Genomic DNA, 121896 nt, shown 5'->3' on the forward strand with positions numbered 1-121896 from the left:
TGATGACGTGTCTTTGTCAATTAGCAATTTTACCTCCTAAACTTTGACAACTATCAAATCGCACTCATTCAAAATAAAAATGAGAAAGATTCAATATTTTTTTTAGTAAATCTTAAAAAATTATTTTAAATGATTATTAAAATTTTAAAACTAATTACGTGATATAAAAAATTATTTATTTTTTTAAAAATTTAGATATTAAAAATTTAATTTGTAAAATATATTGAAAAATAAGTTTTACAGGAACAAACTTAAATATATTTTATTTTTATCAGAAAATGTAAATTTGTTTAAGAAAACATAACATTTTTTTTAGTTTAATTTATAACTTTTTTTCAAAATAAATTTATATTTTTGTTGAATTTTGTAATTATTTTTCTTTATTTGTTAAGGTATGAGTTTATAAATATAAATAAGTTTGATTTTTTTTCAAAAAATCTTAGTTCATTTAAATTGTTTATTAGATTCTCAATTTTGGTTTGATTTTTTAAGATACGTGTTGATAAATAAAATAAAGTTTGAAAATATTTTTTAAAGTAAAATTAATATGTTTTAGATTAATATAATTTTTATCCAATTTTTTTAAATATTTTTCAAATTAATAGAGCTATAACACTTGACGACGATGGTGACGAAGACCTGAGCAAAGAAATCTGACGACGAACTGAGTTTTTTCCACCGAGCCAAAAGAAAAAGAGGAAAAGCAAAAAGAAAGTCAGATATTGATATTCTTTCTTCCAAGTTTTTACTTCCATCAAAGCAAAAAGAAAAAAATGGAGAACTTTACGAGAATATGCGTCGACAACCTGTGCTACAGCCTATCAGACGGAGTAATCAAAGCCAGAGGGAAGAACACGGGACGACACGGTTGGGAGACCTAGGAGTGGGCGATTCGCTTCTGTTAGGGTTTTATCAATTTCAAAAATAGTGTGGCTGCTCTTCTAGGGTTTGGACAAAGGAGAAGAGGGGGGACTAAATGTTAATGGGTCTGATTGTCAAAACTTAATAATGTATATTAATTTTTTTTATATATCTCATTGGGCCGGCTCGGGTTGGGTTCAATGGGTTAGAAAACTTCCAGCCTGTGATCAACCCAATAATAATGGGTTGTAAGCTTTTCAACCGAGTAGAATTTTGGCCCACTAAAAGAGAGCATGCTATGTCAACAACTTAGGGCAAGCGGGTCCCGAACGAGTTGTCGCACACATTGGTCGGTTGGATCAATACCTATGTAAATATGAAATCTTTACTGGTCGTAGGAGAGATATAATTGGTCATCGCACATAATCGGTATATGCGCAACCAGTATTAACTTCTCTCGGTCCTACATATACTTTGACTATGCGTGGCATAGTATGCGACTAGACCTTGTCTCAGTCGCATCTTCTTGGAAGTTCGCATCATGCGAGGTGAACTGAACATCCCTTCCCAGGCCACACAAGTTGTTGTGTCCACACTTCTTATTTCTCTAGTTAACAACACATTCTGCTCTGCAGTTGACAACACTTTCTGCAATTAACAACACTGTCGGTAGTTAACAAAGCATCCTGTAGTTGACAACACTTTCTTCAGTTAAATCGTGCCTTTTGCAGTTAATTGCACAAGTGGAGATGAACGTACACTTGCGGTAAATCATTTTTTCCTGTGAAGGCTGGCTCCATATGGCAGCCTTATACAAGACTGGACTTGTACTTCTAGGCTAGAATTTGCACTATAACACCATACCTCCCTCACCACTAAGTTAGCCTTAGTGACTTCTAGTTTAATGTTAGTTGAAATTTATGTAATAAATTTAATATGTAATTTATGTTAAAACTATCCAATCTTTATAATTTGTTATATTTAAATATTTAAGAAAAAATATTAGCGGGTAAACTATCATTTTTTTTACAAGAAACACCTTTGAACCGCTTATCTTGAGCAAAACAACTCAAAGAAGGGGTCTAGGAAAAGATTCATGGAAACGAGGCATCAACTAAGATTATATTCTGAATACAAATGGGGTAACCCGACTACTAAACATTACTAACTAAATTTGATAAACCAAATTTAACTAAAGTGTGGGCGACAACATTAGCATTCCTATGAGAATATAAAAAACAAGCATTATAGAAACTATTACATTGAGAAATAATATATTGTAACACAAGACCCAAAGAAGAATCCAAAAGAATTTTCCCATTTTATTGGGCTACAAAAATGTGGCAAAAAGAAAGTTAATTTACATATTTATGTGTTGGGTTTTATGCCCTAAATAAAACTCATTTCAATATAATCAGATTTACTTATTAATATAGATCAGAAATAACATTTAATGTTACATGGTTCACATGATTTCTTTCATGATTATATGTACATAATGTATGAATTCATCTGAAACCCTTTTCACATACTTGATCCTGTTTATTGTGCCGTCAACACATTGGAAAGTAAACATGACTATGTGAATAAAGTTTCCTAGATTTATCAGACACAGGGTTTTACTGATATGATAATCTACAACAAGAGTTTACTTGTATTTGGAGAAATACTATGTTCTTTCCAGAACATTGGTTAAAGTAAAGCTCAGGTTGGATGCATGGAGTATGCATCGGAAGGGACCGATATTGAACTTTGACTTAGATTTATTAAACTTACCGTAATATCTATTCAAGTCAATATCGCCTAGTTAATCCTAGATCAAATGATCTTAATCCTGTTATGATTAGGCTCAATCTTGAAAGGCTATTCGTGTTCTTTGATTTGTTAGTTAAGCCTACTTTTAGGTCAGGGTGATACGTACTTTTTGGGAACACGGTAGTGCAATTGTGTGGGAGCGCTAGCATAAACATGAAATCTATAGCTTCTATCTGGCGAATAGTAAGCAAAGGATGATCTCCTTCGAGCTTGACCAAACGAAAATAAATGGTGGAGATCTCATTTCACATAAGCTGAAATATCATTTATACGGGGTCAAGTGTTTTAAGGATAAAATACATAGTAGGGTGTTACGGTAATTTAATCCCTTTACTGTGTAGATCATTCATATAGAGGATAATTGATCAAATTAGGATTATAACAATGGATAACTAATGATGTGTCTATATGGTGGAACATATAGAGCATTCTATATACTGAGAGTGCAATTCTAAGTTCTATGCGTGGATTCAACGAAGAATTAATAAGTTAGTGAATTTTAGTGCTAAATTCTTGATCTACTTATTGGAAGCTCAGTTATATAGACCCATGGTCCCCCCACTAGTTGAGATAATATTGCTTGTAAGACTCATGTAATTGGTTTTGATTAATCAATTATAATTCTCAAATTAGACTATGTCTATTTGTGAATTTTTCACTAAGTAAGGGCGAAATTGTAAAGAAAGAGTTTATAGGGGCATATTTGTTAATTATGATACTTTGTATGGTTCAATTAATAAATATGATAAATGACAATATTATTTAATAATTATTTATAGTTATTAAATAGTTAGAATTTGCATTTAAATGGTTGAATTAGGAAATTGGCATTTTTGAGAAAATCATATACAAAAGGTGTTAAAATTGCAAAATTGCAAAAAGCAAGGCCCAATCCATTAAAGGTATGGCCGGCCACCTTTGAGTGTATTTTAAGTTGATTTTTTCATTATTTTAATGCCATATAATTCAAATCTAACCCTAGTGGAATGCTATAAATAGATAGTGAAGGCTTCAGGAAAAACACTTCTTCTGATTCAGAAAAACTGAGCTTTCTCTCTCCCTATCTTTAGCTGCCACTTCTTCTTTCTTCTTCCTTTGAATTTCGAAATCCTTAGTGATTAGAGTAGTGCCCACACACATCAAGTGATACCTCAATCATAGTGAGGAAGATCGTGAAGAAAGATCATCAGCAAAGGAGTTTCAGCATCAAAGATTCAGAGAAAGAGATCCAGGTTCAGATATTGATAATGCTCTGCTACAGGCTGGAATCAAGGGCTAGATATCTGAACGGAATGAGTCATAATATTCCGCTGCACCCAATGTAAGGTTTCTTAAACTTTATATGTGTTTAATTTATCGTTTTAGAAAGTTCTTATTTAGGATGTTAATAAACATACTTGTGAGTAGATCTAAGATCCTGGTAAAATAATTTCCAACATTATGGACATAAACTTAATGCACAAAAATGATAATTTTAGGAAAAATAATAGGAATTTCAACAAAAAAACTATGAATAAACTTAATAATTTTTTAAAGAACAATGATTGTCGAAAAAGTAGTTAGAGTGACCAGTGGCACTGGAAAATTCGTTGAGTTATCATCGGTGCCAAAAAAGTCACCAGAGACATCGTCACTGGAAAAGTCACCAGAGATTGATGTTGGAGTTGTCACTAGATTTAGACGTTAAAATCTGATTCACAAAAACTAGTTTCATTTATCAGCTAGTTAAAAATCTAACACATAAAAATTAACATAGGAACCAAGTACTTTTTTCGCAAATTAAAAATTAGTTACTTAAAAAAACTACTTATGAAAAACAATAAAATAATAAGACATAACACAAAAGATTTTTTAACAAACATATTATAAAACTAAGTCACAAGAAACCACATATATCAAACCACTAATTAAAAATCTGACATAGAAAAATAAGTTACATAAAACAAGCAAATTAAAAAACCAATGTTTTGTTATTTTTTTAGGCTAATTAAGATTTTTTCTCCCTGAACTTTGACATGTACTAAATCATGCCCCCTGAACTTTTTTGGCCGTTAAAAATTCCCCTTGAACTATTCAGATTGTTAGATTTAAGGACTTTTGTCTAATTTTAGTAAAAAAAAATTCTAACATAAATGAAAGTTCAGGGGGCATGATTTAGTACATATCAAAGTTTGAGGGGCATGATTTGATAGATATCAAAGTCTGGGGAGAATGGTTTAGTACATAAACAATCACTGAAACAGTAAAATTGAATGAAATTAGACAAAAGTCCTTAAATTTAACAATCTGGATAGTTCAGGGGGAATTTTTAACGGACAAAAAAGTTCAGGGGACATGATTTGGTACATGTCAAAGTTCGCGGGAGAAAAATCTTAATTAACCTTTTTTTATTATTATTATTTTGTAGTTATATTTTTATTGATTTATAGTTGTTTTTATAGGTTTCGTTAAGTTGTTCTAGGGTTATTTTTTAGTTGTTTTGAGTTATTTTTTTATTTTACTAAAACACAATATTATTTGTAATTTTGAAACTTTAAACACAATACTTTTGTAAAATTGGTATAGTAAAAATATAAAAAAAATTCTGTGTCATAGTGTATTTGTAAATTTTTTTATATTTTATAATATTTTTGTAAGTTTCCCAAAATGCCAAAAAAAAAATTAATTCTATCTAAATCTCATGTAATGAATTTTTAAAAGAAAAAATAGACTCGCAACAAAATATTTGACAACTCAATTTTCAAAATTTTGATAAGCTACAATCAATTGAAGAGAACATAAATTTTAATTAATATATTATTGTCCCAAATTTAAATAATAATAATATAAATATTATTAAATTATTATAATATTTAATAAATTTTAGATGTATATACACAACAAGTTAACAATCGGTGACCAACTTTTCAATAATTGATGTTTGTATTATTTACCCTCATGTTTTGTTCATTGGATTTTATTCCCTAGAGATCGGATGGTTTGAAATCAATTGTGGGACGTTCCTCACTTTTAAACTGAAGGACTACATAATGACCCTTTATTTTTATAAAATTTAGCTTTTTCAAATGTTTGGTCTGCATAGTATTAGCTACAAAAATAATCTTATATATAATGATATTTGATTATATAATTACACTACTAAAAAAAATCATTTCCAACCCTTTTAAACAATGAGATAAATTTTTGAGTAGGAATTAATGCTTATGCCACCAACGCAAAATTGGATGGAATAACATGTAACGTCCTCGCTTCAAGTCTTTATTGGGTCTTTACACTCATGAAATAATGACTCTTATACACGAGTACGTCATTCTGGTTGCTTCCTGGATTGACGACTTGACCCTACAAACCAACACGAGTGTTTCTAGTATGTTTTGTCCTCACTCACACTCTTTCTGGGAAAACTTCCCAGTAGGTCACCCATCTTAAAATTACCCCAAGTCAAGCACACTTAACTGTGGAGTTCTTTTGTGATGGGCTACCGAAAAACAAGATGCAACTTGTTGATATAGGTAGTACCAATCAATCCATTTAAGCCCTCTTGAACTGTGTAGTCCCATACTGTTGGAAAATTTTTACCAGGATCTTAGATCTACTCACAAGTATGTTGTTTAAACACCCTAAATATGAACTTTCTAAAACGATAAATTAAACACATATAAAGTTAAGAAAACCTTACATTGATGCAGCAGAATTAATGTCTCCTTCCACTCAGATCTCTAACCCTTGAATCCTTTCTGTAGCAGAGTATAATCAAGATCTGAGCCCGAATGTCCTTCTTCTTCAAATTTGATCCTTCACAGTCTTCCAATCTATGATTGAGTTACTGCTTGCTGTGTGTGGGCACTTACTCTTTCACTAGGGTCACGAAATTAATGAAGGGAAAAGAGAGGGATGATTTCGGCCAGGTATAGAAAGTGGGGAAGGCTCAGTTTTTCTGAAGAGAGAAATTTCTGTCAGAGAGGATTATTGAAAACTTATGATTTGACTGAGCCATCACTTTCTATTTATACGCAACTACTAGGTTTAGGTTAGAAATTATTTGGCATTAAAATAATGAAAATATTAATTTGAAAAACCTATTTAAGTGGCCGGCCATGGTGTGTTAGTGGGCCTCACTTGATTTTGCAGTTTTATCAAACTTTATCTCTATTTTCTCAAAAACGCCAATTTTCCAATTCTAACCTTTTAAATGCCAAAACTAATTATTTAATAACTAAAATACATTATTAAATAATATTGTCATTTATTTTAATTATTAATTAGACATATAAAGTCTATTAATAAATAAACCTAGAAACTCTTTTCTTTACAATTTCACCCCTGCTTAGTGAAAATTCATAAAATTAGACATAGTCTAACTTTAGAATTATAATTGACCAATCACGAATCAATTAATGAGTCTTACAAGCAGAATGTTCTCAACTAGAATAGAGACCATGGATCTATATGCTGAGCTTCCAATAAGTGAACCAAATTTACCAAGTAAATTCCTACTTATTAATTCTTCGTTGAATCCACTCTTAGAACTTAGAATTGCACTCTCAGACTTATATAGAGCATATTGTATGTTCCACGATATCAATATACTATCTCATTTAACCATTGTTATAATCTTATTGTGATTTAAAGATCCTCTATATAGATGATCTACATCGAGATGGGATTTCTTTACCGTTCTCACCCCTCAATGTATTTTGCCCCTTAAAACACTTAGCTACCAGTAAATGGTGTTTAATGATCTAATAATTAGTCAGTTAAACAAGAGCTCATCCATTTACTTCTATTTGCTAAGCTCGAAGGGAATCATCACTTGACTTCTATACACCAGTAGAAGCTATAGATTCCATATTTATGTTCAACACTCCCATTCAATCATACTATCATGTTCCCAAAATATACGTATCACCCTGACCCAAAAGTAGGCTTAACTAATAAATCTAAGAACATGAATATCACTCCTGAGTTGAGCCTAAGCATATCAGGATTTAGATTCTTTTAATCTTAAGATCAACTACTGATATTGACTTGGAAAGATATGTATAACGGTAAGTTTGTAATATCTTAACTTAGTTACAATATCGGTCCAGTCCAATGTATACTCCATACATTCGAAACTAGTATACTTTACTAATGTCCTGGAAAGAACATAACACTTACTCCAAGTGTAAGTACACATCATCGCTGATTATCACATTAGTGTAAATCCAATAACACTGATGAAATAGGGACCAAAACTTTTGATTCATATGATCACAATCACATTCCACTGTGTTGACGATACTGTAATTGTGAATAAACATATGATCTGGATTTAACTGATTCTGTGTGTATGAATGTAATAAACATATCAAACATATTAAACCATTAGCATGTAGAATTCATGCAAACATCAATCACTTCAAATTTCTTATATTGATAACTAATCAGATTGTAAAGAGTTTTATTTAGGGCATAAAACCCAACACATACATACACAGTCTCAGAATCTTCCCACTTGACCTTCCCCAGGCGGTGTGAGATTGCACAGCTTACCCGGTATATCCCCTACCGATCACAGGATTACTGATTGTCATAATCACCTCCCCTTACAGGGTTCGACGTCCTCGTCGACCACACTTCTGGCTGGGTTAAGGCTCTGATACCATTTGTAACGTCCCCACTTTAAGCTTTCATTGGGCCTTTACGCCCACGAAATAATGGCTCTTATACACGAGCACGTCACTCTGGCTGCTTCTTGGATTGATGACTTAACCCTATAACCCAACACGAGTGTTTCCATCGTGCTTTGTCCTCACTCACATGCTTCCTGAAAAAACTTCCTACGAGGTCACCCATCTTGAAATTACCCAGGTCAAGCACACTTAACTGTGGAGTTCTTTCGTGATGGGCTACCGAAAAACAAGATGCATCTTTTTGATATAGGTAGTACCAATCAATCCATTTAAGCCTTTTTCAACTATGTAGTCCCATACATACATAGTCTTAAAATCATCCCACTTGACCTTCCCCAAGCGGTGTGAGATTGGACAGCTTACCTGGTATTTCCCCTTACGGATCACGGGATTACTGACTATCACAAGGCATTGGTTACAAACAGTTGGATATTAATGTTCTTGATTATTAAAAACCGATGACAATACATGGGATTACAATCAATTGTTTTATAAGGTCGGCTAACCCTTTGCCGTCAGTTATGAACTGTCAGATATAATTAGACGACCAACTTTAACCAACACCTATTTTATTGAATAGTATCGATTCCAGTTCAACAATATGCTGCAGGATATGGAAAATGCAATTTTTCTTCTATTTTTCCCTGTGTTAATTTTTGAAATTTTACAATTTTATATATACAGCTATAATAATATCCCAATAATTCTTTATATACAATTACAATAATTAATCTAGCAATGTGGTTAAGTTAATGCAAAAATATTCCTAATATTAAGAAATTAACTTAATAATCATGGTGTTTATCGAGATTTTCGAAAAGCGATTAAAACGAGAGTTGAGGGATTAACTAGATTAATAGAAAATTACATAATTCGGGTGTTAATGAATCTTAGTCCACAAGCCACTTGTACTTGACCGAATGGCCTTGATGTATTACAATGAGTATTTTACAAGCTCAAGAACCCTAGTTTTTTGCTATAATATTTTCACAATGATTTCATACACTCTCCAGATTTCTCTCCCTTACATGAGGGTATAGTGCAGTATTTATAGACTAGGAACCAGACCTGGGTTCACCCATGACCTATTAGGGTTTTTGTCTCAACTTGGCCCACTCAGCGCCGGCCCTAGGCATAGGCGGGCTTGGCCTGTGCCTAGGGCCCACTTTTTTTGGGGGCCCAAAATAAAAAATAAAAAAAATTAATTAGGCTTTTATTAAATAAAAATTAAGTGTATTATAAACAATAAATAGCTTAGCTGGTTGAGGTGTATGACATATTATATAATGTCATGTGTTTAAATCCCATAACACTTTGTTTCAATTTTTTTTATTTATATTTTTTAGGGCCTCAAAATTTAATTTTTCTTAGGCCCATATATTTTCAGGGTCGCTCCTGGGCCCACTAATTGGATAAATACATTAGATAAGTGACTATCGACCCACTGGTTGAGGTCCAGCTCGTGGGGCGGAGGAGATCCAAAAATAAAATATATTTGTGTTTTCGTGCTATGTTTTCGGGCTTGTCGTGCCGAGTCATGCTTAAGCTTATATTTTTCATATCATGTCATGTCAATTTTAACTATTGTATCATGGGTCGGCCCTGAGCATAGGCGGGCTAGGCCTGTGCCTAGGGCCCACCTAGCTCAGGGGCCCAAAAAATATTTATCCGCTTTTAAAATTACACATTTTTTTTATCAATTTTGAAAAATACCATATTTTTTTCTAAATGAGAGCCCAAAAATATTTTTTTCCCTATGGCCCACTAAATTTCAGGACCGGCCGTAATTGTATCGTATCGTGCCTAAATTTATATTTTCTTTTTGTGCCTAATTATGTTCGTACTAGTTTCTTATCATGTAAAAAGCTAAACACATATTTACATCAATATATAGAATATTGTTTTAATATTTTAATTGTTATTTTATAAAAAGAAGTTTTAAAATATATTGTCTAAAAAAAAAATAACTTATTATGAATTTACGGCGATCCCATCTTTTCCGGTCAATTAGCTGGAAAATACTTTGTTTTTGTCATTATAATTGACCCTACATATAATATGATTTAGATTTTAAATAAGTAACTTATTTTTTTTTAAAAAAACAGACAATTTAATAATTAAAACTACAAAATCTCAACGTGTCTAAAACGTAATGCTATGTCATATTTATACTCATAACACGATAGCACTGAATGTGTTGGGGTATACTAAATCCCAACAAATATAATAATTTTTATTAAATGAAAAAGTCCTTGAAAAAACAATATACTAATTTTAATTAGAATAAATTTGATTTTCTCTTAAAATTTATGAATTTTTTTTTTATTTTTACACTTTAAAATAAGTTTTTTTTCTTTATTTTTATATATATTTTTAAAATTCTACATAGAAAATCTCATGGTAACTAATAGAGTAACTTAAATCGCAAATAAAATCTACACAACAACTCACATAAAAACTACTGGAGAAACGACTAAAGCAATCCAAACCGTAAATTTTTTAAAAAAACTTAAAAAAATATATCAAATGATTTTCTTAAAATTTATTAAGTTTAAATGATATTTCTTGAACTTTTTCCCTTTGTAAAAGTTAGGATAGAGAGTATTAGTAAGTGCATGTGTAAGAGTTATGAGATCAAATTTCAGGTGTTTAACTAAAAATATGTATTTATAAATACACTTTCATAATTAAAAAAATATAAGCCAAATATTTTATTTTTTTATAACTTAAAATTAGTTTAAAATTCATATTTTTATTGAATTATATGTGCAGCACTGATGTGCAAGGTGTCAATTAATAGTGTCTTTGCTAGTTTACTTAGGGGACATCTAAGGGAAATTGCTAAAAAAAATACTAGTAGTGTCTAATATTTTTTAATAATGAGTTATATTATTATTGGTCTGATTAAATATGAGGTAGATAAATTGTTATTTTTTTTTTGTAAAAAACTAATTCTTTTACGTTCAAAATATTTTTTTATATATAATATATATTTTTACGGAATTCTATAAAGATAAAAGAAAAATAACAAAAAAATCACATAAAAATAAATAACAAATTAAGAGGAAAACATCATCAAAACAACATTAAAAAATAATATACAAATAACAAAAAATCAATAACAAAATAACAAGAGTACAATATAAAAATATATTAAAAAATTGTATTTTATGTAAATAAAATTTTAAAAATTGTAAAAATATTTAATATTCCGTACAACCGTATTTTTATAATTTTTTTTGTTATTTTTATGTTTTTTTTTAAAAAATAATTTCTTCTAAAAAATATCAGTAACCAATTACAATATGACACAATAATATTAATCATCATTGATATTTAATAACAATACTCAAAAAAACTAATATGAAATTTATATAATTTAAGAGAAATTTTCAACTAAGCAAAAAAATCAAAAGATCCTATTCTTTTAAGTAATAGTTTGAAAGACAAAGCTCCTACCATACACTCTAAAGAAAAGATGTATCCGTGCATCTTTTTATAATTTTGATATTTAGATAATTAGTCTTATATATATATATATATATATAAAAATGGGTGACTATTCAATGGTTACATTTTTATTGTAACCATATGGTTACATTTTTCATTAACCTGTAATAGCAGGTTACTAATAGGTAGACTTTCCTTTTTTAGATTTAATTAATTATAATTAACTATTTTTTTAAAATAATTAATTAAATAGACATTCCTTTTTTAGAATTATTTAATTATAATTAACTATTTTCTTAAAATAATTAATTAAATATTTAACAAGACCTTTTTAGTAATTAATATTTATATTTAAATCCTTACTTGAATTATTTTAATAATTAAGCCATTTAATTATAATATTAACAAAAAAATTTATTTTTTTTACAAAAATTAAACTTCTTTTGACACAAATTAAAATTCTCTTCTTATAATAAATTTTCAAATAATTAATTATTTTTAAATGATATTTAATTATTTTGTTACAATTATATGAACTAAGTATGAGGCCTCAAGCTAATCAATCGATAACAAGTACAGCAATTTTTTTTTAAAAAAAATCCTTCAACTTATTTCATTTTTTACTTTTTAAATATCTAAATAAAAAAATTAAATAATTATGCGTAATAATTTAAAATTAAGATTACAAGTATAATAAAATTTAAATTATGAAATTATATGTGTATAATTTTAAATTATAAAAAACTTTGCTATAAAATTTTAAATAATTTAAGTATAAAAAAATAAATTACTAAAAGATCCTTATATAGTAATAAATTGCAAAAAATTAATTAATAATTATAATTAATTTAATTTTAAAATATAATTAATCTTAATTAAAGTTTTATAAGGAAATAAATAATTAGGTTACTTTCAGGTTACAAGTTATTTTTTATTTATTTTTATTTAATTTCCAAATTAATCACAACCATTAAATAGTAATCTAATGGCTTAAAAAAATGTAACCATGATGGTTACAATAAAAATGTAACCATTGAAACCTCTTCCATATATATATATATATACTAGTAAAAAGTTACGTGCGAGGCACGTATACTAATTTTATATTATGTATTTTTTACTTTATCTAAAAGATATAATTAACAATTAAAGAAAAAATATTATTACTTAATAGGTGAGATTATTATTATGTATATCTAAATAATGTAATTTATAATTTTGACAATTAAAAGTAAATACTGGATGTAATATATTATAGTGTTTAAGAAATTAAACTTGATAATTTAAGTGTAATATGTTCTTAAGATAATCCAAAAATAAACTAAAAATTCATGTTCAAATACTAAAGAAACACAACTTAAATGTGTGTGAAATAAAAAAGAAAATTAAAAATCAATCTCTAAATTATTGATAATTAAAGATAACATTTATCTAAAAGTTGTAGATAAAAAATCTCTAGCTTTTTCACAAATTATAATGTGAAATGTTTTAGTTAAAATACTTTACATATATATATATATATATATATATATATAGAACACTTCTAAATGGGTAATACTCATTGATGTGCACTAAAAAAAATTAATAAGGTAACAATCTAACAACCTTTTATGGCAAGTTTCTAATATTATTTTTTTTAAAAAAATTATATCTATTTTTTATAAAATTGGAAATAATAATTATAACCAATACTTTGAAAAAATTATATATTATTTTTAAAAATTAATTCAAATTACTACTTTATAATTTTATGAAATTGTGAGTTTATTAATAATTTATTATTGTAAAACTAAGAATCATTTACATGTATATTAATGTGTTTTTTTTAATAGGAGAATAAGAGCTTGATTGTGGAATCCAATCGTCTTAATATTATTCACGCTCTTAAAAATAAAACGCTACAATACTTCTTAATTCTCATTTAGGGTATCATTGTTAGAGAAATATTATTATCATCTAATGATTTTTTTTTTTTTTTTGACATTATCATGCATCATTCTCTTAGAATAACTAATAATGAGGTGTTGTTCATTATTTATATTATTAGGATTGGAAGATGATAATCTTGTCTAGGGGTTAAGTATAATTTTTTGTGCTGAAATTCTTGTGTTGGCAATTGCCATTATTTAATAATGTTTATGACACTTTTTCTCTTCGTTCATTTTTTTTTGTTAAAATTTTCTTCATTGATTTTGTTTTTATAGATTTTCGTAAGCTCAATTATTTTTAAAATATAAAAATAGATAAATGATTAGCATCAAATATCAGTTTAAATATTAATGAGATTTGTTTATGATTAGCATCAAATATCTGTTCAAATATTAATGAGATTTATTTTATTTTTATTTTATTATTTTATTATATATAAATAATATTTTATTATTTTATTAAATATAAATAAAAAATCACCCATGAATTTCTCATAAATCAAGAATTCAGTTATATAGACACGCTTTATATAGAATAGATATAAATTTAAAAAGTTCTTAAATTTTGATAAATTCATATTTTTTTTTTGTGATACACAAAATAACGTTTAAACTGTATAAAATAAATGACACAAACTATTTAAACTTTAATTTCGGGCGTTAATTATTTGAAATTTTCACTAAAAATACAAAATACATATTTTATTATTAAAATACTACCACACGGTTAATCTTACATTTTTACTCTTCAACTTTATTTTATTACACTTTTACCACTTACACACACATTTCATGCATGCATCACTATATGTCAATAGACTATGACCTCTATCAATCAATCATCCATCATTTTCTTCTCTTTTTCTCTTCTTTTTCCTTTTATTTTCTATTTCTTTTTAGTTTTTTTTTTTTTTTAAAAAATATCAACTTCCATAGCTGAACTCTTTCTTCTCTATCATCCCAACTCCATTTTTCCTCTTCTTTTTGTTCTTCAAATTTTTTTTCAACTCCCATTAACCGAATCCCATAACCGTTTTCTATCCTTTTATTTTTCTCTTAATCCATGTATAAATATAGTTGTAACTCGTTCTTCATCAACTCCTTCCCATGTTCAAAAGAAAAGCTTTAAAATGGAATTGAAATCTTTAGCTAATAGAAGAATGGTAAACGACCTGTTGTTGAGAAGGATGACTCTGATTTTTCTATTTTTATTTTTCCAGATGTTTTATTGTTTTTCATTTCAATTTCTTCATTTGATTATTTCTCATTTTGTAATAGTTTTTTTATAGTTTTTTAATAGTGTAAATACCTTCTGTATGTATTTTTTTTAATATGTTTTTTGTCTAGTTATTTGTTGTCCATTTTTATATCATCAATGGGTAACAATTAGATTTACCATGGATGTTGATGTTCAAAGAATTTTTCCTGTATTTTAGTGCATGTTTGACATCATAACTAAAAAACTGTTTTTTGTTTTTAAAAACAGAAAATTGTTTTTAAAAACAATTTGACTTGTTTGGCCTTGTTTTTTAAAAACAGTTTTCAGAAAACAAAGTTACAAAAAACAAGAATTTTGAAAACAACAAAATGTTGTTTTCTGTTTTAAAAACCAATTCACCTTTGGTCAATATTGTTTTTAAAAATCACTAACCAAACATGACTTGTGTTTTAAAAACTTCAAAAACTATTTTTTGTCCTCATTTCTAAAAACAATTTTTTAAAATAAAAAACAGAAAACAATACCAAACATGCTCTTAGTTTGTATACAGTTGTTTTGTAGTTTTATTATAGTTTTGCTACTTGCATATGTTATTTCATTATAAAACTAATATGCAACTATTTTGCACAAAACTTACTATGTATAACTACTATTTCTTAGTCCCCGTCAAATTAAATTCCTGCATAATATAGAAACTAACATAAAACGATAATGCAACTATAAGACAACCAAAACAAAAAATAAACAGACTTATACGTAACTGGTTGTACCTTAATTCGAATTTACTCTTCTTATTGTGTTTCTAAATATATATATATATATATATTAGAAACCAGTAATCAATCAAAATGCAACTGTATATAACGTAGATGTATTATTCATGAGGTTTTTTTTTAAATTTTTCACATCATACATTGTTTTGGATTTGGTGGGAGCTCCAGATCTGTTTGTTACAGATCTACATTTCATGAATATAGATTTCGATATTAGGGGGAGTTATTTTGATCGAATAAAATAGAAAACAAATGTGTAATTTCAGTTTCTTCACAGTTTTTCTGATTTTTTTTTCGTCATTTTCTGTTTAGATCATTGCAGGTCTTCTTTTCCAGTTGATTTTGCCAGAATTAATAGTTGTACTTTTATCGTTTTGGTTTCATTTTGGTTGTTTTGCGGTTTTGAAACGATCGCGGTATTTTTACCTTCATGGTTCGCTCTGTACAGCTGAAGGCTTAGTGCATGTGGTATTTTTGTAAATATTTGTATGTAGACTGTATAAATGTTTAATGGGCTGGCCCAAAATATTTTTGTAATTTTTTTTCTTTTTTTGTATTTGTCTGTTTTTTTCCCTAATTATTTTATTTTTTTTTTTGAAAATTTATACATAACAACAATGTATACTTAAGAAATATACTTTATAATTATGAAAAGAAAATATTAAGCATTAAATAATTAAGATTTTTTTATTTTTATATTTCAAAACAGTTTTTTTTATATATATTTTTACGAAATTCTACATAAAAATTTATATTGTAACTACCAGAGCAACTTTAATCGTAATTATAAATCGTATAACAACCCACATAAAATCACTGAAGAAAACTCAAACCTTAAATTACAAAAAAATATAAAAAAAATTAAAAAAAAAAATAGTATATTCATATTTTGTGTATATATCTCGTGACTTCACTTTAGTCCAAATAGAACAACTAAAAGGCAACTAGGAAAAGAGAGGGCAAAACTGCCCGAGATCAGAAATGTTTAAATGCCTTGTTGTCTTCTCATGCCATGATTTTGTGAAAGTTACGTTTTTTTGATTCTCTATAAATCTCTTATATATAAAGATTCTCTTGCTAAAAGAATCATCTAGAGAGTAAAGACACAGACTTGGAGTCGTGAGCTTAGAATCAGGGGTGTTCATCAATGGTGAATGTGAAGGGAGGGACCAGACCGCCATGGGTTGGTTTAGGGGCTGCCGTTTGGGTTCAGATTGCTTCAGGGAACGCTTACACCTTTCCCTTGTACTCTCACTCACTCAAAACGGTTCTGGGTTTCAACCAGCGCCAGCTCACTATGCTTGGAGTTGCTAATGACATAGGTGAAAACGTTGGCCTCGTTCCGGGCATCGTTAGCAACAAGTTAGCTCCGTGGGTTGTTTTGTTGATTGGTGGTTTGGCTTGTTTCTTTGGCTATGGTGTTTTGTGGCTCGCTGTTAGCGAAACTGTTACATCCATTCCTTATTGGTTGGTAAGTTCTTTCATTGCTGTGATTTTTCTTTCTTTTTTTGCCTTTTCTGGTTTATTTTTTGTATACCCTTTTGCTGATTTGGTTGCTTGAGTACTTGATGTGAATTCTAGGTTCATTAAGTTGTGAAGTTTTTGGTTTTTCTAATGAATTTAGGCATGCCCTTTTGATGATTTGGTTGCTTGGATTCTTGACTTACGACTTCTAAGTTGATCGTATTGTCACGTTTCTGGGTTTCCTATGAAAATTAAGCGTACCCTTTTGCTCATTCTTTGATTGGAAACTTAAATTATGCTTATTTATATTCATTTACTATGTATGTAATTGGTTTGACAAGGTTAAGATGATCTATGCATCTGAATTGTTCTATTATTCAGCTCTATTTAAGATCATTGGTCACTCGGTTTAGCTGATTGAATTTCAGGTTTTAAAGAGCACCCTAAAATTATATCAAAATATCCAACTTTATTAAAAATTAAACGGCATTCTGCTGATGTATGTTGCTAAACTATTACCTCTTTGAAATATAGTTTGAAGGAGTTGATATATTTTTCCCAATGTTGATTAGCTTGTATCCCATTTGAACATATTTTGGAGTTAGAAGAACTATTTCCAGATCAAAGAGGATTTTTTTTTTCAACCTGTTAAGGACAGAGCAGACTACTGTACTCCCCTTCTTATTTATTTAACAAATCAGGAAACTAATGTCATAACTCCTTTAGATCTTGTCTTTCAAATTACTTGCTAGAAAAATAAATTCTGCTACATCACAGAAAATCAAGTTTTTCAAGCCATACAGAGCTTTCATTTGGACATAGCTTTCTGAAAATTGATTTGCTTGACAAGGAGCATATATTTCTATCCATAAAATTTACCTTAAAAATACTTAAATTTTGTGTAAGAACATGGCCCTAATGTTTTTCTTTATGGTATTGCAGCTATGGATAGCCCTTTGTATAGGCACCAATAGTTCTGCCTGGTTGACTACAGCTGTGCTTGTAACCAACATGAGAAACTTCCCTGTTAATAGAGGCACTGTCGCTGGTATTCTGAAAGGCTATGGAGGGCTCAGCGGAGCTGTGTTCACAGAAATTTATAGTGTGCTGCTTCGGAATTCTTCTTCTGAGCTTCTGTTGTTTCTGGCAATAGGGGTTCCTGTCCTTTGTTTCATTATGATGTATTTCATCAGGCCTTGCACTCCAGCTTCTGGTGATGACTCTGCTGAACATGGTCATTTTCTTTTTGCCCAAATTGCAAGTTTTGTGCTTGGCTTATATCTTCTGTCAACTACAATATTGGATGATATGCTTAATTTAAGCCCTCTTATTTCGAATACAATTGTTGCCATAATGGTCATACTTATTATGGCTCCGCTTGCAATCCCTATTAAAATGACGCTGTATCCTTCTCGACCCAGCAGATCAGAGACACTTGATAATAAAGCTGGTTCTTCAGAAAGCCTGATTCAGGGAGAAGGCAATGCAGAGAAAACAGAACCCTTGCTGACACCAGTTTCATCAGCAATCAACCAAGAAAGCTTTTATGATGACGATGGAAATGAGTCTGAGGTGGCTATGCTTCTTGCTGAGGGTGAAGGAGCAATAAAGAGGAAGAGAAGGCCTAGAAGAGGGGATGATTTTACATTTACTGAAGCTATAGTCAAGGCTGATTTCTGGCTTTTATTCTTTGTATACTTTGTAGGGGTTGGTTCTGGGGTTACCGTTCTTAATAATCTTGCTCAAATTGGGAGTGCACAAGGTCTGCCTGATACCACGATTCTGTTGTCTCTCTTCAGTTTTGGCAATTTTCTTGGTCGTCTTGGTGGGGGCGTTGTGTCTGAATACTTTGTCAGGTGAGTAATTTATTGTTCCAAATTTGCTAATTCATGAGATATCAGGAATGAACTTTGTATCTTTGTCCTGACTCTTGAATGGCGGGCATAATAGTCTAACTTACATTGTATTATTTGTAGGTTGAAAACACTTCCAAGGACAGTTTGGATGACTGTTACTCAAACGATCATGATCATCACCTACCTTTTATTCTCTTCTGCTATTAAGGGCACCCTGTATCCAGCTACTGCTTTACTTGGAATCTGCTATGGTGTTCAATTTTCAGTCATGATCCCAACAGTCTCTGAGCTTTTCGGACTGAGAAATTTTGGTTTGTTTTTCAATTTCATGTCCTTAGGCAACCCTTTAGGTGCTCTCCTCTTTTCTGGTCTGCTAGCAGGGTATATATATGACAATGAAGCAGCTAAGCAGCACAGTCTTCATCTATCTGATTCAACCGTCGCTTGCTTGGGTCCAAATTGCTTCAGACTCACCTTCTATGTTTTGGCCACCATCTGTGGCATTGGTGTTATGGTCAGCATTGTTCTAACCAGGAGGATAAAGCCTGTCTACCAAATGCTGTATGCTGGAGGTTCTTTCAGGTTGCCCCAAAGCACAAATCAGTAATTTTACTTCGCAGAGTGTAGAAATTCGAACATGCCCGACATGGCTACTTTCACTCTTGTGAGTTTTGCCCCCCTTAGACTCTTACCGGCACCATTCATTAAGAGTCATCTTAATAATAAACTAATCCATCAGTGTAGTTTTACTGTTGTTACTGTATTTAATAGAATATGTTTGTGCATCATGGTGCCAGACCTTGCTCCTAGCCCATCAGGGTAATTGAGCTGTAAAAGTTATATACTGAACCAAGAATTTATATGGTGTTGGAAATTAAGTATACAAATATTTATTCATTCATTCAACTTCTTGTTTGGTACAGTTGATAGATATGTTCATACTAGCTAGGGAATGATAATGTGAAATATTGTCGGTTTGTTTTGAGGGTTTATTTTTTTCTTTTTTAACTTCGAAATATTATTCATTTAATAATATAATAACCTTTGAGGAGGATAATATGTACTTCTTACAAAAGGGTGGGTTTGAATTATTACCTTTAATTATATTAATTTTAAGAATAATTAGCATTTTTATTCTCTAAACTTTCGACACTACTTGATCATGCCCCTTAAAATATACGGCTTGTTATAAATTATCCTTAAAATATAATAGTTACATAATTATGTTCATTCTATTAGGTTATGATTATCTTATCATTAAAAATTAGTATTTTTACTCTTGACTTTGACCAATACAAAATTTAGTTTGTTTTTATTAAAAAAAATAATTTTGAAAATTATAATGTTCTATTTATTATTTTAAAAAAATGTAACGCCATATTTCATAAGGACACAACGTGTGTGATTTTATAAACTAGTTTAATACTAATAGAATAATTAATTATAAAAAACTTACTAAAAAATATTAAAAACGAACATCATAACAGCAGTAAAAAAGTGTTCCAGGGATATTTGTTTAAAATATTTACCCAAAAGACTATATACAATAACAATTCAAAACACAATTGAAAATACAATAGATGCAACCAGTCCAAAATAATTCCTGACAACTCGACACACAGGCCGGTAGGGTCAATACGTACATTGCTGGAGAAGACTGTCATCTCATGGCTGTTCTAACTTTTCTTGCCCTCACCTGCATCACAGAGTACCCGTGAATCACATAGACTTAGCAAGAAAAGTAATCAAGAAGGATACATTAAATAGCTAATTATATATTTCATTATCATAAAATGATTATACCATAACATTCAACAATAGGTAATATAATCAGCCATATGCATAAAAATAAATAAGTTCATACATTTGCATTGCCTAATCAAGCAAGCCCGTGTCATAATGTAATATCATATTCATATATAATACCATTGCACCACCTAATTAAGTGAGCTCGTGCCACGACATGACACCAATATAACGCATCGCCTAATTAGACGAGCCCGTACCTATGCCTAGTACTCATATGTTACTGACGCCCGTACCTACACTTAATACGTCACCAGGAGGAAACCCTACAACGATTTCATTCTGTGTCATAACCTGGAAATTTTCATATTATTGTCGCATGTATCTAATAAGGTACGCCGCCAGTTGGAAACCTAACAACGGTTTCAATCTATGCCATAACCAGGCATTTTCATATTACTGTCGTCCGTATCTAATAAGGTACGCTGCTAGTTAGAAACTTAACAAAGCTTTTAGTTCATAGTCATGAATTTATAACGGTTGCCTCACAAGCACAACCTGAATATCAATATCCACATATCTCATTACCTACTCAAGCAAGATTATGCCATAACCTAACATTCATCATATATATATATGTATATTGCATTGCCTAATCAGGCAAGCTCATGTCATAATCTAACATTCGTATACTGCATTGCCTTATCAGGCAAGCTAAGCCTATACCATAACTCGATACCATATCACCTAATCAGGTGTACTTATATATCATATTGCCTAATCAGGCAAACCCATTTCACAATCTAAAATCCATATATCATATCGCTTTATCAGGTGAAAATCGTATGTCACATTCACATTTTTTTTATCAAGAAGGAAAGAACTTCATTAATCACAAGCAATTACAAAAAACCACAATAAGCAGCTCGAACACACACCAGCTAATTATAATAAATTCTCTCTATGCATCTGAACTTTTCAATTCCTTTTTTTTAGCTATTTTTAATCTATAAGACACTATATTTTGTTAACTCAAACTTTTCGATCTCCTTGTTTTGATGATTAACAAATATTTGATTATTATTTGTTACTAATGATTTATTGATTTTGTAGCAAATTTAAAAGAGAAAATAAATATTTTGGTATTTTTACCAAACTTTTGAAAGTAACACTAAATGGATTCAACAAGCATATCAAGAGCAAAAGATTCATCAAGGGATCAACAACTCAAGACCCTATTCAAAAGAGGTCTTCAAAAGCCCAAAGTCAAAAAGTCAACCCGAAAGTCAAAGTCAAAGTCAAAGTCAAGGTCAACTCTCGGGAAAAGTCAACTTGGGATCAAAAACATGCAAATCAAGCTAGGAGGTTCATCTACATCAAGACTACTCAAAATTAAATGGTATAAATCTACTTTAGTCTTGTTAAAGTGATTTGCATAGCACACTAAGTTTTTATAAATTTGAATTTTGGCTCATTCACTAACTTGTGCAACAAGTTTTCTCACACGATAGTTCAAAATTTTTTTTGATTGAATTTCTAAATCACATTTTGTTTAACTAAGAGAACAAAGTTTGAATTTCTGAAATCGGATAATCGAGTAGAGAGTTATGGCCGTTTTAGTGCGAAAAATCGAACTTTTTCCCACTGCCTGGATTTAGGTTAACCGGTTTCAAAGAGGTAAACCGGTTCTCCATGAACCGGTTACCCTATTGTAAACCGGTGAACCGATTTTCCCAGAGGGGGTCTCGTTTTTCGTGCCCAACGGCTATAAACGGCTATTTTTCACTCAAACACTATATAAACTCGATTTTCACTCAAAAAATTAAGTTGGTTGAGCATTTATTACATATATCTAACCTATCTAAGTGAGATTAAGGAGCTTCTAAGTTTGAAATCCAAACCAACACTTTTCACACACTTTGAGCCAAAATTTGATTTTATTCATCTTAAGTGTGCTTGCTTTTCACTCTAGGTTTCCATTGTATCATCATATTTCTAGAGTGATTTTAGTTTGTATATCAAACACATTTCCATATTGTGATTGAGGTGAGGTTGGCACCGGTTTTGTAAACAACCCGGTAATAGTGAGATTGGCACTTTAACAATCCGAGAAAGAGGTTAGTAGTCCTCAGGGGTGCGAAACTATTGTAAGAGGTTTGAAAATACCTTGGTGAAAATTTCCCGGTTGTAAGGGTTAGTCAAGCCCGTTAACTTGGCTCGATATTGGAACTCAAAGCTAGGTCCATAGCTTTGAAGACCAAGGACGTAGGTGGCATAGTTCTACTGAACCTTGTAAAAATCGAGAGTTTGCATTTTCTAATCCTTAAACTCTTTACTTTACAAGTTTAATTATTTGTCTTAATATATTGCTTGCCATACTACTTGCTTTTACTTGATTAATTGACTAATTGCATAATTTTGTGTTAAAAGTTTTAATTTTCCGAAATTAGTTTAAATTTCCAATTCACCCCCCCTCTTGGAAACATATCTTGGGCTAACATATTTTTGGTTTCTTGTACAATTTTTATTGCTGTACTCAAGAAATTGTTGAAGATGCATTTGTTCCTATTAGTCCATAAGTTGTATATCATGACTGCCATTATCGAAGTATGTATCTTGTGCTACTTATCCTTCTTATTCTGTAACAGCCAGTGTTTCTAGCTGTGAAAACCAGTTGGCCAAGTCCTAAGGCCCAACCAATTACACACCTGCTCAATGACCTGCTGAGAGAGACATCAGTCAAAAAACAAATGAGAGTTACTCTCTACTGCTGCATCACACACCGGACAGAGGATGCTGTCAAGGGTAACCTGAAACTGAGCAAACTTGTCCCGAGTTAAAAGCTGAGAATTGATTGCTTGCCAAAAAATGAATCTATGCTTCAGCATGTTTAAGGAGCTCCAAACACACTTGCAGAAATCAAACTGAATTTGGGGAAGATTGATGTTGTATAACATGTTAGCTTTGAAGTGCTTCACACCAGCCCCTGCCTTAACAATATCAACCCGAGTGAACTTGTCCCTTAAGTGACAAAGTTTCCTCTAATACCAACTAGTATCATTCGTATTATTACTATATAATCAAATAGTCAATGATTATAAAACTTGTCATGTCATGTGGTACATTATACTTTTCTTACCTCAAGTTCTGGTTCAGGTATGTTGGTCGGCCTGCTTGGAGAACGATCGATTATCACGGGCCCGATGTCATAATAATGGTAAACTAATAAGTGTTTATCCCAAAACACTACTTAACAGTTGCAAAGGACAACCTAGGGTTTTCTACCAAACTCCGTAGTTCAAATACACTAAAATGAAACTTATATTTTGGCTCTAAAACATACACCATATGGTAGAGCTCATCGCAAGCTTCAAAATAGTATATAGAACGTCTAAAACGGACACTCGAGTGAAAAGTTATGGTAAAAATGTAATTTTTGATCTCTTAGGAATTTCCAAAAACGGCGAAACATGAAAATCCCAAAATTTACACTCACCGAAACACTACCAAAACATATCCATATCACTCCAAACTTCACAGGACACATATATACCATAAATATTACTATCCTTACGTAACAGAAATTAAAATCGAGCCCTTAAATAAAAAATGCAATTAACGTTCAGACTAAGCTTTCAAAAGTTCCAAACTCAATTTCTAACTCAAAATCGCCTCAAATTCAACAAGTAAACATCGAAACTAGTCGCATAGCTACTAAAGAACAATCATATAAGGTCGGAACATTCATAACTATTCTAATTCTCAAACTCCTATACAAAACCAATCGTTTTTAGCTTAAAATGAAATTAAACCGTACCTTAAGTTTTCTCTCTTTAAGAATTTGCTATCGCACTACTACTGGAGCTTAGATCGCCAGGTTTTGGATTAAAAATCGAAAAAAATAAATAAAAGAAGAAAAAGTTTCGTCAAAGAGGAAGAAAGAAAACTTCCTTCTTCTTGTTATAAATTTATAATATATATATATATTAAACTTATTGTTTAATATATAATAAAAACTTTATTGTTTAATAAAAAGTTTTTTATATATAAAAAATAATATAATAATAATATTAATAGATATAATATTAATAAAAACTTTATTATTTATAATTATCTTATTATTTTTTAGCCACTAAAAAATTTATCCTTCTAAGTCAAATACCACATACTCCTAACTACCTCAATACTTATATTATTAATTTATTACAATATTCTCATCAATTCTATCAATTAAAGCCGTTATAACATTTCTGACCCCCGATCGAGTCTTTGCGAAACCTGAAAAATATTTTTATTCCACATATAGCTCATATTACATTCACACATGCTATATAAATCTCCATAATTTATAAATTATGCTTATTTACTCACTTATAGTGAATTTAGAATTTATATTGAACTAAATTGGTAGGATCATAATCTCACTTATTACCTGCTTAGCCCATAATATAATTATAAATCTTTATTACTCACCATTAGGCTTATTGTGATATTACAAAAAATTTAATGATAAAAATATGAAATTAATTTAAAAAATTTAATTATTCTTAAAAAAAATATTTTCAAAAAATATTTTATTTATAAATATGTATCTTAAAAAATTAAACTGAAGTTATTAAAAATTCAATAAATAATTTAAACAAACTAAAACGTTTTCAAGATAAAATTAAGCTTATTTATATTTTGAAACTCATATCTTAAAAAATAATTAAAAATTTAATAAAATATAAAATTATTTTTAAAAAATTAGAAATTAAAAAAAAAAACACAAACTTGTTCCCGTAATATTTAATTTTTAATATATATTTTTTATTAAATGGATTTTTTGAAAAATAAATAAATAACTTTTTAAATTGCTTAATTAGTTTTTTTTTTTTTTTTTTTTTTTTTAAAAAAAAAAAAAATTTCTTAATCATTCAAAATAATTTATTTTTAAGATCTAAATTAATGTTTTAAGATTTACTTAAGAAAATGTTGAATCTTTTTCATTTTTATTTAAGGGGGTACGATTTGATAGTTGCCAAAGCTTAATAGGCAAATTTACTAATTTACAAAGATACGTCAACATTTAAACAAAATAATAAGACAGAACCTTACAAGAAAGACCAATTTCTGTAAATATAAAAGTTTTAAAAAAAATTTAACAAACCATATATTTTAGAGGGAGAAACTATATTATCGAAAACTCAAGAAATAAATTGTTAATTATTCTAATTTTAATAATAATTTTAAATTAATAAATAAATTTAAGAGTAATTTGCGGCATAAATACCTAAGTTTTATGTCGAGGAGCAGATAAATACCTAAGTCGTATTTTTGGCGGTAAAAATACCTTCCGTCACTAGTGTAGAACTTCTGTAGGTGCCTGGTCGTTAAGTGCCAGGTCAGGATCCACGTGTCACTCGTTAATTGGTCTATGTCATTAATTTTTTTTATTTATTATTTAAATAATTATTTAAATGTTTAAAAATTATAAAAAATTAATAAAAACTAAACATAATTAATTTTTATTTTTTAACATTTATTTCTTTTCCATTTCTTTTTCTTTGAATTAAAAAATAAACTCAAATTGAGAAATTAAAACTCAGAAAAGAACAAAACCCAGAATCTGATATCCAACTTCAAACGCAGAAAACAAATTTACCCTATCTCTATCAACTCACTATTTTCCTTCTCTATTCATCGTCAATTTTCAAAAATTCAGAAAACAAATTTATATAAATAAATAAAATCTCAAATCCAAACAAATCCATAAATATGTAAAACCCAAAAATTACAAACAAGCCAATAAATTTCAGATTCAAACTTGTTGCATTCAAACCAATTCTTTATAACTACACAGACTATACTCAGATTTATACACAAATAAATAGCAACATTTCATCATATGTTCATCATTGTTCAATATTCTATTTACAGAAGAAAAAATGACTAAAAAAAAAAAATCAAGCAACCAATACCTCTATAATCTTCTCTTCTATTTAGCCAAACCCATATCCAGATTTGGCCTCCTATGTGATAGATCTCATCTTCTCGCAAGAGGAGCTTGGGGATGGTGATTCCGCTATTGAATTCGGCAAGGAGACAAGAGAGGGAGAAATTGAGCAGAGGGAACTTGAGCTGCGGGGTTAGGATTTTCATGCTCAAGCCTCTGATTCCCAGGTTGTCGAGAAGAGAGGAAAAGGAGGATGCACTGTGTTCGCAGGCCGACGCCGATGAGGGAGAAGAACAATGATCCCATGGTTCCTGGGCAGATCAGGGTGTGCGACTTGATGGGGTTGAAAAATCCAAACGAAGAAGAAGATAAGAACACGGGTATCGACGATATCGACAACGATGAGAGAGAGAGAGCAGTGAAGGCAAGGGCAAGAGGGAGAAGGCAAGGGGTTTCGATTTCGATGAGAGAGAGAGCAGTGAAGATAAAGAAGGAAGAAGACGAAAAAGATAGATATATATATATATAGAGAGAGTAAAAAGAAAAAAATATTTTTTATTTTTTATAATTTAAAATATTAAATGATTATTTAAAATAAAAAAATAAAAATAAATCTACTTGGACCAATCACAACGTAAGTACTTACCTGACATTTAAGGTCCAAGTACTTATATTTATTGCCAAAAATACGATTTAGGTATTTATCTGCAACTCGGCATAAAATTTAATTATTTATACCGCAAATTACTCTAAATTTAAATATAATAAATATTATTATTTGATATTCCCTATAGTTTGAACACGCCATACTAAACACCAAGACTGAAATGAGTACAAGATCCATATGAAATGTCGGGATGAAGGTGCGTGCTTTTATTGACTCATAGAGGACACTTTGAGATGAAGCCATGCATGTGTTCCCAACCCAAGAACACTCATATAAGAGTTTCAACTTTGTGTCTGAACTAAAGAATCATATATAAGAAATCTACCAAGTTGAAAATATCTTAGTGTCAAATGATGTCAGAAGGAGAAGCCAGCTAGAGTGGCTTGTGTGCTTGTGAAGGGAAATCATTTTGGGTGTGTCTTTTGATTATTATTATAATTTTGCTGATATAGGGCATGTGGATTCCATTTTTTATTTATTTGAGTTAAATCAGAATGGCTGCTAATCAAGAATTTAAGGGGACAGCCTGTTCTCTTAATTCATCTAACTTTTTCATTGTTTAATACTAATAATAATAATAAAAAGTAGTCGTTACTCTTTCCTTTTATTAGAATAAGAATATATACTCTGTCCTGACAGGAGTTTGTGGAATTCAGTATAAATACTATACTTTGTTTTTTTTTTTTTTTTTTTTTTTTTTTTTTTTGAAGGAAAATACTATACTTTGTTAATTCAAAAGCATATTAATGCTTCAAATTAGACTCATTGTTTTGTTATTCAGTCACTGAAAACAGACTTGACTAGAACAGTCATTACATTCAAATCTGAATATCAGCAAACAATCTGTTTCAAGTCAAGTGAACTTAAATCTGTCAATAAAGAAAAATCAAGTACATTTATTTTTGGCTATTTTTAACTCCTAAACTTTAACATGTACTAAATCACACTCCTAAATTTTTCTGGCCGTTAAAAATTCCTTTGAACTATTGAAATTATTAGATTTAAAGACTTTTATTTAATTTCATTTAATTTTACTATTTCAGTGATTATTTATTTACAAAACTATGCTCTCTCAGATTTTGATATCTACATCATGCTCCCTGAACTTTCATCTATATTAAATTTTTTTTACTAAAATTAGACAAAAGTCCTTAAATCTAATAATTGCAATAGTTCAGGGACATTTTGAACGAACTTAAAAGTTCAGACAGCATAATTTAATACATGTCGGGAATAAAAATCCTAATTAACCTTTATTTTTAAATATATAAATGCAAGAACATCCTCGAATTTTCTCTCCACTGTTCATTTTTTATGACATTCTTGTTCAAACCTTTACTTTTTCTCTTCCACCCAACATAGTAAATTAGGGATGTAAATTAGTGAATCATCAATGAATAATAATACCAAAGCTGATAACCCAATGAGTAGTTGAAACTTAAAACAAACATAATGTTTCAATCAAGCCTCACATGTCAGAACTTTCCTCTCACTCAATACCCAAATAAATGCCTCAATATTTAACAGTATTAATAGACAAAGCCCCAAGTTTGCAAAAAATACAAGGGAAATACATAAATGCATACACTATATGTATCAGGAAACTTCTAATGACACCCCCAAAATATTTATTTATGCATAAAAAAAAGGTCAAACACAAGTGGCACTGTAAATTATATTTATCTATGAAGTAAAAACAAGTCTGAAAGTTATACATAATTATATCTAATTCAATCTCAAACCTTTGAAAAGAGACCTGGAAAATCTTTCTAAGTAGGTTTCATGTCTTGGAACAGTGCAGGCCAAAGTGAATGTTCATCATACTCAACTTCCTCCTTTTCCTTCTCATATGGGCAACAGAACTTTGGGCTTGGAGGCCTGCCATCTACAGGCCCAGATAACTTTGGGGTTTTATTTGCAACCAGTAACCTATCTTGGCCCATTCCATCCAAAGGCCCAGACAATCGTGGGCTTCTAGTCGTCATGATCATCAACCTCTCCGTCCCAAGAATTTTGCCATCAGGCGGCCCAGTCATCAATCTTGGGCTTTTATTCGGGTACATCAACCTCTCATTAAGCTTACCATCTAAAGGCCCAGAAAGCTTCAAACTCTTAGTAGCATTATTATGGGCCATCAACCGATCATGGATCCTTAAATCAATGGGCCCTGAAAGAGCTAAAGCCTTCTTGAGTGCGGGCCTGTCATCTCTGACAATCTCACCACTGTTCTGTTTTCTCAAAAAAGCTCCTTTCAACTGCTCTTGGTACTGATAATGGTGGTGTTGGTGGTGGTACCTCACTCGCTCAGGCGAACCCTTAGACGGCATGTCATCATGAACAACCAAACGACTAAAATACTTGCTAAACGACTTCTTGGTCTTACTTATAGCTACAAAAAGCCTTGAAATGGATCTGGGGTTGGCCCCATTATTACTACTTTCCTTCTTGGCTAGCTTGAGAATCTCAAGCCTGTGTTTGGCCACGACTATGCCCATGCTTTGAAGACACTCATGGTTTAAGGATGCTATGTCTTCGAATTGAAGCTCGTTTTGGGTGAAACAGAGGCTGTATTTGTGGACTAGATGTGGTTCTAGGCTGGTTTTGGATAGCCATGAGGACCAATCCATGGCTATGTAGATTTGTTATTAGGCAAAATATGTTAGTATATATAAGGAGAAAGAAGAAGAAGAAGAAGAAGGGTTAGTAAAATATGTAAGGTTGTTATAAATTGATGTATTTATAAGAATTAGTTGATAAGAAAGTGTAGAAGTGGGACTCTATTAATGAGGCGGTAGTTAAGTATTTATGCTAATTTTTCCTTTTTGCTGTAAAATAAAAGAGCCTACCAATGTGAGAGTAGATACTAATGAATAACCATTTTTTCTTTTCATATTTATGATAAAATTAAAGGCTAATTAAAGTTTTTGACTCCGAATTTTGACATGTAACAAATCATGTTCTAAATTTTTTTCTTGAACTATTGAGATGGTTGAATTTAAGGAGTTTTGTCCAATTTTAGTAAGAAAAATTGGATGAAAGTTCAGAAGACATAATTTGACACATGTCAAAATACGAGTGACGTGATTTAGTAAATATTAAAGTCAGAGGAGAATGATTTAGTACATAAACAATTACTAAATTAGTAAAATTAAATAAAATTGTATAAAAGTCTTTAAATTCGATAATCTCAATAATTCAAGTGGAATTTTTAACGGCCAAAAAAATTCAGGGAGCATGATTTGATACATATCAAAGTTTAAAGGGTAAAAATTTTAATTAGACTAAATTAAAATATGAAAAATTCGATATTAATTTATTTAATTAGCAATATGGTAACTCTTAGATACCATTGTCCACTTTAGTATTAATCAAAATAAAAACGATGATTCTAATATAACTGTATTTTTTAGTTTTGGTGTTATTATATTTTTTTAGTTTCGCTACCTCTGACGACAACTATTATATTGGGAAGGTATTTTTCAATGTGACGGGGAGTTGTTTGAAGACGTTATAGTTTTATTGTCTAAATTTTCGGAGCCAGTTTTATCCCATGTTGCTCGCAATATGTATTTTGCAGCTCATGGTTTGACAAAATATGTCATTCGGTTAGACGATAAGCTCTCCTAGTTCGAGGAGATTCTACTGCCGATTGTAGTTTGCTGCATTGTTAATCATGTGTGACTCTGTTCACCGCGTCAAAAAAAATAAAAAATAAAAACAATGATTCATATTAGATAATAGATATTAATAGTGCCCACTATCAGTTATCCTTTTGAAAATAGTTTAATAATTATCAAATAGTTAATAATATTGATTCATAATTATTACTAATAGCAATACTATTTCCAGTATTTTTAAAACAACAAAGGGTCTCTTCAAATTTTGTTTTGTTGTTGAAGGAAATCTTTAATGGAGATTTTTGGATGGTAGTTAGGTTTGAGAGAGACAGATGCAAGCAAGAGGAAATAGAGGGTTAATATATGCATGAGAAGTCTAACGACCTCTTTTGTGGTCCTTAAGTGAGAATATGTGGTAAGAACTTTAATGCTCTTGGATATGTATGTAGTGGTACTAACTATAGTACTGCCAATACTAAGTTGTAGTGCATGTGAGTAACTTTATCTCAATATTCATTTAAAGGAGTGAGGCTAGGCCTATGCATCAGAGTACAATTGATATTATGAAAAAAGAAATAAAGAAAAAAAAATGGTACAATTGATATAAAGATACAAATACATACACACCCCAATTCACAAGTAATAATAATACAACATAGCAATTATACATGAACTTCCGCACGAGTTCTTTTGAAATTCTTGTGACATGAAATAGTATTAGTACTACTAGACACACTTACAGATTATACACAATGCTAGAGACATTTCAATCATTTAAAAAATTTGTGGGATTCCATTGTTTTATGTTATATGACTACTCACATTATTGGGTTTTTTTTAGGTACTCACGTTATTGTTTCTATAGAATGAATTTTTTATTAAAAGGCACAAAATTAAAACAAGTTACAAAGACTCAAAAGACATTCGGTAAGTCCGACCACCATACTTTTGTCATATCTAAGAATAAAATAAGTTTACAAAAAATTGTAAGCTAAATAATTCGCAAAAGGATCACAAAAGAGAAATTTAAAAATATTGACATGATTATAAATAGAATAAACATCTTTAAAATGTCTCTCACATTATTGTTTGTAACTCGTGAGCATCCTTGAAAATAGTATTTATCATACTTGTGTATTAAAATTATTTTATATAGGAAAATTTGTGGCAAATTTTATTCTTTATGTAATTCACTTTATTGCACTTAAATAATTATTTTAAAGTTTTTTGTGGCAAAAATTCTTATATGTAGTTCATTTTGTTTTGCACTTAAATTCACATGTAATTTTTTAGCGGCAAAGATTCTTATGTAGTCATTTTGTTCTAATATTAATTTCATTGTTGTTACTTATTTAAAGATTAATATTGCATCAAATGTGTAACAGTTGTAATCTTTGCTGCTAAATATGAATTATATAAAAGAATTTACCGCTAAATAATTTATATACAACAAGATGAACTATAGAAGAATTTGCCACCGAAAAAATTACATAAATATTTAAGTGTAAGAAAATAAACTACATATTTCAGCCGCAAATATCTTTTTATATATAGATAATGCATTAGAAATAGTTTGCACTCTCTCAAATGATAATAATGAATAACAAATATACCATATTTCAAATAATAAATCTATAATGATAATAATGCAGATGAATGTTATATGTCAAGTTATTGAAAAAATAGTCAATTCAACATCACTTAGTAGGGGTTTATAGTAATATTTGTATTATATATGCTCAGTCAAGAAAGTAGGAATAGAGTATAGGACATGTATTATTTTTTGATTTTATACGACCTATAAATATTGGTTTTATTGTAAAAGAAAAATAAAAATAAAAATATAATTAGTTCATATAAGTAAGGTACCCGGGAAGGTGAGTAACTTTGCTCTTTTCTGGTTAATCTTTAAGACTAAAGAATTTATAGTATACCAACACAAGTGGTAGTACCGTAGTGGCCAATAGATAATTAAAAATCATAATTAGCTAGTTAAGAAACAAAAGTTGAAATAAAACATATTTTGGCTGGACAAAATTACTTTTTTCTTTATTTGAAAGGAGACAAAATACTTTAAAAAAAGCATATATAGTAATAGTATTAGCATGTACAAGTGTTCCTAATTACGGGTACAAAGAGCAGGTAAACACTAAATGAAAGGCTTATAAAAGTTATTGAGCCCCAAAGAAAAGATTATGGTAGACAGAGTAGTTAAGCATATTAAATTGAATAACCTACTACCATATTGTGGCAAATCATATTTTTTGAAAACTCAAAATAAATAAACAAATAAATAATATCCCACTCCTTTTTTCTTTTTGGGACCCTATGACTTTTCTCCCCCTTGGTATTTTACCTGCCCATTTATTGATCATAATCTTTCTTTCATATCCAGGCTGACTTATAAAATAATATGATAGTATTATATGATTTATTGAAAGTGAAATATATACCACCTTGGAAATTCTCTTTGATACTAGAACTAGATCACTCTATTATGTATTAGATTTTCACATTTTTCCTTTAATTAGTTGATAAACATAAGTCAATGCCCATTTATTATTAAGAGAAATGTTAAAAAACATCAGTGGTCTTCTGTATCATCACTATTGGTACGATTAAGTATTAGGTCTCATACAACTTAAGGAAATAACTTTTAGGAAATATTGATAACTGTTATCTGTGGTTCTAGAAGATAGACACGTGGCATAATCTGAAGGTAATCACTACTTAAATTTGGGTCCAAACCTTCCCGCTCTCAGAAGGCCAGTCCATACTTGAAGAGGCCCATGCCCAACGAAGACCCATAATTTTACCTCGGGGATATGATGTTTTTCTAAGGCCCGAAAATTAAACCTCCCTAGCCGCTTGGGACACGAAAAGAATGAAGACCTCTTAATGAAGATAATGGTACACTTGGAGGCAGGCCACACGTGATGGTCCTGGATGCCTACCACATGATAACGCTCAAAAGCCTACCACAAACTAGGAGCCAGATGTCTACCATAGGGTGAGTACCGGATGTCTACCGCGAGACGAGAGGCGGATGTCTCCATTAAAATGATGTGTCCACCTCTTTGACACAGAATCAGATATTGTCCCCTATGTTAAATCATTGCGCGCACCACCACTGCATACACCCCTTTTGTCTGACGGCTCTCCAATCACCTTTGTCTGTCAGCTGTCATGGGCTCACCTTTTCACGCAGCGAAACACTTGTGCGGCACTTTGACTTATCTAAGTCAAGGTCAACCTTCCAATCATTTGAGTAACAATTGGCTCATTTTTCGTGCGACTGTGTGCCTCGTGCACACTTTCGTTTCTCGAATAACTCCCGATGAGTCATGCTCTTAAGCATTTATGAGTGCATCCATGCATCGAGGCTCTCTAACCAAGATACTCACATTGTCCATATAGGTTCCCACTATGATAAAGCAAATCCCAACACCGTTGGTCACATAGTCACTTGTGACTAAGGTAGCACGTTAAGTTAGTAATGGCAGAGGGGCTCCGCAGGAGATATGGCCTAGCTCCAAGCACCAAACCCATCTACACTCCTAAAAGGAGACTCGTCCAGAAGGGAGAGCTTATTCCAGCATAGACCTAGAATGTTTTGGACTCTGCCCTTATTTGAGAGTCGTTGGAGCATATTGTAGCCCCGAAACTTATTCTTGATTTGGTCAATTTCCAAAATGGGCGAGCTGTATACAATTCGAACATTTTTATTTTTATGCTTCCATTTTGGATCCGCTTCCAGAACTGCATCTTTCTCTAGCTCTTTGGCCAGAGTCTTTACCTCAAACTCCTCGAGATCTACGACTTTGAGGTGGAATTTGGCATTAAGACTTATCACTTGAAGAAAAGAAAAGATTCAAGCAGTTACATACCCCAAACCACAAAGACAACAAGGGTATCGGGGAAGGCCTACCTCGAAACTACTTGGAGAGGTCCCCTTCGGACCAGTTACCTGGAAGTACAGCCCTCGCGAAACCACGCCTCTGAGTAGCAGATCGAGAACTTAAAAAAAATTAGTAAAAAATCTAAAAAGATCCATCCAAATCCCTAATGGCTTCAAATGAGGAGACCCATGGCCCAATCTAGTTCAAAATCTACTTACACATACAGGGATTTTCGAGCTAACTTACCTAGAAAAAATAACATGCAATCACAGTTCAACAATCCTATAATTACCAGATAACCCAAGCACTACCTATTCAATTTTCCTAGTATTATATGCGTGCAAATGGTGGTTTCTTAAATTAATACTTGAATATAAATGTACAAAATTAAAAAGTTCCAAGATTTAGAAAAACTTACTCGTAATGCGACACGGGGACGGGGGAAGGTAAGGGTGGTTAACCTATAAATTGAAAGCCTAACGAAGAATCAGATCACAGCCTGCTTGAATGTTAATTATTTCAGACAACTAGGGTGGCTCACAACAGGATTCAAAGGTAGCGCTCCTGGAAATTTTGAATTTGTAGTAGGAGGTGGATAAGAACGTCAAAGAGATCATTCATTCACCAAAGGGTGCAACTCGTATTTTTTGGATTTTTTTTTAGAATCATTCTCTGATATAAATATTTTGTTCAAATTTGAAAGAATAAGCTAAAAATTTTGAAAATGTGAAAATGGTAAAAGTGGTTCCCTCACGCCTATATACAGGAAAAAATGGCGATCCACGTGCTTCGAAATCAAGGGCCATGATCTCCCTAGAAAAAGCACAAATTGCGATCCAACAGATAGGGAGTTGAGGGGACAACATTAAATGCCTTTGCTAGGATCGAGGCATTTTTCTTTCATCATTTATATTCTCCTTGGAGCCCACACTAACAATAAATGTCTGCCTTTCCATCGTTTCCCACAAAACACGCTTTCTCAAAGAGCGTGGTACTCACAAACCCAAGAAATGGAGACACGTATATGGAGCCAATTATTCTCCAAGCGAATTCTTGACTCGTCAACTGCCTAGTGCTAGAAAAAGAAAAATGCTTCCACTACTTTCAAAATTGTCTACGTGCTTGATGACTCCAAGGTCGTCCAAAAGGAAGGCTACAAGCTTCCTCCACTCTTAAGTCCCAAAAGCTTGGGGGTAAATATTATCCGTATTTCTGGAATATAGACAGGTGGCGTAATCTTAAGGTAATCATCACTTAAAGTTGGGCTCAAGCCTTCTCTCTCTCAAAATGCCACTCCAAACCTGGAACAGGCCAAGCCCCAACGAAGACCTAAAACTTTGTCTCGGGGACATAATGTTATTCTAAGGCCCGAAAATTAAACCTCCCTAGCCTCTCGGGACACGAATGGAATGAAGACCTCCTAATGACAATAAGGTCACATCTAGAGGCAGGCTACACGTGATGCTCCTAGATGTCTACCACAGGATAACGCTTAGAAGCCTACCATGAACCAAGAGCCAAATGTCTACCGCAGGTTGAGTACCGGATGTCTACCGCTAAATGAGAGATGGATGTCTGCCGTAAAATGACGTGTCCACCTCTTTGACACAAGATCAAATATTTTCCCATGTGTTAGAACATGATAGTGTGCGCACCACCACTGCATACACCTTTTGTTTGACGGCTCCCTTAACACCTTTGTCTTTTAGGCGTGACCTCCGTGCGACACGTGTAATGCACCAAACGATCTCCTCATCAATACAAAACTGTTACCCCATGAGCTGGATATCCTTAGTGACACTTATAGTCATGTATTTGTGTATTTTATCCCATTAGTGGACTCCCTTTAACAATAAAACCTAAATGGGTCACGGGTATGTCCAGACCCAAACTCTAGCCTATATAAATCATACTACCCCTTCATGCAAAGGGGACAAAACTTTAGTCGAAGCTCTTCTAGTTTTTATTCTAAGTTTTCTTCTTCTCTAAGAGAGACTTAGAGAAACCATCTTATAGAAAGGGTTAGGGTTCCTTATTGTAAAATTTATTTGTAGCATTTTAAAGTCTAAAAGGCCAATACACTAACTCGTGAACTAGGAATAACTAACGCCCGAACTACGTAAAAATTATCCATATCTTTTACTTAATCTTTATTTAAATTCTTGAATCTCTCACTTATTTAGTTTTCAAAAATTTTAGTAAATAATAACCAATTATATGACGCCACCTCTAAATAGTGTTAGGCACCACTAGTATCCAATAATAATACTTCAAAATTAATTAGGGACACCGTCTCACTCAAGCATAAATTTTGTACACTAGCCATTAGGACTTTCAACCATTGTAATTTATTATATAAAAATTTTATAAAAAATCTTACAAATTAGGTAATGTTTGATTTGGTGTAATAGAAATGTAATGGTAATGGTAATAGTAATGTAATGGAATAGGAATCGTAATAGTAATTAATTACAAATTATTGTGTTTGGTTTGGTGTGGGAATGTAATGAAATAAAATTTAAATGTATATTGACTAAAATATCCCATTACTTTTATTTTTTATAATTATAAAATATTTAAAATAAGGTAAAATAGACTTTTGAATTTTTTATTATATTTTAATTATATTATTATATTAATTTTGTAATGGATTGTAATTGTAATGAACATTACAATAGTTTTTTATTGTAAAGAGGATTAGCATATACAATGTAATAACCATTACAATGTAATGGATTACAAAATTTTTTTTAAAAAAAAAACAAACAAAATAATGAACATATTGATTACCATTACAATTCTCATTCGTATAAACCAAACATAATTAGTTGTATATATTATAGAACTAATAGTACCCAGAATAAAAGTAAATGTATTAGATGATTCCTTGTATTTTTAATATAATATAAAATAATACCCTAAAAAGCAGTAATCTTTATATTATTTTTAAAATAAAGACTAATTACTAATTTAAAAAAATTAAGGTTTCTTGCTCTTAAATTGAGGTTGTCTTTTTTCTCCGGTCAAGCCCACCGAAATTTCCTAGGCATAGGTGCGATTTGATTGGAGTTGTGTACTTGTTATTGCGATTCGATTTTTGCTACTGTGATTAATTTTGTCTTTATAACATGGTTTTAAGTATTTTAATCTTGTCTCTGTAACATGGTTTTGAGTATATAAGTCTTGTCTGGTGACATGATTTTATTTTATTTTATTTCATTGTTGGTTTTTTTTTTGTTTTTCGATGGCTTGTCATTAAATCGTTGTTAGTGGTTGGGAATAACAAGTTCTATGTGACTGAATGAATTTTTCGTAGTACAGTTACTTACCTTGCATAATAGTAAGTGCTCAAGCTACAAGGTTGAGTTAATGAACCTATTGCAATAGTTTTTACTGTTGTGTTTTTTGAGCGGTAGATGAAATTGAATATAAATATTCTTAAAATTAATGGTGATGTTGCAATCTTTTTAATTTGATTTTATTTTTAGTTTTTTTGTCAAACGATTTGAGAATTTAGCGGCTTTTTCATATTCTAATCTTAGTCGCGTCTTCAATGGAAAAGATGCCCCAATTAAATTGCAAACTATTATTTTAGTTTATTACTATTAATGAAATTACATGATTTATTTTTTTAAAATAAAATAAAAATAAATGTACAATGTTGATTTATTAGAAATTTTAATGCACAGTAAAGTAATTGGTTTGGTGATAAACTTTACACACCACATGAATATATAATTCGAACAGTATTCAATTATTTGTTACATTTGTGATTATATAATTGGATACTGACTTTTTTTTGGTCTAAAATTATAGTGCTATTCATCACCTACCAATTTCTATTCATTCATTTTACACTCCATTAACTCCATTCATATATAGCTTCAAAATCCCCCAGAAAAAATTACTACATGGGGTAGTTTCAGCTTAATTTGATACAATAAATGATTTTTTTTTTCTTTTTTAATGAATTTATGTATTGATTACGAATGCACAAACATTATGGAAATCAATAATAACTGAATAAACAGTACCAACTCATTAAAACCATTTATAGCAACAGACTCCAATCTTTAATGTTTTCTTTTAATTAAGTTTTGGAAACAATCAAGTTGTGTAAGTTGGTTGAACTTGGACATGGACAAGATACCAAAAATCAAATTATGTCTTACTTTATAAACATTATAATTTTTTGGTCAAATAAGAGAAATTGAAAAAGATACTCAATAGTACCACCCATCACATGTGAGCTGAATCTCCTCAAATCTAACTGCTTATATATATAAAATGTCAGTACTCAAAAAAATATATAATAAGTTTCTGAAATGTAGGAATTAGATAAGAGGTTATTGTCAACTTTTTGGGTGAAATCTTAGAAATTAAATACTTTTCATGATCAATCAATAGATCTTGTTGTGTATGCCGTATTTTATTAGTAGAAACTAAGAAAAATTGGTTAGCAATTAGTGCATGCATACTCAATAAGGCCAAACAATTTTTATTTTGCCCATATAAATTTATTGTGAGATATCATCACATGCTGAAATATATATATGTTGATATATCATATATGGTAGGTTTAGGAAGGTATAAAGGGCTTTTTTGCACACAATGTATATAGGTGTAGTGCTATAATAAAGAGTCGATATCTAATCAAGAACAATCTAGAACAACATCGCTTTTTCATTCTTTTTTTCAGTCCATATATGCTGAAAATATGTATTTCGGTTGAGGAAAAGCTTTCTTTACAACTTATCTCATTAGTAATAAGTTTCTTTTTATAATAGGCAATTTCTGTTATCGCCTCACTCACTTTTGTCTACATGTGTATGTCATAATGAGCCCCCCACTTTACAAACTCTCCCTCCGCGACAGTGTGGTGGAAATAAGGTAGAGTATGGTTTATTTCAAAATTAATTAGTAAGGAGAGGTATAGTTTATCAATTATATACTATTAAATTTTCACATATTATAAATAGGGGAATTATCTATATATATTTTTTATTTTTATTTTTTTCAAATTTACAGTTTGAGTTTCTAAAGTGATTGCAGCGCTAGTTGTAATAGGAGTTTCTATACGATTTTTTGTTGCAATTTAGGTTGTAGGGCTACTTGCAATAGATGTTTCTATGTAGAATTTCGTAAAAATTAAAAAAAAAAAAAACTGTTTTGAAGTGTAAAAAAAAAAAAAAAACTCATTATAAATATAAGGCTCCCTAAAAAAAGAATTTTTTATTTGTTTGATTATCAATTAATTTTTACTTCATTCTTTTGTTTTTGTTTGATTGTTTTATAAATTTCCATTTAATAAAATAATCTGGTGGAATTATTCTATCAAAATCTGAAAGGAAATGTTATTTTGATCCATGTATAGCCGAATCTCATTATTTGTAGGCTTTGCGCCAAAAATAGGACATTTTCACTGTCAAAATTCTTGGAAAAAAAATTACTTTTAATACGAACAGATAGTTTAACTTTAAATTTTTTTTGACAATTTAGTTGTCAAAATATTATTTAATTTATTATAAATATTTAATGTGAATTAAATATTATTTTCTTGTGTGTGATCTCGATTTTGTAGCTCTAAAATTTTCATAAAAGAGAAAAAATTCTTTTTATAGAAAGTTTGATTAAATGAGTTATTTTTGGAAAAATTAACTTACTTTTTGGCGAAGGGGAAGGTATTAAAGTCCAAATCGTGATATTGAATTTATTTGGAAAGTTTCTCGATTTTTCACTATAGATTGTAATTTTGTCGCTAAAAATCAAGACTTATTTTGAAAAGGTTTTGTACAGCTGTAAAAACTTGTTGTGACTGTCTCTAAGATTTCTATATATTATAAATAGGACCTAGAGAGTAACCAAATATTCTTTTATCTTCTAGTCTCATATTTTCATATCTTAGTTTTGTGAGAAGAGTGTTTTTTTTTTTTTTTTTTTTTGTAAAAACTTAGAGTGTTCAACTAGGTTTTGGTTTTCTTATAATTATCTCTTGTTGTTCATAAAATAGATTGAAGAGAAGCTTTCAACAAGTATGGCTCTTCGGGACAAGACTTTTTACTACAAGAATGTCAGGTGGCAAAATTCATGAATTTCGCCAGCATGAGTTTGTTGGGTTTTATGCCCTAAATAAAACTCATTTCAATATAATCAGATTTACTTATTAATATAGATCAGAAATAACATTTAATGTTGCATGGTTCACATGATTTATTTCATGATTATATGTACATAATGTATGAATTCATCTGAAACCATTTTCACATACTTGATCTGGTTTATTGTGTTGTCAACACATTGGAAAGTAAACATGACTATGTGAATAAGTTTCCTAGATTTATCAGACATAGGGTTTTACTGATATGATAATCTACAATAGAGTTTACTTACATTTGGAGAAGTGCTATGTTCTTTCCAAAGCATTGGTTAAAGTAAAGCTCAGGTTGGATGCATGGAGTATGCATCGGAAGGGACCGATATTGAACTTTGACTTAGATTTATTAAACTTACCGTAATATCTATTCAAGTCAATATCGCCTAGTTGATCCTAGATCAAATGTTCTTAATCCTGTTATGATTAGGCTCAATCTTGAAAGGCTATTCGTGTTCTTTGATTTGTTAGTTAAGCCTACTTTTAGGTCAGGGTGATACGTACATTTTGGGAACACGGTAGTGCAATTGAGTGGGAGCGCTAACATAAACATGGAATCTATAGCTTCTATATGACGAATAGTAAGCAAAGGATGATCTCCTTCGAGCTTGACCAAACGAACATAAATGGTGGAGTACTCATTTCACATAAGCTGAAATATCATTTATACGGGGTCAAGTGTTTTAAGGATAAAATACATAGTAGGGTATTACGGTAATCTAATCCCTTTACAGTGTAGATCATTCATATAGAGGATCATTGATCACATTAGGATTATAACAATGGATAACTAATGATGCATCTATATGGTGGAACATATAGAGCATTCTATATACTGAGAGTGCAATTCTAAGTTCTATGCGTGGATTCAACGAAGAATTAATAAGTTAGTGAATTTTAGTGCTAAATTCTTGATCTACTTATTGGAAGCTCGGTTATATAGACCCATGGTCCCCGCACTAGTTGAGATAATATTGCTTGTAAGACTCATATAATTGGTTTTGATTAATCAATTATAATTCTCAATTTAGACTATGTCTATTTGTGAATTTTTCACTAAGTAAGGGCGAAATTGTAAAGAAAGAGTTTTAGGGGCATATTTGTTAATTATGATACTTTGTATGGTTCAATTAATAAATATGATAAATGACAATATTATTTAATAATTATTTATAGTTATTGAATAGTTAGAATTAACATTTAAATGGTTGAATTAGAAAATTGGCGTTTTTGAGAAAATCAGATGCAGAAAAGATAGAACTGTAAAATTACAAAAAGTGAGGCCCCAATCCACTATGCATGGCCGGCCACTTTTGTAGGCAATTTAAACTGATATTTTCATTATTTTAATGCCAAATAATTCAAACCTAACCCTAGTGGAATGATATAAATAGATAGTGAAGGCTTCAGGAAAATTACACTTCTGATTCAGAAAAACCTGAGCCTTCTCTCTCCCTATCTGGCCAACCACTCCCTCTCTCTTTCTTCCCTCTCAAATTTCGAAATTCTTAGTGTATGAGTAGTGCCCACACACAGCAAGTGATACCTCAACCATAGTGAGGAAGATCGTGAAGAAAGACTTTCAGCAAGAAGGAGTTTCAGCATCAAAGATTCAGAGAAAGAGATCCGGTGTTCGGTATATTGATAATGCTCGCTACGTAAAGGAATCAAGGGCTAGATATCTGAACGGAAGGAGTCATTATATTCCGCTGCACCCAATGTAAGGTTTCCTAAACTTTATACGTGTTTATTTCATCGTTTTAGAAAGTTCATATTTAGGGTGTTAATCAACATACTTGTGAGTAGATCTAAGATCCTGGTAAAATAAATTCCAACAGAGTTAACATTTACCGGTAAAAAAAAGAAGTTAGCCAGTAATGGTAAGTCAATTTTTTCCCAACTTAAAAACATTTTCCGACGAAGTTACAAGCTCGAAAAAGGTTGTTAAGACAGCAAAACAACCCAAATTTACTGGCAAAAACTGAGGAATCAATCGCCAGAAGCGCCAATTTTTTATGGTTTTCTTACTTTTACCGGCGCAAATATGAGCCAGCAAAAGTCTCAAAATATTGGAGGCAAACTTCCCGCGTGGTCAAAATGCGCGCGAAAAGTAGGTGGGAAATTTCTTTTGTCGGCACAATTCAGTTCGCCGGCAAAAGTTTTGACATTAAATGAAATGATTCGTTTCACTTTAGGTTTTTTCTTAAAACCTTTGTTGACAAATAATTTCGTTGACAAAAGTGGACCCCTGATTTAAAGCCGAGAACCCATCTTTGTCTCCCATTTCTCCTCTTCTTTCTCTCTCTATCACCACCACCGCCGTTGCCGCCAATCCCACCACCACCATCTATTTCTCTCCTCCTCAACCATCTCTCTCTTTAACTTTATTTTTTCTTAAAAAAAAAAATTCCACCGAATCTCCCTCGCTGGAGCTGCCGCAGCCATCGTGCCCACAACCATTTTTAGGTAATTTTAATATTATATAATTATATTTGTAATTTTTTTATTAATTATATGGGTAATGGATGTATGTGTATCTATATATATATATGTATATATATATTATATATATGTATGTATGGATGTATGTATGTGTATTTATTTAATATGTGTATGTGCATTTGTATGTGTATGTATACATGTGTATGTGTGTATATATATTTATTTGTACTTATGTATATGTATGTGTGTGTATATAATATATATATATATGTATTTTTATGGTTGCGTGTGTATATATGTAATAATTTGATTTTTTTGGTAACTTTATATAAGTATTTGTATATATATGTGTATATTATTGTGTGTATATATATATATGTACTTTTGTGTATATATATGTATATATATGTATGTGTATGTATATATACATATGTATATTTATATATGCGTATATTAGTGTATACAATTATAGTTATTATTTTTTTTTCTAATATTTTTTTTGTATATAAGTTTTCGGTGTCACTTTACATGTTGTGCCGGTTGATTATCGCTCCTTATTGTATTTAAAGATTAGTATGATTTTATAATATGTTACTTTAGTTTTAAAAAATAAAAATGCATATTAGAAGAATTTGAGTATCTTATATATTCATGCGTAGTGAAGTAGGTTCTGTGAATAAATGTACTGCAGTCGGATGGGTGACAAATATTAATACTTATACTGCTCTGATATTGTGCTTAGAATTTTATTTGTAGATATTAAAAATTGAGAAATGATCAATTTTAAAGTATTATGCTGCCGAATTTTCACGAGCATAACATATTGAATTTGATTACCATTTTTTTAAAATATATATTATTAATTAATTCTTTTATAAAAAAATAATAAAAGTTAGAATATTACTAATAATATTTGTAAAATTTAACTAATATTTATTAGTAAAATAATATAGAAAATAAATAAGCTAAATAAAAAAAAAGTAAAATTAGTTTTTATTAATAATTAGTTAAAATTAGTTTGAAGAATAGTTAAATTTGATATAATTACTTAAAAATGCAAAATATTAAAATAATTTATTTCAATATTAATTAGTTTTAAAAAAATTGATTACAAAAGTAATAAATTATAGAAATTTATTAAATTAAATATAAATAATAATATAAATTAGGACAAAACGATAAATAAGAAAGTAATAATTAATAGGAAATATAATTTGATTTGTTATATTATTAACTTAGTATAGATCTTAATTAAAAAAAATTAAATTTGAAACTTTGAAATGAAAAAAAAAAAAATTATTAATTTGGAAACTTGAAAATGGAAAATAAATTTTTAATTATTACTTAAAATAAAAAATAATTTGATTTGTTATATTATTAACTTAGTATAGATCTTAAAATAATTGGTAACCTTAAAATAAAAAATAATTGTTAATTTTAATAAATTAGAAACTTTGAAATGAAAAAAAAAAATTATTAATTTGAAAACTTGAAAATGGAAAATAAATTTTTAATTTTAATAAATTAGTAAATTTAAAATGAAAAAAAAATATATAGTTAAGAAATAAGTAAATAATATATTTACTCAGCAATAATTAGTTTACAAATCTTAATAATTAGGGAAATAATAATTTAAAATATAATTATTAATTTTTAAATTTTAACTTTAATTTGTAGACTTTAAAGTATTGTAATATTTAAACCTATCATTAGTTATATAAAATACATGTTCCTTTTGCCAATAAATGGTAATATTACTACCGTTCTCATCCTCTCCCATAATATTCCTCAGCCTCGTGCCCAACACCAAGTTTTCTGATGGAGCGACCTCCACCTCCGTCCTAATTCTTTGTTGTTCCTTTGATAATCTACATGTATCTTTATCCTAACAAGAGCCGGTTCAAAGTCAAGACCTTGGCCCAAAGGCTCTAATTCTTCCGCCATCTCAATCGGTATTGGAGCTCTCGCTAATTCCTCTGCAACAACCTCATTGTTAGCAACCTCCTGCTCAAGGTTCAAAGCTTGAAACTGGCATTCAACATCTTCTTTATTCGGATTTTTTAAGCAATGTTTTATTTGAGTACCAAATCTCACCCATGGTCCATACATCAACATCGTTCTATTGAACTCGTCTGTGATGTGGTGTCTCCTTCATTTGCAACTCTGTTTAGAATGACCCACTAACCACATTTGAAAAAGATGCATGGAAGATTCTCATACTTGAAGTAGCACCAGAGGCTAACTCCTTCCTCCATCAGAAGGAAGAGACCCATCAGAAGAGGCCTTGATAAATGAATTTCCACCCAGACCCTGATGTAATCCACTGTCATGAATCCATTTCTCCACATACGATCAATACTAACCACGGTTCCTATCTTATTAGCAATACCAGTAGCATTTTTGTTAGTAAAAAAATGAGGAGGGACATCATAGAATCTTACCCAAAAAGGCATTATATCCATAGCCGCAGAGCTCCACCTTCTATTCGTTGACATTGGCTTGAGCATCAAATGTCTATTGCACACAGACCAAGGGCTCCGAGCCACACAAAATATGCTTCGCTCTTATTCAAAAAATACAGGGTATATATATTGTTAGCCTCTTCTTTAATACTCCACCCCTCAGATAATCTCCATTTTCCTACTAGAACCGATCGAAGAAGACCATTGAAGATACATCTCCTGGAAATGATTCTTCCCATCACCGATTGTTCCACAAACTCCTTCCCTACCTCTTTATCAAGAGATAGGATTAGAGTTTCCATAACAACAATCTCATGTTGCTCCAACTCTTTGTTTTCTTTTCTATCCATTGTTGACACATGTGCAGACTCCATGACTAAAGATGCACCGAAAGAGAAAACCACGAAACTAGTGTATCAGAACACACGGGTAAAAACCCTAGATCACTGCAAAAGGATCAACAAATATTCTTGGTGTTGAAAAGTAAAACCACGACATAAAAAAAACCTTGTACGGAAAGCATTTTTTCTCTGATGTTCCCATGACGTACGGTTTTATTTTCTTAGTTTTTAAATTAAAATATTGTTTATATATGGTGGCGTTTGGTAACACTTTTTTAATCAGTTTTCTGTTTTTAAAAGTAGAAAAGTGAAAATATTTTTCAAAAACATGTTCTATAAAACTGTTTTTACTTTTCAATTTTATAATTAGAAATCAAAATTTTAAAAACAACAAAAATCAATTTCAATATTTTTTTAAATAGTTTTTTTTTTCTTAATCAATCTTTTAAATTACGACCAGACCTGGACCCAAATTTCTTCCCCACGACCCTGGCGCTGAACCCGACTTTTGACTTGAACCCGAATCCGACCCCGGACCTAGACCCGACTTTAATAAAATCAAAAAATAAAAATAAAAATGAACTTTACAGAACACACTTTTATTTTCTGTTTTTAAAATTGAAAAATAAAAGTAGTTACAGAACGCATTTTTGTTTTTCAAAAATAAATTTTTTAAAAACAAAAATTTTACTTTCATTTCGTGATTAAAAAATTAAAAAACAAAAGTGTTACCAAACGGTACCATATGTAAATTGTCTTTTGCCACATAAAATTTTCATAATTTTTATATTTTTAATGTTCAATATATATTTATCAAAAAAAATATATATATATATTTTTTTTCGTTCTTCTTTTTTTTTTTATATATATTTTAATATTTAGAAACATATTACTTATGATGTATTTATATTAGTTTTGTAAAAATTATTTTAAAATTATGTCAATTTTTATGTATATTTTTTTTTTTTGAATAGTTGTATGATATATTATTATGGTTAAATGTTATTTATTTTTTATTTTGTTATTATAATGGTTGTATATATTTTTATTCACAAAAATGATAACATGTAATAATTTTAAATTTCTAAAAGAAATGATATTAAAAAAAAAAAGAAAAAAAAAACAGCAGCACATAATGTGCTTTGCCACTAGTTTAATAATATTTCTTAATGTGTTCGACTTAACTTCGTATCGTAGTAGCTGTTAGTAGTTTTAAAAGAGAAAAAGAAATGCCTTACTTCTCAATTCAAATTATTAGGCGAACAAAAAGAGACCACATGTGTTTTTTTTTTTTTAATAATAAAAGAATAACTCGTATAACCGCCCAATCGAAGAAAATAACTAATTTTTTAAAATACCGTTATGAAAATGGATTCAGTAAATAAAATCCCATAAGCAAGAACCACCATTTAATTAGCACAAAACTGAATTGGCATCCGTTAATTTCTCTCCACTATTGTATTTTTTTTCTTTTATCTTCCATTGTTAAACAAAACACATCAGAAATCTTGCTTAATGTTTTCTTGGGAATCAATCAGAAAATCTCTACCTTCCATCCACCGAGTTGTCATCACAACAACTCAGCGGCTCCATTCTCCGCCATTTTTCAACCAAACTCGATGCTTAATCTCATCTTCCTCTTCTTTGAGCTCCCATAATGATGGTAACAATAAGACTAAGTTGTTTTCTTCAGATCGATTTTTGAGATCAATCTCTTCTGGTGTTGTGATTCTTGGATTCACCTTTAGCCTTTTTTATTACTCTTCTCCTTCCCCGGATTCGAATCCCTTCAGTCCTTTTGATGATGACTCTAATGAGACTGGCGAGATCGAGGAGGAAGAGGCTCAGTTTCAAGAATCAAGACATGAAAAGAACTCTATTTTCCTCTTTAAAGGTATTGCATGTTTTTTTTTTCCCTTGGTTTTGTTTGGTTTTGGTTAAGGAAATTTGGCATTCTGCTCATAAGAGTTGATTTCAGAGGCATATAGGAAAAGGGTCTTCTTCAAGTATGAGAAACGGATAAGGATGCAAAGCCCTCCTGAAAAGGTAATCTTTAAATGTTCAGAAGAAGCATGACATATCATGATTTAATTGATAATGACAAGTTCATAAAGACTACAATTTTCTACATTAGTGAAATAAATGACAATCATTTTAGGTTTTTGAGTACTTTGCATCCGTTCGAACCCCTGCTGGGGAGATTTTTATGAAGCCTGCTGACTTGATGCGAGCAGTGGTGCCTGTCTTTCCTCCCTCGGAATCAGATCGGGTTAGAGAAGGATTTCTAAGAGGGGAAAGGGTATCAGGGGAGCTACATTGTGCTCCTTCAAATTTTTTCATGCTTTTTGACACCAACAATGATGGACTTATCTCTTTTGCAGAGTAAGTTTATGAGAAAGATAGGTTCTTTGAAAACAAAAACAAAATGCTGCAAACAATAATGAGAAACATTTCTTTTACAATCAATTTTCAGGTACATCCTTCTCGTTACATTGCTGAAAATCCCAGATTCCAGCTTCTCAGTAGCGTTCAAGATGTTTGACCTTGACAATAACGGGTTGGTGGTCACTCTTGTTTCCAAGCCTTGAATATTAAGCAAGATAGATTTTTTGTGCATAAAGTTCTATATAGATAAGATAAATGAATGTTTTTGCCTCATTGTTTTAAATCAACAGAGAAATAGATAGAGAGGAATTTAGCAAATTAATGGCTTTGATGCGAGCTCAAACCAGAGAAGGGGCTCAGTGCAAGGATGGACGTCGTCTTTGGCCAAAAGCAGTTTCAACTGAAAATGGAGGCCTTCTTGAGTATTTCTTTGGCAAGGATGGGAAGACTCCTCTTAGACATGAAAGATTTGATCAATTTCTTAGAGACTTACATAATGAAGTATATATAACTCTCTCTCTTTCTTCCTATCTTTATATAAAAAAAAATAAAAAATAAAAAAAAAAACTGCTAGGCAATATGGGGCAATTTGGTCCTTGGATGTTTATTTTTTACAAAATTCAGTTGGATACTCTATTGAAATAATCAGAAAACTTAATCTTAATGAACAGAGTCTCCTTAAAATTCTAAAGTCTTCTTCTAAACGCAAGTATTAATAAGAGCAGCACAGAGAGACTGCAAAATTAGAGAATGTTGTCATTCTTTTACATTTCTTTCTTTTTGGTATTAAGACAAAAATGTCTTTGGCTTTAATAGATTCTGTGGCTGGAGTTCTCCCATTACGACCACAAATCTCAGGGAACAATATCAGCTAAAGATTTCGCCTTGTCATTGGTTGCATCTGCTGATATCAACCACATAAACAAACTGCTTAATCGGGTTGACAAAATTGAAACCGAACCAAGACTCGCCGACATCCGTATTACATTTGAAGAATTCAAAGAATTTGCAAACCTCCGTAAGCAGTTGCAGTCTTTCTCATTGGCTATCTTCAGTTATGGAGAAGTCAAAAGTTCATTGACCAAAATGGATTTTCAGAGGGCTGCATCTCAGGTAATCACAGTAACTAGGCTGATAATATGTTTAGGCAAATTATACCTTCCATCTCACTTTTCACAATCAGAAACTATGAATTTTCACTACTGAAAGGGTGATTTGTTTATACAGGTATGCGGAGTCTCGGTTACAAACAATGTAGTTGACATAATATTCCATGTGTTCGATGCAAATTGTGACGGACGTTTAAGTGTAAATGAGTTTCTTACAGTTCTACAGAGAAGGGAAGGTGACAGCTCTGAAGGAGGCTACAGGGGATTGATATCTTGTTGGTTGAACTGTGCGACTTGCTCATCGGCTAAGCTTCCTTTCCTAACGAAATTAGCTAACACATGACTGTCAGTTTTAAGTCACAATAGTTACACATGATCTGATATGTTTGGGGGATTGGAAAACCACTACAGAGCAGGAATCTAACTCAGCCTAGTCTTTACTACTGATAACTATTTTGTGCCCTCACTAATTAAGTTGCAGGTGACTTTGTCAGCACAGTAATAAGATAGTGCATAGTCTTTGTATATGTATAAAGATAATGTTGTTGTTCATGCCTTGCTGCTTAATATGTAGATAGTTATTTTCTGTTAATATGAACAATAATCTTGTATTCTTTTACCAAGTAAATTCTGTAGGAATAAATGACCATGTTGATACAAAAATTCTAATAATAATAAATGGGATTTACTTTGTTGGCCTTAAATCCAACTTTTCAGCAGCTAGAGACACAAACATGTTATTTCTTTTTCCCTACCCTATTTTTCTCTTGTAAGGACATATCGTTGTACTAGAACTTTGAGCTTATGGTTTGACTGTTATAGTAACTATCATACTCAACAATAAATTGAATCATAGAAACATTTCTACATTCTACATATCTACACTTGATAATCATACATTATTTGAGGTCAAAGTGTGATCCATCCATTGAATTAAATAGAAAATCATAGTTAGCCAAAAGATAGTTCTCTATTTACATACATCGACTTAAATTCTACTTATTAATACATTATTTAATACATGCAGTATGCACATATCTTCCTAAGATTCCAACCAAAATTTTTAACAAGCAACCATGATAGTCTGCATCAAAAAAAACATTCATCTTTTCAAGCATACCCGGCTCAAGTTCATGGCAACTGCCTCTCTGATTTTCTGTCCACTTTCGTTCATTTCTCCATTAAAAGCAGGAAGCTTCTCCTCATTTTCTTCTTCTTCTTCTTCTTCTTCCCTTGAGTTATCAAAATCATTTTCTTCGTCTTCAACAGTAAGCTCACGAGTCTTGATTAGAAAATTGTGAAGCAAACAACATGTAACGATCACAAAAGGTAGAAACTCAAGGCACTCTTCTTTCCACTGCTTGGAAAGAAGCTGCCACTGGTTCCGAACTTTCCCGAAAGCTAGTCTGACCAATCGCATTGTCCTTTGGTGCGCTGAGTTGAAATTTTTCTCCATTGAAGTTAAACCATCTTCGCCTTCCTTATTTGATTTTGTGTAAGGGGTCAACAGCCATGGGAGCAGGGGAAAGCAAGAGTCACCCAATACGTACTGAGGAACCGAATCGCCATTGCTGAGCTCCAAACAAGGCCCGTTCAACAAGTCTCTCGATTCTTCAACGCCAATATAGAGCTTCGTTTGGTGCAAAATCACTTCAGGTTTCAACGTGCTCGGCCAACCAGCAGAGACGTCCAAGAACCTACCGGCGGAATCGACCAATGCCTGAACATAGAGCGACCCATTCTCCCCCAAGACCTTCCCGCTATCTACTCTGAACTTTCCGATACCCAAAACTCCACAGCAATTTGGCAGCGAAAGCCACCCAAATTCACCCAAAACCCTACTAACATCGGATTGAAGCTCGAAAAAATGTCCCAATTTCTCGTTGATAGCCTTGCAGACGGTAAAGAACGCGAGACAAGCCTTCTCCGAGGAGCCGAGCCCGAAACGTCTCGCCAAGGCCTTGTAACCGGCTCCGTGTGCCAGGCGGTAAAGCGCAGCGGCGAGGACGAAGTTGGGTGGAACTGAGGAATGGACCGCGGCGGCGTTGAGATCAGGGGTGAGAAGCCCGAGGAGGAGGGTGAAAGAGGGCTCGGACATGCGGAAGGCATGAGACCAGAGAACGCTGTGTTCACGGGTACCTGCAGAGGAGAGAAATCGGCGGAACCAGCATTGGTTTGGCTCCGGCAAATTATGAGGAGCAGAGTGCAGCGTTAGGGGTTCGAGACTCGGGCGACGGAGAGAGAGAAGGGAAGAGGAGATAAGCGATTCTAGGGCTAGAGTTTGAGAAGGAAGGAGGAGGATGTCGTTGTGAGAGAGGAAAGAATGAGCTGCGGCAGCGGCGTTGGATACGAGAATTAGGAGTTCTTGTTTGGTTAAAAGCTTGCCATTTTCGTTTTGTGATAAAGTCTTCATCTTCTTGGCTTTTCGACTGGTTGAGTTGCGACCATGGAGGTTGTTCAATTAAAGTTCATGCAAGCATCAAGCAAAACAACCAAGCAAGAATTTTGGTTTGTTAGTTAGGAAAATAAAAACACTTCGAGAACAATAATAATAAGGTACTAATCTAAATATGTAGTAAGAAAAAGAAAACTTACAAAACAATACTCAAATTTGGGGTTCACTTATACACAAAAAAAAAAAAATATATATATAAATATTATATGGAATTTTTTTAAAAAAAAATACTGTATTTTTATAAAACAATATTGGAACACAAAAGAGAACAATTAAAAAATAACAGTAAAAACATAACACAGTACACAATATTTTTGTAAAAGATTCTGCCCCAAAATATAAAAGTAAAAAAATTAAAAATGTCAGTATATAGTGTAATTATCCCTAAGTAAAAGGTAACTATGATGGTATATATTTGGGTGCATTTTAGCACTTCGGGCCCTCGACCCACACCTATAATTAGGCTTTGTGCTTAACCAATAGAGAGAATGGATGATTACATAAGGCACTATTTTTTGTAAAAAAAATTACATTTTTATATTTAAAGAATATTTTTTTTACATGTTTACGACAAATAATAGAAATAGCACGAAAATAACAAGAAAACTACGTAAAAGTAACATAAAAATAACATCTAAATAATATCAAAATAACAACAAAAAATAACGTACAGATAACAAAAACTCAACAACAAATTAACAAGAGCATAATATAAAAAGACCGTATTTTCTGTAAATAAAATCAAAAAAATCGTAAAAATATTTAAAGTTCCGTGAAATCGCATTTTTATAATTGTTTTGTTGTTTTTGTGTATTTATGAAATGATCCCTTTATTAAATGACAAAATGAACCCTGTATTTTTAAAATTGTACAAATAGGACCCTAAGCTCAATTTTCAACAATTTTATTTTTTAATATAACCAACTTTAAGACAATTTTCAATACAAATAGATACAGAAAATGTAACCAGTTTTGTCATAACTTGTCTAGATCAGATTATTATTAAGGTTTATTTTGACAAAAAATTAGTTCAGGGTCCTATTTATACAATTTTGAAAAATACAGAGTCCATTTTATCATTTAACAAAATAGAGGGTCAAATTGGTAACTTTTGCAAAATACAGGGTCTAAAATAGTATTTACCCAATTTAAAATTTTAATTAAACTTTAAACATTTATAAATACAACCGAACATAAAAGTTGAGATCTCGTCTTAATAGTTTACAACAATATTCAAAATATATTTTATAAACACGTCGCTCCGCAACTACAAAATAAAGGCCCAAATCGTCCTGAGACCGACCGAACTCGTCAGGTCTAATCATCCTGATATGTAGAATCATTCTCAAGCCTTAAACTCTCCACAGACTCTAATAAAAAATCACAAAACATATAACATAATACTAGCTTTTATCTAGGCGCTCATACACCTTTTCACAATACTTCAGGTGCATCAACAACATTCTTAATAAAACTACAACCTATGTACCACATGTACTAAGTACTCATCCCGTACTAGTATTGGTAAGGCTGAACCGCACCTCAAGTATCACTAAGTATTGTACCACATGCACTTTGCATTCGTCACATACTAATGTTGGTAACATTGTGTCATACCCTTTCAACATCATATACTATACCGATGCACTCTGTACCGCAACTGTACTAGTGTTGGTAGTATACAAATCACATAATATAGCATGCATATAACACATATACACATATACGTATATACATTTTATACTAATTTTATCTCGTTTCCTAATTCAAGTGTGTCAGTCAATCTTGTTATCCCATTTTTCGCACTATGGCGTGGCAGGACATACTGGTGACACGTGGCTCCTATTTCCTACATCTAGCTGAAGAGATATTCCGAACAAAGCTCAACATACATCTGCATGGATAGAGTTTTCCCGACTGAGCAAATTAAGGGTAGACGGTTCGAACTGTTGGAATTTATTTTACCATGATCTTAGATCTACTCTCAAGTATGTTTTTTAACATCCTAAATATGAACTTCTAAAACGATAATAAACACATAAAGTTTAGAGAACCTTACATTGGTTGCAGCGGAATAATATGTCTCCTTCCACTTAGATCTCTAACCCTTGTATCCTTTCTGTAGCAGAGTATCACCAAGATCTGAGTCTGAATGTCCTTCTCTTCAATTTGGATTCTTCACGATCTTCCAGACTATGATTGAGGTACCACTTGATGTGTGTGGGCACTACTCTATCACTCAAGTTATTCGAAATTAGAAGAAGAAAAGAGAGAGAGGGGGGGGGGGGGGTCGGCTATAGTAGGATAGTGAGTGGCTCAATTTTCTGAAGGCAATCTCTTGAATCACTTGGAAACTCTCTTTTTTTGGTGTGAGCCATCACTATCTATTTATAGGTAACCACTAGGTTTAGGTTAGTAATTATTTGGTATTAAAATAATGAAAATATTAATTGGAAAAAGTCTCTCCAAGTGGCCAGCCATGGTGTTAATGGGCCCCACTTGGAATTTTGTAATTTTAACAATTTTCATTTCAATTTTCTCAAAAACGCCAATTTTCCAATTCTAACAATTTAAATGCCAAAACTAATTATTTAATAACTAAAATAAATTATTAAATAATATTATCATTTAACATAATTATTAATTAGACATATAGAGTCTCTTAATTAATAAATGAAATCTCGAATCTCTTTTCTTCACAATTTTGTCCTTGCTTAGTGAAAATTCATAAACTAGACACAGTCTAATTCTAGAATTATAATTGATTAATCAAAACCAATTATCTCAGTCTTACAAGCAGTATGGTCTCAACTAGAATGGGGACCATGGACCTATATTATTGAGCTTCCAATAAGCCGAACCGAATTTACCAAGTAAATTTCCTAACTTATTAATTCCTTGTTGAATCCACTTTTAGAACTTGGAATTGCACTCTTAGTTATATAGAACGCACTATATGTTCCACCATATAGATACGCTATCACATTTAACCATCGTTATAATCTCAATTGATCAAAGATCCTCTATATAGATGATTTACACTGAGGGGATAAATTTACCGTTTCACCCCTCAATATATTTTGCTCCTTAAAACACTTAGCTACCTGGAAATGATGTTTTAGTGAACTAAAATATAATCACTGAAACAAGAGCTCTACCATTTACTTCTATTTAATTAAGCTCGAAGGAAATCATCACTTGACTTCTAAACACCTATAGAAGCTATAGATTCCATATTTATGTTTAGCGCTCCCACTCAATCATACTATCATGTTCTCAAAATGTACTTATCACCCTGACCCAAAAGTAGGTTTAACTAACAAATCAAAGAACATGAATAGCACTCCTGAGATTGAGCCTAAGCATATGAAGATTTAGATCTTTTGATCTAAGATCAACTAGTGATATTGACTTAGAAAGATACAACGGTAAGTATTATAATATCTTAACTAAGATCAATATCGGTCCAGTCCAATGTATACTCGATACATTCGAAACTAGTATACTTTACCAATGTTTTAGAAAGAACATAACACTTATGCAAAGTGTAAGTACACTTCATCGCTGATTATCACATCAGTGTAAATCCAAAACACTGATGAAACAGGGACTTAGTCTTTTGAATCATATAATCACAATCACATTCCACTGTGTTGACATCACTGTAATTGTGAATGAATATATGTTCTAGACTTAACAGATTTTGTGCATATATTAAACTATAAGCATGAAAACTACATGTTAACATAAATCACTTCTAATTCTCTTATTGATAACAAATCAAATTAGATTGTAATGGGTTTTATTTAGGGCATAAAATCCCAACACGAACAACGTATCAACACTTAGCAATTCCAAGACTTACATCGTGAAGCACAAAAGCAATCCCTATAATTCAGGAATCGTATCAAAGGAATATAGCAAGCTGTCCAAATCCCACAATCTATGTATTCTAAATATGTAATGAATGTTCTTACCAATTATAGATATTGTAAGCAAAAGGGAAACCTTCCCTCAAGCATTTAGCCCTATAAATAATGATCCATTCTCACTGGTATAGGGGTCGAAATAATTACTTCAGAGAGATCTAAGAGAATACACTCAGAGATTTCATTATGAGAGCTTCAAGAGAGGAAACTCTATATTCTTTGTTCTTGAGTTAATACAATTCAAGGGGAGTAGGCTATTACCAATCTAACGGGGCCGAACCTCTTTAAAATCTTTTGTTCTTTACTGCTCATTAGTTCTTACTTTATCTTAATTATATTTTCTATCACTTACTATTTGACTCATTGTCGTTGGCTAAAAGTGAGGTCAATATTTTGGTACTTTCATTGAGAGCAATTATCCAAGTTTGCTCTTTGCTTTAAGTTTAATCAAACACATAGAATGCTGGTTCAAACTCGCAGAGGCATGGCCGATCAGGTTGATCCACTAGTGACAGATCCTACACTGTAGACTCTTGGGAATGCAAAGGTCCCACCAGTCACCAATCCTGAGCAACCAAACACGCAACTGATCCAATTTAAAAAACTGTTAGCACTGATATCGACAACAAAGGGCCTCTGGTGGTGTGGCCTTGATGTGGCGTAGATGTTGGAATCTACAAATTGTTAGCACTGATATTAACAAAATCGTGATTCATGTGCAAGGTGAATTGAATTTAAAAATTGGGTGGGATGCTTTGTTTATGCTTCCCCTCAACATGATCTTTGTGATGATTTCTGGAATTAGCTTACTAGAAGGATGAAGTCTTGTTCCGATCCATGGATTGTTTAGGGGGATCTTAACTCGGTGCTAACTCAGGATGACAAGTACGGTGTTTAAAAGATGTTGGAAAAAACAATAAACTTCAAGCGCAGCGAAATATCAAAGAAACGAAACAAAGCAATTTACTCAGTTTGGTAAAACTACCAAACCGACAAAGAGAGAGATATATTTCACTTATCACTTCAAAATTACATATACTCTCTATCTCAATCTGATCTCTACCCAAACCCCAATACACCCTTTGCTTCTTCCTCACTCTCACCACATAATAAACTCACACACTTCTCTTTTCACAACTCACTATTTTTCTCTCTCCACACCCCCCCCCCCCTCTCTCTCTCACACACACAAAACACATATTTATAAAGTTACAAAACTTGGGCACCAAGACAACTTGGAGACCAAGACATTCCAAAGCTTCCTTAAGAAGACTTTTCAAAACTTAGCAACTAAGACTTCCCTTTTCCCATAACTATTTATTACCTAAAAAGAAATTGTAACTTTACAAATACAGATAAATAAAGAACGAAATAAATAATTTGAGTCAAACTCTAACAATCTCCACCTTGACTCAAATTCTCTAAACTCACAACTCAAACCATCAATAAGAGTATATATGCACCGAATTCATACTCTCATTGAACTTCACTTGAGCACTTGTCTTCACATTCTTCAATCTTTCACTGATGTCTTCTTTCTTCAAACAACTTTTAACTGAAATCGGAGTCTTCTCCACCTTGTCACATTCCTTCGCACTAACTAAATGTCTTTTGTGACGTGACTCCACCTTCACAACTCCACCTAAAATAGTCTTCCCGACTAATTTATACAAATTTCACTCTTTCTTACCCTTCACCACTACCAAGCCTCCTTTCTTGATAGTTATTTCACCATCTTTTGCAGAATAGACATAACCTCGAGTATCCAAAGCTCCCAAAGAGATTAAGCTCCTCCTTAATGTTGGAACATGTCTCACAGCAGTCAGTGTTCTCACAACACCATCAAACATCTTCACTTAACAGTTCCTATTCCAACAACTTTAGAGCTAGAATCATTACCCATCAAAACAGTACATCCATCATATTCCTTATAAGTGTCAAAGCACTCCTTATACGGGTACATGTGGAACGAACAACCAGAATCTAAAATCCAAGAGTCAGAAAAGTTTTCATCAGCTATGACAGAGAGAACATCAGAGTCACTTTCAAAGCCTTCACCAGCAATATTTTTGGAATCTAATGTGTCTTTACAATCTTGATTCCTCATTGCTTCAAGATGCTTAGTCAACTCTTCACAATTCTGCCTAACAGGTCCCTTTTTGTGACAATAGTAGCACTCCACTTCCCTTGAAAAGTGTGAATGAGTGCGATTGTCTCTTTTGTCATCATATCTTCCTCTCGATGTACTCTTACCACGACTTGATTCTGATCTTGTCACAAGAGCTTGATCAGTATGAGACACACCACTTGGTTGCTTGATACTATCTGTCTCCAAAAGAGCAGTTGACACCTCATCTACATTAAAGTAGTATTTCCAACCAAAAGTGTAGTCACTAATGTCTCGTATGATTTTGGTAATGATGCCAACAAAATAATAGCTTGATCCTCTTCATCAATTTTGATCTCTACACTTAAAAATTGAGTTATGCACTTATTAAATTTATTTATATGGTCCCTAACATCTTGTCCTTCAACCATTTTTAACTCATATAACTGTTTCTTTAGATATAATCTATTTGTTAGAGATTTTGACATATAAAGTTTTTCTAACTTTTTCCATAACTCAGAAGGACATTTTTCATTCAATACACTATACTTTAATTTATGAGCCAAACTTAAATGAATAGTGCTTACCGCTTTTGCCTGCAACTCTTCCCAATCTTCATCAGTCATACTCTCAGGTTTCTTTCCCTGCAGTGCCTTTAGGAGCCCTTGTTGTACCAACACATCTTTCACCGTACTCTGCCATAAACTAAAATTATTCTTCCCATCAAAAAGCTCGATCTCAAATTTTGTGGAAGACACCATCTTTGACATTTTCTGTGCTGATTTGAACTTGGCTCTGATACCACTTGTTGGGAAAAACAATAAAGTTCAAGCGCAGCAAAATAACAAAGAAACGAAGCAAATCAATTTACTCAGTTTGGTAAAACTACCAAATCCACAAAGAGAGATATATTTCACTTATCACTTCAAAATTACATATACTCTCTATCTCAATCTCTCTACCCAAACCCCAATACACCCTTTGCTTCTTCCTCACTCTCACCACATAACAAACTCACACACTTCTCTTTTCACAACTCACTATTTTTCTCTCTCCACACACACCCCTCTCTCTCTCACACAAAATACATATTTATAAAGTTACAAAATTTGGGCACCAAGACATTCCAAAGCTTCTTTAAGAAGACTTTTCAAAATTTAGCAACCAAGACTTTCCTTTTCCCATAATTAATAATTACCCCAAAAAAAATTACAACTTTACAAATGTAAATAAATAAAGAAATAAATAAATAATTTGAGTCAAACTCTAACAAAAAGAAAGTAGGGGATTATGTGATTTATTAATACTGGTGTGGTGGATATCGAAGGAGTAGGGGGTAGCTTTACTTGGTCGAATGGTTAAAATTGGAAAACTCTCATCAAAGAAAGACTTGATTGCACTTTGGGTTCTGGAGATTGGATGATCCAAATCAAGAAAGTTGGTACAAAATTGAACTAACATTGTTGGACGCTTAATTTTGAACATTAATCTTTATATATTCTGTAACTTTTTTTAATATATAAATTAGCCTTAGTGACACATTTTGACGATTTGACATTAAGAAATTTCTATGCTTACATTAAGGAATAATTTTTTCCCTAAACTTAAAATAGGGAATATTGGTAAAATGGGATAACATTTTCTTAATTCCCACAATACCCCCCATTTGAAACCATCAGCCCTCTCTCTTTCGCCTCTCTTTCTTTCTTTCTCTCTTTCTCTCGGTGCCGCACCCACACACCCACGGCAGACCACCCACGGCAGACCACCCACGCCGTCGACGCTCAAACCATTTCACCGCCCCTACCCCCAAATGCACCACCACGACTCACCTCCACCACCCACCCACTGTACCGCCCCCTCTCACTCTCTTCGTCTCTCTCTCGAACCGAACAAAAAAAAAAAAACATATGGTACGATGGTCGGACCACATGGTCCGATGGGGTCCGACCAATCGGACCCATCCGACCATGTGGTCCGACCATCGGACCATATTTTTTTTTTTTTTTAAGGAAAACGAAGAGAGAGATGGACATGGTCCGATGGTCGGACCACATGGTCCGATGGGTCCGATTGGTCGGACCCCATCGGACCATGTGATCCGACCATCGGACCATGTGATCCGACCATCGGACCATATGTTTTTTTTTTTTTTCGGTCCGAGAGAGAGAGACAAAGTAGATAGAGGGGGGTATTTTTGGAGTTTTGAAAAAAGAGTCATATTTTTCATAGTGTAAAATGTATTGGTTCAAAAAGGAAATTTTGAAAATTTTTAAGTATAGAAAATCAAATTTCCCTTTATTAATACTGGTGTGGTGGATATCGAAGAAGTAGGGGTAGCTTTACTTGGTCGAATGGTTAAAATTGGAAAACTCTCATCAAAGAAAGACTTGATTGCACTTTGGGTTCTGGAGATTGGATGATCCAAATCAAGAAAGTTGGTACAAAATTGAACTAACATTGTTGGACGCTTAATTTTGAACATTAATCTTTATATATTCTGTAACTTTTTTTTATATATAAATTAGCCTTAGTGACACATTTTGACGATTTGACATGATCACATGGCTCTTACACAATTTTTTTTGTTTCTTACTAAAATACTCATTTAATTAATATTATTTTTAATTATCTAATTTTATTTTAAAAAAACAATCTAACAAACCTGAAACGCGCTATTTGACACGTCCACCTTTCACCACCAACAAATAGGATTTACATACATTAGTCTTTCCCTTCAAAAAATCTCATACTGTATAAAAGTAAAAATAAAAAGTATAAAGATTTAAAAAAGAAATTATGTGTGTATTCCAATCAAAATGTAATATTTTAAGCATAATTTTTTCTAAAAGTATTATCTATTCTTATGTATGATACAGACAAATATCATAAAATATGAATAAAATATTTTTAAAGTAGGAATATTGGTTCTCATTTTCTGATATGCATAATATAATATACAATCATGAAGACTTTTTCTATTATTCTTTTTTTTGTTGCTAAACTTTCTATTATTCTCAAGAAAAGCTATTTTTTAGAGGTGCTATTACATGTATTTTGTACAGTGGAAAAGGTCTTTTGTTTATGGCTTATGTGGCACAATGTTCATCAATGGATCATCTCGTTTTGAGTAATCCAACATTCTGGAAAGATATCTTTGTCTTATCCTAGTTTGCATATGGCTTTTTTGCTCCTATGTGTTTAGTTTGCATTAATTCATTCATTCTTATGTCTTCTTTTCTCTACATTCTTGTATGTAATGTATTAGTCGTATCAGAATTATATACGAAAAATCAGATATATATATATATATATATATATCTCATTAGTATTAGTGCTTAAATGTTTATTGTGTATTGTGATATGTGATCCTAGTAGTGCCAACAATGTGATACTATATACTATACCTAAACTTGTAATAAAAACATGAGTTACCAATTGGAGCAGATATAAATTGATGTGTGCATTGACATTAGATTTTCAGAAAATCCTCGAAGCTTTTCAGTTCCCAAAGAAATTCATTTCATGTTGTTGGGAGACACTTCCTTGATTTGGTTCTGTCTGATCATCCGATTGTTTTGGTGAATGAGGGTGTAATCTCTTTGTTTTGATAGTGGAATATTTGACTAAGGCCATTGTTCCCTTCCCTTGGATATATGATATTATGATCAACTAAATTGGTTGAATCTCAAGCAAAGTAAACTGGTATTCTAGTAGTTTTTTGTTTTCTTTTCTGTATAAGTTCAAAAGTTTTTGTATTATCTTCTGCCTGTGTTTATTGCAGGGTTTAACTCCCAACAACATGCAATGAATTTCTTTGGGAATTGAAAAGCTTTGAGGATTTTCTGAAAATGCAATTTGCTATTGATTGATTGAATACTTAGAGAGTATAAATACTCCACAGAGCTCAAGTGAGCTTAACAACGATCATAACAATAATGTAACTCACTTCTAACTAGTAACAAAAGAAATACTTGTCTCAACATTCTTGGCATGCTTATAATGGCGTTTTGTATGAAGTTTAGACTTGATGGGAACAAGAATGTAAAATTTAAATTAAATTTGAATAATAAGGAATTTATGTTTCCAAGTAGGTTTACTTTTTAAATTAAAATAGTGATAATATTAATCCCACTCGAATTTTTATATTCTTTTCAAGTCTAGTCCCTTTAACTTTATTATTTTCAACTCAAACTCACATACCCTAGTTAATGTGGACCCTAAAAAAAATAATTTTTTTAGACTCTTTTCATAACAATACATGACATTTTTAAAAATTATTTAAAAAATATGTATATTTATTAAAAGTTTTTTTTTTATTTGAGCCCCTAACAAAAGTGGACGTTAAAAGCGGGCCTAACCTGCCTTAACCTAAGGCTAGCCTTGCACATAATGCATCCTATGGAGTTTATTGGAAAAAATAAAAACAAATAAAAATTACATTTTAATATTTTAAAATAAAATCAAACAAAAAAATAAAATAAAAATTATTTTCTTTCCATTATATTTTATTTCCTCAAACCAAACACCACATTACAATTTTAATAATAATCCTAACATGATAAAAATATATATACAATATCGTATTAAAGGGTGGAACAAGTTCAATTCCTTGTTGCTATGAGTATTATTGTACAATAATTTATACCCTATAAATTACTATTTTATGCCACACTTGTCATCTTTGGTGACCATAATTCCCACCAACTTACAAGGCTCAGCTTCCTCAAGCATTTGAACCACACTCCTCATCGTGGGCCTCAATTCAGGGACTCTAGCTGTGCTTAAAATTGCAATTTTCAACACCTTTATAGCCTCTTCTCTAAGGTCCTCTCGAATATCTGAGTCAACTAAACTAAATACACTTTCTCTGCTCTTTAGATTGTCGTATACCCAGCTCACTATGTCTCTGTTCTCTCCAAACTCTGGTTCTATTGGTCTTTTTCTAGTCACTAGCTCCATTAACACCACCCCAAAACTATATACATCACTTTTTTCATCCACTTTGTAACTATATCCGTACTCTGCAATTGTAAACAAAAAGAAAGTGAAGTAATCATTAATGAACAGAAAATAAAGAGAGTTAGAAAGCAGTAATTACCAGGAGCAATGTAGCCATGAGTTCCAGCAATGACATGAGTAGAACTTTGGCCTCCATTACTAGCCTGAAGAACACTCTTGGCAAGCCCAAAGTCAGCAATTCTAGGCTTTAGAAACTCATCCAACAAGATATTGCTGGACTTGATATCCCGATGAATTAATGGCCGGCCGCAGCCATGGTGGAGATACTCGAGGCCTCTAGCTGCCCCGAGAGCAATCTCATACCGCGAATTCCAGTCAAGTTTTGTCTTTCTGCAGCCATGGAGTCTGTCCCATAAGCTGCCATTAGGCATATACTCGTAAACAAGCAAGCTTGAGCGTTCACTTGTTATGCTGCAATACAATTTTACCACGTTCACATGCCTAATTGAGCTCAAGGTCTGAACCTCGGCTTCGAATTCCTTCCACTTGCAGCTCTTTTCATGGCCGAATTGGGAATCAAGGTTATTCCAAATGTGTTTCACGGCAAGCTTTTTTCCATTAGAGAGAACAACTCTGTAAACCTTTCCTGACCCTCCATTTCCAATTACATTCTCTTCCTTAATGGACTCAAGAATGTCTTCCTCTGTGAATGTTAAAACATGGAAAGACTTCAAATCCCAAGACTCTTCTTTTAGAGTTCTTTTTTGGTAATCATCTTTTTCACTCTTCCTTAAATAGATGTAACAACCCAAAGCCACGAGGATGATAGCTAACCCAACTGCAAAGAGAATTATGAGTGTACGGACATCTTTGGACATGCCTGAATTTGGAGGACATTGCCGAAATGATGAGTTGATTTCTGAACTGCAAAGACCAGGGTTGCCAGAGAAGCTTCCGGCGTAGGCGGCAGTCGTGAGTTGTGGGGGTACTGTACCGGTTAGCCGGTTGTACGATAAATCAAGAAAGCTCAATCTCGCTGAAGCTAAAGTCATTGGAATTTGACCGGAAAGCTGGTTGCGAGACAAATCTAGAGAATTCAGACTCTGAAAAGTCCCGAAAAAGGAAGGGATTTCGCCGGAGAGAGAGTTGTTTGCCATGTTCATATCGTTTAGAGACAAGCATGATCCTAATGACTCCGGTATTGATCCAGAAAACATATTATTCTGTAAATAAAGATTGGCTAGATTCTTCAATTCGCCTAAACTCACCGGAATATGACCTGAGAAACGATTGTTGTTTAGTCCAACTGAAACCAACGAGGTCGCTTCGGAAATCTCTTCTGGTAATTCACCGTGAAGCCGGTTATTCCTGGCTAATAGCTGAGTAAGATTCTTTGCAGTTTTTATATCAGATGTAATCCGACCTTCCAGTTGATTAAACTCGATATCGATTATGTTGAGCGCCGGCAATCCCCATATTCCGGCAGGAACTTTGCCGGTGAGCGAGTTTTTACCGACTCTGAAACGAAGTAAGCTCAGACAATTGGCGTAGCTTTCTGGGATTTCACCTGTGAAATTGTTCTGAAGCATGAGAATCTTCTTCGTCGTTCCTCGTTTACACATGTCCGGCGGTATCGGACCGGTGAAGAAATTCTCCGAAACGTCTATTAATTCGAAGTCTGCCCATGATCCCAGTTTCCGAGGGAGTGTCCCTGTCAGATTATTAGTATACAGAGACAAGTTCACAAGGCGTTTAAACTCTCCAAACTCGGCGGGAATTTCACCGGAGAGTCTGTTCTTATATAACTGCAGAGAAACTAGATTCGTCAACAATTTCAACTCCGACAAATCGCCTTCAAGATAGTTTCTTGAAGCGTCGAACCGCTCAAGGTTCGTGAGGTTTCTCATCCCAACTGGGAGTTTTCCAGTTAAACTATTGTTGTAAAGCTCAAGCTGCCATAGCTTGGTGAGTTTTCCAATTTCCACAGGAATATTTCCGGTGATATTATTATGCGAAAGCTCCAAGTTCTTAAGCTCTACCAAATTTCCAATCCCAGTTGGTATTTTCCCTTGAAGACTGCAATTCGAGAGGTAAAGAAGATTCAAATTAGTGAGGCTCAACAGCTCGTTGGGGAACTCATCAGTGGATTCGAATGAATTATCCCCAAGACTAAGGTTCACCAGACCAATCAATTTTCCAAGAGATTTCCACGGAAAGGTGCCTGAAAACCCACTCTTGTTCATATACAAGTACTGTAAATCGCTCAAGGAGCTTAAATCAGGGACTGGTCCAGTAAAATGGTTGTTACCCAAATCCAAATACTTCAATCTCGTGCAGTTTCTCAAGTCATCCCTTACTTCTCCGTACAAGGAATTGAACCCCAGAGAGAGCTTCTCCAGCGATTTGAGCTGGCATATTGAATCCAAGGGAAGAATCCCATGTAGCTTTTGATTCGATAATACAATTCCGGTCACTGAACCGTCGGAGTTGCAGGTAATTCCGGTGAAATTACATAAGGAGTTCTCGGATTCCCATGAGTTGAATAATTGGGAGTTGGAGTTTCGGAACACTGATTTGAATTCGAGGAGAATTGGGAGGTCCTCTGTTCTATTTCCGGACATAAGAGAAAGAACACAGAGCAGAGAAAGAGGTGCGTAGAGATTCCGGGCAAGGGTGGCGGCTGACATTGGTTAATGGATGGTAGTAAGGGAAGGAGAGATGAGATGGAGTTAGTAGAAGTCCACTGAATGTAGACAAAGACTTTCAACGATATTGCCATTTTAACCAAAAAAAGAAAAGCCAAGATATTGTTCAGCACAAAAACAAAAGCAAAAAAGCCAAAGTGTAACTGTATTGATGGATTTGCATAGCTTTTTCTCTGTTCTATCAATCAAAATTTGTAAATATCACTTTACTGGTCACTTTTGCAATGTGTGAAATTATATTTATTTTCATTTTTAAAATATTAAAATTCCTGAAAGCGTTTCACTCGTCCTATAGCTCTGGTTCAACGAATCTAATTTAATGATAGAGAAATTTAATATAAACTATATTTCAAAATAATAATAATAATGATATAAAATTAAATAAATTGAAATTGTGTACATCGGCTCATTATTTTGAGAATAGGCTAATTTAGTGCATATTTGAAATCATAACTAAAAACTATTTTTTATTTTTAAAAATAGAAAATTATTTTTTGAAAACAATTTGATTTGTTTGGCCTAGTTTTTTGAAAATATTTTTCAAAAAATAAAGTTACAAAAAAACAAGAATTTTGAAAACAACAAAATGTTATTTTTTGTTTTAAAAACCAATTCGCTTTTGGTCAATATTGTTTTTAAAAAACACTAACCAAACGTGACATGTGTTCTAAAAACTTCAAAAACTATTTTTTGTTCTAATTTCTAAAAATAATTTTTTGAAAACAAAAACAGAAAACAATACCAAACATGCTCTTAGATTTTTGGTCCTTAAATTTTAATATGTACTAAATTATGCTCTTAGAACTTTTATGGCCGTTAAAAATTCTCCCTAAACTATTGAGATTGTTAGATTTAAGAACTTTTGTCTAATTTCACTTAATTTTATTATTTCAGTGATTGTTTATGTACTAAACTATGCTCCCCAAACTTTGATATCTACCGATCATGTCCCTCAAACTTAGATAAGTACTAAATCATGCTCCCTGAACTTTCATCCATGTTAGACTTTTTTTATTAAAATTAGACGAAAGTCCTTAAATCCAACAATCTCAATAGTTTAGGGAGCATTTTTAACCACTTTAAAAGTTCAGAAGCATGATTTAGTACATGTTAAAATTTAGGGACAAAAATCCTAATTAGCCTTTAAAAATATTAGGGCAACTACAACCATAAATACTTGTATTTGTTTAAAAAAAAAATAAAGTAATTTTAATATGAAATTACTTTTCTATTCCAACCATCAATACTAAACTTTACACAAAAATAATTTTTTAATTAAATATAATAGTTTTTTATTATATTATTGCAACTGGTAAAGAATATATTTGAAAACTATTAATATATAAAATAATTAGCGTAAATATACGAATTATTAAAAAATTTCACAGTTACATAATTATGTTAGGTTTCATTTTTTTACCGTTAAAAATTAGTATTTTACCTCCTAAACTTTGACTAATACGAAATTTTGCCCCCATTTATTAAAACTAAATTAATTTTAAAAATTATAAAATTCTTTCTTATAAACCAATTATAATATTATATTAATTCTGAAAAAAAAATAAAAAAAAATTATTAAAAAATCTAATAAAAATATTAAATTAATTAAAAACTATTAGTTTTACTAAAAAAACTTAAACTATTCCTAAAAAAATATTTTCAAAATTTATTTTATTTATAAACACATATCTTAAAAAATTAAATTAAAATTATTGGGAATCTAATAAATAATTTAAATAAACTAAGATTTTTTGAAGAAAAAAATCAAACTTATTTATATTTATAAACTCATATCTTTAAAAAAAAAATTAAAAATTCAATAAAAATATAAAACTATTTTGAAAAAAAAGTTATAAATTAAACTAAAAAACAGTTATGTTTACTTAAATAAATCTACATTTTTTTGATAAAAAATATACTGAAGTCTGTTCCTGTAAAATTTAGTTTTCACAAAAATTGAATTTTTAATATATTTTTTTAATATCTATATGAATTTTTTAATAAAAAATAAATTATTTTTTAAATCGTTTAATTAGTTTTAACATTTTAATTTACTTTTTTATTTTCTTAATCATTCAAAATAATTTTTTCTTAAGATCTAAATTAATTTTTTAAGATTTCCTAAAAAATATTAAATTTTTCTTATTTTTATTTTGAGTGAGTACAATTTGATAGTGTCAAAGTTTAGAAGACAAAGTTACTAATTTACAAAGATATGTCATCATTTAAATAGAATAATGGGAGAGAATCTAACGGAATGACTAAATTTCTGTAAATGTAAAAGTTCAGGGGAATTCTTAATAAGTCGTATATTTTACAGGGCAAAATCAGTATTGTCAAAAGTTTATGAGGCAAAATTACTAATTATTCTGTTATATATAAAGAAAAAAAATAATGAATAAATGAAAAGTTAGTTTCAGTGTGATCTATAATGTCCCACCAAATTTCATAGGGTATTGTAAACAAATAGATCTTACAAAAATACCCATGTTTATTTACAATTTTTATATTTTTACTGTCATATTTTTTTTTTACATTTTTATTATACCAAGTTTTCAAAAATAATGTATTAAAACTTTAAAATTACAAAAATGTTATGTTTCAATAAAATAAAAAAAAAAAAAACAAATTTAGAAGAACTTTACAAACAACTATAAACAACAAAAAGACAACTACAAAACAACAGAAAAATATAAACATTGACCTAATTGTATTATACAAAACAACATCAACCCCTCACCATGTTTTTGTATTATAATATTTTTTTACTTAATATTGACAATTTGATTTATCTTTTTGTATTACTACATTATTTTTTTTTCTTCATGAAATTCGTTGTTACAACTTACTTTCAATATTTTTTATCTCTCTCTTCCTTTTCGAGTTAGTGACAATTAAAATGACAATTTATATTTTAAAAGTTTAATAAATAGTTACATTAATAATAGAAATAATAAAATCTTATGATTTTAAAATAGAGTATATAATATAATGAGTAATATATAATTAATATGTCAATATCTACTATTGTACATTGTATCAATTTTTTTTTTAAAAAAAATTATCATTGTATTTATAAAAAAAAAAAAATGTGTCAAAAAATAAACTAAATGTATGTATCTACGTCTAAAAAGTAACACACATACAACAAAAAAAATTATCAGGACTAAACTAAAAATATACACCATAAAAAATATTGTGAAAACTACTTAAAAGCAACTAAAAATGACATAAAAATAATAAAACAACACATACATACAATAAAAAAAAATTATTTGGAATTAACTAAAAATATATATACCATAAAAAATACACATAAACTAACAAACAACTGTACAAAAAAAAAAAAAACACATAAAAACATTAAAAAATAACTTTAGCACAATTATAGAACACCAAATAACAACATAAAAATAACTATAAAATGACAAAAATACAGCTATAAATCAACAAAAAAATAACAAGAAATCAACCTTCTTTAAATATGTAATCCTTCATAAATCAACTATGAATAAACTACAAAATATCTAAAAAAAAAATATTACTTTTTGTTATACCCATATTTTGAGTAGTAATATGGTGTTGACACGTGTAACATAGCTGGAATACGAACCAACTCAAATTATGCATCAATAAATGCATTCAGATGACTCGCCTCAAGAAGTATAGTTGATAGAAATACTCGAACTCACCATCTTGTAGATAATGGTGAGACACGAGTACTAACTTCTGATTGATGAAACCAGCGAGACGAATAAAGAAAGTCAATCTCAAGATAAACAGAATACATTACAGAATTATTTGGAATGGGTAGATATATAATGAGTTTGTAGCTCATTGACCCACATACACGTGAGTATGTTGAAAGAATAAAGACAACAACTTCAACATGATTCATCTCGCTTTTGTCACGCTGTAATAAATGTCTCACATATACCTTACTAAATATTAATAGAAGAACTCGAGGAATACTACAACATTGTAATGACCACTTAGCTTTAATATGAGAATTAGTAGATAATTAAGGTTTAATTTAGAATTAGACTTTTAATTATTAATTATGTAATTATGGAGATATATTTGAATTCTAGGTGTGCTAATTAGGTTCTATGTAAAATATTATGATTTTAATATTTTATGTCATGTAACAGAGGAATGTGACGTATGGCCTATATAGTCACTTTATTGTAGTTTAGTATTTTAAAAATATCAGGACGATTTAGTTAGACATTTAGAATGTCAAGAATGTTTGCAGTTTGTGTTCGGACCATATTGCCCCTAGATTCTAAGTTACTTCTTAAGGAAGTGAAAGGGCAATTTAGTTATTTTATTATTTATTTATCTTTAAGTGTTTTGAGGGAATTTGTAGTAAGTGAGGTATCATTAGTCTAGGGTTATGCTGAATGGAAATTAAGGTTGTTATTTACATTTTCCTCAAAAATTCAAAATCAAACAAAAAAAAAATAGAAACTCTTTCTCTTTCTCTCTCTTAGGTCGGCTACCACCTAGAGCCATTGAGGCTTGAGTATTTCAGCCAATTTCACAGTAATTCAGAGGGTTTCATCTAGGGAAATTCATAAGAATCGAAGCTCAAGGTAAGGTAGTTCTCTTCTCCTTCTTTGAGTTTTTTGATTTTAGGTTAGGTTAGAATGCAATTTTGTTAGTTTTAGTTGCTGTGTTGATTAATTTTGTTTGAATGTTGATTTTGCTGTTACTTTTGAGTTATTCAGGTTGATTATGGGCTATTTAAGTAGTTTTATTTAGCCTAGACAAAGTTTCAGCTTTTAAGCTCAAACTTTCTCCTTTAATGCCGAATTCTATTTCAGAGGTTATTATTTGGTTTTATTACTTAAATTATGTTTGTTGTGGCCTAATTAGGTGGTCTGAAAGGTTTGAATCCATTTGGGATAAAATTGAATTTTTGGTGAGGTTTTTTAGGATTCCTGCAGAGAACCGATTAACCAATTCGGGCTAGCCCTATAGAACCGATTAGTTGTTTCCCCAAGCAGAACCCTAAGAACCGATTTTCCATTTTGGGAGTTTGGTTTACCGGTTCTAGCAGTTTTAGAATCCTAGTTTTTTTATGTTTTAGCAATACTTAGGGTATTGTCATATTATCCATCGATAGTAAAACTTTTAGTTTTGACAGAAAAATGATTTAGCGTGTCACTTATCAGCTTTATGAATGTCGTGACTAAGGGGCCTCTAAACTGCCACAACATTCACTTATCAGCATGTCACTTATCAGGTTGACCGGCACACATGAATTAGGATCGAGGTAAGATTAGTATAATGATATGCATATGTGATTACGGGTGTGTTCGAAAGTAACTGTGTAATTACTAGGTAGGGTAATTACTAGGGTGGTAATTACAAAGTTTAATAATTACACTATATTTTAAAATACAAGGTGTGTTAGGATATGAGGTGGTAATTACATATGAATTCTTAATATCCTGTTTGGCAAAATAGTTAGTAATTACATAGAAAAATAATATTTTTTAGAAGCTAATGTTTAATATGGAAAGTTTTTAGTAATTACACAGTGTAATTACATTCAATTCTCATGGGGGGCCATGAGAATTGGAGAGTGTAATTGGAACCCCTCAATTACTTCCAATTAGACAGTTACAGTATAATTACATGGTCAGACAAACGTGCCAAATTGTGTAATTACCTCCAATTACACACAAATCCAATTACATTGTGGCTTTTCAAACGCACCCTGTTTAGCATGCATGTTTATAAATGCATGTTACATTACATTAAAATAGCGGTATCAGTATACATAGAGTTATATTCAATAGCGATGAATGTATGTTTAGCATAAGTACTGATTGACGCTATCACATCGGTACGACTAGAGTACCGACTATAGGTTGATATTATGGTCAATAGTACTGTCGTACGAACGTTGTAGACTCAGTACGCGTGGGACGCGGGATAGGGTTATGATTGGGTGTATGGGAACCTAGTTGTAATTTAGTTTAAGTTTATGTTATGATTATACTTTTCTTACTGCGTCTATCGACTCACAGTTATTGTTTACATGTGTAGGTAAGGGCAAAGCTAAGACCGAGCAGCTGTGAGATCGAGCAGATGAAGATTGTACATATAGGGGCAGTTAGACCTGGAGCGTATAATCTTTGGGAAAGTAGGCTGTATTTTGATTAGTCACTAGGCGACATCTTTTGTAACTGATATTTAGTATTATGGCTGTAACTTTTTAAACATCGGGATCCCAGTTTATGCAAAGTTTATTTATTTTAATTTAAAGTTTAATTATGTAGTGTTTTAATTAAACATATTTTCCAACAAACCCGTTGATTAGAAACAGATTGCACAGTTAGTATAAAATCATAACAACACACCGAAACTAGTAGGGTGTTACAAACATAAACTTAGACGCTGGCTCACGATGATTTGTTTTGATTGAATTGCGAGGAATATGAAGCATAGGCAGGATAACCATCTATAGATAAAGATGAAGAACAATTACAATGATTATTTATAATTATCTCATGTGATGTAAATATGAAACGTGGGGAATGTCCACGTTCATGTCCATGTTTCATGAACGTTTTACAAGTGATAAGATCCCAAGGGAATAACTATCATCCTAGACTCCTATAAATAGGACAGAACCCAAGGAACAAAGGATGGTCATTTTGGGGGAAAGAGAGAGTATTATATCTATTATTCATTCTGTAAAACAATTAATTGTATTCTATATACTATTTACCAACCCAGAATAAGTTGGATTCATGGACTATGAAGAGAACTTCAAAATCACGTAAAAAGCTTCTTGTCATTTATTGATATTATTATTAATTATTACTTAATTAATTCTAGAGATCCATTATTACAAAAAAAAAAAGGTTATTTATTAGTTAACAAAAATCTTTTTTAACAGTTTGATGCTTTCATTAAGAGCCTTGGAATAAAACTCAAAATAACACCCTCCTTGAAAACAAATTCAAATCGTCCATTCATGGTAGACGATATTTCTCGAAATGAAGAATATCATCCAAGAGAGACAACTCAACGTCCTAGAAAAGAGCATCAAACTTCTCACAGGAAAATTACAACTAAAACTCCACGTTTAGGAAGAAATGGTGGAGATTTAGAGCAAACTGGAAATGAAATCCCAAAAAGGCAAAGCGATGATGCTTACGATCCCACCAGATATGTTCCATTAGTGGAACTTGAAAATAAGCAATTTTAACAGTGATTGGCTAAATTAAAGAAATGTAGAGCTAAAGCACGAGGCAGCGATTGTAAGGGCTATGCAAGATGAAGCCCCTGCAAACCAACCTGATACATCTACTAAATGACCTCGGGAAAGACCTAGAGGCTTCAGAACCAGGAGACATAGGGATAACCCCAGGGGGAATAACCCTAGAAATCCCTCAAACACTCAAGAGGGTCAACCTGAGAACACCGAGGATATCCCAATGGATGAAAAGATCCCCAGAATTCGGGAAACACTAAAAGTCAAGAGACTTGATTCGGGAACTTCCTGTGGATATACAAACTGTGGGAATGTACAGCCTGAGAATCCAGAATCATCTCGCATGAATGAAAATGCCAGGAAAACACAATCTATAAATCAAGGATTTCTCAGCACAATGCGAGAGGTGCAGGGAATCAGGCTGGATTAGGTTGACCACCAAGACTCCTGCAAAGGTCAAATCATAACGACAAAGATAATGCATACACCTATCTAAGTAGGGGATGCATGTCAAATCTCTTTTGAAGATGAAGACCCGTACGAGAGGAACGACAAGAGACAGGGTCGAGTACAGATCCTAGTTGGTCAAGGTTAAGGACCCATGGGCAAAGTAGGTCGACTAGAACCTATTTAGTATTTTTCTTATATTTCTAGTAATATTTTTATAATTTATATATATGTTTGCATATTTATAGTATATTAGTATCTATTTTATGAATTTTAAGTTGTGTTTTGGATAGTTTATTGAATAATAATTACTGTGTAATGTTGCCATAGTTTTCTCCCAATATACGTGGCAATTCCATGGCGCGACATGTGACAGATAAAGCTTAAGGATCCAATGGTAGTCAAAGGAAAATCTTAAGTAGGAAGGATCCCCTTGGACAACCTAGCTGTTCCTCCTGGAGCTATGGCTAGTTCAGAGGGATCAATCTTTTGCTCACCTCCGAGAGTTGGGTAGCATCCAGCTCCTCCAAGCCTAGGATACTAGAGATGAACTATTAATTGGCATTAAATGAAACTTGGAGGAAATGTCTACAAACAAATATGAAAAGACATGCCAGACGCATTAAATCCATTCTTTAGCAATCACGCGCTAATCAAGGATGTAAGTGGCGGCTACATAGTGTATTATCACATCAATAAAGAAAAGATAAGGGCTTACTTAAGTCATTCTAGTATAACAGCAACCAAAGTCAGGAATCTAAATGATAGCATTCAGTTGAGAACTCTTCAGGCTAATATAATAACTAACTTGTCAACCACAGGAGGTGAAATGTGGGATGATTTGTAAGGTCACCCTATAAGAAACATTAATGAATTCAATGAAAGAGCGTAAATTTTCATGCAAAAGGAAGAGGCAAAAAATGAAATGAAGCTTCTCAAATCTGACTCGGGAGACAAACCCATCATAAGTACAGCTACAACAAGCACTATGAGAACCGAAGCTAGAAATTCAAACCCCAATGGCTCGAATGCTAAAAGAAAAGACGAGTCAAGAGATTCTTCAAAAGATAAGGAAAAAAAGAAGCACGAGAAATATATTCCTATATACTCAGTGTATATGGAATTAAATGAAACTCATGAAAATATCTATCTCACAAATGAAACTTGGGTCGCGTTTCGGAGACCCAAATGAGACATGAAAGAAATAAGCGTGATCCTAAGAAGTATTGATGTTTCCATCAAGATATTGGGCATACCATTGAGGAAAATCGTCAACTAAAAGGCGAGATAAAAAATATCATCTTGTGAGGATATATGAGAAAATATGTAAGGATTTAAGGAAATGAGTAGAATCTGCCCAACAACCAGAACAAACAAGGATTGCAACCTCCCCCAGTTGAGGGTGAGGACATCTTAGTTATTTCTGGAGGGCGACACCTCCCAGGAAATAGCAATAATGCTCAAAAACGATATATAGATGAAGTAAAAAATGAAAAGTAAACTTTTTCCCTAAAACCTTTAGAGAGAGCCAAGCCTGAAGAACCGCCTATCATCTTCACTGATGAAGATGCATTACACATGCGGTTTCCGCACACAGATCCCCTAGTGATAACAATTCAGCTCGCTAATAAGAGAATAAAAAGAGTTCTTGTTGATAATGAGAGTTTTGTTAATATTCTCTACAAAGAAACATTAAAGAAAATTGGCTTAGAAGAGGCAAGGTTGAAACCATGTATTGTCAGCAAGAGTTTTTAGTTGTTGACATCCCTTCAGTATACAACATACTCATGGGTTGGTCATCATTAATAGGTTTCGGGGCAATAAGCTCGATCAAACATTTACCCCTACAGTTCCCCACTCATTCAAGGGTAAGGACAGTGGGAGGCAACCAACTATTAGCTCGACAATAGTATAGCGTGGAGTTAAAAAAATAGAAAGGTGAACCATCAATTGATGGTGATTTTGACAAAAGAAAATGAAAAAGAGATGGAAGATCTGGATCCAAGAATTCATGACGAGTACAACCAACTCAAACTATTAATGAACTTGAAGAGGTGAATTTAGACCCAAACAATCCTACCAAGTGTGTCAACATTGGAAAGGGTTTGGGGGAGAACTAAAGTAACAATTAATCACTTTCTTGAAGGCAATAAAGATAAATTCACTTAGAGTCATTCAGATATGGTCAAGATTAACCCGAATGTGATATACCATCATGTCAATATTGATCCTTCCTATCTCTCAAAATGTCAAAGGTGATGACCTTTAGATCCCAAGAGACAAAATGCCCTAAAAGAAGAGGTTGACAAACTGTCAGCCAATAACTTCATAAGGGAAGAATTCTATCCCTCGTGGATATCTAATCCAGTTCTTGTCCCTAAACCAAATGGGACATGGAGAATTTGCATAGACTTCTCCAATTAAAACAAGGCTTGTTTGAAAGACTACTTTCCATTACCAAAGATTGATCAATTGGTACGTAGATGCAACATCAGGGCACGAAATGATGACCTTCATGGACGCATACTCTGGATATAACCAGATTAAAATGCATGTCCCATATCAAGAGAATACGAGCTTTGTCACTAATATAGGGCTTTACTGCTACAAGGTCATGCCATTCAGACTAAAGAACGATGGAGCAACATACTAACACCTTGTGAATGGTATGTTCAAAAACCAGATAGGGAAAATATGAAAGTCTATGTGGATGATATGCTGGTGAAGTTTGTTAAAAGCAAGAACCACACAGAGGACCTCGCAGAATGCTTCGCCGTATTGAAAAAATATGATATGAAATTAAAACCTAAGAAATGTTCATTTGGGGTGTCCTCAGGGAAATTCCTAAGCTTTATTGTAAATGTGAGAGGAATTGAAGCTAACCCAACAAAATAAAAGCACTGCTCAAGATGTCTTTGCCAACCAAACCAAATGAAGTACAGTCTTTAATTGGAAGGATGGCGGCACTAAACATATTCATTTCAAAATCAACTGACAAATGCCTCCATTTTTCAACATTGTACGAAGCAACAAGAAATTTGACGGGAATGAGGAGTGCAAGCAGGCTTTTCAAGAAATGAAAAAGCATCTCTCTACACCACCAGTATTGGCCAAACCTATCACTAGAGAGACATTATTCATTTATTTGGCCATCTCAGAAAATGATATAAGTGATGCACTGGTGCGAGAAGATGAAAGGAACTAGCAACCTGTTTATTACCCTCTGCTTAAAAAACTCGCACTTTGCCTTGTACATGCATCTAAAAAGTTGCGACTGTATTTTCAAGCTCACCCCATCAAAGTTCTCATAGATCATCTATTGCGACAAGTATTGTCCAATCTCGATGAATCAGGGAGATTAATAAAATAGTCGATTGAGTTGGGATAATTTAAAATAATCTACCATTCGAGGATCTCCATCAAAGGCCAGGCTTTAGCCAACTCCTAGTGGAAGGAATAGACTCTAGAGAAGACTCCAGAATAAGAAATGATGATAAAATATGGAAACAGTTCATTGATGGAGCTTCGAACGAGAATGGCTCGAGGGCAGGAGTAATATTGGTGTCGCCCTAAAAATTTTAAGTTTCATTATGCACTAAGATTCCATTTTGAAACTTTGAATATTGAGGCAGAGTACGAAGCTTTGCTAGCTGGACTACGGATCGTAGAAACTTTAAAAGTGAAGTTTGTCCAATGTTTTAGTGATTCACAACTAGTCGTAAATTAAGTTTTAGGAGAATACCAAGCAAAAGGTGCAAAAATAGACAAATATTTAGAGAAATTTTGGGAGAATTTGGAGAAGTTCAATTATTTCAAAATTGAACAAGTTTCAAGAGAACAAAACTCTAATGCAGATGCCTTGGCAAAACTGGCATCACATTTTGATTTGGATAAATTGAACTTAGTTCAAGTGGAGGTGTTAAGCGATCCAAGTATTTGTGAAACTAAAAAGCAAGAAATAGAGATGATTGATGCAAGCTCTACATGGATGACCCCTATTGTCAAATACTTTCTAGATGGAGAACTTCCAACGGACAAAATCAAGGCATGAAAACTCTTATACACAGTCCCGAGGTACACAGTAGTTGACAAAAAATTATACTGGAGAGGATATTCCATGCCTCTACTATGATGTGTGCTCTGTACTGAGGCTAATAAAATTATCAAAGAAATTCATGAAGGCTTCTGTGGAGACTATGCAGGATGGTAGAGTTTATCTAAGAAAATAACCCGTGAGGGTTATTGTCGGCCAACCATCAAAAAGGTCACACATGAATTCATTAAAAAGCGTGAAAAGTGCTAACGGTTCTTGCATATATCGAGGATACCTCCTACCAAACTAAGGGCTAGTTTGGCACAGCTGTGCTGTGAAAAAAAGCAGCTCTAACTGTGCTGTGAGAAAAAGCAACTATAGCAAAATTGTGGAAAAAAGCTGAACTGAGTGTTTGGTAAATTATGAATTTTAAAGTAATGTGAGTTGTTAAAATCTATTATAATGATAATGATAATGTTATAATCTAGTTTATTATAATATGTAAAAACTTATTTTATATAATATCTTATTTTTTTATATATTTTCAAATATAAATTTATATGCATTTGATAAAAATAATTCATAGTATTTTTTTTATTATGTTTTATCAAATGTAAAAAAAAAAAAAAATAGAAACTCAAGTATCTAACAAAAATTTTAGGTTGATGTTATTTGTTAATATTAAAATAAAATATCAATTATTTTTTTTTAAGAAAAATAAGAGATTTAATAATTATTTATTTTATTATAATTAGTTTATTTTAATTTTTTTTTTACTTTTTTTTATTATATAATAAATAAGTAAATATGGTTTTAGTACAAAAAATTTATTATAGTCTTTCAATTAAAATAGCTTTTCTTAAAAGTTGGGTTGGAGCAGCTTTATCTTTTAGCTGTAGCTTCTCTAAAAATTCTTAAAAAAACTATTTTTTGACTGATTATCAAACACATTTTTATCACAGCTTTTTCAAAAAGCAGCTTTTAACTTTTCTAAAAGCTGTGCCAAACGAACTCTAAGAATGATGACCTCACCATGCCTATCTTCAATATGGGGAATTGACCCGATTGGATCCTTACCAACAAGGAGAGGTGGTGCAAAATATGCTATAGTCGCAATCGACTTCTTTAAAAAGTGGACAAAAGTCAAACTTTTGGTGTCCATCACATGCAAAAAAATTCTTGATTTTGTAATTAAGAACATTATTTGCAGGTTCAGAATTTCCATTAAAATAGTGTTCGATAACGGTATTCAGTTTGATAGAGATTTATTCACTGAGTTCTATAAAAAGAATAAAATTATTAAAACTATCAAGATCACAGTCCAATGGACAAGTTGAGGTTGTTAATAAAACCTTGAAGGACATTGTAAAAAAGAAGTTAGACAAAACTAAAGGAAGATGGGTTGACGAGTACCACAGGTGCTCTGGGCCCACAGAACAACAAAAAAAATAGCAATGGTACATACTCCATTTTCACTGGTATTTGGCTTGGAAGCAATGTTGTTAGTGAAAGTGGACATCGTAACACACAAGCGTGAATTCTATGATAAAAAACAAAACCAAGAACTTCTCAATATGTCCTTAGATCTACTCGAAGAAAAGCACGCACTGAGTCACAAGTCACAAATGTTGCTTATCAACACTGCATCACAATATATTTTAACAAAATAGTTTGAAAAAGATTTAAAGTAGGAGATTTGGCGTTAAGATATGTGCTTGACAATACACGAGATCCAACAACATGAGTATTTAACCCGAATTGGGAAGGTCTGTATATCATTGAAGTTGTCGTTGGAACATGAGTTTATAAGTTAGCATGGCTCAATGGCTCGCTAATAAGAAACTATTGGAGTAGCGAACATCTAAGGCCATATTACCAATAGCATATTCTATTGTATTAAGTTTATCTTTGTAAAAAGTTCTTTATTTTAATAAAATTGCATATTTCAAGTAATCATAAAGTCTTAGTCTCTTTAAAATTACTTGAGGGGCATATAAATATACAAAAACTAGATTTTACCTAGAGGTATATGTTAATAAAACTAGGCTTAATTGTTAATACCTAGAAAAAAATAAAAAAAAAATTGCAAAAAGAAAGGTGTTCGATTATAAGCTGGTCCGGAACAACATAAAGTCGAATACTTTGGAACTTTTCTTAAAGTAAAAATGAAAGTAGCAGGTGTAAGCGAGACTTCTAAGTCTAAGTGTGATCTGAATAAATAACAACTTGCATAATATAGCATGTACTATAAATGAAAAAACTTGTTGTGAAAATTATATACGCAAGTATACGCAGTCAAACAAGTAATAAAGTGATAAGTAAGATCGTCTCCACAGGGATTGCAAACAAAGTTTGATGTAAAACAAACTAATTACAACTTAAAGTAAGAGGAAATAACATGCAAATGGTTGAGTAATGATCCAAATTTAAAAATGACATGAATTAAACTTGCTAAAATTAATACTACTGCTGCTAGAAAAATTGCTTGCAAGATAAAAAAAAAATGTAATATGGTAAAAATGGCTTGAATAGCTATTTCCTTCTAGTCAGGTTTTTTCCCAGGTGTTACAGCATCGGTTTAGCATTACTCCAGCATTCCGCACAGAGATAACAAAAATTCCCCTAGGCTTGTGAGAATTTTTCAACACTCACAAATTTTAGTTTACCACTTAGCTCAATTTATTCCTATATCAAACTAGCAAGCAGAACACTACTCAAACATCAATTTTTTTAAGTTATGCAAGGTAAATGAAATATTCATATTCCACATACAAAGAAAAATCCAAATCTAGGTTTTCACTTGCTCCAATCAAGTTGAACTACTAGATCTAGCCCTTCCAGTACAAGAACTAGCTTAGCAAATTGTTATTCATGGCCAAGGAACAACAATCTAATAAAAATAAAACTCACTTGAATGAACAAATGCAAAAATACTAAAGTAAGCTTAAAAATTAATCATACCCAACATAGAAGTTCATAGCCATTCAAGCCTCAAAAGTCTAGCTCATATTCAATTCAAAAAGTAAAATCCAAGCTAAAAAACTATCATCCATGGATGCTGCCCAGTTTTACAATCTCACAAAGTTTTTAAAAACTATGTACAACAACAAGAAAAGAGAAAGGAGAAAAACTATTAAGAGAGGCTAAAAGAAAAAGCAAACACTAAATCTTGGTCCCCCCTTCTTCCTCCTTTGTTGTACTATTCTGCAGTTATTTCTCTTCCAAAAAAAAAAAAATGCAGCAACTCTCCTTCATTACATAATGGAAGATGAAGATATGTACTTTATTTCTTTTTCCTTTTAGTTGTTTGGTTCCTAAGGTACAAAATCACTCCCCGAAATGAGAAGCCCAATTTTTTTTGCATTTTGGCCCACTAGGTTTAGTCCCCTTCCTTCCACAGCAGCCAGCTAGTGTATTTTGGTGATTGGGACGAATCTGTTGATGTGGATAAGTGAAACTCGTGTTTCTACGTCGTTGCCAGAATGCTGAATTCACTTCAGTATTGCTTCAGCAATCTGTCCCAATTTCAGCTTGTGTTCCACTTCTTCCTTGCTTCCTTTTCTTTTTCCTATCAATTTAATTCTTCATTTTTCAACACAAACAAGCACAATTAATTGGAAGAACACACCTAACAATACCAATTTTTATAAGACTTAAAAGTTAGCTTACTAAATAGAAAATAAACCTAAAACTAACTAAAGTTAAGCAAACAAACACATTTTCACTACTCTTCTCACAATACTTTTAGTTTAAAAGCATAAAAAATAACTCTATACCATAGAGTTATCAGATACCCTAATGTGTCTTGATAAATAGTACGCAAACTAAAATGTGAATAGAAAATTAACTTTTTACTCAAGCAATTAAGGAATATGTAAAGCAATTCTAAATACTATTCAAAATATTTGAAGTTTGCTCTTAAAAATTGTTTATGGCAGAATACTATCTACTCGCGCATAACTAAGGTAGCAGAATATTAACTGCTCATACATAGGCGATCAAAATGTGTTCAAAAACGTTCAATCGTGTAAGGACATTTAAGTTGGTAATATACCCAAAAGGCAATAACCGTTTGATCACAAAAAGAGTAGATCGAATAAATGGAAACTAATGGGAAAAGAACAGTATGAACATTAAATGTTAAAATGATTTACCTTAAAGTTTTTAACCGCCAAAATGAAAGCATGCAATTTTTAAATGGAGAAAATACAATAATACCATTAAGGCATTTAAAAAATCCTTTTTATTTTAAAAAGCACTTTTTAAGAGGCAATTGTTATACCCATATTTTGAGAAGTAATAAAAAGCTAACACGTGTAACAAAACTGGAATATGAACAAGCTCAAATTATGCATCAATAACTTAAATAACTCGCCTCAAGAAATATAATTAGTAGAAATACTTGAACTCGTCGTCATATAGACAATAATGAGACATGAGTAATAACTACCGATTAATGAGACCAGCAAGGTAAACAAGTCTATCTCAGGATAAACAGAGTACATAATGGTACTATTTGGAACGGGTAGATAATGAGTTTGTAGCTCATTGACCCACATACTCGTGAAAATATTGGAAGAATAAAGACAACAACTTCAACATTCTTCATCTCGCTCTTAACGTGTTGAAGTAAGCATCTCACCTATACTTCACTCAACATTTAAGGAAGAATACGAGATGTATTACAACTATACACTTAGACATTTTTCCACGGATATATTTAAAAAAAGTGTTAATTGAATGACGAGAATCACAAAGCACAGTCAGCATAACTATTTATAGATAAATACAAAGAGCAGTTAGGCAGTTATTTATAATCATCCCATGTGCATAAAAATAAAACGTGGGGAATGTCCACGTTTTATGAGCAATTACGAATGATCATATCTTAAGAGAATAACTGTCATTCCAAACTCCTATAAAAAGGGACAGAGCCCAAGAACAAAAGGGCGGTCAACCTTAAAAAAATAAACAATATTGTATTTATTGTTCATTCTTGAAAAATAATTTATTGTATTTTGTATACAATCTTCCAATTCTGAATAAGATGGATTGGTGGATTGCAAAGATTTAACTTTAAAACCACGTAAAAAAAATTCTTGTCATTCATTATTATTATTATTATTATTATTATTATTATTATTATTATTATTATTATTATTATTATTAGATAGTTAATTCTAAATTTTTATTTATTTAAGAAAAGATTTTTAGTTAACGAAAATCTGCGTTAATAATTCTTATCTTGTATTTTATGTTTAGATTTAATGTATATACATTTAAAGATTTATTGAGTTATGGTACAATGATAACCAAATAATATAAACTGTTACGTGCATACTTGATTTAATACCAATAAAACCAACAAATATACATGTCAAGTTCTAACCTCATATATTGACGACTCAAAATATATGAAATCACAATAACGCTTTCACATTCTTATCCCACCAAAGTTTGTCAGGTTCTTTGTTTAGGATGATGCTTATTGCTCTTAACTCATAAATATATTTAAAATGTTTTTAATATTGAATTGCATTATATCTATTTGATACATAAGTTATATAGTTTTATTTTTCATTAATTTATGAAGTTAAATCTTCAATTAATAATTAATTTTGTGAAATATTTTTTCTAGCAACCATTATTTATTCTCATTTTGTTTGAAGCATAAATAATGTGTTTATTGTACGAAGTACAAGTAGGAGGAGATGCATAATATATTATTGGCAAATAAATACAAGAACTCATTCAAAACAATAAAAGGTAAAGTATTCAATAATTCTCTTTTTTATATTTTGTTTTGTATTGATTTAACTAATTAATCAATACAAATATTTGAACAATGGATGAAAAGTAACAATTGTGTTGGAAAAATAATATTCTTAATAAGTATTGATTTCAAATATTCTAAACCACAAATTGATACAGTACACACAACATAAATAATAATTACAATTAAGATTTGGTAATGACATTAACTGTAAATGTAGTGATGACTACAAATAAAATACGGTGATAACAGTTTTTTTTAAATTATATGATGAGTTTTCTATATATTTATTGTATTTTTTTAAATCTCTATTTTGTGTGATGATTATTTGGTTTTTAACTTTTTTTACTATAGCGTATGTTTGAAAATATAGTATGCTTTCTTTTGATATAAGAAGTTATTGGATGATTTTTTTTTTAGAATTCTTTAGAGTTATCGATTTATCATATTTTAATAATATTTTCTAAAGAATTATACTTAAAAAATTGAATTTAAAATTATTTAATATAATTTTCTTTATTCAGTCAATATTCATATATATATATATATATAACTAGTAAAAAGTTACGTGCAAGGCACGTATACTAAATTTTAAATTTTATGCTAAGTATTTTTTACTTTCTTTAAAAGTGATACAATTAATAATTGAAAAAAAAAATCAAAAAAAAAATAATAATTAAAGAAAAAATATTATTAAATATTAGGTGAGATTATAATACAACATATGATACACAATTAAACATATACATTCTAAATCGAGAAACTTTCCTCACGTTTCTTTACTTTTGAATTGTGAATCCAAATAGTTACAAACAATAAGTATCGTACATTATAAACTTGTAACAATAAGTAACAATAAGTACAATTACAAACCTTGTATTTTCTTAGATAAAATAAAATAACTTAAGACCATCCATCTCCTCTGATTTTGATAGAAAAAAATTAGAGAAAATAATTATATTTTAAAGAGTAATATATAGATTTGAAGGAAAAAAATGACCCAAAAGCCATTTGGATATTATAACGACTATTTACCTTCAAATAGTATATTAAATCCCCATTATCATCTAATGAAAGTGCCAAGTTTTCTAAAATCATACTGATAAACATTATTTTCTGCAGAATACATAAATAAAATATGGTTGAGAAGATATATTTTTAGTGCAAAATATAAATCATGCATCAACCAAATTAACAGTAATTACCTCAGGTCCAACAATATTTAGTTCTTCGTATCTTCTTTCAATGGTAGTTCTAATAGCCAAATCAAAAGCAATAAAAAGATTCTTCAGACAATTTTGAGACTTGGAAATACATGGACGAAGATCCTGACAAGCCTCTAACAAACCCTGCATCATATAATTAAAAAAATTTCAAAATTGAACCAGGGCATACAGAATTCGAGAAAAAGAAGGGCTTCAAAATTCTTGTCTTCAATATTATCTAGGATAAATGGTAGCAAATAATAGTTGAAAATTTTATCAATTAGAATAATTGTAACAGTTTTTTTAAGTGATCCAACCACTTGAACCAATCTACCAATTCTATATTAGAGAAAGAACTTATGTGTTAAGATACTTTTCTTATTTCTACTTTATTATTTTAAATATATAATTGAGTGCAACACATGACCTCCACAAGGTGTCTATCATCTCCAACAACAATCTCAGACTTGCTTGCCTCTCTGATTATATTTGTGCCAGCTACTTTAGATGATAGGTCACTTGAAAAAAGAAACAATGAAACCCAAACATTAATGGTAATTTTTAAATATAATAACTAAGCTGAATTCTTCTGTAAAAAATAAGGTACAAATGAACCAATAATACTCAAAGTAATTGACCCAGAAATAAGCTACCACTATGATAAAGAATTTATTTGATTAATTAAAATCAATAAATTTAGCCCTTTAAAAAAGAAAAGTACTACACATATTGATTTATAATAATGAAAGTGGTGATATATAAATCAAATAACTTAATATAACTTTTATTAATTACTAACATTGTCCTTACCCTTAATATTAATATGAGGAGAATATATAAAATATAAAGAAACATCTTGAGCTCAAAAAGATCCACACGAATTTCATTCAACAATCCCAATAGCCATATTTGTTAATTTTATTTTCTATAATCATGCTTTCCTAGATGTTAATTTGTCCATTTAGCCATATTTGGCTTATTTTCTTAATTCAAGAGGGGAAAAAAATTCCAAACTTTTAATATAGAAATGTCGTAATCTTTTTTTATTATTTTATTGAAATGTCATTATCAAAAGTTGCTTTTTACTGCTAAAGAGTAGCATAGCATACATTTATTTCACACACTTAAATTTCACACAAAAATATCTCATGCAACTTTTTTTTTTTTGAAGGAAACATGTGTTACAACACAGCTAAAAGGAAGGTAGAGAACCATTCCAACATAACTCATTATCTAATCCAAGGCCCATCCTAGCCACCTTATGAGCTAAAAGATTAAAGTCCCTACCAACATGAGAAATGGTTAGGCCCGGACTGAACGATAATAAGTTCTTAATACTACATATTACATCATCAAATACACTATTATTCCAATTACAAGCATTAAGCTTATCTACTATAGATTTACAATCTGTCATCAAAACGTCCACCGGGAGTCGAAGCAGTTGAGCCCATTGGATAGCTTGATGAACAGCTTTGGCTTCAGCAACAGCAAGAGGAACAAGTCCAGAAAAAGGAGTAGTGAAACCTGCCTTCACTCGATTACAACCATCCAAGAGAACCACTCCAATACTATGTTTCCTTCTTTGAGAATCAGTGGCTGCATCAGTGAAAATTTTGAAGACATTGGAACCAGATGGCTGAACCCTTGCAGAGGCTGAGTTACAATCTGGACCTGATCTTGGCACCTGTCTTTACTGCGCATCCAAATGTTGGAAAAAATATGCAAGATTCCAATCAAAAATATCTTTAGGGGGAATAGAAAATTGTTTGTGTAAGATATTATTCCTTTGATTCCATAAAGCCCACAAAAAACAGTATAAAATACCAAGAGACTCTTTATCTTGATCAATAATCAGTCCTATAAAAAAATCATTTAGATCCATATGTTTATTAATATCAAAATAAGAAACAAACCTGGAAGATCTCCATGCCTTTCTGGATCTGGAGCAGTCTAGCATAGCATGTTTGATACTCTCAGGGGCAAGTTTACAAATAGGACAAAGAGGAGAATCAAGAACTTTCCTAGAAAAAAAAAAGAGAAGTTGCAACCGGAAGAACATTAGATAACATTCTCTAGATAAACAGTTTAACCTTGGGAGGAATATTAGGAGACCAAACATGGGACCAAAACTTTTTAGAAGAAGTGAAAGAAGAAGAAGAAGGAATATCCAGGAAAGAGGAAGCCAGATGATAAGCAGATTTAACAGAAAAAACACCTGAACTTGTCTTCTCCCAAATCAGAGAATCCCTACCATAACACCCTGCAACTGGCACTTCAAGAATATCATCAATGATAGAATTACCAAAATAAGCACCCAACCTATTAACATCCCAAGTCCCTAAGGCAGAGATAAAGTAGGATAAAAACTGGGAAGGAGGATGGATAGTACTAGAGAAAGATTTATATTTATGATTAGGTAGCCAATGGTCAGATATGGTATGAATATCATTCCCACTCCCAATTTTCCAGATAAGTCCCGAAGCCAATAAATCCATCCCCCATAAAATGCTTCTCCAAGTGAAAGAAGGGTTGTGACCAGGGGCAGCAGCAAGAATAGAAGAATGGGAAAAATAACGAGCTTTAAGGATCCTACTGAGAAGAGAGTTAGGATTGTCCATAATACGCCAAGCTTGTTTAGCTAACATAGCTTGGTTGAAATGAACTAAAGAACGAAAACCTAAACTACCACAGAATTTTGATTTACAAAGGGACTTCCAGGATTTCCAATGAATTTTCCTAGACTCTCCATTAGAACCCCACCAGAATCTGGCCATCGCAGTCTCAATTCCCTTACAAAGCTTAACAGGAAGCCTAAAACAAGCCATCGCATAAGCAGGGATAGCTTGAATTACAGCTTTCAAAAGAACCTCCTTACCTGCTCTAGAGAAACATTTAGAAGACCAAGTTCTAAGGACAGAGGCAACTTTATCCCTAAGAAACGAAAAAGAATGAAACTTTGAACGAGACAGACATTGAGGAAGACCTAGATATTTTGACACAAAAGGCTTATCTTCTAAATTAAGAGTGTCAAAGAACATGGTACGAATCTCCTAAACAGTATTAGGAGAAAAGAGAATAGAAGATTTGGAAAAATTAATGGCTTGACCCGATGCCCTAGAATAAATATTGAAGACTTCTTGAATAGCTAAACAGGACTCTCTATCAGCCGAGCAAAAAAGAAGACTATCATCAGGAAATAACAAGTGAGAGATTGATGGAGCATGTCTAGACACAGAAATACCTTTAAGAAATTGAGCATCTTGCCTAGTTCGAAGGAGAGCAGACAACCCCTCAGCACAGAGAATGAAAAGGTAAGGGGATAAAGGGTCCCCTTGTCTAAGACCACGAGAAGGTTTAAGAGAGCCTTTAACCTCCCCATTGACAAGAAAAGAAAGGGTAGTAGTAGCTATACATTTCATGATGAGATTAACAAAGCTAATAGGAAAATTAAAATGGTACATGACACTTTCCAGAAAATTCCATTCCACACGATCAAAAGCTTTGGCCATATCAAGCTTCAAAGCAGCCCATCCCCTTTTACCAGCTTTTCTAGAATTTATGGCATGAATAAGCTCATGGGCAATGAGAATATTATCAAAGATAACACGCCCAGAAACAAAAGCACTTTGAAAAGGGGAAATCACTTTATCAAGAACAACCTTTAACCGGTTAGCAATTGCCTAAGAAATGATTTTGTAAAGGGTGGAGCACAAACTAATAGGCCGAAAATCTTTCATAGTATTAGCATGTTGTTTTTTAGGGATCAAAACAATCAAGGTGTTGTTAATAGCAGAGAAGTCAGCTTGACCATTTAAGCAATCCAACACCACAGAAACCAGCTCATGACCAAAAGTAGCCCAATTCTTTTGATAGAAAAAGGCATTAAGAGCATCAAGTCCAGGAGCCTTATCACCAGAGATGCTAAAGACAGTCTTTTTCACCTCCTGGGCAGTGAAGGGCTGAGCCAAAAACTCATAATCCAAATCTTCAAGGGGAGGCCCCAAGCAATCTAGAATATGACTAGTTGCCTTAGCATCACAACCATCAGTCGAAAAAAGGCTAGAGAAAAAAGAAGAGATAATGTCAAACATGGCCTCAGGATCACTAGTTGAATTACCAGCATCATCCTTGAGTCGCCATACATTCAAGTGAACTTTTTTTTTTTTTGAAATCATATCATATGCATCTTAAACCATACACAAAAATAGTGAGTCGCCAACAAAACGTAAATCAAGTAATTTAAGATACATGCTACTTTATTGTGTTCACTGAAAAAGTCACTGTCATAAACATACACTTATCTTCGGGCAGCTTATTTTGTTTGCAGAAAACCCACCATCCATGTAACAAGTGATCCCAGTAAAACCATGTGATAAGTGATCACAAAATTTGTCAATTTATATTACACTTTTACAACTTAAAAGCTCTTGGAAAATAATAAATAATCAAACTCAAACTCATATATGTATTAAGAATTGATGAGAGAGAGAGATACTTTAGAGAATAGCCAGGGAGAGTTCACCATTCGGTCCAAGGTTCCATACTCTATGGGTGCGGACACCAGAGATCATACCGTAATGAGGCGGAAATTAATATCAGAGATCTGCTTCCTCATAATTTATTGCATCTAGATGAAAGCCTCAAGTGAAATCATACACTTGTTTGCTTCAACCTTGGTTCGTGGCCATGCATTCCAGGTCATCCGTACTCTGTCGATACCCGCAGGATCTGTGTTGGCCATCTCCGACATTTTTTTTGTGATTCTAGAATATTTAGCATCAAATATCACTTCAAATATTAATGGGATTTGTTTTATTATTATTTTATTATCTATAAATAATATTTTATTATTTTATTAAATAAAAATAAAAAATTACTCATAAATTTCTCATAAACTAAGAATTTCAATTAGATAGGCACACTTTATATAAAATAGATATAATTTAAAATTTTTATAAACAATAGTAAGTGAAACACGACCTATTTAGTAATTTAGAGAAATATGAAGTATAAATTAGATAGAATATTTATTTCAAATTCAAAAACTCTTTTATTTTTATTTTGAATTACATTACACTATGTCATTTTTTTTTTAATCTTCAATGGGGAGCGAGAGCAGTATTGGAGGAGCATTAATTCTCCTCTCATTATTTACCCACATTCCTCCCATACAACAATGATAAAAAAATATAATTTTATACTTGTTATCCCAAAAATTACCTAAATGATATGGCAATGATAAGATGATATGGCAATGGGAAAGGAGGCTAGACTACACATAATAAGTTCTTAAAAGTCGAATAATGGACATAGCATCTAAAGAATATGGAGATATTGCATAATGTATAATTGAGACTGTTTGGTTAAATTAATAAAATTGTATTTATTAAATTTTATTTTATAGTATTAAATATGTACAATTTAAAAATATGAGGTATAAATTAAGTATTATTAGAATATCAAATATATTTTTCATAAAAACTTTACTAATTAAATATATTCCCTTTTTCCATATTTTGGACTTGTTATATATGTATCCAATTTATCCCATCTAATCTAAACGTTCCTTTTAAATACAAAAGCTAATTAGTAATTTTTCTTCCTGAACTTTGACATATACTAAATCGTGCCTCCTGAATTTTTTTGGTCGTTAAAAATTCTCCTGAACTATTGGTATTGTTAAATTTAAGGACTTTTGTCTAATTTTAGTAAAAAAATTCTAACATGGATGAAAGTTCAAGGGGCAAGATTTCGTACATATCAAAGTTTGAGGGGTATGATTTGGTAGATATCAAAGTCTGAGTAGCATGGTTAAATATATGAAACATTAAAATTGAATGAAATTAGACAAAAGTCCTTAAATTTAACAATCTCAATAATTCGGGAAGAATTTTTAATGGCCAAAAAAGTTTAAAGAGCTCAATTTACTACGTGTCAAAGTTCATGGAAAAAATTACTAATTAACCAAATACAAATTATGTGTTCGCCGTCCCCTTTCTTCTTGTTCTAAAACATTGTGATTGTCATACATGTAAATACAAAAGGGATACATACATCGATGGAAACAACTCTTGATAATGATTCATTGATATTAATCTATCCAAAAAAAAAGGTTCTATTAATTATCATCCTCTTCAAGCATTCTCTACAATTTTTTAATAGATTCCAAAATATATATTTATAATTAAATCCCACTCATTTTTTATAAAAATTCTACATAATTTACAATATTGAAATCGTAGAATGCCTGCTATGATTGATATATAAGTATTATCAATTGGTTTAGAGTCCACATTTAATAGTACCTTCTTTAAAAAACATTCTTGTCCAATGGATGAGAATAATAGTACTCAAGAAATAAACCAGGAGATTTCCATAAGTGAAGATGAGCTCTCACCAATTGAGGAGGTTCGGTTAACCGTACCGAATACGGACGACATGTCGTTGCCCGTATGGACCTTTCGGATGTGGTTTTTGGGCCTTCTCTCTTGCATTCTTCTGTCGTTTCTGAACCAGTTCTTCTCTTATAGGAAGGAGCCACTGGTGGTCACCCAGATTACGGTCCTAGTGGCAACCCTTCCAGTGGGCCAGTTCATGGCTTCCGTACTTCCAAAGACTAAGTTTGGAATCCCTGGTTTTGGGTCAAGAAAATTCTCACTCAACCCAGGCCCATTTAACATTAAGGAGCATGTTTTGATATCTATATTTGCTAATGCCGGAAGTGCTTTTGGAAATGGTTCTGCTTATGCTGTTATGATTGTCGATATTATTAAAGCCTTTTATCATAAGAAGATTTCTTTTTTGGCTGGTTGGCTTCTCATCATCACTACCCAGGTCTTTCATCTTAATTTCTCTTCTATTTTATATTTTATTTTTTAATTATATATCAATTGTATAAAGTTAGTGAATTTAATTAATAATTGTTATTAGGTTGTTTTCTTATATTGGAAATATTAATATTAACAGGTTTTAGGATACGGTTGGGCGGGGCTGTTGAGGAAATATGTGGTGGAGCCGTCGCATATGTGGTGGCCGAACACTCTTGTTCAAATCTCCCTATTCAGGTAAATTATAGAGACGAAAATGTTTAAAAAAATATAATAAAATCTTTTGATAGGAAAAATTTAATAAAATTACTACAGATTTAATTCATACATTTTTTTTCAAATCATACATGTTCCTTTTATTATAATATATTATATAGGGTGGTTATGCACCCCCAAGAAAAAGAAAAAATAGTGTAATAATGAATGGCTTTTTAGTCATGTAATATCATATTTATTTAAAATTTTCTCTAAATTTTTAAAAAATAGTAAAAAATAATTTATAATATAAAAAATAATATTTAATGTATTTCACATGTATGTAAAGTAAAAGAGTATGCGTTCTTATTTGAACTATATTTTTAGTGTGTTATTTTTTTTTTAAATTTTTTAACATTTTATAGAAATATTTTAAATAATTACAACGTATACTATTATAAAAAAAAATTAGAACATTGTCTTGAATGTTAAATAGATTATAGATAGGAATGTTAAGTAGATTATAGATATGAAGTGCTTTTTGAATTTTCCAAAAATATATATAAGAAAATTGTATGGTGCACATCTGTTTTGATGAATAGGAGAATTTTGTAGTTCAATTTTTTTTTTGGGTAAATACTATTTTGGATTTTGTGTTTTGTAAAAATTATTAATTTGACCCTCTGTTTTGTTAAATGACAAAATTGACCTGTATTTTTCAAAATTGTACAAATAGGACCCTAAACTAATTTTTTGTCAAAATAAAACTTAATAATAATCTGATCTAGAGATGCTATGATAAAACTAGTTTGATTTTCTGTATATGTTCATATTAAGAATTGTCTTATAGTTGATTATATTAAAAAAAAAAATTATTGAAAATTAGGCTCAGTGTCTTATTTTTACCATTTTGGAAAATATAAGGTCTATTTTATCATTTAACAAAACAGAGAATCCAATTGATAAATTTTGCAAAACACAAGGCCCAAAATAGTATTTACCCATTTCATTGTTGTATACGTTGTAATAATTTAATACATCCTGTAAAATTTTGAAAATTTTAGAAAAATTTAACAAGCCATTCAAATAGACTGATCCACTCATGATTCTTTTATTTCATGCACGTGTGAAATAAATTGGAAACTATTCTAAAATTTTTAAAATTTTACAAAATTTCTCAAATAATTATGATGTATATGATTATAAAAAAAATGGACTAAAACATTAAGCTCACATATATATATATGTATATATATATTCTATAATCATAAACAATTGTTATTTTATTAATTAGTTAATTCAATTATAATTAAAATAGTAAAAATAGGATCCTGAGTTTAATTTTTGACAACTTTTTTTTATCAAGACAACTTTTTTTTAATATAACCAAATTGAAGAAAATTTCTAGCACGAACGGATATAGAAAATATAAACAGTTTTGTCATAACACATTTAGATCGAATTATTATAAAATTTTATTTTGACAAAAAATCAGTTCAGTGTCCTATTTGTACTATTTTGGAAAATACATGATCCATTTTATCATTTAACAAAACAGAAGGTTCAATTAGTAACTTTTACAAAACACATGGTCTAAAATGGTATTTATTCTATGTTTATTATATATTTAATATTCATTCTAACAAGTCAAACATCATAATTAATTCGCGTTTCATTTGCTAAAGCAGTACTCTTTTTGGTGTCATATTATTATTTGGTGTAATTAAATATTGTGTCTTATATAACTTAGGAATATAACTTTTAAAAAATATCGCTAACTAATTATAGAACGCTACCTATAAAAAGTACTAGGCACTACTAATATCTAATAGCAATGCTCTTATTATCATTATCATTATCATTACACCAAATCAAACTCACATAAGGGCAGCTCCAATGCGGCTTGTATTGCGTTGCCCATCAAGTCTTGTCAGGACACTTACCGGTAGCAACGGTAGTGTTTGTCTTTCTTTTTAGAAGAATAGTAAAAGTTAATAATTGAAACTAAACATTATACTTTAGTGTATTTTTTAGAGTTGCTTGCATTAATTAGAATATTTTTTTAGTTGGTAGTGGCCAAATATGGTGTGGATGATAAAAAAAAATAAGGGAAATTATAGTAAATGGCCCCAAATCATAGGAGTATGTTAGTTTATGTCCTCTTTTCAAAAAAATATAACAAATGGCCCTAAATCATAAGACTATGTTAGTAAATGTCCTTATTTCAATTTTTTTTATTTTTATTTTTTTAGAATTAGAAGCAAATTATTTAAGCATTATGGTATATCTATATTAGTTTTGTTAAAATCTTTTTTATTTTAAAGTTATGTCAATTTTTTTAATTTTTTATGAGTTGTTTTGGATTGTTGGTATATAGATTTTGTTGTATGGTATATTTCTATTTTGTTGTATGGTATATTATTATTCTTAGATGATATTTATTTTTTATTATGATATGTATAATAGTAGTACATAAATTTTATTAGCATAATAAAAATATTTAATGTATGTATATAATTTTATTGCCATGCTACATATATTTAATTATTATTTTTATATTTTTTGATTGTATAATTATTTATTTTAAATAATATTTAATTAGTTTTTATTTTATTATATACAATGGTCATGGTATATATATTTTAATTGTGGTATATAATTTGGTTAGTATAGTATACATACATATATATATATATGTATTAGTAATCTATATTTTTATTATTATTATTTTTTGTATATATATTTTGGTGTATGGTATATGTATTTTTTGTTATACGGTATATAATTTTTTAAATAATATTTAAGTTTTATTTTCTATTGTACTTTTGTTGACATGGTATATAATTTTATTAGCATCCTATATATTTTTATTTTAATTTATTGCTATTATTATATATATTTTTATTGTAAGGTATATATTTTATGTTATATGGTATATAAGTTTTATTGTATAGTATATCATTTTATTTTAGATAATGCATGTTTAGTTTTTATTTTAGTATACATAAAGGTGATATATAATTTTTTTTTAATATGATATATATAATTTTTTTTAATAATATTATATTATTTTGTTTTATTTTTTATTGTAAGTGCATACGTTTTATTGTATGGTATATGATTTTTATTGTCTATAATATATTATTTATATTTAATATGATATTTAGTTTCTATTTTATTGTATATAAATTTTTTGGTATGTATTCATATTTTAATGGTGATATATATAATTTTGTTAGCATGATATATATATTTTTTGAGTATTAATTTAGTATTGTTATAATTTTTTTGTGGTATATAATTTTATTACTACGGTATATTAATTTTCTGTACTACAATATATCTAATACTGCTGTATCTATTTAAATGATCTAATATATTTATTTATTTTTGTTACAATATAATAATATGCAATACTAAAAAAATTATGTAACTTAATTTTGTTATTATATATTTTTTTGAAAAAAATATGTGATAAATCTATTTTTATAATTTTTATTAGCTAATTTATTAGATTTGGCCATTTACTTAATTTTTTTAAAAAGTGAAAATTTACTAACTTAGTTACCAAATTTGGGACTATTTTGCATCTCAACCCAAAAAATAAAATATTATATTTTAGAGTAACGTAAAATTTATGATAATTTTGAGCTTGGATGTTTTAATGGTTAACGGTTTAAGTTACTAGTTATGTTACTAATAGTATAATTAATTACTTAAATAACAGAAACGGTAAAGTATGATATAATTGATATATATATATATATACTATATTGGGCTAATATATCTATATATATAAGGGAAATTTACATGGTATACTAACTTTTGCTATTTTTTTACAAAAATATTGCCAGACGGTATTTATTACTTTTTTACTGTATTTTTTTATAAGTTTCATACTGCAGTATACTGTGTTAAGTTTCACTGGTGTTCTACTAGTGTTTTATTAGTGTTCTACTGTTGTTTTGAGTTAAACTGCTTTGTGTTTTACTGGTGTTTTATAAAAACACAGTATTTTTGAAAAAAATTCCGTGTGACAGTATTTTTGTAAAAGTTAACCCAAATTCTAGTATTTTTGTAAATTTCCCTATATATAATGCGTAGTATAATTAATATTTGAAATTAATAATACTGAATTAATAAACACATGAAGGACCTTGCATGAAGAAGAGGAAGTAGAAGACAAATACAACAAAAAACGAATTTCTCGTGCAAAGTTCTTCATCATTGCATTGACTTGTAGTTTCTGCTGGTACGTGTTCCCGGGATACCTTTTCCAAACCCTGCAAAGCATTTCGTGGATTTGTTGGGCCTTTCCCAATTCAGTTAGGGCCCACCAAATTGGGTCGGGCCTTAAAGGGCTCGGACTCGGTGCATTCACTCTGGACTGGACTACTGTGGCCTCATACTTGTCCAGCCCACTAGTCAGCCCATTTTTCGCCATCGCCAACATTATGGTGGGCTATGTTGTGATAATATATGTGGTCATGCCCGTTTCGTACTGGGGTTTAGATGTATTCGGTGCTAGAAAATTTCCCATATTCTCGGCAGATTTGTTTACCGGGTCGGGTCAACCCTACAATGTGTCTTTGATTGTTAATGATCTATTTGAGCTTGACCAAGTAGAGTATGTAAAGCAAGGAAGGGTCCATTTAAGCACTTTTTTTGCTATCACTTATGGTTTTGGATTTGCTACTATAGCTTCTACACTTACTCATGTGGCCTTGTTCCATGGAAGGTATATATATCTAAAACTAAGGTCTATTTTTATACATATATATATATATATATACCAACAAATAAAATGAAGTGACATTATGTAAAAATATACAAAAAAATATATAATAGGGAGATTTACGATCGGTTTAGAGCTTCGGTGAAAGGAAAGGATGATATTCACACAAGATTAATGAAAAACTACAAAGACATACCTTCGTGGTGGTTTTATTTGCTTCTGGCGGTTACAATTACAGTGTCTCTTGCACTTTGCATATTTCTCAAAAAGCAAATTCAGTTGCCTTATTGGGGACTTCTATTTGCAGCTTTTCTTGCCTTCTCTTTCACTCTTCCCGTTAGTGTTATTACAGCTACCACCAATCAGGTACTCATTTCAATTCATAATTATATACCTTATTAGCCAAACTCTTACACATTTCTTAAAAACATTCTAAATAATTTATTACATATAAAATAGGATTCAAACACTTAACTGTTATATATATACAAAACATTATAAAGATATTAAACAACAGTGACACACAAAAGATGTGGAACTATTTTTACAGACTCCAGGACTTAATATCATCACCGAGTACATTATGGGAGTAATTTATCCAGGAAGACCCATAGCCAATGTCAGCTTCAAGACATATGGATATATGAGCATGTCTCAAGCAATCTCTTTCCTTAGTGACTTCAAATTAGGCCATTACATGAAGATTCCTCCCAGGTCCATGTTCCTAGTACAGGTATATATATAAACATATTATTACTACTAATAATGCAATTTTCAATAATTAATGTGAACATTATAAGTTCTATACAGTTCATAGGCACCATGTTAGCGGGAACTGTAAATATGAGCGTGGCATGGCTACTTCTCAACACCGTAGACAACATATGCCAAGACGAGAATAACACATGGACTTGCCCTAACGACAACGTGTTCTTCGATGCCTCAGTGATTTGGGGATTGGTGGGACCGAAGCGAATCTTTGGGTCACAGGGAGAGTACCCATCTCTGAATTGGTTCTTCTTAGGGGGAATTTTGGGGCCATTCTTGGTTTGGTTCTTCCACAAGCTCTTCCCCAAACAGAAGTGGATTCCTTACATTAACCTGCCCGTACTGCTCGGCGCCACGGCGATTATGCCACCCGCCACGCCGCTGAACTACACTTCGTGGATTGTGGTGGGAACTGTGTTCAACTTCTTTGTTTTTAGGTATAGGAAGAAGTGGTGGCAAAGGTATAACTACGTCCTCTCTGCGGCGTTGGACGGTGGGGTTGCTTTCATGGCGGTCTTGCTTTACTTCTCACTTGGTGTTGAAAATAAGGCACTCCATTGGTGGGGTTCTTCCCCGGATATAGACACTGAGCATTGTAACCTTGCTACATGCCCTACTGCAAAGGGTGTGTGGATTGAGGGTAGTGGATGCCCAATCTTTTAGTAAAAAGAATTACATTTTGCTTTGTGTTATAAATTTGTTATTATTTAATGGATACTTTAAAATTAGTATTGATGGTTATATTATTATTAGGCATCAATTTGATTAAATATACATTTATTAGATTAAAATTTAACACCTAAATTAAAATTAATGTGTATAGATTTTGTGTGCCAATTTTTTAGTATACTCTCAAATTAGTCCTTTCATTTCAAAAAATCCAAAAATAAACCATCTTTCTATTCTCTTTCCCTCTCGCTTTGTCAATTTCCTTCTATTCACAATACTTTTTCTTAAAGTAAATGTATCATAGTTCAAAATTTGATTGAAGCTTGAGACTTAATTTTCAATTACAGACGAAACATGTTGAGCATCCAAAATTTAGAATTTTTCACCAATTATATTCTAAGACTCCAAATTCTATGATAATTCATCATATTCATCTCATTTAACATATTTTTTCTTATTTTTAATTCATATTATGAATGTTACCATTTAAACCTGAAACAAACAGAAAACAAGCACTCTAGTCTTATCTGCTGAGATAAGGGTCCCAACTCTATTAGCAATCTTTCCCACATTTTCATCTGTAATGTATCTATATGGGACTCCGAGTAAACGAACCCACAAATGAACACTCTGGAGATCAGTCGATTGCCATTTGCCATTATCCGGCATCGAAGTCACCAACAAGAAACACCCACAAGGGCCCCAGGGGCCTCTACTCATGACTTTCAGAGCATCCGTCTCAGAAGAAAAACGAAAAATATAAATTTTGTTTTGTATTTCTTGCAATCGCCACCCAGGATGAACATTCCACATTTGTGTCAAAATGGACCGAAGCTTCCCATTAAAAACCTTTCTTTTAGAGAAAAACTTACCCGCGAGAGTTCTGCGAATAGTTCCCTTAGCATTGATGTCATTAGGAACAAGGTCAAGAGAAAAATCTTCAACAGCATTCTCCACCAAGTTCATAACATCTTCCAAGATCTCTTCCTTGATTTAGTTCCAGCAAACAAACTCATAATGAGATGAGTAAACTAGCATGAGGATGAGCTTTTAACAGTAGAATTTGAGCAAAGAACCCATGCAAACCAGGCACATGAAGCTGGGACAGTAGATAGAAGCAGAGTATATTCAACTTTGGGTAAGAATAAAGAAGGCATAGAAGAGCCCAAAACCCTAATATGATTCAAAAAGGTTAACCTTTTTGGACAAGGGACACAGTGTCCCTCCCGTACCGAAGGACAATTTTGCCTACACGTACCCATCAGTAGGACGTGCACCACCCCTAGCAAAGGACAGGAACGCCACCACCACTACCTCGTACGGAAAGAAAAAAGTACTCTTTATCTTTGAGAACATACTACATCATTTATGGTAAAGGATCGAATTATTATTGTTTACCGAATTTTTTTTAGAAAACTAGCTGAGTTAGTATAGTTGAATGAAATTTGCAGTTAAAAAATAAATATCTTTATTTTTTTCAAAAAAAATATTTTTTTTTTATTTTTAAATAATAAGTTCAAGATATTTTTACTCAGCATATTCCAAAACTCAATACAAAATGAATTTTTTTAGGTTTTTTTTATTTTTACACTTCAAACATTTTGTTTTTTTGGTATTTTTACAGAATTTTATACAGAATCCTCTATAGTTTAAATCGCAACTAAAATTCTTATAGTAACCCATATAGAAATCACCGAAAAAATCACCAAGACAACTTAAACCGTAAATTTAGAAAAAAAAAATAAAAAAATATTATATTGTTATAAATATTAATAATTATGTAGATATTCAAATCTTTTATTTATTACCATTAATTGTAATCAACATTCCCTATTTTTTAGTTTCATTTTTTCTTAGTTTCTTAATATTTGACTCTTGTATTTGTATAAATAGGGGTTCACCCCATTAGAATAAATAACTAAGATATTCTCATTCAGTTTCTCTTTCTCTCTTCATCTTCTTCTTTTCTTCTTACTTATTTTATATTATTTTATAAAACGTTATCAACACGAGTCTCTGTCCAAGCTTCAAGCATGAGTCTCTGCCCAAGCCCCAATGTAAGTATTTTGTTAAAGTTCTTAAATTGTTTCAAAGTCACAATACACTAAATATATATTTATATATATACTCATCTGACTGAAATAATTTCAAGAATTATTTGTTTTCTTTTTTCTTTTTATCTATATATCTATATATTATGTTCTTATTATTTATAATATTTACAATATATGTGTGTCTATGATATAGTAGAAAAAATCTGTATAAATTATACATATATCCTGAAGATTATGTATCATCGATAAAATATTGCATATATTCTAAAGATTATGCATCCTCAATAAAATCTTGCATTTTTCCTAAAGATTATGCAAACGTAATATTCATTATATAGTTGATGGATATATAATGAAAGAGATGAATACATTTATATATATATATATATATTCTTGTATTCTTTAAGGACAATGAAAAGTAATCTAATATCGATATAGATTTTGACAAATATTTCTTGAAGTAAATGTTTTATATTTGTCGAAAAAAATAATTGTATTTATGTGAATACAACTAAAGAATCATTAAAAATGATTATTATTGATGCAATTTTATAGTGGATTTTGAATACTAAAAAAAAGTTAAGAAAATTGCATTAAAACATCAAAGCATAAGAATAACAATGAGCATGACTAATGTTATTTAAATACATGAGGCATGTATTTATTGTTCATCATTCCCTTCAGAGAATGATATGAATTGAAGTCAACAAATATTTCCTGAAGTAAATGTTTTATATTTGTCGAAAAAAAATAATTGTATTTATGTTAATACAACTAAAGAATCATTAAAAATGACTATTATTGATGCAATTTTATAGTGAGTTTTGAATACCAAAAAAAAGTTAAGAAAATTGCATTAAAACATCAAAGCATAAGAATAACAATAAGCATGACTAATGTTATTTAAATACATGAGACATGTATTTATTGTTCAACATTCCCTTCAGAGAATGATATGAATTGAAGTCAATTACTTTTAAAGATTGTTTGTATTAGTCATGTTATTATACATTGTTATTACTTGCAATATTTATATTGGAAATTATTGCATGTGACATATATTAAAGATCAAATTTTACATACATCTTGGAGACTATGCAAAAATTGTGTATTCATATATTCTTGAAATATTGTAAAAGAAATTGCTGAATAATTTTTTATATTCTTATGGATGAACAATCGTAAAAGAAATTTATAATGATGTTCTACTTGGTCAACGTCATTCCCTGAAGTGAATGTCATATTATTTACTACTCAAATATTTCTAGAAAAAAGTGGAAACAACCAAAAGATGATGTAAGACCTCGGTTTGACCGGGTCAAAAAGTATTATATATATAATAAATAATATAATATATATATGTATGTAAAAAAAAATTAAATTGAATATATACAATAACTGAACCCTGTCGTCCCCTCTCTCTCTATCTATATCTCCATCATTTTCTCTCTCTTCAAACACAAACCCAAAAGAAAACCCACAAAGCTCCATAACCACCACTCTCTGGCGACCCACCTCCGGCCTCCGACCAGCCCCACGCGCCGGACAAATTGGAAGCCCAAGTGTCGGCGACCTCACCCCCCAAGCAGCACCGCTTCTCTCGCCGCCGTTAGCTTAGGATCGCAAGTCAAAGTTTGGGGTTTCAAACTTTGAACGGATTTTCCGGTCACCTCCGGCATCCGTTTGACGAGAAGTTTTCACCACTAAACTCAGCTCGTCGAGGAGAACAACCTACACTAGACCATTTTTCCCGGTTCACTACTTTTTCTGGTGATATTTTTGTAGCTCCGCCCCTTTCAGGCAACTTTCCGGTGACATCGTGTACCGTTTTGACAAACGGTTGGCATGGGTGTGATCTACTCGTCAAGGTGGTCATTTTGATATATACTACTCCTATTTTCGGCGACATTTTTGGTACACCAATTTTTACCGCCGCCGATTGTTAATGTGCACCGCTTAGGTGAGGCTTCGGAACCTCAAATTTTAAATATAGTCATATTATATGTCGTTGGACTCGGTTTTGAATGTAGAATGCGATAATGATAATTATTTAACCATTTAATGGTATAGGTGAGAGTAATATGTAAGATTGGACTAAAACAATTGGAGCTCGGGACTTAAGAGCTTAAGATTGCCTTTTGGATAAAGTTTAACTACTCGGGAGAGGTAGGGACTCAACTTGATTATTGGACTTGATTTTTATATGTGTTGTATATCATTAGACATATTCCAATTTTTATGATTTACAAAATTGTTTGAAAAATTAAAAACTTAATCTGCATATTTTTTTTGGACTGTTCTGAGGCACTGAGTGCCAAATATATTTTTGTGTGCAAATATTTATGCAGGTTATAATTTTTGAGTTTATTCAAAATACAGCTGTTATGCTGCCGAATTTTCTAGAAAATAAAAAGGAATATGTTCTTTTGTTATGCTTATTATTTGCCTGCTTTGGTTATACTGATGAGAGCCATGTTAATCATGTTCGGTGCATATTGTTGTTTCATGACCTAGTCTCTGTGTCATCATAGGTAGATCAGGTGTGCACTCTCCTGTAGGTGAAAGACCTAGAATCTGTATAGGGAGTGAATAAAATCTGAGCCCCGGTATTTATGGTGGATATCAGATGTGACTACCTAGTTTTGGATGTCGTTTTCTATGATTGGTATTGAGAGCTAGGGGTCTAGTGGATGGTGTGATATGCATTTGACGTTTGATTTGTGATTATTTGTGGTCTCTCTACTTTATTTGTACATATTGATACTGTTGATGAGATATTTTATTTTTACAAAGCTAAGTATGCATGAATTTTATTAAACCAAAGGTCCTTTGATATTAGTTGTTTTCCTACTGGGCTTTATAAGCTCACTCCTATTTTCTCCCATTCCAGGAACTCAGTTTGATGCAAGTGGATGAGGATGGTATCGTTGGGAAAGGAAGTCGTTATTAGTTTAGTCTTATTTTACTCTTTAACCATCTAATGAAACTGATTTTGTATTTAAGCTGAGATGGATGGTCTGGATGACTTAAATTAGCTATGTACTAGTTAGAAATGAGGAATGATGGATGCTAGGTATTATTTTGGTATTTTATTGACTTATTAAATCTATCTATTTGGTGATTACATAACTGTGGGGATATTATTTTTCTTTTATATTGATGAGTGGCCCTGATTTTGTTACTAATATTTTCCTGTTAATATAAGAGTTAATCCATTACTTTTAAGTTAGTATGTTATGATATAAATTAAAGGATCATTATAAGCTTTATCTTCCAACAAGGGTCAAAGTGTGACCTTTGACCACCCAAGTTATGGATATTACAAATCTGCCACGGCCTAAGGCTCGGGTCGTGACAGATGAGATACCACACACAATCAAAGTGCATGAAATCTATATATCATGTGTGGAATTGAATAATAATAGTCACGTACCTGTAGTATGGACACACTTATAATCAAGATAAAAGTATATTTGATTATTGAATAGAATGTGAATTGTACAAATTTTATTGTACATTTAGAATATTTAAATATCATTCCCTGGAGAGAATGAATAAACATAAAATTCTATTTCAAAGAATATAGATTTCACATATATTGGTATTGCCAGAAGCAAATTAATATATACATATTTTTATTATTTCTTGAAATCAATAGTTTCAAACTATTGTTGGTACAAGATATGTATATATATAGTTACTATCTAATTCAGTTTGCATATTCCCAGAAGTGAATATATAATTTACTAATATTTGTTAGTAATCCAATATAATCAAAGAGATAAATAATCACAAAATGATTATTTGAAAAGCTTCCTGAATAAGTCTTACATACAATTACTACTTGGAGTAGTAAATATCTTTGTATGTACCTAGATGTATAACTTTTATCTAGTTATGAAAGTAATAAGAAATAACTTATTATATGTACTGATTGTACATTTAAATATATAATATATCAAGTCATGATAATTAGACTGACGAATAGTCTATTAATAAATTAGATGACTTGTTAGAAAGATATAAGGAAAAGTGAATATTATATTATGGTTATATCTATTTGACCATTATAACAACATGATGATGTTGTCATGTATATTTTATATTTTACTTATCATTGAATTGATGATAGTGATTCCTGAAGAAATATAAAGTTTGATAAATACAATAGTGACTCTTGAAGAGTGTATATGTTTTGGAGAATAATATAATTATATTATTCGTGTATATAAAAATAAAACTTATAATGATTATGTTGTAGTAATTTTACATTACCTTATGAAAGTTTCATTGAAATACAAATTATAATGAACCTGAAGTTCATGAATTGAGTTATTTTGACGTAATCAATCATATGCAATAAATTATCAAAGGAGTTGACTAAATTTTGTTGAAGAACCAAAAGATTCTTCTCATTGTTAATTTATAAAGCTCAAAAGAAGAATGTGCATATATTTGCACATAGAAAATATTTAAATTATATTTTTCCAACAATCTTGAGCCATTGTTAGATTTTTATTGCATAGTTTCTTATTGATGTGATAAGATTATATAATCATGCATTTACAAAATTTGTAAATTTATGTATTTCTAATTATACATGTATGACTCATTCTTAGAAATGAATTAAGTTCATAAGTATTGAACTTGAACCTAAAGTTCAATGTCATATAGTATATATGAGTTTAAACAAATATTGATTCATTGTGATATATTGAAATCCCTACAAGTGTATTAATATTATTAGATATCACAATTTTTAAAAATTCTCTCGATCAGGGAGAGAGAAGCAGTTGGGATCGATGATAATTTTCAAAAAATAATCCTTGCACAAAGTATATAAGAACGATATAGTTCAAAATGATATATACCAACTGCAAATCAATATTATTCAAAGTTGAGTTAGAATGAGTTGAAAAAGCCTGAAGCATAAATGAACAATATAGAAATTATTAGTAAATGTTCATTTGATATGTCTTGAAGTTGTTAAATCTAGAGGTACTCGTGGAGATACCTTAATATTATAAAGTATATTGATGATTTAAAAATAATAACCGTGATGGAGACGGTACTCTAGAAGAGACTCCCAAGAGAAGTTAGACATAACACATTTGATTATAATTGAATCCCTGAAGTGGTTCTATATAGGTACCTATAAATGATAAACATATTTGAAAAATATGTAATTTAAAGAGATCTCTATAAGTTATGTCAATATGGAAGGAAATTATCATATACTGAAATTTTCATCGACAATAGATGTTGAATGTTTGCATATGCAATAAACTAACATGAGCTAGCAAGGATCATGGTATTAGATTTGTCGAGAATTATCGACATACATTTTGTTTTTGGCCAAAATATTATGACGCAGTCCAGGTAAGTTTACTCGCATAAAGTGAAGTAAGACCTGTAGGGTGTGCAAATTAATATTTTTAATGAGAAATTTGCATATATGTACATAATGAATTGTTGTACAAAGTTTGCATAGACATGAGAATGATTGAAGTAAGGCTTAAATATTGAGAAATATAATCATGATTTGATTATAGCCTGGAATATATTTTATGAGAGTTTATAAGCGTCACACAAATGTTGCAACAAAAGGTTATTTATTTGGAGCTCCTAATATAGTGAGAATTTGAAATAAGCCTTATCTAAAAAAATTTATAGAATTTAATACATGTCTTAAGTGATATAAATTCAAAGTCGAGCGCACTATATGACAAAGATCTTTGTATGAAATAAAGACATGTAAGTAAATTATTGTTTGAAAAATACGTATGGTTGTCTATGCAGTATAAATTCGTAAATTATACGTTGTGATAGACTCTTGAAGAGTTTTTGATTAATTGAAGAACAAACTTTTGTTTCTTTTGTATATCGAGAAATATTAAATGTATAAACTATAAAGTTTGTTCATTAGTATTGAAGTCACGAAGTACTTCATATGCATCAAGAATTATAGATATATGATCATTTGATATGGAAATTAAGATCATACAACAAGAATGGAACAAATATATGCTCTTGGAGTACCATCATTGTCACAAATGAAAATTTATATTATCATTAATGTGTTATGTTCATATCTACTTGAAATGTTAAATTTTAGTATGAACAAAATTGTATACACACATGAATGATACAATTAGTTGGATAAAGATTAATGTTCCACGAACCCCTCATCTATAATTTAGAAGTCCATACATACTCTGGAAGAGTTATAGAAAACATATGATCAAAGATTGTATATGGTGATATTTTAAAAGTGATAACAATAATCTTATGAGATATATTATCACCAAAAAAATTATGGATCATACGTGCATGAGGGGGAGACATATTCATGTTGCACTCTTTTTCCCTTAGCTCAGTTTTTGTCCCACTGGATTTTCCTGACAAGGTTTTTAACGAGGCAACTTGCAAATAGTTATGAATATGAAATATATATTGTACTCTTTTTTCCTTAGCTCAGATTTTATCCCACTGGGTTTTCTGGCAAGATTTTTAAAGAGGCAACTTTAAATCATATTAACATACTTGCATTTTATGAAGCAAGTAGAGAATGTGTGGGAGTGAGATCATTGACATAGCATATTCGGGAAACATAGATTGCACTCGATAAAGAAGTATCAACCCAAGCAGTTCTCTATGGATAATACTGCTTGCATCGTTTAACTAAAAGGAGGGTACATTGAAGGAAATAGAATTAGAATGCATATTGGTGCTCAACAAATTCAATCAAGTGTCAATCTTGCAAACTTATTCACAAAGTTATTACCAACATCAACATTTGAGAAGACGGCAGACAAGATCGAAATTCGTAGATTAAAAGATCTTCACGAATGCCTAAATGAGGGGAGTTAGTTTATACTATACTCTTTTTCTTTTGATCAAGTTTTCCAGCAAGATTTTTAATGAGACATTTATTATGGACATCCAAGAGGGAGTGTTATAAATATTAATAATTATGTGGATATTCAAAAATCTTTTAATTATTACCATTAATTATAATCAAGATTCCTTTTTTCTTAATTTCTTAATGTTTAACTCTTGTATTTGTATAAATAGGAGTTCACCCCATTAGAATAAATAACTAAAAAATTCTCTTTTAGTTTCTCTTTCTCTCTTCTTCTTTTCTTCTTACTTATTTTACATTATTTTATAATATATATGAGTAATTCTCCAATTTGGTATTATTTATTAGGCTAATTAGGATTTTTGCCCCCTGAACTTTTAAGGCCATTGAAAATGCCCCATGAACTGTTGAGATTGTTGGATTTAAGGACTTTTGTCTAATTGTATTCAATTTTACTATTTCAATGATTATTTATGTACTAAACCATGTTCTCCAGACTTTGATATCTACCAAATCATGTCCTTCGAACTTTGACATGCACTAAATTATGCTCCATGAACTTTCATCTATGTTAGACTTTTTTACTAAAATTAGAAAAAAGTCCTTCAGGGACATTTTCAATAACTTTAAAAGTTCAGGAGATATAATTTGGTAGGAGAAAAAATCTTAATTAGCCTATTTATTAAGATTATTATATGTACACAATGAGCCGTGTGGGCTGTGACAAAGAAACCTATGTGGAACTCGAAAGTATTAATAAAGTTGTAGATAAAGCCAGAGTTTTTCGCTTTTATTTCAGAAGAATCACCCACTCAAACTCATAACCTTCATCACCAAGAAAACTATATAAGTTCTTCTCCACCTCCTCGTACCAGATTAAGATTATTAACCTACACATAATAATTAGACTACAGTCTTGTCGAGTCCAAACTCCTCTACCTACCACACTCAAAAGAATCCACTCTCTGATCACTATCTTCCTTCAATCGTCCATACCCATGTCGAAGCTGAAGATTGCAGGGACGTGGGCTGGTGTTATAGATGTCGAATTGGATAATTGGACCGTTCCCATGTTGAGGGAAGAGGTTGCTAAGCGATCAAACTGTGGACCCAACTCCATCAATTTGATTTGCGCCGGGAAAGTTTTAAAAGATGGCGATGGAAACGATAAGCTTGGTCAATTGGGTATCAAGAACAACTCCAAAATTTTGTCTACCCGGGTTGCTGCCGATGAGGGTAAATTCATAAAGAACGAGTTGATGGCTGAGGAGGAACGCTCTCGTAGACTTGCTCGACTTAAGTGAGTTTGTTTTTACTTTTCTTATTTTGATAATGGGGTTTGGTGTGTTTGAGGTTCTGATGGTATCGTTGACTATTTTGATGGATAATTCTGTTAATTGAACCAAGTTTGTAAATTGGGTCTGCTGTTGTCTATTAACTTTTCAATGAAAGCTAGGTCTTTTGAGAAGTCTATCCCAAATTTTATGTTGTATGGTTGATTAGTGTCTCTCTATATAATTTGCAGCCTTGCTTTGAGTGCCATCCTGATATAGCTATGTGATACACCTTGGGCCTTTTCTCATGTTCTAAGGGGAAAAACAAAAGAGAGAAAGAGAGAGATCACTTTTGGCTTTAATTTTGTTGATAATTTATCTTGGAAGTTTTCTTTTTTATAGTTTGGTTGCATATTGAATATAACACAGCGCTAGAGAATTCTGTGGAGAGAATTCTATTTGGTACTTTTCTGAAGTTTTAATCCATGGAGTGCCTTTGTAAAATGTGCTGGTCCTCAATCACTTGAAGCCAATGTTGGTCCTAAAACTCTGCTTGTTAACTTGATTATGTTTGTATTGAATTGACAGGTCAGCTGCTGCCGCAATGTCCCAAAGAAATGCAGACGGTACCTTACCGTTTGATGATCAAGTTATCGAACTGGAAGATCAAAGTGGACGACAAGTGAAATTAGGAACAGAGACTGATCAGCGGTATGGTGCTGATTAGAATGTTCTCCTTGTATGCTTTTCTGTTTGGCTAGAAAGTTGGATGGGTAGATCATTTTTCTATTAGGGTTTAATTGTTTGCAGCTCAGTGCTCTAATTAACTTGGAGGATTTTGCACTCATTTTTTACAGTGCAATCATGATGGGCCTGATGCTTCATACCAATGGAAAGGAGCTAATTAACAAGGGAAATTACAAAGAAGCAATGGAAGTACTTACTATGGGAGAGGTTAGTTGCCTGTAGCCCTGTTTCTTTTTGTACAAAGTTCTTATGCTTGCATAAGTTGCATCTATGTGATGGCTTTCTTTGGATAGGATAAGTATCATCTCAAAATGGTTGTTGCCCTTTCGATATGTTATTAGTTACATTAGTTGTTTAGGGACATTTTATATACCGCTTGCTTTGTATTGATTGTTAAGCTATAAGTTGTTTACTTGGTATTATAATGTGACTAAGACGACTTTTATTCCATTTTTTTCCCTTTCTTCCAGGAGGCATTCTCTTTATGTGATCCGAAGGTCATGGAGGTGAGTTGGCTATTATTGTTCACGTACCCGATCATGCGTTAAGTTTCTACACTTTGAAATAGATTACAAAATTCTCCAAGTACTCCCTTTATAGAAGTCATTTGATGGAGCTACTTATTGACAGAACGGAATTCAGCGTCCGCGTGATTTGCACACAAAATGACTTTTTGGAAACAATGTTAATGTTCTTCTTGAATTCTTACAATCTCCTTTGTATTATGGATCAGGGAAGTGTAATAATGAATCTCGATAAAAAATTTCTGAAGATTTTCGTAAAAAGAACAATCTGTTATCTGAACTGGCTTCAAGCTAGATATAAAATTATTACACATGTTCATTGTACATTTCCACTTGGACTCTTATGCAATTATACTCATCTTATAAGGTAAATATCATAATTGTCTTTAAATTATTTTTCACCTTTTGGATATGTGCCATTTTCAGTTTATCGACAATCCTCCAATACTGCAAATAGACATTGTATGGTGCTACTTCATGCTACGAGACATTAGCTGTCTCTCAGTGGCAGGGGAGCGCCTTAAGAAGGCAAGACAGAATTTTGAACGCTCTCATGGAAAGGATTCCCACCGTGTCAGATTCCTTCAAGGAGGTCGCTACCCAGAGCTTGCACTGTAAGTATTTCACATTTAAACTCGTAATTTTCACAAATTGCTATCTTCTTTTTATACCTATTCTTCTTTATCTTTCATTTGAAGTGCACCAATCTTTATTTTATCAACACAATTTTGATGAAGTATTCTTCTGGTTACCTTTCATATTCTTATCATAGATATTTGAGACTGGAGTTGCTGGAAGGAGTGGTAGCTTACCACAGTGGTCAATTTGATAAATCAAGAAAGGTGCTGACCTCTGCACGAGAAAGATTTATCCGGGTTAGTTGGTTTTACTTTACGTTTTCTTAGAAATAAGTTGGTGGTGGTGGACCAAATTTAACCTAGGCTTTTCTTTGAAATCCTAGTTGGCAGTAAATTGATTGATTGATTACATTGCATATTACTTTTCTAGAGAGAACAAAAAATAATTGGCTATTCCAATCTATAGAAATTCTTCCCATTATTATGGGGAAACCGGGAAATGGCTGCCATCTAGTGGTAATGAACCTCACTTTATCTAATGTGTGTTTGTTATGGTTTCTTTCAGCTACAGGTGCCTGATGAAGCCTTGTCACTTGTTATGAGCATGGGCTTTAGAGAACACGATGCAAAGAGGGCATTGCGGATGAGCAATCAAGATATTGAGAGTGCCATTGATTTTCTTGTTGAACAAAAAGCAAAGAGGCTACAGAAAAGGGTAGAGGATCTTCAGAAACAAAAGGAGTTGATGTTAGTCTTACGAGTCTCATTAATAATCTGATTTATAAGATATGTTTCTCTATCTGTAGTTTTACTTTGGCCAAAACTTTGCAGGGAGCAAAAGGCATATGGAAGGACACCCTTAAAGAAGGCTGTGGATCTCCAGAAGTTGAATGAATTGGTCTCTATTGGGTAAGAACAAAACTATAAAGTTATCTATTATTAATATTAAGGCATATTAATGAACCTTTGTGTGTTAATCACGAACACAGACTTCATAGCTATTTACTATTATAAGGCATACTTATTTGAATATGAGAGGCTCGTTGTCTTAGACTTTTTTGCAAAAATCTCTTTGAGATAGCTTTTTTCTGCATGATGATTACTAATATACTATATCCTATTAAGGATTTGTGTCAATAGAAAATATCAATTAATTTGATAACACAATAAGTATATGATAGGCTTTTCTATTCTATTTATTTTTGTCGAATCACATAATTATCTATTAGAAATTTAATTGAGAAATTCTGATATGAGAGTTGATGCATCATATCATGACATGGTTAAATCGATATTGATTTCTTTTCTTTTGTTTAATTAAATGTGTAACGCGCATATCATGTCTGTTTTGGGTATCTGATGGATTTTGTAGGTTTGAGAAGGAGCTTGCAGCTGAAGCACTTCGACGAAATGAGAATGATACACAGAAGTCATTGGATGATTTGACTAATCCAGAGATTAATTCCTCAATTCAGGTTTCTTAGTTTTCTAAATAACTTCATTAAGTTGTTCAAACGTATGGTGCTTGAACTAATTTTTTTATTTGCAGTTTACTATTGAATCAAGGAAAAGAAGGAGACAGCAAAAAGCTAATGATGCTTCAATTGAAACCCTTGTACAAATGGGTTTCGAAAGATCAAGAGGTGACTGAGAAAGAACTTAATTTTTATCATGACAATGCTTTGCTTTAGTATTATATTTATTTCTAATTCTACCTAAAAAACGTTTGCTTTGAGGTTCATAACTATACTCTGCTCCTATTTTAACTTTTTCTGCAGCAAGTGAAGCTGTTCAGGCTGGTGGGACAGTCGAGGAAGCGATGCTTCGATTGTTGTCACAACAGCAATCTGCATCAAACCCTACAGATGATGCTGCTAACAACAATACAGAATCAGCGCCTATTCCTCCAGCTGCCTCTGACGCCGTTGCGAGTTCTTCAGTTCCATTAACGGATGATATTGTGGAAGAAGAAGATAATGGAGGTTCATCTACTGCTGAGAAAGTAGAAGATCGTGATGAAGAGATGGAGGACGTGCTTGCAGATGGACTAGCAAAAGTCGATGCTTTGTCAGACTATGACATTGAAGTTACCAAAGAAGGTGAAGCCATAAACGAGTACTTGGCGATGCTGGATTCAGCGGGCAAGTAATGAAAGCTGGGTAATTTTACTGGAGGAGAAAAATAGTTGGAGAGTAGTGCAAACAGAATAATGTGAATATGGTATTAGTTGATAAAATATTAGGTTGGGTGGCAGGATTATGGGAGTTTTTACAATTTATGCAGGACAAAGTTGTAGGGGAGATCCATAGTCTAACTGAAATTAGAGAGATGGGTAGTGAATAATTAATCCAATGTTTTAGCTCTTTAAAACATTATCTCTTGTGAATAATAGGTTTTTCATTACAGCTTCGGAAGATATTAGTTATACACAAGCTTGACATTTCTTTCTTACAGTTTCCTTCCTACTAATTCTCTGTTTAATTTTTGATTGACAATTTTATTTTTCAATTTTTATTTTATTTCTTTATTTAATTGATTTTAAAATATTTTTTTTTTGAATGAAAATAATCTTTATTAGATAGAAATATCCGCTAATACAAAGGACTAAAGAGCAAGGGGAATATCACTCTCAGAAAAAAGACGACCTGACCAATAACAAGCACCACGTGCCATACAGTGCGCGACTTTGTTAGCAGACCGTTTAACATGACCAATAAAAACATTACTTAAAGAAAATAAAATAACTTGACAATCTTTAACAAATAAACCAAAAATAGAAGGCATAGATACCGAACTAAGAATAGCTTGAACAACTAAAAGGCAGTCTGTCTCTAAAAAGACATTTGACCTATTATTTCTCTTTATCCAACTAAGTGCTTCTTTGACACTGAGAACTTCTGCAATTTCGGGTCGGTAGCTGACAGAAGAAATAGTTGAAAACGCCTCCATCACTCGGCCATCGCAGTCGCGTGCTACAAAACCCGTGCCTATCTCATTTGTGGCTTCAAAAACCGCCCCATCCACATTAATTTTTAACTGACCAGCAGCCGGTTTGGACCAGTAATCTATTGTGTCAGTGCGATTGGAAGCCAGAGACACCGAGCCCAACCGCTTAGACTGAGCACTCGTCCATTGTCGAAGCGTGGTAATTACTAGATGAGCATTTTTATATTGCCCCAGAGTATTGTAAAATAAGTGGAAAAGCTTTGTAGGGGATTCCTTTGGGGTGTCAAATGCAATAGAAGTAAGTTATATGTGGCTTCTTGGGATAAAGTGTGTTTACCAAAGTCCGATGGAGGGCTTGGATTTGAAATGGGGCTGATTAGATCAGGGCAATTCTCTCGAAGTATATTTGGGCTGTCATGGAAAAACATGACCTTCTCTAGGTCAAGTGGTAAATGTGATGTACTTAAAGGGTGCTAACTTTTAGGACTACACTCTTATTAATGACACAAGTTGGTATTGGCGCAAACTATGTCATTTAAGAGTTAAATTCAGCAAAACGGATATGATTGCAGTTGGAAAGACATGTAGATTTTGAGCTTCATTGTTGTATAATTGTCTTTTCAAACATGGAGTAACAACCATGCGGTTTGGAGTAGGCTCAGCCTTCCTAAACACATGTTCTTTTTATGGCAAACTGTTAATGCTCATTTACTGACTAGGGATTAATTTTTTAAGGTTCCATATAGAGCTAAACATGTTGAATTGTCCAGTTTGTAACATTGATAAGGAGAGCCACCAACACTTATTCTTTGATTGTATTGTCTCTAAAATGGTTGTGGCTAAGATTTTTGTTTGGTCTTGCCCTGGCCAACCCAATCCACCAGTAGTCTACAATGACCAAGAGGTAAACAACATCTTGCTAGTAGGATCCCTTGAGAAAAGGAAAAGAAGAAGAGACCAAGCCAACTCAAGCAGCATGGCTACCCATACAGAGTTACCGAGCCCGTCAACAAATAGATCGAGGAAAGAAATTCTTCATAAGAGAATAACTCCCTGAAGAATATTCCTTGACAAAAAAGATCCTGCAACAAGCATGTTCGGACTAAACTGAGAAGGTCCGCACCATGTTACAAGATAACAATACAGGTGTACACAAGTCGGGCGAGTACAACGAGAACTTGGAGTTGGAACTTCTACCCAAATATTGAAATAGGGAGCATCCTTGTAAGTACTCTCACTAGCCAACTTGTCAATTAGTTCATCTAACGTTTCATCGTGTAGGAACCCATAAAAGAGCTAGTAACCATTACTTTTTAGCATGGCCTCCCATCACTCTTCAGTGATGGTCGTTGCGCGATAAGCCGCGTAGGGGTAGCCACATCGTAATTTCAAAAGCAGACACTAAGCTGTAAGCTTTTGTTTTACGTGAAACTAACTATGTCTAAACCTCTTGCTCACAAGATTAACTTTTTAAAGTTACTCTTTCAGTTCCACATGCGTACTACGGATAACACCTCAAGGAAGAACCTAGGCAAAGTCTGTGAAACTTGGTGAATAGAAAGTGACCAAGAGACTTGCCTGCATGGTCACTTGAGGGGCACACATGCCATACAATGCATCGAAATAGCACAAAGAACTTATGCAGAGAAATTTTAACACTTAGAATAAGCTACTAAACCTGCCTCTAAGTTGTGCAGGCATACTTCGGCTTGACAAAGTAAATTCGGACCCTTACATGTCAAGGCCATAAGAAGATAGCCAGGATGATCATATGTCCGTCATAGATGGCTTTAAGGCTAAACAATAGTAGTATTCAAAAATAGAGGGTCTATAGGCCAAAGCAAGAACATGAAAGCCTTGAGGCCGGATATTGAGATCGATTCACATGCATGAGGCCAAGACCCTGCAAGAACCATGTAGCTAAAAAAGAACTAGACAGAGCTCTTATAGGGGCCATGTACCGGGCTACGAATAAGGCAAAGTTCCTTGCAGGTTTCAAGCCATGTCGAGTCTTAAGTTGAACATTCGACTAGAATAGACTCGCTACTAAGTTTCATACAGAGTTTTCAAGGAAACCATGTATGAGACTAAGGTTGTATATGCCTACAGAGTTATATTCTTGTCGAAGTCAAAAGAGGACAGAAAACTGGCTACCCACTTGGAACCAAGGCCCATGCCGGCCAAGGTTCTCAAGCCTTGAAAAGGTCAGCCAGGGTCCCATGACTCAGTCAAGAAATGGCCAGTGGTCACCAAACCCAGGCATAAACAGGCTAGCTTTATAGGGTAAAACCCTAAAGCTTGCCAACTCCCATGATTAAGCCTTAGGACCGGCCAGGTTTCAAGCAAGACCTCCCAGGCTGGCCAAAGTGAGTTTTGAATCCCAATGTGTATTTTTCTTTCAAAACTCGAATATGTGCCTCGTATTCTCTATGACTTAAGGAGTCAAGAATCATAGCAAAGGCCAGAATCAAATATTTTTCATCAAAAAGTTACACATTACACATTCCAAAACTATCATGAGAATCTATATACCAAAGGGATTACAAACTAACATGAGAATCAAAAAGTTTCTAAAAGCTTGAAACTTGTTAATGGCATGTACAAAGAAGAGATACCCAAGAAGAGAAAATGAGACGTATATATAGAGAGAAGATCAAAGATCCAAAAGCATGTCAGGCAAAAAGCCAACACTTAGCTAAACAAGACTGCTCAACAGAGACAACTACAAACAAAACGAGAGCTAGAAAGTCCCTATCCGACTAGATGTTCAAATAGGGACTTGCGGGACAAATGTTATCCCAAATTTTTTCTACCTGACGCGGCATGTCCACGTAAGCCAAAGACAGAGTACAGGTGGTGTACAACCCTGCTAATAGCAAAATAGAGTCTCCATACAAGGTATGACAAAACTGTTGGGTTTTATGCCCTAAATAAAACTCTATTTCAATGTAATCCAGATTATTCAATATCAATAAAGTAACAGAAGTATTTTTCATTCATTTGTGTATGTTTTGGTTCACTTAATCAATTGTTTGTCTATTTGATTTATAAATTCATCCAAACCCCTTTTCACATACTTGATCATGTTTATTGTGTTGTCAACACAGTGGAAAGTAAACATGACTATGTGAATAAAGTATTCCTAGATTTATCAGAACATTGGGTTTTACTGATATGACAATCTACAACAGAGTTTACTTGCATTTGGAGAAATGTTATGTTCTTTCCAGAACATAGGTTAAAGTAAAGCTCAGGTTGGATGCATGGAGTATGCATTGGAATGGACCGATATTGAACTTTGAAATAGATTTTTGAAACTTACCGTAAATATCTATTCAATTCAATATCATAAGTTGATCCTAGATCACATGATCGAAATCCTGATATGGTTAGACTCAATTTCAAGAGTATTATTCGTGTTCTTTGATTTGTTAGTTAAGCCTAATTTTTGGTCAGGGCAATACATACATTTTGGGAACACGGTAGTGCGATTGAGTGGGAGCGCTAACATAAATATGGAATCTATAGCTTCTATCTGGCGAATAGTAAGCAAAGGGTGATTTCCTTCGAGCTTAACCAAACGAGATAAATGATTGAGTACTCATTTCACTTAGTTGAAATATCATTTATACAGGGTTAAGTGTTTTAAGGATAAAATACATTGTAGGGTGTTACGGTAATTTAGTCCCTTTACAGTGTAAATCATCCATATAGAGGATCATTGATCACATTAGGATTATAACAATGGATAACTAATGATGTGTCTATATGGTGGAACATATAGAGCATTCTATATACTGAGAGTGCAATTCTGAGTTCTATGTGTGGATTCAACGAAGAATTAATAAGTCAGTGAATTTAAGTGGTAAATTCTAGATCTGCTTATTGGAAGCTCGGATATATAGACCCATGGTCCCCCCACTAGTTGAGATAATATTACTTGTAAGACTCATTTAATTGATTTTAATTAATCAATTAAAATTCTCAAGATAGACTGTGTCTATTTGAGAATTTATCACTTATTAAGGGCAAAACAGTAAATAGAGATTTTGAAGGACATATTTATTAATTAGGAAACTTTAATTAGTTTCATTATTAATAAAATAAATGACAATATATTATTTGATAATTAATTTTAATTATTAAATAATTAGATTTGACATTTATGTGGTTGAACAAAGGAATTGGCAGTTTTTGACAAAACAGGAAACTATCAGTGTAGGAAAAGGAAAGTTGGAAAAGTGGCAAGTCTTGTTTCCACAATGCCTAGGCCGGCCACTTAAGTTCCCTTTTCCCTTTGATTTTTTCAATATTAAATGTCAATTAATTCAATCATAGCCCTGGGTGGTCTTCTATAAATAGAAGGCAAAGGCTTCAGATTTCAATATAACTGATACACAACATTATTCTGACAGAATTTTCTCTCTGAAAATTCTCTCTGAGCCGCCACCCTCTCTCTCTCTATTACTTCACTGTTTCGAAATCTATAAGTGCTAGAGTAGTGCCCACACACATCAAGTAATACCTCAATCATAGTGAGGAAGGCTGTGTAGAATTCAGAAACAACAAAGAAGGACTATCGGGCTCAGATCTTGATTATACTCTGCTGCAGAAAGGAATCAAGGGTTAGAGATCTGAGTGGGAGGAGACATATATTCCGCTGCACCCAATGTAAGATTTCTGATACTCTTATGTGTTTAATTTTCTATCGTTTTAGAAGTTCATATTTAGGTTGTTAAATCAACATACTTGTGAGTAGATCTAAGTTCCTGGTAAAATAACTTCCAACAAAAACCGTCAAGCAACAACTGAAAGGAGTGAAGCGAGCTCTCAAAGGGCTTTACCTACATCCCTGGCCGGCCAAGAAAGCATATAGGGCGGCCAGGGTGAGCCTATAGGCCGACCAAGATCTGCGCACAAACTTACTGGCCAAGAAGTGACTTCTGAACCAAGAGAGTTTCTGTTCGACCAAGGAAACTTGGCCTCTACAAGGAACCAGTGTACAAAGCTATCCTCAACTTACAAAAGGCTGGCCTCCTCATCCAAAGGCTGGCCTCCTCTTGGTAGAGCTATAGTGACCTGTCAGGTTTTGGCAGGAGCATGGCCGGCCAGGCCTCATCCTGTAGGCCTTGGGCTGCCAGACCTCATCCAGCAGGCCTTGGGCGGCCATACCTCCTGTAAAGACCGCTTAGTTTAATTTGGAAATTAGCAGTTAATCACGTTTAATTATGAAAATTATTTATAGCTATTTAAATAATTATTATACTGTTATTATTGAATTCAGAGATGCATTTCTATGTCATTCAGTAGTTCTCATAATTTTGCATTTCCGGTGCCCGGTAACATGAAACTCAGTGTTTGGCTCAGTAAAATCACAACTTAGTATGTTAGTAGTTTGGGACGGTTTATTAGACATTGGGAAGGTCGGGAATGGCCGGGAATTTAGAATTTCCCAAAAATACCCCTTTAGTGTTATTTATGTGATTTTAGTGTGGAGGGGCAAAATGGTCTTTTTGCCCCATTATTATTTTGTCTTCTAGTGATTTTAATAATTGAAAAATATATGTTTAATTGGTTATTATTTGGCTGAAGTTACATGTGTTAAGTGCCTTAAATCCCATTTATTCATATTTTCAAAATTAGAAAGTTAGAAAAAATTCAAGGAAAACCATCTTTTTCTCTCAACTCTCTCTCTATTTCGGCCCTCTTGGAGCAGCAAGAAGCTGGCCATTTTCTTGGGATTTCAAGCTAGTTTCAATCTAATTTGGTGATCATAAGTTGTTGGTAGGTTTCCTTTAGCTTTCTTTTAAGCTTTCTTGAATTTTTGATGAGAAATGAGTAAATGCATGGATGATTTTGATGATGTTGCTGCTGTTAATTGTTGTTGTTGTTTCCATGTTTTAAATGTTAATTTAAGTATGTTTAATTAGGTTGAATTGCATGCTAGTTATTCTTGTTCTAGTTGGATAGGTTTCTTGTTAAAAAGTTTGGTTTTCAAAGAGAAATTGTGTAAATTTGTGGCTGTAGTGTTTGCATGAATTAGGGTTAGTTTTCTGCAGTGTTATTATGCTTGAATATGAGTTTGAATCATGGTTTGGATGCATGTTAGTTGTTATTAACCAAGTTTGAGTTTGGAACTCAAAGCTTGGGCTTTAATGGTGATTTTCATTTCTGTACTTTCTGGGCTGTGTTGATACTTTAGAAATGTTCTAGGGGTTAAATAGAACAGGTTTGGAAGGTTTGAGGTTAATTGGATTCGTTTTGGTTGAGATATAAATTTTTGAATTTCTGCCTGCGAGGAACCGGAATTCCGGTTGTGCATCCGGAATTCCGGATGGGTTTCGAAAATTCCCAGAACCGGAATTCCGGTTGGGCAACCGGTCTACCAGTTTGGGAAATTTCAGAAACCCTAGTTTTCCTCGATTTTATGTTTTTGGGGTATTGCCATGCTTTTTATCGATAGGGAAACTTTTAGTTCCTAGTTTAAGTCCCCGGGAAGTGATTTAGCGTATCACTTATAGTGTTGTGATTTTTATGGTTTAGGAGCCTGTAATCCGCCGCGCAGATAGTTCCAGTCAGGTTGACCGGCACACCTGAATTCGGAATCCAAGTAAGATTAGTATAACAGTATGCATATGTAGATTACATGTTTAGCGTGCATGTAGGAAGCTTGTTAGATTACATTAGTTATGTATGTTGGCTTCGAACCATCCAATTGTGTCACGTCGGTACAGGCTGGAGTATGACCAGCAGCCGGAGTATGACCGGTTTGACCGATTAGGCTGATACTTAGGTTGGTGGTTCCGTACTATTTGACGTATCACGTCGGTACAGGCTGGAGTATGACCAGTAGCCGGAGTATGACCGGTTTGACCGATTAGGCTGATACTGTAACACGTCGGTACAGGCTGGAGTATGACCAGCAGCCGGAGTATGACCGGTTCGACCAATTAGGCTGTTACTTGTCAATAGTACCGTCCCTATGAACGTTCAGAACTCAGTACCGTGTTGGACAAGGCAGTTAGGGGGACTCAGTATCGTGTTGAATACGGCAGTTAGGGTTATGATCAGGGGTATGGGCGTCTGATCATGACCGGGGTTTATGTATGAATATTATTATGCTTTTCTTACTGAGTCTGTCGACTCACAGTGCTATGTTTATGTGTAGGTAAGGGCAAGGCTAGAGCTGATGGACCGTGAACAAGCCTATGAAGATTGTACATGTTGGGGCGGTTAGGCCTGGAGCGTACGATCATCGGGACAGCGAGGCTATTTTTGTAACTAGTCGCTAGGCGACAATTATTTTGTATAAACAGTTAACTTTTGTAAATGGTTTTGTAATCGGAATCCCGAGTCTTTTGTAATAATATTTTACAAGTTTAATTAAAAAGCAAAAATTTTAATTAATCACGTTTTCCATAAACCTCGTTGATTAGCAACGAGCTGCACAGCATGTTTAAAAATCACGTAATACGCCTATGTTAGTTAGGGTGTTACACCTTCTCAGTAGGTCTATGGGCGGCTAAGATTAGCCTTGCAGGGCTCTATGTACAGCCCAAAACGTGGACAACAAGCTACCTACGAATTGGGCCCTTAACGACCCAACAAACTGATGAAAATTATCTACTTTTGAGAGGCGGTTTAGTTTTTTGTATTTAATCAATTCAATATGTAAATATCTAAGGGTTTTATTGTAAATTAGGGTTTTAGGCTTCCTATATAAAGGCCTTAACTCTAACCTAGAAAACTTAAGTCATTAAGCCTCCAAATCACTCTAAGTCAGAAACCCTAGTCTCTCTCTCTCTCTCTTCATCGCTCACACGCTTCTAAGGCTATTTCTCACTCTCATCAGAGATCTGCCAACTTGATCTATGTTTGAATCCTTATACAGAGCTATATCAGATCCCACCTATAGCGATCTAAAGAGTATTATCTCTAGGTATCAATACAACCAAAAGAAAAGTAGGTCATTACCCGCTATCACAAGGGGACCGAACCTCTATAATAAATCTGTGTGTTTTATAATTTTTCATTCTATTTGTGTAACGCGTGGCAAGCATCAGATCCATACGACTCAGCTATCGGTTGATCACTTTTTGAGATCAACAAGCACCTTCACTTAGATGTCTCATTACATCAATAATCTGAATCACGATTACTTGCATCGTAGAATAGGCATTAGTGAACTGTATTAGCAACCATTGATTAAAGATTTCATAACTTTAATATGTTACTGACTGTTTTATTCATAGCTAAGTGGTCTTAGTTCTTTGTACAGCTACAAGCCACAGTCTCATATATGAAAAAGGAATTTTCTGATATTTAATATAAATTTTTCAATAATAAATATTAATAATATAACATTCAAGCATATATTAAAATGTTCACCTCGTTATTAATAATTAAAACTATTTTTATAGGCTTCTCAGGGCATAAACCCTAACAGTTTTTATGTATTTTTTTTTTGTACAGTTGTCATTTAGTTTATGTGCATTTTTTATGGTGTATATTTTTAGTTTATTCCACACAAATTTTTTGTTGTATATATGTGTATTAATTTTATTATTTTTATGTTATTTTTTTAGTAATTTGTAAGTGGTTTTCAGAATATTTTTTTGTTGAAGTCATTTTTTATTTATTTTTTTATTCATATGTATTTTCTTATGGTGTATATTTTTAGTTTCATCCTAAATTTTTTTTTGTTTATATGTGTTACTTCGTAGTTTAGATACATATATTTAATTTATTCTTTTGACACATTTTATTAAAATACAATGATAAGATTTTTATTTTTTTTTTAATTGACACAATGTGCAGTAGTTGATATTGACATATTAATTATATATTACTCATTATATTATATCATCTATTTCAAAATTATAAGATTTTATTTTTCTATTATTAATATAATTATTTATTTAACTTTTTTTTTAAAAAAAAATTATCATTTTAACCGCCATTAATGCAAAAAAAAAAAAAAAGTGAAAAGAAGAAATTGAAAGTATATAAGTAATAACAACAAATTCCATAAAAGAAAATAATGTAGTAATACAAAAAGATAAATTAAATTGC

General features: G+C 31.8%; 8 protein-coding genes across 8 annotated transcripts; 4 read left to right on the forward strand and 4 right to left on the reverse strand.

Moving 5' to 3' along the window:
• The first annotated feature begins 16630 nt into the window (after positions 1 to 16630).
• On the forward strand, positions 16631 to 19942 carry LOC115725482 (protein NUCLEAR FUSION DEFECTIVE 4). Its single transcript, XM_030655019.2, has 3 exons — positions 16631 to 17192; positions 18128 to 19041; positions 19162 to 19942. Exons 1-3 carry the CDS (start codon positions 16869 to 16871, stop codon positions 19646 to 19648), a joined length of 1725 nt encoding a protein of 574 aa, XP_030510879.1. The 5' UTR covers positions 16631 to 16868; the 3' UTR covers positions 19649 to 19942.
• An 8956-nt stretch (positions 19943 to 28898) lies between these two features.
• LOC115725646 (uncharacterized) lies at positions 28899 to 30241 on the reverse strand. Its single transcript, XM_030655226.2, has one exon. It carries the CDS (start codon positions 30014 to 30016, stop codon positions 29159 to 29161), a length of 858 nt encoding a protein of 285 aa, XP_030511086.1. The 5' UTR covers positions 30017 to 30241; the 3' UTR covers positions 28899 to 29158.
• A 17271-nt stretch (positions 30242 to 47512) lies between these two features.
• Positions 47513 to 50499, forward strand: LOC115695326 (calcium uptake protein, mitochondrial). Its single transcript, XM_030622400.2, has 7 exons — positions 47513 to 48195; positions 48280 to 48347; positions 48460 to 48683; positions 48775 to 48858; positions 48977 to 49187; positions 49503 to 49799; positions 49914 to 50499. The coding sequence occupies exons 1-7, from the start codon at positions 47817 to 47819 to the stop codon at positions 50136 to 50138; spliced, it is 1488 nt and encodes a 495-aa protein (XP_030478260.1). The 5' UTR covers positions 47513 to 47816; the 3' UTR covers positions 50139 to 50499.
• A 198-nt stretch (positions 50500 to 50697) lies between these two features.
• Positions 50698 to 52386, reverse strand: LOC115695689 (protein ALP1-like). The gene has a single exon (XM_030622755.2). It carries the CDS (start codon positions 52206 to 52208, stop codon positions 50898 to 50900), a length of 1311 nt encoding a protein of 436 aa, XP_030478615.1. The 5' UTR covers positions 52209 to 52386; the 3' UTR covers positions 50698 to 50897.
• Positions 52387 to 62762: 10376 nt separating this feature from the next.
• Positions 62763 to 66171, reverse strand: LOC115725564 (receptor-like protein kinase 7). The gene is made up of 2 exons (XM_030655130.2): positions 63388 to 66171; positions 62763 to 63310 (listed from the first exon to the last, which is right to left on the reverse strand). Exons 1-2 carry the CDS (start codon positions 65933 to 65935, stop codon positions 62946 to 62948), a joined length of 2913 nt encoding a protein of 970 aa, XP_030510990.1. The 5' UTR covers positions 65936 to 66171; the 3' UTR covers positions 62763 to 62945.
• Positions 66172 to 74045: 7874 nt separating this feature from the next.
• On the reverse strand, positions 74046 to 88736 carry LOC115695325 (uncharacterized). The gene is made up of 8 exons (XM_030622399.1): positions 88416 to 88736; positions 87780 to 88325; positions 86758 to 87695; positions 86559 to 86666; positions 85901 to 86333; positions 84643 to 84786; positions 84473 to 84553; positions 74046 to 74171 (listed from the first exon to the last, which is right to left on the reverse strand). The coding sequence occupies exons 1-8, from the start codon at positions 88734 to 88736 to the stop codon at positions 74046 to 74048; spliced, it is 2697 nt and encodes an 898-aa protein (XP_030478259.1).
• Positions 88737 to 90560: 1824 nt separating this feature from the next.
• LOC115695324 (oligopeptide transporter 4) lies at positions 90561 to 97898 on the forward strand. The gene is made up of 6 exons (XM_030622398.2): positions 90561 to 91479; positions 91612 to 91709; positions 95821 to 96405; positions 96516 to 96768; positions 96953 to 97135; positions 97213 to 97898. Exons 1-6 carry the CDS (start codon positions 90976 to 90978, stop codon positions 97831 to 97833), a joined length of 2244 nt encoding a protein of 747 aa, XP_030478258.1. The 5' UTR covers positions 90561 to 90975; the 3' UTR covers positions 97834 to 97898.
• Positions 97899 to 107466: 9568 nt separating this feature from the next.
• On the forward strand, positions 107467 to 112331 carry LOC115725358 (uncharacterized). Its single transcript, XM_030654845.2, has 11 exons — positions 107467 to 108055; positions 108618 to 108740; positions 108887 to 108983; positions 109247 to 109282; positions 109727 to 109914; positions 110073 to 110175; positions 110444 to 110625; positions 110710 to 110787; positions 111251 to 111353; positions 111428 to 111521; positions 111657 to 112331. Exons 1-11 carry the CDS (start codon positions 107754 to 107756, stop codon positions 112025 to 112027), a joined length of 1677 nt encoding a protein of 558 aa, XP_030510705.1. The 5' UTR covers positions 107467 to 107753; the 3' UTR covers positions 112028 to 112331.
• Positions 112332 to 121896: the final 9565 nt, after the last annotated feature.

The sequence above is a fragment of the Cannabis sativa genome, chromosome 6 (assembly GCF_029168945.1).
Source record: "Cannabis sativa cultivar Pink pepper isolate KNU-18-1 chromosome 6, ASM2916894v1, whole genome shotgun sequence".
Lineage (NCBI taxonomy): Eukaryota > Viridiplantae > Streptophyta > Magnoliopsida > Rosales > Cannabaceae > Cannabis > Cannabis sativa.

What these genes read in the sequence shown, in the direction of transcription:
- LOC115695326 (XM_030622400.2), top strand. Translation starts at nt 47,817, where the DNA reads ATGTTTTCTTGGGAATCAATCAGAAAATCTCTACCTTCCATCCACCGA. An exon ending in CTCTATTTTCCTCTTTAAAG is followed by an intron (nt 48,196 to 48,279) that starts GTATTGCATGTT and finishes AGTTGATTTCAG; the next exon opens with AGGCATATAGGAAAAGGGTC. An exon ending in TGCAAAGCCCTCCTGAAAAG is followed by an intron (nt 48,348 to 48,459) that starts GTAATCTTTAAA and finishes CAATCATTTTAG; the next exon opens with GTTTTTGAGTACTTTGCATC.
- LOC115695689 (XM_030622755.2), bottom strand. Translation starts at nt 52,208, where the DNA reads ATGAAGACTTTATCACAAAACGAAAATGGCAAGCTTTTAACCAAACAA.
- LOC115725646 (XM_030655226.2), bottom strand. Translation starts at nt 30,016, where the DNA reads ATGGATTGGTCCTCATGGCTATCCAAAACCAGCCTAGAACCACATCTA.
- LOC115725482 (XM_030655019.2), top strand. Translation starts at nt 16,869, where the DNA reads ATGGTGAATGTGAAGGGAGGGACCAGACCGCCATGGGTTGGTTTAGGG. An exon ending in CATCCATTCCTTATTGGTTG is followed by an intron (nt 17,193 to 18,127) that starts GTAAGTTCTTTC and finishes ATGGTATTGCAG; the next exon opens with CTATGGATAGCCCTTTGTAT. An exon ending in GTGTCTGAATACTTTGTCAG is followed by an intron (nt 19,042 to 19,161) that starts GTGAGTAATTTA and finishes TATTATTTGTAG; the next exon opens with GTTGAAAACACTTCCAAGGA.
- LOC115695325 (XM_030622399.1), bottom strand. Translation starts at nt 88,736, where the DNA reads ATGTTTGACATTATCTCTTCTTTTTTCTCTAGCCTTTTTTCGACTGAT. An exon ending in CTATTAACAACACCTTGATT is followed by an intron (nt 88,326 to 88,415) that starts GTTTTGATCCCT and finishes ATCATTTCTTAG; the next exon opens with GCAATTGCTAACCGGTTAAA. An exon ending in TAAATATTGTTGGACCTGAG is followed by an intron (nt 84,554 to 84,642) that starts GTAATTACTGTT and finishes TGTATTCTGCAG; the next exon opens with AAAATAATGTTTATCAGTAT.
- LOC115695324 (XM_030622398.2), top strand. Translation starts at nt 90,976, where the DNA reads ATGGATGAGAATAATAGTACTCAAGAAATAAACCAGGAGATTTCCATA. An exon ending in TTCTCATCATCACTACCCAG is followed by an intron (nt 91,480 to 91,611) that starts GTCTTTCATCTT and finishes TAATATTAACAG; the next exon opens with GTTTTAGGATACGGTTGGGC. An exon ending in GTGGCCTTGTTCCATGGAAG is followed by an intron (nt 96,406 to 96,515) that starts GTATATATATCT and finishes AATATATAATAG; the next exon opens with GGAGATTTACGATCGGTTTA.
- LOC115725358 (XM_030654845.2), top strand. Translation starts at nt 107,754, where the DNA reads ATGTCGAAGCTGAAGATTGCAGGGACGTGGGCTGGTGTTATAGATGTC. An exon ending in CGTAGACTTGCTCGACTTAA is followed by an intron (nt 108,056 to 108,617) that starts GTGAGTTTGTTT and finishes TTGAATTGACAG; the next exon opens with GTCAGCTGCTGCCGCAATGT. An exon ending in GTGATCCGAAGGTCATGGAG is followed by an intron (nt 109,283 to 109,726) that starts GTGAGTTGGCTA and finishes TGCCATTTTCAG; the next exon opens with TTTATCGACAATCCTCCAAT.
- LOC115725564 (XM_030655130.2), bottom strand. Translation starts at nt 65,935, where the DNA reads ATGTCAGCCGCCACCCTTGCCCGGAATCTCTACGCACCTCTTTCTCTG. An exon ending in TCATGGCTACATTGCTCCTG is followed by an intron (nt 63,311 to 63,387) that starts GTAATTACTGCT and finishes TTACAATTGCAG; the next exon opens with AGTACGGATATAGTTACAAA.